At 44.6% G+C, this 143,825-nt stretch overlaps 5 protein-coding genes and 3 pseudogenes across 8 annotated transcripts in view; 3 read left to right on the top strand and 5 right to left on the bottom strand.

The window, feature by feature from the left end:
* Nucleotides 1-15,359: 15,359 nt before the first annotated feature.
* On the bottom strand, nt 15,360-16,299 carry LOC114706331 (annotated as a pseudogene).
* A 9,743-nt stretch (nt 16,300-26,042) lies between these two features.
* On the bottom strand, nt 26,043-41,890 carry Spata22 (spermatogenesis associated 22). Of its 3 annotated transcripts, none has more exons than XM_037201204.1 (9): nt 41,729-41,890; nt 39,989-40,096; nt 37,997-38,125; nt 34,537-34,597; nt 34,318-34,413; nt 30,087-30,429; nt 27,902-28,025; nt 26,912-27,009; nt 26,043-26,367 (listed from the first exon to the last, which is right to left on the bottom strand). In XM_037201204.1, the coding sequence occupies exons 2-9, from the start codon at nt 40,029-40,031 to the stop codon at nt 26,176-26,178; spliced, it is 1,086 nt and encodes a 361-aa protein (XP_037057099.1). In that variant the 5' UTR covers nt 40,032-40,096; nt 41,729-41,890; the 3' UTR covers nt 26,043-26,175. The 3 variants fall into 3 exon arrangements, with proteins under 3 accessions (XP_037057099.1, XP_037057101.1, XP_037057100.1); XM_037201206.1 differs by having other exon boundaries at nt 38,045-38,125; XM_037201205.1 differs by having other exon boundaries at nt 41,821-41,882.
* A 4,702-nt stretch (nt 41,891-46,592) lies between these two features.
* On the top strand, nt 46,593-64,745 carry Aspa (aspartoacylase). Of its 2 annotated transcripts, none has more exons than XM_028888701.2 (6): nt 46,593-46,985; nt 51,097-51,292; nt 53,488-53,581; nt 56,470-56,577; nt 59,383-59,492; nt 62,556-62,753. In XM_028888701.2, the coding sequence occupies exons 1-6, from the start codon at nt 46,753-46,755 to the stop codon at nt 62,652-62,654; spliced, it is 840 nt and encodes a 279-aa protein (XP_028744534.1). In that variant the 5' UTR covers nt 46,593-46,752; the 3' UTR covers nt 62,655-62,753. The 2 variants fall into 2 exon arrangements, with proteins under 2 accessions (XP_028744534.1, XP_028744532.1); XM_028888699.2 differs by having other exon boundaries at nt 46,594-46,985; nt 62,549-64,745.
* Nucleotides 51,654-52,808, top strand: LOC114706325 (annotated as a pseudogene).
* Nucleotides 64,746-69,819: 5,074 nt separating the features above from the next.
* Nucleotides 69,820-104,022, bottom strand: Trpv3 (transient receptor potential cation channel subfamily V member 3). Its single transcript, XM_037200919.1, has 19 exons — nt 103,436-104,022; nt 103,036-103,166; nt 100,858-100,978; nt 92,967-93,071; nt 92,779-92,864; nt 91,919-92,089; nt 91,002-91,178; nt 90,214-90,354; nt 87,767-88,047; nt 85,253-85,429; nt 84,176-84,334; nt 83,432-83,533; nt 82,167-82,240; nt 78,695-78,860; nt 76,224-76,290; nt 74,656-74,930; nt 73,429-73,541; nt 73,162-73,241; nt 69,820-72,854 (listed from the first exon to the last, which is right to left on the bottom strand). Exons 3-19 carry the CDS (start codon nt 100,974-100,976, stop codon nt 72,757-72,759), a joined length of 2,391 nt encoding a protein of 796 aa, XP_037056814.1. The 5' UTR covers nt 100,977-100,978; nt 103,036-103,166; nt 103,436-104,022; the 3' UTR covers nt 69,820-72,756.
* A 2,529-nt stretch (nt 104,023-106,551) lies between these two features.
* On the top strand, nt 106,552-108,514 carry LOC114706364 (annotated as a pseudogene).
* Nucleotides 108,515-110,909: 2,395 nt separating this feature from the next.
* On the bottom strand, nt 110,910-130,594 carry Trpv1 (transient receptor potential cation channel subfamily V member 1). Its single transcript, XM_028888738.2, has 15 exons — nt 130,188-130,594; nt 129,358-129,524; nt 129,125-129,277; nt 128,562-128,702; nt 128,158-128,456; nt 127,029-127,208; nt 125,140-125,298; nt 123,564-123,659; nt 121,712-121,782; nt 119,259-119,424; nt 118,780-118,846; nt 116,842-117,164; nt 116,252-116,379; nt 115,683-115,798; nt 110,910-111,659 (listed from the first exon to the last, which is right to left on the bottom strand). The coding sequence occupies exons 1-15, from the start codon at nt 130,559-130,561 to the stop codon at nt 111,487-111,489; spliced, it is 2,613 nt and encodes an 870-aa protein (XP_028744571.2). The 5' UTR covers nt 130,562-130,594; the 3' UTR covers nt 110,910-111,486.
* A 12,022-nt stretch (nt 130,595-142,616) lies between these two features.
* The window catches only part of Shpk (sedoheptulokinase), a 34,344-nt gene continuing 33,135 nt past the window's right edge, over nt 142,617-143,825 (bottom strand). Inside the window, 1 exon segment of the mRNA XM_028888714.2 lies at nt 142,617-143,825. This exon segment is cut by the window's right edge and continues 418 nt beyond it. The gene's annotated coding sequence lies outside the window, so the exon portion shown is untranslated.

Genomic DNA, 143,825 nt, shown 5'->3' with positions numbered 1-143,825 from the left:
ATTGGAGGGAGAGATGGGTAGATGGTGGTGCAAGAATACATTCAACAACATAAAGAGCAATATGGCACCACTAGAACCTTGTGGTTCTACATCAGCAAGACCTGAACATTCCAACATAGAAAAAACAGAAGTAAACAACCTTAAAAATGACTTCCTGCCTGGACTGAATCTACCAAGTTGAACTCAATCCCCAGGGGAGTCTTTGCCTTGGAGGAGATGGGAATGTGGGGTGGCTGGGGGGAAGGCAGAGGGGGAGGGAGGGGGGAGAACAAGGGAATCCATGACTGATATGTAAAATTAAATTAAATTATAAAATTAAAATAAAGAAAAAAATTTTAAAAAAGAAGATGATAGAGGCTTTTACAGAGAAAATGAAAATTTCCCTTAAAGAAATCAAGGGAAAGACAAACAAAAAATTGGAAGAAATCAATAAATCCCTTAAAGAGAGCCAAGAAAACCAAGAAAAAGCAATCAAATAAGTGAAGGAAACAGTTCAAGACTTGAAAACTGAGGGAATGCTGGAAATGGAAAATCTAAGTAAATGAACAGGAACTACAGATGCAAGCATAACCAACAGAATACAAGAGATAGAAGAGAGAATCTCTGGCATTGAGGATACGATGCAGGAAATAGATTCATCAGTCAAAGAAAACAGTAAAGCCAACAAAGTCATAACACAAAACATCCAGGAAATCTGGGACACCATGAAAAGATGAAATCTAAGATAATGGGGATAGAAGAAGGAGAAGAATATCAGCTCAAAGGCACAGAGAATATCTTCAACAAAATCACAGAAAAAAAATTTCCCAACCTAAAGAAGGAAATGCCTATAAAAAAATACAAGAAGCTTACAGAACACCAAATAGACTGAACCCAAAAAGTCCCCTAAACACATAATAATAAAGCCACTAAACATACATAATAAAGAAAAATATTAAGAGCTGCAAAGAAAAGGCCAAGTAAAGGCAGATATAAGGGCAGACCCATAAGAATAACATTTGACTTCTCAATGGAGACTCTGAAAGCCAGAAAGTCCTGAACAGACATTATGCAAACACTAAGACCATGGATGTCAGCCCAGACAATTATATCCAGCAAAACTCTCAATCACCATAGACAGAGTAAACAAGATATTCCATGATAAAATCAGATTTAAACATACCTATCTACAAATCCAGCCCTATAGAAAGCACTAGAAGGAAAAATCGAACCTAAGGAAGGTAGATGCACCCATGAAAACACAGGCAATAGATAATCCCACACCAACAAACCCCAAAGAAGGGAAGCATACAATACTGCCACCAAAAAAATAACAGGAATTAACAATCACTGGTTGTTAATATCCTTTAATATCAATGGACTCAATTCACCTATAAAAAGACACAAGCTAACATAATGAATATGAAAACAAAATCCATCCTTCTGCTACATACAAGAAACACACCTCAACCTCAAAGACAGACACTACCTCAGAGTAAGGGCTGGGAAAAATCTTCCCAGTCAAATGGACTTAAGAAGCAAGCTGGTATAGTTATCCTAATGTCTAACAAAATAGACTTCAAACTAAAATTAATCAAAAGAGATCGAGAAGGACATTACATATCCATCACAAGAAAAGTCCATCAAGATGAAGTCTCAATTCTGAACATTTATGCCCCAAATACAAGGGCACCCACATAGGTAAAAGAAACATTACTGAAGCTTAAATAGCAAATGAAACTCCACATATTAATAGTGGGAGGCTTCAACACCCCACTCTCACCAATGGACAGGTCTGCCAGATAGAAACTTAACAGAGAAATAAGAGAACTAACAGATGTTATAACTCAAATGGACTTAATAGACATCTATGGCACATTCCACTCAAACACAAAAGAATACACCTTCTTCTCAGCACCCCATGGAACCTTCTCTAAAACTGACCACATACTTGGTCACAAGGCAAATCTCAACAGATACAAAATAAGTTGGAATAAACCTCTTGTATATTATCAGACTACCATGGCTGAAAGTTAGAATTCAACAACACAAATAACACAAAGCCTACAAACTCATGGAAACTGAATAATGCTCAATTGAATCACCAATGGGTCAAGGAAAAAATAAAAAAAAAAAGAAATTAAAGACTTCCTAGAATTCAATGAAATGAATGTACAACATACCCAAACTTACGGGACACTATGAAAGCAGTACTAAGAGGAGAGTTCATAGCTCTAAATGCCTACACAAAGAAGTTGGAGAAGTTTCACACTAGCAACTTAACAGCATACCTGAAAACTCACCCAGGAGGAGTAGATGCCAGGAAATAATGAAATTGAGGACTGAAATCAATAAAATAGAAACAAAGAGAACAGTACAAAGAATCAACAAAGCAAAGAGTTGGTTCTTTGAGAAAATCAACAAGATAGAAAAAACCTTATTCAAACTAATCAAAAGGCAGTGAGAGAATATCCAAATTAACAAAATCAGAAATGAAAAGGGAGACATAACAGCTGACAACAAGGAAATCCAGGGAATCATCAGGTCATACTCAAAAAGCCATACTCCACAAAATTGGAAAATCTAAAAGAAATGGACAATTTTCTGGATAGGTACCACATACCCAAATTAAATCAAGACCAGATAAACAATTTAAATAAATCTATAACTCCTATGGAAATAGAAGCAGTCATTAAAAGTCTCCCATCCAGTGCCTGTGGTGTGACACCATGTGCAGTCTTGGTGGAGTGGGAAGGAGCTTGGACCTGCCTAGGCTCAGTGTGCCGGGCTCTGCTGACTCTCCTTGATTTGGGGGATGTGGAGGTGTGGGGTGGCTTGGGAGAGAGGGATGGGGAGTGGGAGGAGGAAGGAAGTGGGATCTGTGGGTGGTATGAAGAGTGAGTAGAAAATTTCTTAATAAAAAAAAATGTCTCCCAACCAAAAAAAAGCCCAGGGTTAGATGGTTTCAGTGCAGAATTCTACCAGAATTTCAAAGAAGAGCTAATACCAATACTCCTCAAACTGTTCCACACAATAGAAACAGAGGGAACACTGCCAAACTCTTTCTATGAATCTACAGTTACCCTGATATCCAAACTACACAAAGATGCAACAATGAAAGAGAATACATACAGACCAATCTCCCTCATAAATCTCCCTTTGATGCAAAAATACACAATAAAATACTGGCAAACCGAATCCAAGAACACGTCAAAAAAATCATCCATCATGATCAAATAGGCTTCATCTCAGAGATTCAGGGATGGTTCAACATATGAAAATCTATCAATGTAATTCATCATATAAACAAACTAGAAGAAAAAAAACGCATGATCATCTCATTAGATGCTAAAAAAAAAAAAGCCTTTGACAGAATCCAAAATCCCTTTATAATAAAGGTCTTGGAGAGATCAGGAATACAAGGAACATACCTAAACATAATAAAGGCAATACACAGCAAGCCAATAGCCAACATAAAACTAAATGGTGAGAAACAAAGTGATTCCACTAAAATCAGGAACAAGACAAGACTGTCCACTCTCCCCATACTTATTCAATATAGTACTCAAAGTTCTGGCTAGAGTAATAAGACAATAAAAGGAGATCAGCAGAATACAAACTGGAAAGGAAGAAAGCAAACTTTCACTATTTGCAGACAATATGATAGTCTATGCAAGCAACCAAAAAAATCTATCAGGGAACTCCTACAACTGATAAACACCTTCAATAATGTAGCAGGTTACAAGATAAACTCAAAAAAATCAGTTGCCCTCCTATACACAAATGATAAACATGCCAAGAACGAAATCAGAGAAACATCACCCTTTACAATAGCCACAAATGATATAAAGTACCTTGGGGTAATTCTAACCAAACAAATGAAAGACCTGTATGACAAGAACTTTAAGTCCTTGAAGAAATTGAAGAAGATATCAGAAAATGGAAAGATCTCCCATGCTCATGGATAGGTAGAACCAACATAATAAAAATGGCAGTCTTACCAAAAGCAATCTACAGATTCAATGCAATCCCCATCAAAATCCCAACACAATTCTTCACAGACCTGGAAAGAAAAATACTCAACTTTGTATGGAAAAACAGAAAACCTAAGATATCTAAAATAATCTTTTACAATAAAACAATTTCTAGAGGCATCAACATTCCTGACTTCAAGCTCTACAATAGAGCTATAATAATAAAAATACCTTGGTATTGACATGAAAAACGACATGTGGACCAATGGAATCAAATTGAAGATCCTGACATTAATCCACGCACCTATGAATACATAATTTTTTACAAAGAAGCCAAAACTGTACAATGGAAAAAAGAAAGCATCTTCAACAAATGGTCCTGGCATAACTGGATGTCAACATGTAGAGACTGCAAATAGATCTATATCTATTGCCATACACAAAACTCAAATCCAAGTGGATCAAAGACTTCAATATAAATCCAGAGGAGGAAGTAGAAAGTAGTCTTGAAAGCATTGGCACAGGAGACCACTTCCTAAATATAACACCAGTAGCACAGACACTGAGAGCAACAATTAATAAAAGGGACCTCCTGAAACTGAGAAGCTTCTGTAAGGCAAAGGACACGGTAAATAAAACAAAAATGATAGCTTACTGAATGGGAAAAGATCTTCACCAACCCCATATCTGACAGAGAGCTGATCTCCAAAATATATAAAGAACTCAAGAAACTATACATCAAAATACCGAACAATCCAATTTAAAAAAAAAAAAAAATGGGCTACAGATCTAAATAGAGAATTCTCAACAGAAGAATCCCAAATGGCCAAAAGACATTTAAGGAATTGCTCAACATCCTTAGTTATCAGGAAAATGCAAATCAAAACAACTCTGAGATATATCTTATACCTGTCAGAATGGCTAAGATCAATAACACTTATGTTGTTGGAGAGGATATGGAACAGGGAAACACTCCTCCACTGTTGGTGGGAATGCAAACTTGTACAACCACTCTGGAAATCAGTATGACAACTCAGAAAATTAGGAATCATTCTACCTCAAGATCCAGTGAATACCACTCTTGGGTATATACCCAAGGGATGCTCAATCATACCACAAGGATACATTCTCAACTATGTTCACAGCACCATTATTCATAATAGCCAGAACCTGGAAGCAACTTAGATGCCCCTCAACCAAAGAATGGATAAAGAAAATGTGTTACATATACATAATGGAGTATTATTCAGCTGTAGAAAACAATGATATCATGAAATTTGCAGTCAAATGAGTGGAACTAGAAAATATCATCCTGAGTGAGTAACCCAGAGTCAGAAGACTAACATGGTATGTACTCACTCATAATTGGATACTAGATTTAAAGCAAAGGATAAGCAGACTACAACCCACAGCTCCAGAGAAGCTAGGAAACAAGGACACTAAGAGTGATGTAAGGATCACCTTGGGAAGGGGAAACAGAGGAGATCTCTATGAGTAAACTGGGGGTTGGGGGGAATAAAGGGGAGGGCATGGGGAATGATAACATAAGGGAATTGAATGGTAAAGCTGGGGGAGAGATGGAGTAGGAGAGCAATGAAAGAGACATCTTGATAGAGGGAGACATTATGGGTTAAGGGAGAAAACTGGTGCTAGGAAAATTCCAGGAACCTACAAGGAGGATCCCAGCTTAGACTACTAGCAATAGTGGAGAGGGTGCCTCAACTGGCCTACCCTGGCAATAAGATTGGTGAACACCCTAACTGTCATTATAGAGCCTTCATCTAATAGCTGATAGAAGCAGGTAAGAAGATTCACAACCAAGCACCAGGCTGAGGTCCAAGAGTCCAGTAAAAGAGAGAGAAGAAAGATTATATGAGCAAGGGGGTCAAGATTATGATGGGGAAATCTATAGAGACAACTGAACCAAGCTCATAGGAACACATGAATGTTAGATCAACAGCTGTAGAACCTGCATAGGATCAGACTAGACCCTCTGCATATGGGAGACAGTTGTGTAGCTGGGTCTGTTTGAGGGGGGCTCCTGGCAGTGTGATCAAGATCTATCCTTGGTACATGAGCTGGTTTTCTGGATCCCATTACCTATGTTCAGACACCTTGCTCACACTTGAGGCAGGGGGAGGGGCTTGATCCTGCCTCAACTGAATGTATCATGCATGCTTTGCTTCCCCCCCCATGGGAGAACTTACCCTTTTGGAGAAGGTAGTGGGTTGGGGGAGGGCTAGGCAAGGGAGGAAGTGGGAAGAGGGATGAGAGGGGGATCTATGGTTGGTATGTAAAATGAATAAAACCATTTTTTTAAATAAAAAAGTATTAGAGGATGTGGATGACTCCAAGGACACAGCATCTTCCTGTAGCTGAAGGTTTTTCTGTGACCCACCTGGTCCCACAGCTGCTCGGACCCAAGTAAACAAACAGCAGCTTATATTAATTACCAACTGTATGTCCTATTGGCTCAGACTTCTCACTACCTAGAACTTACACCTTAAATTAACCCATGTTTATAAATCTATACTTTGCCACGTGTTCCAGGGCTTTACCTGTGTACTGTTACATGCTGCTCCCTGGACAGCAGGCTGGTGTCTCCTGACTCAGCCTTCCACTTCCCAGAATTCTCCTTTCTGCTTATTTCACCCTATACTTCCTGCCTGGCTATTGGCCAATCAGCGTTTTAATTATCAACCGAATCAGAGCAACATGCATTCACAGCATACAGAATGACATCCCCATCATTTCCCCTTTCTTTCTATTTAAAAGGAAGATTTTAACTTCAACATAGTAAAATTATATATAACAAAACAGTTATCAAGAAAGAATTACAGTTATAAAATCTAGTCTATTTGTATTTGGCAAAATTAAAGAAAATATTCTAGCTATCCTATATTCGTGAGTCTAAAGTTTTATGTCTAATTTATTTTTTATCATAACCATGGAAAATTATATCTAGTCTTCAACTACATCAAAGACCTCAGAAGGATATACTATTACCTAAGTAAATAGGAAGTACATTGTAAGCAACTTCCAAAAATCTAGAATGACACAGACAGCTGGCTACCTAGACAGTTACCCAAAATTCTTCTGCAATGTTGGGGCATCCATCTTCAGCCCATAGGCCTAGTCTCTCCATCACTTCTCTCTGTAACCTATAGGATGTCTGGCAGTTTCTTCTCTGAAACAGGAACCTGAAGGACCATTTCATCTTGCAAAGTTCAGTGGTCACCTTCCTATGGTCCTGTATGCCCATTTTATATAGCGTTTAGAACTTACATCTTAAATTAACCCATGTTTATAAATCTATACTTTGCCACGTGTTCCAGGGCTTTACCTGTGTACTGTTACATGCTGCTCCCTGGATGGCAGGCTGGCGTCTCCTGACTCAGCCTTCCACTTCCCAGAATTCTCCTTTCTGCTTATCCCACCTATACTTCCTGCCTGGCTACTTGCCAATAAGCATTTTATTTATCAACCAAATCAGAGCAACACACATTCATAGTGTACAGAATGACATTCCCATCATCTTCCAGACAAAACAGGACTGATACACACATGAACTCACAGAGACTGTGACAGCATGCACAATACTAGCACAAGTTCAAACCACACAAATTTCCAGTACTGAGAAGGGGCAGTGCACAATCATGTGTAACTACAGTTTCAGGGGATCAGATGCCCTCTTCTGTCCTCCACTGGGACTGTATGCACAGTGCACAGACAAAACATCCATATACACAAAATAATAGTAAAGGTTAAAAAAAATAAGAATGAATAAAAGGCAAGATTTGTTCAGAAACAGCACATAGAAGACATTAGGAGATAGAACTAAAGAGTTCTCAGGCTCTATAACAGTGATCAGGTAGATGTTTGACTCTAGAGGCTAATAATCACTCAACAGTCACAAGCTCAGAGCTCTCGCACACAAGGTTTATTCTCAGGTGCTGAGATCTGCTCCCACCACAGAAAGTAGGGCCGTTTTTCCTGTGTGCACTTGCCTGCCTGAGCTTAGCCCATACACTTGATCCCTTCAGCCTGCCCATTTCTGGCTCTCTGGCTCTCCGTGATTGACTTACTGGCCGTCTTCTCATCCTAGAGCCACAGAAGGTGAACGAGATCCCCTAACCTGTGGTTATTACCTGATCCCAAGCCCTGGAAGACCCCAAATTCTTTTAAAAACAACAGACTCTCAATATAGTGTCCAATCACATGTCTCTGCGTCTACAAGGGGAATAACTGTCTCCTCACAGCACACAGTTGTGTTTGAGACTTGAGAGGACTGTGGACTTGTCCTAAGGGCAGATCTTCCAGCGTCTCTCCTGGCTTACTATTGGGCTCCATTTCTGATTTGCCTGACTCCTCTATCAGGGGGCTATATGGCTGAAGATGTATTTGGCCAACTTCTCTGCGTTATCCATCTCTTTCTCTGTACTTTTCAGGCATCTTTTCACTTTTGTGGGTTTCCAAACCTTTTCACTCTCTTTCTCTTTGGAATAGGGTTTGTTTACTTTCCTATTCTGCAGCATTTAGCCCACCATCTGATACTCTTAATGAGTTCTTGAATTGGTTTGCATGGGTTATATTAAGATTTTGGAAGGATTCTCTATGCCTCCCACCTCTTGTTCCCTCTCCTCACTGCTGACTCCTGCCATGAATTCCAAGTGTTTGTAGTTCCCAGGAGGGATTTCCTTGCAGCTCTCCAATCATAAACCACATGTCAAAACTTTCATTTCCTCTTCCCTTTTACCTAAAAGCCCTGCTGGCTCAGGAGGCTAACAAAGAAGACACTACTTGGAGCATTGGCTGGCTTAAGGGCAAGTGAACTCACAGAAGAAGTTGCCCTCAGCATCCATCCTAAAATGGCATTTTATAGATGCCTCGGTTTATGAAATGTCCAGCAGAGGGCAGAAGCAAACAAAACCTAGAGAGAAACCACATGCTGGGGTCCACTCTCTTGTTCTCATCAGAAATTGTGGTGGTCTAAGGAAACAGCCAGGCTGTGGGAAGGGTGGTCTGGCACAGAGCCCCAGGGCAATGATCAACTAAGAGGTAACTGAAGAGTGGCGTTTATCTTATTAGAAGGCAGGGACCATTCTCCTGCCTGGCTATTTCACATTCAGACCACCACAGTCTCTTCATTTGAGATTTTATTTCCTTGCTTATTTCTCTTCCTTCCATCAGCCTACCTGACAGACTGTTGATTTTGGTTTTCCAAAACCAATCACTTAGTTGTCAGTTTCACTGATATTTCCCACTTTTTCTAGTCTCTCACTAATTTTAATCTCATCTGTATTGTTCTTTCCTTCTGCTTACCATGGCCTGTTTGTTCTTTTTCTATTTCCTTGCTGATCTTACTTCTTGGCTGAAGGTGTCTCTTGGTAGAAATTTTGCTATTAGAAGATGTAGTCTTACTAAGTCCCACTATTTTGGATGGTGTGCTTCTGTTTCTATTTGCTTTTAGATACATCACTGTTTCCCTTCTAATTTATTTGTCAATCCATTGGCTGTCCAGAAACATGCTTAATTCCACATATTTGGGGATTTTCTGAAGTTCCTTCTGTTACTGAGTCCTAGTTTTATGTCCTTGTGTTCAGAAAAGGTATTTGATATTATTTAAACCTTCTTAAAGGACTGGCCCAGCATATCACCCAAACCAGAGAATGTTTCATGTACACTTAAATACATACTCTGTTGCTGTTAGACACAGATTCCCCACATGTCTGTTAGCTCCTGATGTATTAAGTCCATTTTTCCTAATTTCTTTTCTGTCTAATAATCTGTCTGACATGGGAAGTGCTATGCTAAGGCATTTTACTCTCATCATCTCACAGTCCATTGCTTATTTTCAGGACCTTTACTATTTGCTTTAGATGATTAGATGCCCCACAATTAAAAAGAATTAGCCCTCTTCTTGTTATGTAATACTCTTGTCTTTTGTAGTTCTCATTTAATGTCTGCTGTGACAGATACATGCTGATACCACTCTCTTTTATTTTTTAGTTACCATTTATGTGAAAGATGTTTCCCATCACTTCACACTCAGTCTCTGTATGGGGGTTTGTTAGTCTGTGTTGTCCATTGGTTGGTTGTTTGCTCAGTCATCGAGTTTTTGTATGGAAATATTTTTTCATTTTTAAGATTACAATAAAATTATATCATTTCCCCCTTCCCTTCCCTCCCTCTCAACCCTTCCATATTTACCCCTCGTTGCTCTCTTGCAAAGTCATGGCCCCTTTTTTTCTTGTTATTACATGAATGTGTGTTCTAAAACGTATATGTACATTTGTGGTGGTATTGTGTTCCCCGAAACATCGTGCACCCTAGTAAACTTATCTGGGGTCAGAGAACAGAACAGCCACTAGACAGACATAGAGGCCAGAAATCCATGGCACTCACACCTTTAATCCTAGCATTCCAGAGGCAGAAATCCATCTGGATCTCTGTGAGTTCAAGGCCACACTGGAAACAGCCAGGCATAGTGACACATGCCTTTAATCCCAGGAAGTGATGGCAGAAGGCAGAAAGGCATATAAGGTGTGAAAACCAGGAACTAGCTGGTTAAACTTTTAGGCTTTGGAGCAGCACATTTCAGCTAAGAGGCATCTAGTCTGAGGAAACAGGATCGGCTGAGGAACTGTCAAGGTGAGGAAGCTGTGGCTTATTCTGCTTCTCTGATCTTCCAGCATTCACCCCAATACTTGGCTCCAGGTTTGATCTTATTAATAAGACTCTTTAAGATTCACGCTACATATATTTTGTATATACATCTCTATACACATGTATATTCCTAAATATAACCTACTCAGCCTATGTTATGTTACTATGTATATTTTCAGGGCTGACCATTTGGTATTGGTGTGCTCCTCCCTGGGGAAGACTCTTTCTCCCACTCATGATTCTTCAGTTAACAGTAGTTCTTTGCATACAATTAAGGCCTTGTGTGTTTTCTCCTGTCCACATGGCATGTTTATTGTTGCTGTCTTTCTTCAGCTCATGTTTAGGCAGTCATGTTGATTAGACTTGATGTAGCTTCTAATATTTGCTGGGAGACACAATCTCACAGCATTCTCCCTAGCTTCTAAGATTTGCTTGGAGACACAATCTCACAGCAATCTCCCTAATCCTCTGACTCTTGGAATACACACACACACACACACACACACACACACACACACACACACACAACAATGTTCCCTGAGCTTTAAGTGTGGAAATTGATTTGTAGATATATCCATTGGTACTAGGCTCCACAACTCTGTATTTTGATTGGTTGCAATAGTCTCTGTCTATTGCAAAGAGACATTTCCTTGATGAAGGGTGAAGACTGTGCTTATCTGCGGGTATAAGGACAAACATTTTGAGGGTAGTTGGGTTTTGTGCTAGTTTAGTAATGTAGTGGTTGTAGGTTGTTATATAACAATGGGGCCTACTCTCCCCAAGTGCTGGGATCACTGTTGTGCAACACCATGCTCAGCTTGAGGCTTAGGCTTGGTTTTTCTGCATTACTCACTCTATTAGTTTCTTTTCTATTGCTGTGATAAAACACCATGACTAGAAGCAATTTATAAAAGGAAGATTGCATTTGAGCTAACAGTTCCAAAGAACTAAGAGTCCATTCTGGCAGGAAGACAACAGTGTTGCTGGAGGGCTTCTCTCCAGGTTCCCCAACCCCCACAGTCCCACAATCCACGTATAAAATAATCACTCAGACGCTTATATTACTTATAAACTGTATGGCCATGGCAGGCTTCTTGCTAACTGTTCTTTTATCTTAAATTAACCCATTTCTATAAATCTATACCTTGCCACATGGCTGGTGGCTTACCGGCGTCTTTACATGCTGCTTGTCCTGGCGGTGGCTGCAGTGTCTCTCCCCTCAGACATGCCATTTACCTATGCTCTATACTTCTCTGGATTTTAGTATGTGCTTCTTGCTTGATATTGTTTGCATTGGTTGTAGTTACATCTTATCTAGGTCATTATCCCTCATTATTTCTGGACAATATTTGATAACCATTCCTTTGTATATAGTCTGTATTAGTTTAGAACTTTCTTATTTAGACAAAAAGAGGGAGATGTAGTGGGTAGCCATTCCAGCTTGGATCTGGAAGTTCCAACCCCCATTGAGACTCTGGCAACTGTCACGCCTATGAGGCAGGGCCAGGGGAGGCGCCTGGAGACCCGAGAGCTGGATGGGCCAGCGCTCGCTCTGTGCGCTCTCTGTGCCGGGACGGTGAAGGTGGACTGTGCAGAGCTCCGGAGAACACCGCTGGACTGTGATACACCTTCCCCAGACCCTGCAACCTACCTTTCACTTAATTTGTGAGTTACACCATTAAATAAATATCCTTTTAACTACGTGGAGTGGCCAAAATAATTTCTCCAATACAACAGGGGCAGGAAACTGAGAGCTCTTGTCTTCAAACACATGCAAGAGAGGTTAGATGGAAGTACTGTGTGGCTTTACATCACAAAGCTTATCTCTAGTGACATATTCCTCCAGCAAGGGCACACCAACCTCCCCAAACAGCATCACTAACTGGGGAACAAGTGGTTAAATATATAAGCCTATGAGGGATATTTTTTCATTCAAACTACCACATTCCACTCTCTGGCATCTGGAGGCTCATCGCCTTATGATAATGCAAACTTAATTTAATCCAATTTCAAAAGTCCCCATAGTCTTTCACAGTCTCAACATTATGTAAAAGTCTAAAGTCTCTATTGATAGTCAAGGTAATCTCTTAATTGTAACCCTCTGTAAAATCAAAATCAAAATCACATATTTCTAACATACAACAGAACAGATATATATATTATCATTCCAAACAGGGAAAAACTGGGCATAGTAGGAAAATATTGGACCAAAGCAAGACTGCAGCTCAGTGGGGCAAACTCCAAATCCTGTAACTCCATGTCTGGTGTCAAAAGCTTATATGGCACCATCCCTCCAACTTTGCTGCCTGATACATCTCAATCTCAATATCTATCTTTCCCTCTATCTCCCTCAATATCTGTCTCTCTCCTCTTCTCCCCCTCCCTTCTCTCTTTCCTCCTCCTCCCTCTCTTCTCTCTTTCCTGTCTTCCTCCCTCCCTCCCCTATCTCTCCCTCCTTCCCCACTCTCTTCATGACTGATTCTACTCCCAGTATGCCCCTCTCCTTCAAAGATGTCTCAGGGCTCTGACATCTCCAACTTCTTGTTGTATTCACTACAACCCACTTGTCATTTTCACAGCTTCATGCAATGGACTCTCACAGTCCTCACACAGAGACTCCTCTGCCACATGCTGCCTGGCCTCATCAACTCTGAAACTGTTACTGTCTAGTGGTCATGAATGGGTTTGTCTTCTCTGCCAACTGAAAACTAAAAGACGGGGGAGGGGAGGAAAACTTCAAGCTCTATGGGTAACAGCAGAGAACTCTCAAACCCCAGAGACACAGCAGACAGAATCAGCAGTTGAAGAAAGGCTTTTATTGGAGGTGAGGAAACATAAATATACAGCAGACACATAGAGAAAAAGACCCTCAACAAAGGAGAAGGGATACTCTGGAAGCCAAAATCCAGTCATTTCTCTAGGGCTGGGTATTTGTTTTTTGTTGTTGTTGTTGTTTTTTAAGTATCTGAAGGGTCTTCCTCCCCTAATTTGGGGTAGGTCAGTTTGAAGAAAGAAAGGATGGCTGATTGGCCCACCACTGTTATGTAAACATTCCCTGATTCTGCCTTAAACTTGTTAAGCCAATCCATCAGCAGGAGGTCTACTCACAAGAGAAATATACCACAAGGCCTTTGTTTTAAGTTGTCAGGATTTGTCCCAGGTCAGGAGAGTGAGGAAGAAGCCAGCAGTCTTGGAAGTTCACAATCTTTATTACCTAGGCATGACCCTTTCCTGTCTGCCTATCAGGGAACGTGTCTAATCTTATCCCTAGACCCTCATGGCCATCTGCATAATATAACATACACCAAAACATCACAGTGTAGTCTACAAATATGTAAAATTATTTGTTGGTAGAGGCCAGAGGGGGTAGGAGGAAGGAGAAATGGGGAAAAGTTGATTGATGACCTCTATATTGTAATTAAATGGATATAATGCCAGTTTGAAGTTACATCATCAGGTGCCCATACCAGAATGTATTATATATTTCTGTCTTAATTAGGGTTTCCATTTCTGTGAAGGTACACCATGACCACAGCAACTCTTATAAAGAAAACATTTCATTGGGGTGGCTTGCTTACACTTTCAGAGGTTCAGTCTATTATCATCATGGTGGGAAGCATGGCAGCGTGCAGGCAGACATGGTACTGGAGAGGTAACTGTGAGTCCTACATCTTGCAGGCAAGAGGAAGTCAACTGAGACACTGGGTGGTATCCTGAGCATGGGAAACCTCAAAGCCTGCTTCCACGGTGACTCATTTACTCCAACAAGGCCATTCTGAGATCTCACCCAACTTGTCAAACAGTTCTGAATAGGGGAGTGAGGATTGAGAAATAATAGATAGGAAAAATAGAGATGTAGATGTAAAAGAAAAAGACAGAGACACAGGATAGGTTTGGGAGGGCTCTGAGTCAGTACTGCAGTAACCTTGAGTTTATTTCTCACAGCCTTTTTATAACCAAAGCAAGGGAGGCAAAAGACTCCCCCCCTCTCAAGGACACCATGGTTCAAGGTACAAACAAGTGTAAACACCTCCTTAATTCTCAAGACATCTAGTGGTTGGGGATTTAGCTCAGTGGTAGAGTGCTTGCCTAGCAAGCACAAGGCCCTGGGTTCGGTCCTCAGCTCCAGAAAAAAAAAAAAAAAAAAAAAAAAAAGACATCTGGTAACTACGTCTTTGGTCAAACATCCTGTTATCCAGCGTAAGAGAGCAACGACAAGCTTGAACTCTCTGACCTTGAGTCAAGACGGAATCAAGGAACAAACTGGAGTCACTTTGGGCTCCCACAGGCCATACCTACTCCAACAAAGCCACACCTCCTGGTAGTGCCACTCCCTGTGAGATTATGGGGGCCAATTACATTCAACTACCACAAATTCCAAAAGCACATGGTTTTGAATGTTTCACCATAAAGAAATGATAAATGTAGAATTGGAAATATGGCTCAGTGGGTAGGAGTTTTTGGTGCATGAAAATTACACCTGAATTTAGATCCCCAACACTCAAATAAAAAAAGGCATGGTCATGTGCCTGTAACTCCAGCACCATGTGGAGTAGAAACAGAAGGATCACTTGTTTCCCTTCTTAACCAACTACACATTTCTACTTCCACTATTTTAATTACTGGGCAATTATATAATATTTCATTTTAACAAAAATTTCCCTAGTGAAAAAAGAGATCAATAATAATATTGATATTACCTACTACATAAATAATCTCAATCATTACCAACATGTACAATTATACCATCATTTTCCTCTTACAAAATACTCTGCCTAGAGCCCCCTTCATATCTCTGTTCCTCAGGCTATAGATGAAGGGATTCAGCATGGGAGTCACCACTGTGTACATCATAGCCATGACAGTATCCTTAACAGTAGAATTATTAGCTGATGGACATAAGTACAGACCAATGAGTGTCCCATAGAACAGTGATACCACAGAGAGGTGGGAACCACAGGTGGAGAATGCTTTTCGGATACCTCGAGCAGAAGGAACCTTGAGAATAGAGGAGACAATTCGTGCATAGGACACAATGATGAGCACAAATGGAATGACAAGAATGATGCCTCCAGTGATAAATATCACTAACTCATTAACATGGGTGTCAGAGCAGGACAGCTTCAGCAGAGCAGACATGTCACAGAAAAAGTGAGGAATCACATTGTCCTCACAGAATGACAATCTAGCCATGAGTAGGGTGTGCAGCATGGCATGGAATGTAGTCAGCACCCAGGACAGCAACACCAGACTCACACAGAGCTTAGGACTCATGATGCTGGTGTAATGAAGGGGGGAAGCAGATGGCCACATAGCGGTCATAGGCCATGGCCACAAGAAGGAAGCTCTCAAGGTCTCCAAAAAGCAAGAAAAAGTACATTTGTGTCAGACAACCTGCATAAGGGATGGATGGTACTTGGCTCTGCATGTTCTGCAGCAATTTGGGCATTGTGACAGAGGAGAAGCAGAGGTCAGAGAAGGACAAGTTGCTGAGTAAAGAATACATAGGTGTATGGAGATGGGAGTCCAGTTGAATGAGGATGATGATGAGGCAGTTCCCGAGGACAGTGGTGAGGTACATGGCCAGGAACAGGGCATAGCACAGGTACTGGTGCTCTGGGGGGATGGGCAGGCCCAGGAGGAGGAACTGGGAGGTGAAGGTTTGGTTCCCTTCTGTCATGCTGTGCCACCAGAATCTTTAAGAGAAAATTTACAAAGTCCCTTAAATCCAGATAAAACTGAATTCATTTCTATGATATGCAGTCTGCTAAGTGTTCTTCAATAACTGATTGCATCTTCATAAACTGAAAGAAAGTAAGTAAATTTCTTTTGTTTGTGTCTTCTTGACACACAGAGTCTCTACTTAGCCTTGGCTGACCTGGAACTCACTGTATAGACTAGGTGGGCCTGGAACTTGGAGATCTACCTACCTCTGATTCCTAAGTGCTGGAACTTCAGGCATGCACCACAACACCTGCATTAAATTTCTTAAACTTAGCCCTATGACTAAGTCTAAGCCATTTGTCAGATATTTTCACTGGTAATTAGATACAGTGAGATTGCCTGTTATTTCCTATCTAAAACACACTCACAGGTGAGCCTATCTCCTGCTAATCCAATGGCCATTGGTTCTCAGTATTTGGAGTTGGGTTTGTTTGTTTTTTCCTAACAGTAGCAACTGTTTCCTGAGACTCTACTAAAATATCCCCTCTTAGAATTCTATGGCTATATACCTACAAAAGCTTGCCTATTTCCACTGCATCATTTTATTTATTTTACATCCCAGCCAAAATTTCCCCTCCCTCCTCTCGTCCAAGTCCCTCCCTCTGACCCCACTCCTCTGTTCCTACCCCCCAATCCACTCCTCCTCTGTTCTGTTCAGGAAAGGGAAGGTTCTCCCATGGATATCAACAAAACATAGCATACCAAGTTGCCATAAGACTAAGCACCTCCCCATGTATTAAAGCTAGGCAAGGTGACCCAGTTTGAGGAGTAGGGTCCCAAAATCCAGTAAAAGTCAGAGACAGCCCCTGCTCCCACTGTTAGGAGTCCCACAAGAGGACCAAGTTCCACAACTATAAAATATATGCAGAGTGCCTATGTCAGTCTCATGCAGGCTTGCTGGTTGTGAGTTCAGGCTCTGTGAGCCCCTATGAGCCCAGGTTAGCTGATTCTGTGGTTTTCTTTGTTGTCCTTGACCCCGCTGACTCCTACAATCTTTTCTCCTACCCTTCTGCAGGATTCCCTGAGCTTTACCTAATGTTTGGCTGTGGGTCTACATCTGTTTCCAACAATTGTTGGATGAAGCCTCTCTGATGACAATTGGGCTAGGCACCAATCTGGTCACATGAGATGGCCAGTTAAGACTATGTATCTGCTATTGCTAGGAGTCTTAGCTGGAGTCATCCTTATAGATGACTAGGAGACTCCCTTCCATCAGGTTTTAGCTGACACTGAAATGCCCCTCTTTCCAGTAGTTTCTTTCAGTACTCTTTCCCTCAGGACCCCCCAGCTTGATCTCTCATGTTCCCATACACACTTTGAAGTCCACTCACAAAATTTCTATTTCCCCTTCCCAGGGAGATACCGGCAACCCTATTGAACACTCTTTGCTACCTAGTCTCTCTGGGTCTGTGTTTTGTAGTATAGTTACCCTTTACTTCACAGTGAAAATCCACTAACAAGTGAGTACATACCGGGTTTGTCTTTCTGGGTCTGGGTTACCTCACTCAGAATGATTTTTTTTTTTCTACTTCCATCCATTTGCTATAACATCAATTATCACCTAAAATTCTTAGCTAGACCACTGTTACCTTTAGTACTCCACGACCAACTGCTTATTGATTCTCTCCCTAGAAGTATAACAGGACCATCTTCAGGACAATAGAGTTCAAATGCCATGTACAACTCACCATGCGCTTTCCCAGGCTTCTCATTCAGTTTCTCATATCTCAAGGGAAGAAATCTTGTGTCACATAGAGATGTAAGAGTTTTCATTCATCCACTCATTCCCATCATCATCAAAACCTAATCCAGCAAATCCCAGAGTCTGTCATTTCATTTCTTTCTAAGCCATCCATGCTCATTTCAATTGCCACACTGAAGCTGCCATTGTATCTCATCTAGATGGTTTGACTGCCCTGTTAGACTATTTCATCTCTTTTCTTCCATACTCTTTCAATCTTCTCACATTATAGCTCTCTGAAATGAAAGTGAGCATCATTCTACTAAAAGTTTTTTTTGGTTTCTCCTCCTTCTCAATGTAAAGACAAAAATCCTTCTAAAGACAGTAAAGAAACCACTATCATCACAACTGATCCTTTCTTGTCCCCACAGTGTTGTCTGCTCCCATAGTAACTCTCATATTCCAGTGTTATCAACACTGGACTAGAAGGTCATAGTGACTTGACTCTGGCCTACCACAGTTGCTGTTCCTGCTGCCTAGTGTCCCCTCTGCTCCCATTTCACTGGGCTTACTCTTTAAGTACAGTATATGTGGCTTGATCCTCTAAATCTTTGGTTCCTTTTGAGGTAGACTAGATATCATGTTCCCACTGCACCCCCTTTCCATGACACAGCCAACAATACCCTGATCCAGTGACTTCTCACCATACTGTGTCCATGCAGGAAGGTTGTGTCTGCCTTCATCTTGCAGGAGGGCTATCTGGCATGGTGCCTGGATGCGAGCAGAGTTTCTTAATACTTGTTGTGTGTGCTTGGGGCTAAGGCATATGTGAAAGCCTGTACATCTTCTCAGACTCACTTGCTTGGAACCATGTAACTTTTGTCACTGTTACAGAATTCCCAGTGTAACTTCAGGCCCACAACAACATTAGCCTGCCCTATACACTATGATTTATTCTAAATAGACAACCAGACAAAATGTGTGGCTGCACTGGTGTTTTGTTCATTGGGTAATAATGTCCATATGATTCACTGATACTGAGATGAGAACTACTAATTTGTGACCACCTGTTTAGGTCAGGTGCCTCAGAGATAGAGAGACACTTAAGAAGGCTTTTAAGACACATGAGAAGTTCCTCCCTTGAAGAGACACAACTGAACCCAGTTGCTGCATTTTAACCTTATAAAGAGTATTTACTCTAGCCATAATAACAGTTTTTACATTTAGACTTCACCTTCCAGTGTTGAGGTTGGAAAAGCATCAGTGAAATTTTATATTATAACACCTATCTCAGAATGGAGTTTCCTGAGAAATGAACATGATACTCCTCTGATATCAAGGCAGTTAGGAAGAACCACAAAGCACAAGGACACTGCTTGCAGAAAGTTCCACTGATCAACACCTGAGTTCCAGGGGTTTAATAATGGTGTCTCGTTTTCCTCATATGGTACCTGTTCAGTCCTCAGTCTGAACTGCACATAAGAGTGACAAAAGGTTTAGAGTTAGTCATGGGACTAAATTTAATTTAGATGGGAAATACCTCTCTATCCTCATGAATTCTGATTCTGATCAATAAGTCTTGTGTGGGCTCAAAAGTCTACATTTAAACCTTCAAATTTTGCACTCAGTGGTGCTAATCCTGCTGGACTATAGACCACACTTTGATAGGTTAATCATACAGCTCACTTAAAAATACAAATTTTCACACTGTCCCCCAGTAATTGTAATTGTAACCTCTTTGAGGGGGTAATGTGAGCCTTTTTAAGTTCCTTGAATATCGCTGCTGTGAAAACAGCCTCCAGCAGCTCAGGGACTGAGGGGATCAAACAGAGTTGGTAGACTAATCACTCAACTGACTTTTCCATCTGAGGGAGTAAAACATAATTCTCTAGGGCCAGCAAGAAAGTGGTCTAAACTTAACTCTCTGGGGCTGGCAAAAACAGGAAACACACACACACACACACACACACACACACACACACACACACCTCCAACATGTCAGGATCTCACCAAGGGTGCTGATGAATGATAAGCCTTCAGCAGGTCAGAGAAACTGAAGAGAAGATGCAGAGCAGGTGAACTACTGGACAAACAGACACATGAGGACTTTTCTGAGGACCAAAGCTCAGTCCTTCATTTTATTATTCTTACTGTTACTTGTTCTACTCTGATTTTTTTCTGTTTCTCTGCCCTGATGTTTCCCTTCTGTGTCTCGTAATGTCTTCCTTCTAACTAACTTTATTTTTTCCCTTACAGTTTACATATCTCAGCAAAATCTTTCAAGCAGTATAAAAATTACAATGCAATTACAATCTATTTTTAAGAGAATGATTACAATGAATACAAATAAAACACAACATGTTTTCCATATCTCTTATATGATTAAACATTTTGTGTATTACATGTGAAAAACAAGATGTTTCAAAAACCCATACGTTTATATCGAAGCAATTTGTCATAGATTAACAGAGTATAAGCAAGCAAAGTATTTTTTCATGCCCAGTTCTTTTGCCAGCAAGCTGCATTTTGCCATTACAAAGAAAGGACCAATCATTTCATTATTTATCTCAAAATGTAACCTTATAAGAAATCTCAAAAGACACACAAACCCAAACTTTTATATATAAAAAGGAATCAGTCATCTCTACTAAGATTCTCAGGGTACATACCTATTACTCAACAGTTTTTTCCATCAGAAAGCTGGGGACAGAAATGGGCATAAGGAATTAATCTCACCCTTGATCACCAAGGCATCTTAGCAAGAAAGATACATCAGCAAGCAATAGCCAGGCTACCATTGTTCCTGCCTCTGACCTCAACAAGTCCCTCATTCAGCTATTAAAAGTATGCCCTTCTAAACTTTAAATTGTTTTCAAAGATTTTCTACTTCAAAGGCACTAGCAAAAACATCTTAACCAAACCTTAATTCATACTTAAAGCTTTGTTTTAGCTATGATGCACCAAAACCTGTGAACACATCTCTCAATATTAAAAGAACTTAAGCTAACCTAGCTTCTGGGACTCAATTGTTTTTCTGAATCATGACCCAAAACCACAGTCTACACAGCTCCTCCAGAGAAACTAGCTATGTGGCATCCTTGTTCTTATTCTCTATCCTCTACAGCCCCTACTCTATCAGGGGCGGGGGGGGGGGAACACCATGCCTTTACCTATACTAGTTCTTCCACTAAAGTAATCTCTATCATAATCCCTTACTATATTCATTAAAGAACCTCAATCATCAAAACCTTATTTAAATAACACTATTATTGTATAAAATCATTGCTTCAGTTAAACAGTACAGCTTAGGAGGAAATCATGTTCATAATAATCCACAGGTAAAAATGTCAAGTAGAATGGGATATTTCCAGGAGATAATCACACAACATTAAAAGCAATGGGGATCTCCCCACACCCATTCATACCGTGCCAGATACAAGGCACAAATGGCAGCAGCTAACATGCAAAGACACAGCAGTGGTAAGTGACATACTGGGGCCAAGGGTCTCTGAGCCTTGCCTATCTGAGATTCACCCATCAGTGCCTGGCATGCTGGTGGGCCGATCCCCTGAAGTCAATTGCAGCTCCTCTGACATAGTCACCAGCACTTGAATAATCCAACATATAACAAGAACATCTGTAAAAAATGCCGACCTCACAGAGATGTCACTATGTTAAAATGATATAATCTTGTGATAATATATTGCATGATACAGCTAACATGCAAAGACACAGCAGTGGTAAGTGATACTAATGAATACTATATGAATACTATACTAATACTAATGAATACTATACTAAAATATATGTTGCAACATCTAATCAGAACAATTCTACAATGTGGAAAATGCCTGGGAGGCACAGAGATGGAAAATATATCTGGAAAAAAAAAGTCTTGCAGAATATCACAAGACCTGGGAGATTAAGACCTTTCAGTTAGGGACATGACAGTCCCAGCTCATTCACCTTCCTGCCAACTTACCCAGAATGTCTCAGGGTGACTCCAGGGCTCTGGTCCAAGATCCTGTTCCCATTTATTCAGTATTGACAAAGGAAAAACAGCCTCAATGGTCATCACCTGTCTCTCTACCATCCCTGCTCACATTTCTCATTCTGCTCATCCCTGGGACTAAGGGGCTCTGCATCCCAGAGGAGTCTAGATCCTGGAGGAACTCATTAAATAAGACAAAATAATTATTCAAGACCTCTCTAGGACAAATTCTCTTGGAGTCCTGTAGCAGTGACTGATTAGTCACTGATCATGTGTTATTGTACTTTGGGGGCCATGGGGATAGTGAGCACCTCAGAGAGATGCTTACTCTTTGTCTGTCTAGGGAATCAGCAGTGGTCCTTTATGCTGGATCCTGTATTTGGGGAGAATAGTTTTAGAGACCTAAAAATAAACAAGGACATTGCTGTGAAGACTCTTAAATATCTTAGAAGCATTAAAGCTTAGGCTCTAGCCGGATGGTGGTGGTGGTGCACGCCTTTAATTCCAGCACTCGGGAGGCAGAGGCAGTCGGATCTCTGTGAGTTTGAGGCCAGCCTGGTCTCCAAAGCGAGTTCCAGGAAAGGCACAAAGCTACACAGAGAAACCCTGTCTTGAAAAAAAAAAGTTGAAAAAAAAAAAGCTTAGGCTCTATCATAAGAACAAAAATCTATCTATGGTCTTTGAATACCACTGTGAAAGAGACATATTTCAGAAATATTTCAAGGTAGCAGAATATTTCACTACAACCAAATTCCCCAAAAATATATTCCAGCTAAGAGAGAAACCTTCAACTACAAGGACCCAAGCATATGAAGACACACAAGAAGAACAGGAATAAGCGAAAAGAGAGACTCTACCACATCCTGTTCAATTCTTCCTCCAGCCAAAAGAGAAAGGAAAACGGATTTGTATCTTATTCAGTTACTTCTAGCTTCTAACTTCTCTAGGAATAATCTTAATAGTGCCCTCCACCATCATCCTAACCAGTCTTCTTAGATCTTAGATACCTTCCCAGTGTCCGCTTTTCCATTTGATCACTGTGATAGTTTGAATGTATTTGGCCCCATAAACTCAGGGAGTGGCACTATTGGGAGGTGTGCCCTTGTTGGAGAAAATGTGGTCTTGGCGGAGGAGGCTGGATGACATACCCCTTCAATCCAGACCTTGAGGATGGAGAGCACACCTTTAATCTGGGCCACACCTTCTGTTGGAAGTGTGTCACTGTGGGGTCAGGCTTTAAAGTCTTTTTCTCAAGCTTCACTCAGTGTAACAGTCAGTGGACTTCCTGTTGCCTCTGAGTCAAGATGTAAGACTCTCAGTTCCAGCACCACATCTGCCTGCATGCCACCATGCTCCCTGCCATGATGGACTGAACCTCTGAACTGTAAGCGAGCCCCCTCAATTAAATGTTTCCTTTATTAGAGCTGTCGTGGTCATGGTGCCTCTTCACAGCAATAAAAACCCAAACTAAGACAATCATAAGATTATAGTTGATACTTTTAATGTCCCATTCTATACTTATCCTGTGTTCTCTTTTCATCATTCTTCAGGAATATGAATCTTCAATAGTACTGCCTTCATTGAATTGCTAGAATAGCTGCCTTTGACTTGTTGACATAAAAAAGATCCTATGGTTTACTTTATTCTCTTAGTAATATACACTTACATTTCTGATTCTTTTAGTTGTGAATTGACATTTCACTGTCTGTAGTACCATAGTTTACCCATTAACCTGACAAAGAACGTCTTAGTTGCTCCCAGTTGGGGCAATTATGAATGAAGCTCATATAAATAAAATTCCTGGAAATTAGACATGATCTTTATCCTCATTGTATACAAGAAGTATTTTATTCCTTGTTAGCTATGATTAAATTACCTCAGGCAGTATAGCAATTCCTTCTTTACTTTTGGTTCAGAAACATAAAGAGCCCCCACTTGTTGACTAGCAGTCTCACTGTCTAATAGAATAGAGCTAGTGAGTAATATTTATACATGTTCTTTTTTTCAAATGTTATCAAATATATCTTATATAGTGTCAGATTCTCATCTGTCCTCTCTTAATCCAGACATAGCTATGGCAAGAAATTCTGCAGACTTCAACCTGCTCCACATAGAGCAGTGGTTCTCAACCTTCCTAAAGCTATGACCCTTTAATAGAGTTCCTCATGTTGTAGTGACCCCCCAACCATAAAATTATTTTCATTACTATTTCATAACTAATTTTGCTACTGCTTTGGATCATAATGTAAGTAGTTTTGGAAACAGAGGTTTGTCAAGAGGGTCACAACCCACAAGGTTGAGAACCACTGATGTAGAGTCTTGGCAGGGTTACCTCAGACCTGTTTTGCCTGTTTTTTTTGTACCCTAGCATTGGGTTCCTATGGTTTCATGAACTGACACTCACACATTCAGAACCTGAAACTGTAGGGGAATTAATGCCTATGGGTCTACCCTTAAATGTGGGTGCTAGATGCTAATGTCTAAGTAACTCTTAGTAGTGGCCAAATAAGCTACCCTATAATTTGGCCTCCCTTTTCCCTATTTAATGCATCCTATCTCTCACTTCTCCACACTGGATAAAGCTCTCAGATAATGCAACTGGAAATAAGACTTTTCTCAATATATGCTTTTAAGTTTCACAGACTAGACAGCATGAATCATTTCAGACTGAAAAATAACTCATGAGTTATTATGGCATTTGTGGAGAAAAAAAAAAAGCTGCTTAGAGTTTGGACATTTTTCCTGTTGTTAAAACATTTTAGGAGGCATCAAACCACATCACTTTGTCTAACTTCCATCCTGTAAATCAAGGAAAGAGATCAGCTGAAATATGACTAAGAGTCCACCCAAAAGCAAGGACAGCAAAGAAGAAAAATGGAGTGACATAACACACAGATGAGAAGGTAATGCAATGAATCAAAAGAGAGAAGCCCAGAGTGGTTTGAGGCATCATTGTTGAATGGTAATTATAACTTAAAGTTATATATAGGCAAACGGCTTTTAAATCCTAGTTAAAATTTTCCTGAATTTTAACAAAAAAAAAACAGAAAGAATACAGTAGGTTCAATTCTTTAAGTCAACCCATGATTACATGGACAACACAAATTGGAGTCCATGGGTTTTTAAAAGAGGACACCAAGTTGGGTGGATATGAAAGTGGGGAATCTCAGAGAAACTGGGGAAAGGAGTGAATTTGATCAAAATACAATGTATGAAATTCTCAACAAATCAAAATATTTTCTAAATAATTGAAGTAACTAAATGACCTGCATAAACTAACAGTTGCAAAATAACACTTAAAACAAAACTCATATCTCTCTTGTCACTGATAGTGAGATGCCTCCAGTAGTGTCCTTTGAAGTCTGATGGTTTGGGAGCTAACTCAAATATATTATCTAATGTGAAAGAATCACCTACACCTAAGATACAGTTTTCAGTCCTTTGGCTAAAATCAAATAGATAAAGTATCTATTTCTTTTTTTTAAGATATTGTTTTATTGTTCATTAGATTATTGGTCATTTTTACTCCTTAACTGTCAGTTCTTCCTAGAAAAAATACAACAAAAGAAAACATCTACAATCTCATCATTCCATGTATCATTCCAGTTTTACTTTTACTACTCTATTTGCCTTTCCTCTACAAAACTGTTACATTTTAGATATTTTGTAATCCAACTTTTTTTTTCTTTTATTTATTTACAATACTATTCAGTTCTACATAACAACCACAGATTCCCTTGTTCTCCCCCTTCCTGCCCGCCTCCCCTTCCCCCCAGCCCACCTCCCATTCCCACCACCTCCAGATCAAGGCCACCCCCGAGGACTGAGATCGAACCTGATAGACTCAGTCCAGGCAGGTCCAGTCCCCTCCTCCCAGATTGAGCCAAGCGTCCCTGTATAAGTCCCAGGTTTTTCTGTCTATTGCAGTGAGTATTTTTATTTGAAGTGGTTCTTCAAATTTAGCAAATGTAAAGCATAGCTCAATAAAACTTCAAAATTAGAAAAAAATCTAGCTGAGCTGTTTGGGTCAAATCTATAAGAAAAGTTTTATTTTTATAAAAAGATGTGAAATACAGAAAAACAAGAGTGATAAAGCCATGCAAGAGCTAAATTAATAAGAGCAAATACTTCAATCTATACTTATGACTCCCTTTGTCACTTTACATTTCATTCATTATTTTAGTATGATACTTCATCTCAGCATCAGCAATGGTAACAAATGCTTGGAAAGTCTTTTGTTCAGAAGCAGATGCTGGTCTAACAGACACACACTTGAAAATGTTCTTGTCTGGGTCATAGTGCCCAACACACCTGTGAACTCGGCCTCTGATCAGTCTTGGAAGTTCACGATCCTGTTGTTCAAAAGATAAAAATCAAAAATTATTACTTCATCTAAACTTCAATGTCTAATTTATAATGTGATCAATTAAATGTTAAACACCCCAATGACATGATTCTCTGTGTTACTTACAAGATAGCTAGGTATACACATATAACTTGTCACAGATGAATGGCCCTAACCAGGATAAGGCTTCTTATAAACTAGAAAGAAGTTGATTCCAGGAAACTTTAATAATCTCCCATAATGGCTCATGAATTATATAGTCCTTTTGCTAAAAGAATTTTGCCGGGCGGTGGTGGCGCACGTCTTTAATCCCAGCACTTGGGAGGCAGAAGCAGGAGGATCTCTGTGAGTTCGAGGCCAGCCTGGTCTACAAAGTGAGTTCCAGGAAAGGTGCAAAGCTACACAGAGAAACCCTGTCTCGGAAAAAAAAAAAAAAAAAAAAAAAGATTTTCAACTGCGATGAGACTGTGGCCTGTATTTTCATGTGGTCTTTTGGTGGTGGTGGTGGTAGTAGCCATAGACATTGAAAATGAACACTTTAAAATACTCACAATTTCATAAAATACACATGGAAGAGTATTTTTCCCATCTCTCATGAGAAAAGTCTTTGAATAATGTGGGCCAGGCGTGACAGCTGAATCTAGGACAGCTAAGCAACATTGAAGTGTGGAAATTAATACTGATAAATATAAATAAAATTTAACAAAGAAAATGTTATATTTAAGTATTATACCATAACAGCCTCCCCCAGTTCTACTTATATACAGTGGTATTTTACAGAGGAATTGGATCCTTTTGGTGTGTTCTGTAGGCTAGCTGAATTCCAGAGCTCTCATAACAATAAAATGCACTATAACAACAAATAAGCCTTATAGTCTAATGAAAACAACATTGAATCAGAATTCTAGTGTCAGGTCTTCAGCTTCATACTATGTTGTGACATTGTTCAATTTGATTTATTTCATTTTCTAAAATGTAATATATTCATGTAAGATGTACATGTACGAGAACAGAGAAAAAAGAACAAATAGATCACAAATGTTTTCATTACTTCTGGCAATCAAGCTGACATGTCTATCCCCTTCCACAGTTACATTTTGGGGTACGGTAAAAGCATGTAAGATATGCCTTTGAGATAATTTTTAATACATATTTACTATAGTTTTATGAAACACACTAGCTCTCTAGGCTGATTCATCCTACATAATTGCAAGTTTATATTTTTTAATCTACATCTTCTTATCTCCTTCTCCTTGATAAAATTGTTCATGTCTCAAAGCTGTTTCTTCATCAATAAATAGAAGTCTTAATTCACGTTTAGCACCAGAAATTTTTATCAAAGGATGTTATTCAATCACTTAATAAAAATTTCCTGAGTACTGGTAGTAGACACCTGTTATTTTGAAGCCAGCCTACATTTCCCGAATAAACATAATCTCCTTATCCAATTTGTGTTATTCTTAATGATACCCTAGGTATTCCTAATTGCATTAAAAACATCCAAATACATTACTGAAGTATTCTTGAAATATTATACCTACCCAATATTTCAAAAAGAAGTACAGTTTTCTGCACTTGTGCACGCCAATACCTCATGCTTTCAATGACTGCAGAAATAATTCTTAAAGAATTATCCTTTTCCTTTAACTGACGCAAGGGAGCTTCCTTTGGGGGAAAAAAGCATTGCATTATAAAAGTGTTTCATTTTATTCACTATATTTTTTGAAATATGTAGAGTCTAGGTCCTTATAATAAATAAATGTGTATAATGTGTAAAAAGAACTATTAAAACTTTCAATGCAATTAAATTCCCAAATTAAAGCCATCATTACATTGCATTGTGTTATAGTGTGAAAACCAGAATGTACTTAAAATAAGAAGAGAACTATTTGGCAAGAGAGATGGCCCACTGGGTGAAGCACTTGCCATGTAAGCCTGATGACCTGAGTTTGATCCCCAGAACATATGAAAACATGAAAAGAGAAAAACAGCCGGCGTGGTGCCACGCTTTAATCCAGCACTTGACAGAGCAGCGATCTCTGTGAGTCGAGCCAGCTGGCTACAAGTGAGCTCCAGGAAAGGCGCAAAGCTACACAGAGAAACCCTGTCTTGAAAAACCAAAAAAAAAAAAAAAAAGAGAGAAAAACAATTCTACAAAGTTGTCCTCTGACCTCCACACAAATGCCCTCTGACCTTCTGACCTCCACACAAATGCCCTCTGACCTCCACATGTTTTGCTTATGTGTACATATGGGTATTCCTGGTACCCACAGAAGTCAGAAAACAGAGTCAGATCCCCCAGAACTGGAGTTTCAGAAGGTTGTGAGCCATCATACGGGTGCTGGGAACAGAACCCACATCCTTCAGAAGTGTGGCCAGTGCTCTTATGTGCTCTGGTGTGTGTGTGTGTGTGTGTGTGTGTGTGTGTGTGTGTGTGTGTTTGAAGATCTGAAAATACAGATTTTAATCCGAGTACTTAGGAGGCAGAGACAGGAGCAGCTCTGTGAGTTTTAGGCCAGCTTAATGTACATAGTGAGTTCAGGGTAACATAGTGAGACTCTGTCTTAAAACAAAGAAATAACAAGCAAAAAAGATGCTAACTTTCAAGGGTAGGGGCACAATTTCCTTTCTGGGGGTGAGGGTTGTAAAGAACACTATTGAAACTTTTTTCAAAGTGTCCCAATCTTCACCATCCTAAACAGGATTTAAATATGCCTCCTTCAAGTTGACTGCCACAGTGAGCAACTATTACTAGGGTGACAATGACATATCATCCTGTGTACAAGGTAGCATTAACACTGAGAGTCACTAAAAAACATGCTATCTTCGTCATATTTCCAGAAAATAAAGGAAAACAGAATTGACCCTAATTGCTTGCTAAACACCAAGATGTTCAGATTATGATCAAAACAAATATAGAGCACTTAAGCATCCAAACACTAACAACAGTAAAATGTTGAAAAGGCAAAGGGAGAAAAATAAAATGACCAAGACCATGAAAACTAGACTCATGGAGGGACACAGACATTGCTAGTGATAAAGATATTGTAGTAAGGAGAAAACAAAACCTCCACCTCTCCCCCATCCTCCCAGTAACCACCCATTGACTGATCTCTAGTTGAAGCCAGCAAAGAAAGGATCCCAGGGTGAGGCACCAGGTAGGGAAATGCAGCCCTCCAGAACACCAAGATGCACATGGGAACAATCTATTGGGCCACGGGAAAAGGAGTGAGAGAGAAGATAACCTACACATAAAAAGAAAACATTTTAAAGATCAATTAGAAGTGCAGCTGAGGAAAAGGTACATGTTCTCTAGAACACAATTCAAAGCTGAGAGGTATCATAGTATACACCATATTTATTCTAGTGTGAAGAGTTCAGGATGAACAGCACTTTATAATATGGTGCAGAAGGCAGGAAAGGCAGAACAGGCCCAGATTGTAAAGCAGAAGTCAGTGAACTATGGCCTACACTCCAAATCTAACCCACTGTTTTTGTCAACTTTTATTGGACCACAGCCATGCTCATTCATTAATGAAGTCTGTGGCTGCTTCCAAGTTATAATGGCAGAGTTCAGTCACGAAGTAAAATAACTACAACAAAGACAGTAAGGTTCATAAAGTCAAAAACTGGCTATTTATGTGAATCTGCATACACCATGTATGTATACTTACTACACATGTTTAAACATGTAAATAAGCCATTCATTAATATTTAACGGTTTACCTTCAGAGTGTTTTCTCCTGGAGTGTCACCCAACACTGTTTTTTTAAACTGGTTTTGTTGAAAACAGGGCTTAAATGCCTGCAATGCACTGGCTCTGTCCGGGCCTTTCAGTGTAGAGCCAGGCACTTTGGAGAAACATGTTTGTCTGAGTACTTCAGTTTCCCTGTTTCCATGAAAATCAGGAAATTCAGGTGTTCCTGACTGTTTCTGTCGTTGAGCTCCCAGATTCACTGCATAAGAACTGAATTCACTATTTGCTGCTGGGCTTGCTGTTTTACACTGAGGTCGGAAATCATTTTTATCCCAAGTTCTCAAGCTGGTATTTCTGTTGTCACCTCTGTAGCTGTAAAAGTAAATATACTTCTCTGTCTTTTTATTTAGGAACAACTGATGATTTTTTTTTTCATTTTTAAGACAATTAGTGGTTTACAACTACTAAGTAGTGAGAAATTTCAAACACATCATTCATTACACAATGGTACAATATATTAGTACTTCTCTTTCCAGATGAAGAGACACCCTTAGGGAAGAAGTGACTCATACAATGTTATACAGCAGCAGGTCACTGCTAAGTTCAGAACTCAGAGAACTCCAGTCTCCCAACTCAGAGTACAGTGCTACAACCATGTGTTTACAATAGCCAAACCTTCATATAACAATAGTTTCTAAGTGGAAATATTGAGAGGAATTTTGCTTAATTCTTTATACTATTTTGAAATTTTCTACAAAGTAAAAAAAAAAAAAAAAGGTACAGCTTGCCTGTAAGGTTATTTAATACTTTGTGCTTTGAAAAGCCCTACTAACCAACCTATTTTAGCATTTATTTACCACATTAATCTAAATGACTTATAAAAGCTGGTCAGTGTAGGATGTTAATAAGACCCATACAAAATTATTTCCTAAGCAGGCCAGTTAAGAGTTCTAGGGAAAGGAGAAACTAGTCCAATTCACAAGTTCTTAATTATGAATACTGCAAGCATTGCAAGATAATCAGTATAACCCATCCTCTGTTTTAAAGAGGACTGAGGAAAATCTAGTGATCAGCAAAAAGCCTAGGTTTATGGGGCATAAGGCTTGAACAGTTTGAGAAACACTTAATAAATTAAGTATAAATTTAAGAATAAATAGGATGAAAAGAGAAATCACAATTATGAATCTTTAGGTTATAAACAATATATACATCATTAGTATACAGAAAAATACTAGAATTACTGCTATTCATTCAGGGTTTGATACACTCTGTTGTGCAACTATTTTCTCTGAATTGAAACATTCCTTCCTAGATGGGAGAGGAGGCTCAAAAGATTTAGGCAGCTAATGAAATTCACAAGACTCAGAAAATCACAAGATTCAGGCACTTCCCACAGTTACATAAGCAGCAAAAAACTGTTGCAGAGCTTTGACACTCTTTGGCTAAGATACCCACTAATGTGCAGGGAACTCCAGAGATGAGCCTCTGTGAGTCATCAGCTATGCTGAGTAAGCTTTTCCATGATGCAGCTGCCCCTGACCCCTCCACGCTCCTATATGTAACTTTGCACACATGCTCTTTATATTATAAAAACAAATCACTGAGAATCACTATAAAACATGCTATCTTAGTCATATTTCCAGAAAACAAAAACAAAATTTATCCTGGTTCTTAAAATCAATGATTTTAAGATTTTTAGATTTCTGAGTAAAACAAACACAGAACACTTAAGCGCCCAATTAAAGAATTAGCAAATTAAAAAAAAAAAGCTATATTAATTCAGCTACTCAAACAAGCACATGCCTAGACCCAAAGTCCATACATCTCAGTGAACCTCTATATAATTAGAAGAGTTATTCTGAAGGCATGGAGCTTTGCTTGGGATTGGTATACTTTCACTATTAGACTTTCATGCACTATCCACCACAAAAAAAAAAAAAAAAAAAAAAAAAAAAAAAAAACCCACAGGTCCTTATCTCTTACCCTGACCAAAAAAAAAAAAAAAAGAAAGAAAGAAAAGAAACAAAAAAAATAAATAAATAAATAAAACCTCCAAATGGATTAAAAATCTCAAAATAAAACCTGAATGTACTAGAGGGAAAAGTAAGGAAAACTCTACAAGATAAAGGCACAGTTAAGGACTTTCTAAATAAATGTAGTTGCACAGGCCATAAGGCTAACAATTAACAAATGAGACCGCATGAAATTAAAAAACTTCTGTACAGCAAAGGGCATGATGGTCAGTCAAGTGAAGAGGCAGTCTTCATTATGGCAGAAAATCTCTGCCAGATATATTTCTGTCAGGGAATTAATGTCTAGAATATACAAAGAACTCAAAAACCTAAACACCAAGAAAACAACCAACCTAATCAAAAGAAAGTGGGTTGTAAATTTAAACAGAGAGCTCTCAAAAAAAAAAAATACAAATAGTTAATGAACATTTTTTAAAGTGTTCATTAGCCACCAGGGAAATGCAAATAAAACTACTTTGAGATTCATCTCATCATAGTCAGAAGAGTTACTATGAAGAAATAAAATGATAATAAATACTGATGAGGATGTAGGAAAGAGGAACTCTAATTTACTGTTGGTAAGGGTGCAATCTGGTACAACCACTACGGAAATTAAGTGTGGAAGGTCTCAAAAACACTAGAAATATAAGAACCTGGGAAGGTAGATAGGGTTGCTATGAAATGTTGTCTTCTGGACATGATATGGCAATTGTGCTCATGAACTCACAGGAGCTGGGGTTACCTGCACAAAATCTGCACAAGATCAAGCCAGTCGAACTTCCAGCATAGAGGCAATAGATAATCTCTAGCCTCACCCCCTACAAGAAATACTGGCAGCTGATAGTTGATGGAGAAGAATTATTGTTTTTTGATGATGTGCCACCGACAAGATTCCCATGCTTCAGTGGTAGCCTCACACCCATGCACATATGGACAACACTAATTGAATTTAGTGGATTATTTAAGGGAGGGTGGCACACATCTTTAATCCCAGCACTCAGAAGGTAGAGGCAAGGGGAATCCTGTGTGTTCAAGGCCATCCTGGTGTATATAGTGAGCTCCAGGATAGGCAGGACTACATAAAGATATCCTGTATCAAAAAACAAAACAAGGCCGGGCGGTGGTGGCACACGCCTTTAATCCCAGCACTCGGGAGGCAGAGGAAGGCGGATCTCTGTGAGTTCGAGCCAGCCTGGGCTACAGAGTGAGTTCCAGGACAGGCTCCAAAGCTACACAGAGAAACCCTGTCTCGAAAAACCAAAAAAAAAAAAAAGACATGAAGTTGAAAAGGGGACATGTTGAAATACATGGAAGAGTTGGAGTAGGAAATAAGTGTTATATATAGTCATATTTCATTGTATATGTGTATGAAATTCTTGAATCTAGTAACAGAACTACTATATGACCAAGTTATATACCCAAAGGACTTTATATCCTACTACAGAGATACTTCTTTATCCACATTCATTGCAGGTCTAATTACAATAGCAAAGAAAGGTAATTAGCCTAGATGTCCATTAGCAATGAAGAGATAATAAAAATATGATTCATATATACAGTAGAATCTTATTCTGTTGTAAAGAAAACTTGTGAAATTTTCCAATAAATTGATGAAACTAGAAAATATTATACTAAGTGAGGAAACACAGGCTCATATCAACAAAGGCCATGTTCTCATATGTGACTTCTGGCTTCAATTTTTTTAGATGCCTATGTTTAACTTAGAGTACCTATAGAGGCCAAGAAGCTAGAAAGGGGACACTGAGGAAGTACCTTAAGGGAAGCATAACAGAATATAGGCGATATGAAAGTAGAAATAGGTAATACTGGGGGTGTGAGAGTTTGTGTAGGAATGAGGATAGGCATACAGGGAAGATCAGGGACATAAAACAAAAAGTATATGAAAAAAGCTGTATGAAAACCTACTATTTTTAAGTCAGTTTAAGACTTCCATATATATCCACAAGTTTTACTTCCACAGATCAAAGTAAACCACAGATAAAAAATATTTGGAAAAAAATTACAGCTATAACCAACATATACTTGGTCATTATTACTTATGTACACCATGACAACTACATAATATTTACAATGTATTACACTGTGTAATTTAAAGTACACATGAATGTGGACATAGATTATATTCAACTATCAGTTATTTATTAATGTAGAAACTGCCTAAATGTATTTCTAAGAAAGAAAAAGGTTTTTATAAGGAAAGAAGAGGAGAAAGCATAGGCAGACTTACCCCCAACCACTTTGGCTTCCTTCAGCATTTGACTGAATAGATTTAGACACAGAATCTTGACTTTTCAGGGGATAAGACGCAGATGCTGGTATTTGCCTTTCAAGGAAATATCTTGTTAAGTACAGTTTGTTTTCAAATTGAGAAATGTAAAATGTGTCCAGAAAAGTAACATCAGTCAGTAACAGACACACATTTATTGGTTCTTATTTTTATACAGACCTTGTATTCATTGTTTTCTTTAGAGGAGTCACCTCTGGATTCACAGCTTCCCATGCCCAATCTCAAAAGTATAAGAACAGATTAAAAATAAGATAATTTTTTTCAAAATAATTCCTTAAATTTAATTAATTTGGGAGCTCTAACAAGTGAAAGATATAGACACAGTCTTCAGCAGCAATTGGTTGTGGGATTTGTCATAGCCTGCCTAATTTTATAGATGTCTTTCTTCCCCATTGTAAAGATAGTAGTTTAATCTGTCTTTTTCACAATCAATCCTAATATAATGCCTTGTAATTGGCAACATAAATTTAGTCGAATCCAATGTTTCTTAAACTTTATTCTACCCAACATCAAGAAATGCATCATAACAGGTAACTAAATAGCTAGTATATGAGACTAACAGAGACACAGAATCAGAGGGTAAGAACAAAAATTTAACATCAAATCTAATCTCTAATATGCATGATATACACTGACATTTTCTACTCTGTTCTAGTTACTCTCTTATGTTTTAAAGATTTCTATTTTGTGTTTTAATTATGGGGCACAGTGTACATGAGTACAGGTACTCATGGAGGCCAGAGGATCCCCTGGAGCTGGAGTTATAAGGAAGTTGGAAGATACCTGACATGGGTGCTAGGAACCAAACTCAAATCCCCTGAAAAACCAATAATCCCTCTTAACCACTCAACCATCTCTCTATTCTCTTACTCTCTTCTTTTTTTATTATTACTAATAAATTTTTTATTCTATATGTTTTTCACATCATGTATCTTGATACCATTCATTCCTCATCCTTCTGCCCCTGCCCCTCCCCTCAAATAAAACAAAATTCAAGAGAAAAAAATGAAGAAAATAAAATGAGGAAAAAATTTTAAAGGGAAGGAATTAAAAAATCTCATCATGGAAGCTGCAGTGTGACCCAACAAATCATGCCGTATACCCCTTTGTCCATACATCTCTACTTGCAAGTGTTCATTGCAAAGAGTCATTGGTCTGGTTCGAGGCCCCTGGTCTCCACTACCTGTTCGATGCTGGGCCCCTACTACCACTAGGACTCTTCCTGGACATCCCACTGCCGCCCTGTGTTGTGGAGATCCTGCAGCTTTGGGTCTGCATGTCAGGTTCCTTCACATGCTCCAGCAAATCATAGATGGGGTGGATGTTAGAGCAGGCCAAGTCATACCCTGGGTCTGGGCCTGAGCAGCTATACAGTTGGTCCACCAGATGGGAAATGGGAACAGCTGTCTCATGTTCACGATTTCAGGGGTGGCTCACCCACACTTCTGCTAACAGGGTTGGATCTGTTGTGCTGCCCTGACGGGGTGCAGGGCCTATTCTCCTGAGTGTTGCAGCTGGTGGGGGTCAAGAACAGCTCTTCCACTCTTATGACCACAGGGCCAGCTCTCCCACCTGCCCCAGGCATTGACTGGGGGGACATCTTTGCCCTGCCCATTATGCCACAAGACAGATGTTATTCTCTTCTTTTAAAAGTTGACTGTACCCCAAACTAATAGGTCAAGATAAAAATTCATATTTCCTCATGGAATAGTTCACACTTGTAATTTCTCAAAATCAGTATGCACACTACTTACTAAACATTTTAAATGGTGAGGAAGATTTTAAGTGGTAAAGAATGATAAGATAAATGCTGACTTATGCATGTCCATTTTCTACTTTTTATCCATAAAAAAGAAATGAGGGCCAAAGATAGCTCTCTGTGTGGGTAAAGGTATGTGCCATGCAAGTCTCATATTCTGAGTTTGATACCAGAATCCACAGTGAAATGGGAGAACTGACTCCCAAAAGTTGTCCTCTGACCTACATACACATACCATCATGATATGCATACAAGTGCACTCATTCACACATACTAATAATAAAATTCAAATTTTGAAAATGGGAATGTTATATGTTAACTTTATACTTTTAAATTCCTAGTAAAACAATTTAATGACTAAATCAAAGTATATGGAAGTACACTAAATGAAATTTAAAATGAGTATTGTTATACATTAAAAAATCTTAGGCTGGGCGTGGTGGTGCACGCCTTTAATCCCAGCACTCGGGAGGCAGAGCCAGGCAGATCTCTGTGAGTTCGAGGCCAGCCTGGGCTACCAAGTGAGTTCCAGGAAAGGTGCAAAGCTACACAGAGAAAGTCTGTCTCGAAAAACCAAAAAAAAAAAATCTTAATATTTTATTCACATATGATTCCATTAATAATTTTAAAGTTTGTCCACAAAATTTAAATACATATGTAACATAATGTACCAAATACATTTCAGAATGTCTGCCTATCAGTGCAGAGGTAGGTAAAAAGTCAGTGAACACTGAGCCAATGAACAAGATGGCTTAGTGGGAAGGCTTGCCATCAAGCATGGTGACCTGCGTCTCATCTCTGGAACATACATGCACACACATACGCAAATAAATAAAGTGAAAAATGAAGTCGACAAACATTTAAGATCTCCCAACACTCACCACTATAGCTTACTGGTTCACAGGGTGACAAGCTTTCAGTGGTCTCACTTAAAAGGTGACACATATTGGAAGCTTCCTGACTCCAAAACTTAATCAAGAGTTACCGAAGGCTGTCAATCTCTAAGAAGTAAAGCTAGAATATGTAAACTCCCAGCAACGGCAACTTATATAATGTGCTAGTTGAAGCTTTATAAGGGTACACTAGATGAGTGTATCTTAGAACAAAATATCTTAAATTGGGTAATTTACACGTAGGAACTTTCGACAGTGCTGGAGACTACAACATCTTAGATTGAGGTGACAACAAACCAGGTTTGGTGAAAGCATGCTCTCTGCTTCAGAGAGCTCATCTTAGTGTATCCTCACATGACAAAAGCAGCAAACATACTTCTCCTTCATCCTTCTCTTATATGGTCACTAATCCTGTACATAGTGGTAGAGTCCTCACAACTATTAGCACCTCCTAAAGGCCCGTCTCCTACTCAGTAGTTAAGTTTCAACTTAAGAATTTTCAGACAAAGAAAGACAGGCAAAAATGCCCCTAGAAAGCAATGACTAGAACCAAGCTCCAGAAATTCCTGGGCTTATGCCTTTTCTACAGTCTATTTTTTCCCTTTTTTCTCATACTCTATATACACTTTTCCCTGTTTTTGATGTAATTCAAATCCTTTCATTCTTTCCTACCAAGTACATAAGTCACAGTAATCTATGTTTTGAGAAATAAAAATAATCTTTTCAATGTAGGTTTATACTTTATTAGAACAAAGGCTCCAGACATAAAGCTACTCTATTTAAATGCTAAGCCACCCTCGTAGACAAGGCAACTCAAACTCCCATGCTGGAATGCTCAGAAGGAGCCAAGTCTTCTCTATATCTGGGCAGTGAAAAGCATCAGGGACTAGCTGCAATGAGAGACCCAGTAACTTTCTGCAATCTCAATTCATACCTCTTGAAATTTTCACCTTATTCATTTTCTTACCTGTGGGTAGAGGAGGGGAACCGTAACTGTCAGAAACAGTACTGATACCTGGATCATTCTGAAGTGGATTAGAAGTTAATGGCTGTCTGTTCCTCTTTTTCTGATTGAACAATGGCACAGGCAAACAGCCTACATTGAATGTACCAATAAATTAGTATAAAACAAGTAAATAAGTATATCTACTTCTAGACTAATTACCATTAATAATATGTAATGATGCATAGTTTGTCTACTTCTATTTGCTAATATACCAGATATATTTATATGCCCTTGAAATGATTTTTATAATCTTTTAGAAGTCCTAAATAGCTCACCGGCATCTCTAAAGTCCTTTCTTCTTCTATCTTACCATTTTAATTCTTACTTGTAAGCAATCCCTGTCTCTGTTTTTCCCCCCAAAACACTTCCCAAATCTACTTCTTTTCCTTATTTCCCTCTTCTGCTTGTCTTTTCCTTATCAGCTGCAGAGTACCTATAGAATATATCCAAGCTAAGAAAGATCAATCATGCTTGCCAAAAATCTAACCATGCTTTAGTGTGTGACAGACAGCCTCTAGGGCCAAAGTTATCAAATTTCAGTTTGACTAAGATTTATCCTGGAATTCTGATTAACATGTGGGTTCCAAGGTCACAATCTCCAATGTTGAAATTTTTAATTTCAATATATTTAGTCTGGAACCCAAAATTATAATTTTAACAAATGTCCTAGCTATCTATAATGATATTTTTCTATGGATCATTTTGAGAATGTCTTAAAACAATGATTCTCAACTTTCCTAATGCTATGACCCTTTAATACAGCATGTTGTGGTGACCCAAACCATAAAATTATTTCCTTGCTACATCATAACTGTAGTTTTGCTACTGTTATAAATTGTAATGTAAATATCTGATATGCAGGATATCTGATATGCAAACCCCCTACAGGTTAAGAACCACTGTCTTAAAGGAATGACAATACCCAATCCAAGTGAAAATAAATACTATCACCACTTCCTCCAGATTGAAGAAACAGGATCTCCAGTCAAATAAATAAATAAATAAATAAATTTTAAAAGCTACAAAGGAACTCAGGGTCAAAAGAAGTCTTCAAAGAAAGAACTAGGAAAACCTAAATAGGACCCAAATTCCTAAATCTCAGTTCAGAAACTTTTGACACATTACCATTGTCTCACTGACCCATTCTCACGGTACTGCAGAATACTAACTCTGGACACTTTCTAATGAAAAACTAGATCTTGTAGGCCCTTGAGTTTTAACTGTGCCTTCAAAGTGAATCTGAAATACAACTTCAAAGTTAAATGTGTGCAGTTTCCTTAAACTCTTTGTGCCCATGATACATACAGAGAAGTGTAACATAATTATTAAGAGTATGGACTCTAAAATCAGAAATTTCTAGGTTCCAGTCCTGTTTCTACCACTCAGTAATTATTTAAGGTCTTTGTGCCTTGGTTTCTTATCCAGAAAACAGAAGTGATGATAAGGATTAAATAATACCTCAAATTAAATGTCTAGAATATGGTGTGCCCACCATAAATTATTATGATGTTCTTCCCTGTACATTATAATTATTTCCCTGGCTCTCATCATTCTTGACTGCTATCCTTACATTACCTAATAATTGAGAAAATATAAACACAAAATATTAGAAAACAGAAATGTGTCTGAAAGCATTTTGAACAAGTCAATCACAAAAACACAAAAATGTATTTCTTTGTTTCTGGCTTACAAGCATAAGTAAATCAATCAGTCAAGTTTTGTAGAAAAAAAGCATGAGAGTAAATCTCAGTAAGTTTAACTTTACTCTCATCTCTCTAGTACTAAATAATTCGCCTTGACAAACTTACTTTACCTCTTTTGGATATAAAAAAGAAAAGAGGCTAGACTAAATGTTTAATCTCTTTAAAAAGTTCCTTCTAAATGTTCCTAGAAACTATACATGGTTTATGTGGTATCTGAAAAATACCTAAAAATTTAAAAGTTGTTCAATACCTGCTGTACTTCGAGTTGAACTTTCATTTAGGTTTCTCTTCATTTTCTTCAGTATCAAAGCTTTTTTTTACTTAGCACTTGACATTTACAAAATGAAGCTGACTAAACCTTCAAAGGAAAAAACTTGTAACTCATATTTATCAACAAGATCAACTTTTCAGCCTACTAAATATGAACATTATGGTTTAAAACTTTCAAATGTGATCACTTCAGGAATTGCTTTATGACTAAGAATTTGAAACCTAGCCCATTTTTCCAGCTATGTTCAAATAAGTTATGATGGGGTGGGTGTAATCTTGTTTTCTAAATATATACAGATTTTCACACAGTCAAAGTAAGGGAAAGGGACTAAAGGCACTGGCAGACTTAAGAGAAACAAGTAAAACATTATTTTCATTGTATTTTGTCTGCTTTTAGCTTCATAATATCTCTAAAATCAGAAATTTCTAGGTTCCAGTCCTGTTTCTACCACTCAGTAATTATTTAAGGTCTTTGTGCCTTGGTTTCTTATCCAGAAAACAGAAGTGATGATAAGGATTAAATAATACCTCAAATTAAATGTCTAGAATATGGTGTGCCCACCATAAATTATTATGATGTTCTTCCCTGTACATTATAATTATTTCCCTGGCTCTTAATTTAATTTGTATCTTAATTTAATTTGTTTAACAAATACTTGCCCATGAAAAGGCCAGACACAAACCCAAATAATTTCTGCTGCAAATTCACTGCCCAATGAAACAGACTGATGTGAACACAACTAAAATGAAAATCAAATAGGTCAACATTAATATCCAAATATCATTTGAAAAGGTAAAACTCAAAAACAAGAGGCCTAAGACTGCCTCTTTGTGTGTCTTGAAATTGAAAGCAGAATACAGGAAACTTAGATATTTTTGTGCCACTCTAGGAATCACAACAAGAGATGGGGCCACTTTTTTTTTTTCTCAACACAGAAACATCAACTCATCCTAAGCCTATGAGGGCTTATAAGGGCTATTATAATTCTGAATACCTTAAATATCCTAAAACTATGGCATGTAAGACTGGGTCTCATACAGCCCAGACTTGCCTCAAACTACTGGTCTCGGGGGCTGGAGAGATGACTCAGAGGTTAAGAACACTGGCTGTTCTTCCAGAGGTCCTGAGTTCAATTCCCAGCACCCATATGGTGGCTTACAGCCATCTGTAATGAGATCTGGTGCCCTCTTCTGGCCTGCAAGGACACATGCAGGCAGAACACTGTATAAATAAATAAATGTTTAAAAAAAAAAAAAAAAAAAAAAAAAAAAAAACTACTGGTCTCTGAGTCTCTATCATCCAAGTGCAGGGTCTACAGGTGTAGACCAGTATGCCAGGCTCAAATAAATACATGGAAGAAGTGCACATTATCCTCGGGGACTACCAAGCGAACCTGCTTCAACTGGTCTGTGTGTGTGTGTGTGTGTGTGTGTGTGTGTGTGTGTGTGTGTGTGTGTAAGGGGAAGGTCTACCCAACTCATGGACACACCCTCCCTAAGACCTTGTGAACCTGCTTCGACTGGTGTGTGTGTGTGTGTGTGTGTGTGTGTGTGTGTGTGTGTCAGGGGGTTCTACCCAACACAGACGCACCCTCCCTAAGATCTTGGCCTCAAGAGGCGGCCCGACAGGGCCTGTTTGGGGCCCTCCTTGAAGGATGAGGGACATTTTCCAGTCAGAATTCACGTTCTCTTCCAGCTCCCCGCCCCCGGCCTAACACACCCAGTCCCGGGGCCATTTTGGGTCAACAAACGGGATTTCCCTTTCTGGAACCCTCTGCCAACACCATGTACAAACGGAGCCCTCGAGTTAACCTCGCCTCCCTCCGCGGCCGCGTGGAGAGGAAACAGGAAACACGCAGGACACGGCACTGCCGTCGGCGGTTTTGGGAGCCAGTGCGCAGGCGTGACAATCCACGCAGGCGCGCTCCGAAGCACCCGTGCTGCTGACTGCGCAAGCGCAGAGGGCAGCCCGTGCTTGAAGGCCTCGCGAGAGTTTACAGGGCAGCTGGCGTTTCTCTGCCGGGAAAGTCAAAAGCGCAGCCCTTGTCGTTCTCGCTCGTGAGGTACGCAGCCGGGACAGGCATGGCTCTGCCTCTTTGGCTGTTCTGTCCACAGAGAGAAACATGTTCTGGTTGTGGATGAGGCAGAGGGAGAGCCCCCGCACAGCCATGCTCTGCCCCAGCAGTCAGATAATCATGGCCTCTCTTACGCCTTGCCCGTTTCCCAGATGCTAGACATTTTCTAAGCTGCTGCTGGCATCCTGGACCGTGCCTAGAAGAGAATGACTCTCAAGGCGTCAAAACAAGGTGTGTCTTGCCTCATCTGATGCCATGGATCAGGCAAGGAATTTAGCCTCCAGGAGGCCGGTGGGAAGCTGAGACCGGATTTGAACTGAGCCCCTCCAAAGCAAAGAACAGTAAGGCAGAACCAGTGCTGCAGTTTGAGGAGAGCAAAAGAGCACGTGGACCACAGAGGGACTCTCCAAAGGAAGCCAGTGGTATGACAACCTGAGCTCCGAGCTCCAAGCTCCGAGCTCCGAGCCTCCTGCCTGGAAAAACTGGGAGTTCTTGGCTGTGACTTTGGCAAACTTAACCTTTCTATGTCTACATTGCCTTCCTCAATAAAATAGCAATAACAATATTTACTTAGTTGCCTTAAAATATTAAAAGATATTAATCTGTCCTGGGACATAGTAAGTGCTCAATAAAGGTTAAGTTTTGTTTCAAACAGTAGCTGCCATTTTTTGGGTACTTATCGTAATATAGCTCAGGAATTTAGCATAGATGTCTGAGCTCAAAGACCATGTCCTCTTACTGCCCTGTCTTCTGGCCTTGAAACAGGTGAAGGAAAGAAGTGGGAAGGGCACCTATGGAGGGATGGTTATTAGTAAAGGTCTACAACTACAAGATAATAAAAACATATTTGAAAGTCAGTAAATAAGAATGGTAGTAGATAGGAGATTGCTGAATTATAGCAGACCTTGGATGGCAGGGTAAGGAATAAACTTTGAGCATTTTTAATTTGGGAAAAGATTTCAATAAAATGTCTGGAAAAGTCCAGTGGTGCTGGCATAGGCCTTTAATCCCAGCACTTGGAAGGCAGAGACAGGCAGATCTTTGTGAGTTTGAGGCCAGTCTGGTCTATATAGTGAATTCCAGGACAGCCAGGGATACACAGAGAAACCCTGCCTCAAAAAGAAAAAAGAAAAGTATCCATCGTGATTCCAGATAAAAGACTTAAAAACTTGAGTATCATAAGCTTCAAGGAAATGGATTTTGACTTGATATATGCATACATAAACACAAGTACAATACGTATTCAAAATAATAGATTTCTCATTCTTAAAGGGACAAGAGATCAGGTATGGCTCAGTGGTAGAGTGGTTGCCTAGAATGTATGAAACCCTGGATTGGATCCTCAGCACCGGAAAAAAAAAATCACAACTTTAACTCTAGTGAGAGCTAAATCATCTAAGGGAGTCTCATTTGGGGGATTGCTCAGATCAGTTTGGCCTGTGTCTATGTCTTCAAAAGGTGACATTGATTGATACTTGATGTGGGAGGTCCCACCCACTGTGAGTGGTACCAGCTCTTGGTACCAGTGATTGGATCTGGGTGACATAAGAAAGCTAGTTGAAGCCAGGAGGTGGTAAGGCAGAGGCAGGCAGATCTCTTGAGTTCGAGGCCAGCCTGCTCTACACAGTGAGTTCCAGGACATCGAGGACTGTTACATAGAGAAACTCTGTCTTGGGGCAGGGGGGAGAGAGAGAGAAAGAAAAAGAAAGCTGAGCAGAGGCAGAGAGTGAGTCAGCACGCCTTCTTCCAGGGGTTCTGCTTCAAGTTCCTGCTTAAGTTCCTGTCCTGACTTCCCAAAAGGATAGATTGTGACCCGGAAGTCACTTTCTTCCCCTAATTTTGGCCAGAGTGAGTATTCCATCACAGCAACAGAAAGCAAGCCAGAGCATCTTCTGACACGGTTTCAGAGCAGTCTCAGCTAAAATTTCCTTCCTACGAAATTTCTGGCATTACTCTAATTGGCTAGCCATGCTATGAATTCAAACTTTGTTGTCCCTTTGACTTATTTAAACTACATAATTTCATTAAGAAATTAGTAATCTTGCCAGGTGGCACTGGTGCCTTTAATCCCAGCACTCGGGAGGCAGAGCCAGGTGGATCTCTGTGAGTTCAAGGCCAACCTGGTCTACAGAGTGAGATCCAGAACAGGCACCAAAACTACACAGAGAAACCCTGTCTCCAAAAACCAAAACAAGAAAAAGAAATTAATAATCTCATCATCCAGGAGGCTGAGGCTGGAGACTCACAAATTCAAGGCCAGTGTGAGCTACACGAGGAGTTTGAAGCCAGGCTAGACTATGTGGCAAAACTTGTCCAAAAAATAAAAAATCATAGTGCTGCAAGTAACATTTTTTTAATCAATAGATGATGACAACTAGTAATGATTTCACTCAATATACTATCAGTTCTCTGAGCTCTCAAAAAATAACTAATAAAAAGAGTAAGTTTTTTGCCAGGTGCTGTGGGAAGCAGAGTTAGTGCTTTGGGAAACCGGGAGTTAAAACCCTCTTGGAAGTTAACTTGGTGTAAGAGAGTGGAAGCCTGGGTTGCTCCAGTTCTAAGCAAATGCTTTCGTTTTCTAATAAGGCTTTCTGCAGGAGACAAACGGTACTCAATAAACAAGGTAAGTATAAGAATTGCTGCCGTTCATTAATTGCCCAGGAAGTTACTCGTTTGGACACAACAGAAACTTTAGGAATGTGAAAGTACTCCAAAACGCTGACCTGTTAAAATGCCATAAAACAAGCCTCAAAGTTCGAGTCACTGGTGCCTGCCATGAGTAAGCTACTGAAGCGGCATTTCCAGAGAGACTAGGGCAAAGGGCAGAACAAACCACGGGTCAGCAGGAAAGAAACAGCCCTGCAGAGTGGGACCGATTCCCCGAAGTTCATAAAAGCCACAGGGGCAAGAGAATGTCCTCTCTTTACACTGGCCAGTTTTCATCATCAAGTGTTTAGTGTATGCTGAGGCAGAGAGAAAACCAGTGGCTACAGGGGCTTTGCCTTAGATTACAGCAGTCGTTTTGATGTGTAAGCAGATTGACTTGGCTTTATAACAGCATTATCATCTCTTAAAAGAACTGAGGCATTGGCTTATTAAATACTTTGGAGTATTTTGTATTTCCATCGTGTGTTTTGTTTGTGGGTTTTGAGATTCTACACTGTGTTGACTGTCTATGTGAACTCTGAAAGAGCAAAATTAGAAGTTCAGAGGAGTCCACAAATAACAGAGGCACCCTGTTGTCTGTGGCAAACACTGACTGGCCTTAATGAGAAACATGGCTCCCCAGGCCTGGCTTTCTTTTATGGAAGTGTGGAAACTTAATCGAGTGCTTAGTGTTTTTTTCCTTATCCTTGCAATGAGGATGTCAGCCCAACCCGTTACATTTTATAAAGTGGATTTCTGAATAGTTTAAGCAAATGTCTGTGGGGAAACATTATAGATTAACATATCTACCCTGTGTGGTGATGATTACTTTATTGTGTCCAAACAACCTAGTGTTGCTAATATATAATATTTCCTGTACTTTATTTAACATTCTTGGCTTTCTGAGTAATTGAGCACTCAGAGTCATTTCTCCAAAGCTATATAATCATCTTATAATCATCTGGATAAGTTCCCCTAATAAGACCTCCTATAGAACAATGCATTCTAGAAGAGTCTTTGATGCTAGTAAATGATCTGCATCTGTATAACTCAAATGATGTAGATAAAATATATGTGTGATATATGCATATATGTTGTTTTTGTATATATTATGTTGCAAGTTATTTTCAGGCATTAAAAGGACTTGAGAATTACAGTTGCTTTTTGTTTGGTATTTAGACAAAATTAAAAAAAAACAGAATTAGCAAAAAGCTCTTGAGAAAGAAGTTAAAGATGTTTCAAAATCACTTTTCAAAAATAATTTTTATTTTATTCATTATTTGTGTGTGTATGACAGAGAGAGAGAAGGGAGACACACAAGTGTGGTCAGAGGACAGCTCTTAGGAGCTAGTTCCCTTCCTAAGACAGAACTCCTCGAGGTTTCGCCTGCTCCACTCTTCTGCCCAGTGTGCTGTGTCACCAACCCTATCACTAACTGGATTTTTGTGTCTCTGATTGCAGAAAGGCATGCTGGGAGAAAGCATGCTGTTCGAGAGGCGGTCTGAGCACCTGTCCTTGACTGTTGATAAAGAGAGACTCAAGTGTTTTCAGATCAGGAAAAGTTCCTTACTCACTCCAGAAATTTTTTTAAATGTCAGTGGAAACACAAACGCTGAATAAGCTACATTATCATGTTTGGGAGGATTGGGATTTATGTGGTATTATTATTATTATTATAAATAATCATCCTGAACAGAAAACAAAATTTTTGTAGCAGGAGATGCTAAACAGTTGTGCTTAGATCTGCTGACCATCTGAGGGAGTTGGAAGTTAACAGCTGCATCTCTAGTTGATCTTTGCATATTTTAATCCAAACATGGTAAAGGGAGGGGCTACAGAAGGGAGTGTCCATAGAATAAACAGACTCAGAAGTTGTCACAGAAACAATTGTTAAATACTCGAGAGAACTCTGTACTTTGCACCTCTCACTTAGATCTACACTTGGAAACTTTTCTGAGGAGTTAAGCGTCCTTTGACCTCCTCTCTTGTGAATTGCAGAAATCAGACCAGACTACTTGGTAAAATGACCTCTTGTGTTGCTGAAGAACCTATTAAAAAGATTGCTATCTTTGGAGGGACTCACGGAAATGAGCTGACAGGAGTGTTTCTAGTTACTCACTGGCTAAAGAATGGTGCTGAAATTCAGAGAGAAGGGCTGGAAGTGAAACCATTCATTACCAACCCAAGAGCAGTGGAGAAGTGCACCAGATACATTGACTGTGACCTGAATCGGGTTTTTAACCTTGAAAACCTTAGGTAAGACTGTGTTCTGTACTCTGTGAGAGCATGTATGTGTGAAAAGCGGTGGTTACTGGGAGAGAGAACATGTGAATACTTCTAGTCAGTGGTCAGATCCATACGTAGAGTGTCCTTACCGGGTGAGATCACTTTCACTTTTCATCATGCTGCATTGTGAATTATGCAACTGCCCAAACTGGGCATTCATGTGCTCTGCTGTAAACTTTTTACAGCTCCAGGCTTAGCTGATTATTCTTTTATTTGCTGTACGTCATACAGTATATAACAAGTAGGGAAGATCTTTGTATTTGAAAGACACAAATATAATAACCCTCTGCATTAAATATGTATTTGGGTAAGCTTGGATAATGTGTGAAAATAAAAATAAATATCTAAATTATTCTCAAAAAAATAAAAATAAATTAATGCTTGGTCATTATACTTGCAATGTATACTGTTTTGTGGGAAATTCACCACTGTGCTTTCTTGTAGGATGTGTTTATGATAAAGTTCTAGCTGAGAAAATTATGACATTTTGATTGATGTTTGTTGAGTGAAAGAGTGAGTAAGTAACCACTGCCTGAGAGCATCGGGGCAGTCTGTGGCCCGAGGGACAGATGTGTGCCTCTCTAGTGGTGGGTTATCATCCTTGAGGTAAATGAGGGCTGAATCACTTCCTTCGACCTATCTGAATTTGGGTTTCAGCTGATTTAGATAGCTCCATGTAGTGTGTGTGGTCACCATACTCAAGGTTGGCAATTACCAGTTGTTTTTGCCCTTGTCATATCATAATGTTTGTGATTGTATATGCCTCTACGTGTTTTTCTTAGCATCATTTTTTTAATTTAACCTAAAAATATTGTTAAGCATCTGCCAGGTGTTGTGGATGTACAAAGCTGTGTATACAATGGTTTTTGCCTTCAGGTGGTTGGTAGACTGTTCGCTAAGGTGTAAGGCACCCAGAGGAGCACCTAACAGATGTATGTGCTTGCTCTCTTGTTTTAATGTGCTTGGTTATATGAGGCTATGTTCATGCAAGTATCTGAACTTTTATTTTTTTATTTTGAGAAAGGGTCTTACTAAACAAACCAGGTTGGCCCTGAGCTTACTCCGTAGCCTAGGCAGGCCTGAACTTTTGATCCTCCTTCCTCACACTGCCAAGTAGTTGGGATTACAGGCCTGTACCAGCAGGACTGGCCATGTACTTGTTTGCTGATAAATGCTAGGTTGAATTCCTGGGTCCAGTCTTACCATAAAACAGAAGAAATGTAAATAAAACAAAATTTGCCTTTACAAAATATTTGTTTTCCAAGGAAATTACATAGCAGTAATACTTTGTGCGTCAAGTAATTTTATTAGCATACTTTAAATTTCAGAAACACTTTTATATTCACAATTGAGGTATATCAGGACAATTAGTGTTTATTCACCTAAAATAGCTATTAACTATCTCATATATTATAAGTAAGATTTGTTAAAGAATGAATCTTTTAATCTGTGTATTAACTTTCCAGGTAGCTCTGAAGTGAACTGGGGCAAGTTTTCTTACTAGGAATAGCCAATATTAACCTCTCAGTGACTATGGCACTTTAAATTGGGTGCACATTCTGTTTCTTATTCTTAACAGTCTTCAGAGGCTAGACAGCTCTAGGGTTATGAAAATCATGAGATAAATGAACCAATGAACCTCTCCTATGTGCTGTCTTCTAAGTTGCTGTCTTTTCCACATTCCTCATTTCAATGATGGCACCATTACCCACACGTCCCTTCCAGAGGCAACATTAAAGCCATCTCTGCTCTCCAGCCCCCTTGTCTGGTGTGGTAAGTCCACCCACATACTCTTTACAAGAACTTCACAGAGCAGCCAGGCCTTGCATTCACAGGTCTGTAATCTCTGCTACCAGGGGAAGCCTGGACACTAACTTATCAAGATCCTGCCTTAAAATAGATTATTCAAAAAGTGGACTGAGGTTGCATCTCAGATGGGAGAATACTTGCCTAGCTTGGATAAGGCCCTGGGTTCTCCCTAATGCTGTAAAAATAAAAAATATAAAGACACTCCACAAAGCCAGCCTTCCTCTGTGGACAGATAGTATAGCCTCTCACAGGATCTGCATGCATCCAGATTAACCTAGGCTTGTTCCCATGCGTTCGCCATGTGAGGTCCGCAAGCCTGGCCCTAGTGTAGAAATCTTCTGCCTTTCTCCTGCTGGAAGTTCTCTTTAAATCTCCTGTCTAGAATAGATCTAAGCAACCTGCTATGATAACACAGTCATTATACCAGTGTGGCTGCTAGTGCCACCCAAGGCCTGCCCCTGTCTATTGTTGCAGACTGGTCCCATGGGACTCTTCTAATGGTAACTGAACTCCAGGCATGAGAATTCAGAGTGTCCACTGTCTTTCAAAACTTAAAGCCTTGACTCTGAGCATCGGAGTGGGTAATGGTGCCATTTACACAAATGGAAATAAATAGGTTCTAGAATGACCTTCTGAGAGAATATGAATTAATCACAAGTTAACTTTGTAAATGCCTGTGGGATGTGCACGTGCGTGCGTGCGTGTGTGATATCACATTACGGACTGTATTTGATTGCAAATAGAAACTCAAGAATAGTAATCTAAACTTAAGAGTTTCTTGTTCATAAACATTATGTCCAAATGTGGGTGGCCCAGGTGCAGCAGCTCCCTAATGTCAAATGCCTTTGGCTTGTCTATCTTCCCGCTGTACTGTTCCTCACATGCACTTTTTTCTTCCTTATGGTTTTTGCTCCATCATCACAAAAGAGCTGATATACCTTCCTAGTTGCAGATGTGATTTCCAAGCAGGAAAGACTCTGATACAAATTATTTAAAAATAGCCAGGTCGGGCGGTGGTGGCACACGCCTTTAATCCCAGCACTCGGGAGGCAGAGCCAGGTGGATCTCTGTGAGTTCAAGGCCAGCCTGAGCTACCAAGTGAGTTCTAGGAAAGGCGCAAAGCTACACAAGAAACCCTGTCTCAAAAAAAAAAAAAAAGTTAAAAATAGCCAGGTAATATAAATATATGGAATTATGTAAGGAATATATGCTTGAGAAGCTTCATAGAGAAGTAAAAGTTTAACCCATTATCACGTATAGAACACCCTCCATGGCCAAACTGAGAGACTGGATGAAGTACACCGACACAGGCTGGAGAGGAGGAGAAGAAACAAGTTAAATAAAAAAAGCAATAAATTAAGTAATAAAAACCTTTGTGAATTCTTGCATCTATAAAATTGTAAATTTTGTTCAGACAGCTGCAGGCCTGTAATTCTAGCTACTTGGGAGGCTGAGGCAGGAGGCAACCCCCAGCCTTGGCTACAGAATAAATTCAAAGCTAGCCTGAGAAAATGAGCAAGACTGTCTCAAAATTAAAAAGAACAAGGAGGGGGTTCTGGAGCTGGAGTTCAGTGACAGAGCTCTTGCCTAGCTAGATGAGGTCTAAAATTCAATCTTCAGCACTGTAAAAAAAAAAAAAAAAAAAAAGGTGTGACAATTGCAAGTGGTAAGGAGAGGGTGGAGAGAGACCCATCTGAGAATAGAGTGATCGCATATCCACTTTTGTTCCAGAAAAATACATGTAAGTATGTCTGTGTAAGTTTTGTACTTTGAGAGGGTTTGTGGATTGTCGTCTGTAAACCGTGCCCCTGAATCATTCCCAGTCTTCAATTTAAAATACCCAATAAAGACATAAGCACCTGAGTTCCACTACTTCTTTGCACTAGAACCACAGTGGTGGGCGTAATGGTCTTGCCCTGTAATAAATAAGCAGTGCACTTTAACTCCAAGGAAGTGCTTATCAAATTAAATGATATATTTTTTCAAGGTTGAAGTCACATGGTAAATTCTATTTGCGAAGCCCTACCTAAGACCAGCCACAGAAGGAAACCTAACATTTTTATAAGCACACCAACGCAGCACTGGATATGTGGGATCAGCTGGGGGAAAGGAGCACTTTTTCATTTGCAGAGGTTTCAGATATGCTTTCATGTCCTGCGTGGATTTTTAATATGTAAGGTTTACAGCTGGTTCTTTGTGTGCTGTTCCTGTTGTATATTTATGTTATTGTATCGTAGTGATGACATTAATCTTTTTCTTTCTGCTAAAACAGCAAGGAGACGTCTGAGGATTTGCCATATGAAGTGAGAAGGGCTCAAGAAATATATCACCTATTTGGTCCAAAAAATAGTGACAATTCCTATGATGTTGTTTTTGACCTTCACAACACCACTTCTAACATGGGTTGTACTCTTATTCTTGAAGATTCCAGGAGTGACTTTTTAATCCAGATGTTTCACTATATTAAGGTAATCTCGGTGTTATTAATGGGCATTAGCTTGGGATTCTTTCTTTTGAAGTTCCTGAGAGATGTCAGGAAGCCGGGGCAAAGAGACATGGATTGTATTCCACAGTCAAACAGAAGGCTTGGTGAAGTGCTGTACAAAGGTACAGGGGCAGTGGTGACAGAGAAGAGAAAGTGAAGTAAAACAATAAACACAATGAGCAAAATAAAACATCTGTGAATACTTAAAATTTACAGTTATCAATTTTATCCAGATGGCCACCAAACGTCATATTTGGTAAAACCAAATAAAATTAGCACCAAAATTTTAAACAGTGTAGTTTAATGAAGTTTAAATGAAGCATCTCAATTACACAGCTTTAGGAAACTCAAGAAATCAATGTTGACTGAAGTCTAAGGATAAAGAGACTTGGGTTCCTAGCATCTTGCCCTTGGCCCTATCTGGTATCTATGCACTGAAACACTTCTGCTCTTCAGGGTGTGTTTCATGAGTCCATCAAGACTTCAACCCAGGCAGCTGGTGCAGCCTTGCACTCACTGGAGATGCAGATGAATGCTGAGCGTAATGACTTATACTCAGCTACGAAATGAGGCTCAGAAATCTGCAGAATGAAAAAATCCCACCATCCAATGTCTACAACCAGAGAAAAATTTGCTAGAATAACAGCAATATCACAAATAATGAATTCTGTGTTTATTTCTATGTAATAAATATTCTTTCTTCCTGAGAGCTGAGGTGACTTAATAGACTTTGACATGGGTATCCAGGAGAACCTGAGTTCAAATCCTGACTTTCTTATTCATTAACCTTGGATAAGACCCTCATCTCCCAAAACCTTGCTTCCCTTATTTTCTAAAATGAGCATAGTAACACTTAACCCCATGTAAATGCTAAAAGTCTTCAATGAGATAGAATAGTTAAAGCACTTAGCTTAAGATGTAGCTTATAGCCCCTTCCCATGGCTGGCAGCATGGGGGCCACAACATGACTGGAGTTACTGTAAAAGGTAATAACCACAGGAATTCGTCAGAGCTCTGGCAGCCTTCCTCAAGAAGTCTGGGAAGCTGAGAGTCCCTAGAAGGAGGAACACAGTCAAACTTGCCAAAAAGAAAACATTTGCCCCCTGTGAGGAGAACTGGTTCTACACATGAGCTGCTTCCACAGCATGGCACCTGTACCTCCACAGTGGGATGGGGTTGGCTCCATGGCCAAGATCTATGAAGGACAGCAGAGAAATGGTGTCAGGCCCAGACAATTCAGCAGAGGCTCCAAAAGTGTGGCCCAAACACTAAAGGGGTCGGAAATGGCGGAAAGGGACCAAGATGGGGGCCCAGATCTCAGGGACATGGAGATCTGGAGAGGATCGCTGGACAGGTGACAGCTGCCAGCAAGAAGCATTAGAAGAAAGAATTCTGGGTTAATAAACTGCCTCATTCATTTTATACCCTACAGTCAAGGTTAGCTATTTCTTTCTTTTCTCTTCGGTTTTAACAGTATCTACCTAGTGCTTCTGGGTCAGGATGGGGGTGGGGTGAGAGAGACCATAATGTAGCCATCTTTTTTGCTCATTAAAGAGAAAGTTAATGCTTTAGTTACCATATGTGGAACCAGATGGCTTATAATTAGGTATGAAAACCTAGAGGCTAGTCCAGGTGTGGTGGCACAAACTTTTAATCCCAGAATTCAAGAGGCAGAGGCAGGAGAATCTCTGTGCGTATGAGATAAGCTCAGTCCACATAGTAAGTTCCTTACATAGGGAAACTCTGTCTCAAATTGAGATCTGGCTCAAATTCTCATCAAAATAAGCAGAAGTTGTGGGGGCAGTCACCCAATATCTGTAGAGATCTGGACCATAGGAAGTTATGCAATTTAAGGTCAATAGTCTGCTAAACAGTAAGTGTAAACAAAACTATAAGCAAAATGTGTTCAGAAGGAATATTTATTACCTATTTTTGGTTTGCATCCTGGAGTATTGCTTTATGTACATTTTGTCCAGAAAGCTAATATAGTTTGATTTTATGTGTAATTCATTTGTATGTTTTCAAAGCTAAAACATTGGGTTTTAAAGAATGTTTCATAAGGCTGCCTGGCTAATTTTAATTATTATGTAAGGCATATTGAAGGGACTATTGACTGTAACAGTCAAGAGAACCAAAGATCCTTTGCGTACTAAGACAGATGTTTTCAATTCTGCTCAGACTTCCTTGGCTCCAGTACCCTGCTATGTTTATCTTATTGAGCATCCTTCCCTCAAATATGCAACCACTCGGTCCATTGCCAAGTACCCTGTTGGTAAGTCAGACTTCCTACTGGCACAGGTAAAGAAAATATGGCCAACTGAAACATAAAGAACATAATCCTCACATATCACTAATCTTATAATGATCAGGTGAGCTGATTAACTATAGGTGACATCATACCTAATTTCCTGAGTTTCTCAGAGCATATCTCTGGATTTATTCATATTATTTTATTTGCTGTAACATTCAACCTTTCAAATTGGTCTGACATTCTCCACATTCCCAAAACTCAAGTGGAATAGAACCTTCTCTGGCTCCACCAAATTGTATTGCAAGAATGTGTATATTCCATAGGTATTTGTGTGTCTTTTGGAGATCAGTACTGTGCTAGGTCCTGAGGATGCAGCAGTAAACAAGACACAGTCTTACCTCAAGGAGCTCAGGTCTAATGAGAAGATGGGACCATAATCAGATAATTACTCCATAGTAGTAAACTGCTGGGGTAGGGGTAACTCCATTCTGTTTCCTGGGAAACCTGTTAGTATAATTAATTATCTACAAACTACACTGTAGATAAAACTATTACTACAACTTAAATCTATTTTGTTAGATCTCAGATGTTTTAAACAAGAGTAATTTGAGAGAGACTTGACAAATTATAGAAGCAAATAATTTTTTAAAAAATAGCTCTGATTATTCAAATAGTTGGGGGGTGTTGCATGGTTAAAGTAATTTATTATCATTATTATTATTATTATATTATAGAACTGTATTCATATATATATATGAACATAATATAGGCTAAATATCCAATATCATTACACAGTTGAAATAAACCAAAGCTTTGGCCAGAGGTTATAGCTCAGTGATAAAGTCCTTGACTAGTATTCTAATACTTCAAAATAGAGTGACAGACAGACAGGCAGAAAGACCAAAAATAAAAGCAAATCAGAGCCTAAATGATACAGGATAAGGCTTGAGTGTAGCTAGTAGAAAAGTGCGTGTATAGCATGCATGAGGGCTTTCTTCAACCTCCAGCCCTCAATAATAATAATAATAATAATAATAATAATAATAATAATAACACAGGATTGATAGCATGGTTCTATCTGACACTGAATGAAAGGATGAGACTTCTGCAGGCTGACAGATCAGTCTTGGTCTGTGGTATTTATGGTTGGTACTTTTTTCCTAATTAGAACAAATGTCTACTGATATGTTGGTCCCTTGCAAATAGAGCTAAATTTTAAAACATTTTAACCTGAGGAAATATAAGTACATTATAAATTATAAATGCTAGTGTGTTCTCTTTCTGATTTTGAAACTTTCTGTGGAGTTTATTTATTAAATAATGAATAAGAACACTGAAGATCAAGAGGGAAAACCCTTTTGGTTCAACATTTTATAGTCACAGAGGCTGTCCATGCAAACTTACTTTAGTTGCCACTAACAGGACCATTCCAGGGCCAAGGTACCTCAAGCCTAAAAGGATTTCATTCCAGGAAAACTGAATCCCAAAAGGTGGGTTGTAGTTTGCTACAGCCAGCCTCATGATCAAACCCAAGCTTGCATTCACACTCCTCACCCTCAACATGGGTGAGTAACTAGACATAATCTTCTTAGATCCTAGGCATAATCTCATTTCAAACTCAGCACTCTTTATGACCATCGTTTCTTCCTTTCCATCCCCATGTGTCATGGTCATATCCTATGGATTTGACTATTCTGCACTGATAGGAGATCTTGTGTCAAAGTTAATTTTTGGTTTGAAAAATATTCTCAACTTGGGAAAACAAACTGAAAAAGAAAAAAATTGATTCTTCTGCATGGTGTCCACCCCTACCACTCTATAGCCCTCGCTGTCCACGTAGATCTACTATGCCACATCTTCTGTCTCCCTGACAACATCATGAGGGACCACAATCTTGAATGTGTCTTTATTATAGTCACAAGATATCCACTGTAGTTCTAAATATCATACAACAACAGTTCACTAAATAAAGAGGCTCTCAGGTATCCCCTACACATCCTTTACTTTGGGCCTTCAGTCACTAGAGTTTGGGACTGCTATAAGTGACTTAAGTTACTCAACACTTACTCTTGAGCTGAAAACAAAGTACTTTTACCTTGAACTATGGATTCTCAACCAAAATTCTGATTCTGCTAGAATGAAGAAAGATAACTTTGAGGAGGACAAATAGCCTCTCCTACAATACACAGACATATCCAGAAGCATATTTTTGCAGAGTTGTATAAATTATTTATGCATAGACAAATACCTTACCAAGACCTATGATACATCACATGTAAAGAAAGGTCTATTTGTACATATAAGAAAATTAAACACAATGAAAATTATAAAATATGGTAAGTTTTAATAGACTAGGAAATAGTACAAATGGGTGAAAATAAGATGAGATGGGCACAGTTTTAATGGGATAGAAGAAATGAATATAATTTTATAGAAAATTAAAAAATCACACCGTCTAATCAGTATGATACAGTTAGATGTTGTTATAATAAAGGCAAGAATGTTTCTCCAAAACCACATGAACTGAACCCAAAGCTTAGTTAGATAGATTTCTGACTACACAGATGTATTTCTTCCTGCTAAGGTGACTATGAAGTCTATGACAGTTTCTCTTTGTGGTCACCTATTACTTGTCAGCCTCACTTGGTCTACATCTTTGACTGAGTAGTAAGTTTTTAATGTTTTGGCAGTACTGAAGGACACATAAAAGAAAAAGTAACCCTGAGTTCCTACTTCAGCCCAGCTCTGTGGGTTTCCATGTTCTATATTTACTCTGGCTTTATCTCTAGTATTTTCCATGATATTAAACAGTCATAACACTGGGATTCTAGATCTTTTTTTTAAATGTTTGATCTTTCAGTGTATTCTACTACTGACGTAAAAGTGATTGTGTCTCCATCTGTACGTAGGTATAGAAGTTGGTCCTCAGCCTCAAGGTGTTCTGAGAGCTGATATTTTGGACCAAATGAGAAGAATGGTTAAACATGCTCTTGATTTTATACACCATTTCAATAAAGGTGAGTGGTGGGTGGTAGCTATTTCCTTATGTTTATGTATATGGCTTAACCTTGAGGGGGTGTCTCTGTGTAAAACTTAACCACTAAACAGTGAAATGTGAAGAGAATCTAGGTCATATTTGTCACATTTATAATCTTAGCTCTCTCACTCTCTCATGTGTGTCTGTCTGTCTATCTCTGTCTCTGTCTCTGTGTGTATTTTGCCTCCCCCCACCCAATGTCTCACTATATAAACTGGCCTTGAACTCTCAGTCTTCCAAGGGTTGACATTACAGATGTGTGCCGTAGTCAGTTCCTAGATGATTTGTGAAGACTGTCTTTTCAATTTAACAATTCCTCAGGGGATGACCAATAGAAACACTCAAGAAAAGCAGCTGTCAAAATAAAGCTCCCAAATCAAGTCATTTTCCTTTTCACATCAATTTCCATTTTAAACAGCAAAGACAGATGAGGCCCACCCTACTGCGAGGATCTAGAAGACTAATGGATACCGGGGAGGGAGAGACGTTTTCTTCAGTGGGGTAGCCACTAGTAAATTATCCCTCACCATGCTCCTGTAAGCAACCCTAAGGAAACTCACTGGGTTAGAAGAAAGACACAAAAGTAAAAAGGACTGGTTAAGGGCTCAGGGGTAAGAGAGAGTAACGGAGGGTCAATACAATCAAAATATATCACATACACATTTGAAAATAAAATCAATCATTGTGTATGGCTAAGAACATAGAAAAGACTAGAAAGTTCACAAGTCCAGTAAACATAAGATGTTCAGGATCATGAGTAATCAAAGAAGTACAAGTTCAAGTGACAAAATGTTTTTACTCCTTAGATTAAGAATATATTCAAATCTGATGATATTTCTGTTATTAAGTTTTGGCAAGGCATAGGAAAAGAAAATATTCTCATTACTTTCTGGTGAATATGTAAATTGGTAAAGAGACTTTAGGGTATAATTTTATACTATTTGCTTCTTTTTTAATTTTACTTATCTATTGTTTGCATGGGAAAGAGAGTGTGGCCTATGTATATGGTATATGAGCACATGTGTGTGAGTGTGTGTGCTAGGCCATGTGAGGACTTTGAGTGTCCTGTTCTACTCTTTGCCTCACTCTCTAGGACAGGATATCTCCCTGACCCTGAAGCTAGACTGGCATTCACAAACTGGGCAATCTTTCTGATTCCTTCCTTTCAGTGTTTTGGGTTACAGGCACACATGGTCACACCTGGCTTTTTACCTGGGTGCTAGTGTCCACGCTCAGGTCCTCATGCTTGCCCAGCAAGCATCTTACTGAGCCATCTCTGCATCCTCAGTAGATCCTTCTTAAAATGCACAAACCACATGACCCAGCAACTCTGTGTCTCAAAGAGCACAACTGCATGCACATCCAGTGTGTTACACAAGGGTTGGCTACCGAAGCTTTGTCTCCAACAAAAAATAATTGGAAATGACCCAAATGTTCAATGTCTGTGAAATTTTTTAAAAAAACAAGATAGCTCAGTGAGTTCCATCACTTGATCTGCAAGCAGAGCACCTGAGCTTGAATATTTAACACCCACATAAAAAGCCAGATGCAGCTGACCATTCCTGTAACCCCAGCACTGTGGGGCAAAGACCAGTGAATCCTGAATTCTCATTGACCAGCCAGCCTAGCCCAGATACCAAGCTCCAGTTCTGTGAGAAAACCTGTCTCAAAGTCAAAGCAATAAGGTGGAACATGACAAAGGACAGCACTCAACACCCTGCTATGACTTACACATGCATGCACATGGGTGCACACAACCACACACTCACATGCAACACACACACACACACACACACACACACACACACACACACACACTGCAAACCAAAGCATACAATAAACAAATTGACTTTGAGATAATAATAGTAAGCTAAGTGTGATGGTGCGTGTCTGTAATCTAAGTTCTGGGGAGGCTGAAGTAGGAGATAAATGAGTCTAAGGTTCAAGACCAGCCTAGGCTACACAATGAAACCCTGTCTTTACAATAATTAATTTATTATCACTTGCCAGAGAGGGGTGTGTGTGTGCGCGTGCGTGTGTGTGTGTGTGTGTGTGTGTGTGTGTGTGTGTGTGTGTGTGTGATTACATAGGAAAACTTCTAGAAAAAGACATACTAAGCTGTAACAGTGACTACTGAGAAGAGGGCTAAGCAAGGCTAACATTTAGTTATAGTCAGCAAGAATGATGTGTTTATGTATTATGTCTATAATTAACAACTGGATGGTGAATGGTAGAAAGGTGAGTGAGCAGATCTTCTATACATCTGCTCACTTATTCAATAAATCTAAAAATATTCTAAGAAGTACAACTATATGACAGTTTACTTTAAAATTTAAGAAAATTTTAAAAGTACCAGAGACATCCTATGTAAATAATAATTCCACTAGGCTGCATGGAGGAATTTGTAGTTCTGGTGATGTAACTAATGTGCAGCCCAGGGCCTGTGGTAGATATTGTCCCTTAGCCTCAGAGGAGCATCTCCTTCTGTACTTGGGAGTCCTTTGATCTCCAGAAGGTCATAGGACTGAAAATCAGTTCTTACCACCCTTGTCCGAGGACAGGTCTACCTCTTCCTACCTCTGTCTCACGCATTTGTGGGGAGTGTACTGACATGAATAACTCCAGAACGTGTTTGGCTTCTTGGCATCTACGAGCCTCCATAAAGGTTCGCCTGGCAGCACTCTTGACTTCCTGTTGCTCTTCTTCCTTCTCTAAAGTGTCAGCTTCCCTTTTTCTAGGACATTGCTTTCTGGCTGTGATTAACACACCCCATTTCTTACCATAGGAAAAGAATTTCCTCCCTGTGCTATTGAAGTCTATAAAATAATGGAGAAAGTTGATTACCCAAGGAATGACAGCGGGGAAGTGGCCGCCGTCATCCATCCCAATCTGCAGGTGACATTTCTTTCTTGGAAATACTGAAAATTATAGTGTTCTATTTTGGGATGTAATTTTACCATTCATACAGCATTTTGTGCACATTAGCTAATTTATTAGTATTTAAAGTATTGCTTCAGTCGGTTTTCCATCATTATAATGAAATAACTCACACACACACACACACACACACACACAGTGTTATTCTGCTCACCATTCTGGAGGCTCCAGAGTGGCTGCAGTACACTGGGGCTACGACAGGAGCACATGGCAAAGCAAACTGGGCAGGCAGGGATGTGAAGTGTTTGCAGGACAGGACCACAGCCCCCTCCAGAATCCTCAGTGACCTAAGGGCTTCTCTCAAGGAACCGCTTCCTAAAGATCCACATCTCTTCCTGGTAGGACTACTCTAGGGACCAAGCCTTTAATGGCTGGACCACTGGGAGACGCTACCCATCCCAAACTATAGCAGGGAGGGACCCAGACCTTCTCTGGGTATTTGCCATGTATGTGTGCTGGCTCTAGGGGTACATCCGCGAGTGTGGCCTATAGTCACATGTGATTGATAGTCTGGAAACACTAGAAATGATGACAACCAGATACTATAACCTCATACTAAGGAGGGAGAGGTATGCAAACAAGACTTCTAGAATAGAAAATGTCTATCCATGTGAAAATGGGGAGGAAAATTATATACATTTTATTTAGGTTTTAATTTTGTGTTGTTTTGGGGGGTTGTTTTTTGTTTGCTTGTTTTTTTGGTTTTGGTTTTGGTTTTTCAAGACAGGGTTTCAAGGTTCCTACCTCGAAACAGAGGTAGGAACAGCTTTGGAGCCTGTCCTGGAACTCACTCTGTAGCCCAGGCTGGGCTCGAACTCACAGAGATCCGCCTGCCTCTGCCTCCTAAGTGCTGGGATTAAAGGCGTGTGCCACCACCGCCCTGCTTGTTTTGTTATTTTTTGAGACAAAGTTTCCCATTGTTGCCCAGGCTGGCTCAAAGTTGTGATTCTATCTCGGCCTCCCAAAGTTTAGATTATAATAGTGTGCCACCACACCTCAATCTAGCTTTTAATTTCTGAGCCCTTATATTCTTACATTAGAATAGACATTGAGCATGGCATTGTGGTACATGCTGATAATTCCAATGCTTCCAACACTTGGGAAGCCGAGGCAGCAAGATTACAGCTTTAAGGCCACCCTGGCTACAGTGGGAAACCTTGTCTCCAAAAGAGAGGAGATGGGAGGGTAGGGTGAAGGGGTGCCATAAAAGGAAAGGAAACATCAGAACTGTCCTGTGGAGACACAGCTAGGAGTGACAGATCTCCAGCCAGTGTTCTCTGTAGCTGGCCACACAGTTGACACCTCCCTGAACTCGTTCTTTCTGGGGACATTCCTGACATGGTCCCATAACACTCCTCAGAATCCCGGTATCACACCTTGCCTGGTTTAATCAATAATGACAGAGTGAAGGAGCTCCCAGGGCGGTTAGGATGCTGAAGTCTGGAGAGGCCAAAGGAAAAGGAAAGATCCCAAACAGCTACAAAACCCACTCGGGGAAGACCTCAGAGCCCAGAGGTGAAAGAGACCAGGAAGGCTTTTCAACCATGAAGACACATTACCTAAATAGCTCTCTCTTTTTTTAAATAAAAAAAGATTCTTTTATCATATAATACATCCCGACCACAATTTCCCCTCTGTTCATTTCTCCCAAAACCACCACCATCACCCCTCTCCCCCAGAAGTTTCCCTTCAGAAAAGAGAGCTTTCTAAAAACTAACAGTGCCAAGAATCTCAGCTAATCTGACATTATTGGCTTGAGTATCTGTGGTTGAAAACCACTGATCCAATTCAGATCCCTACTTAATGATTCTAATAGCCATCAGGCAACCTCATAAAGCATCCTGCCCACAAATCCAGACCAGTAGAGCACATCCTGCCTGTAGTTTTGAGGAAGCTGAGTGGAAACCAGAAGGAGCCATGAGCAATGGTTTTAAAAGACCGTGTGTGCGTGTGGTAGAGAGGGAGAAAACAAGCTCAGGAAAGATGGCTGACAGTGCCTCAGCGGCCTCTAACACAGGCCTGTTCAAGTGTGTTCTCCTCAGTGACGTCCTTCAAAGATACAGAAGCCGTCCTGGGGAGGCCGAGAAGGCAGGATGAGGACAGTAACCAATGGGATTAGTGCTGGGTCCCAAAATGGAAATGCTAGACCACAAAGAATGGCTGTAGCAGCACAAGCCTGTAATCCCAGCCACTTGGGGAGGCTAAGGCAAGAGGAGGACAAGTTAAAGGCCTTCCTTGGCCACAGAGTGAGTTCAAGGCCAGCCTGAGCAAACTAAGGAGACCCTGTCTCAAAATAAAAGATAGAAAGGCTTGGAGTATAGCCCAGTGGTAGAGCTAGCATGCGAGGTACTCTTAAGTCAGTTCTCAATCCTACACACACACACACACACACACACACACACACACACACACACACACACACACACACGCTCAGTTTTCTATAAGAGAGATTGGTAGGTTGTTATCTCAGTAAATACATTTGAATGTCTACTAATCCTCTTCTCCCTGAGATGGGAGATTCTAGTTTTGTGTTTCTGAGATGAGGCCAGCTCCTCTCACTGGTCCAAGAGTATGTTAGCCTCTCAAGTGATTCTGAAGTGCAACTAGAGCTGAGAAAACGTACTGTGGGCAGCTCTTCCCAATTTCAGTCAATTTACTCACATGAAGATTGTTATTCAGTGTGTCTCAGCGCGGGGGGGGGGGGGGATTCTACTTTTCTAACAGTCTCCCAGATGCCGATGATGCTAGGAAAGGTTAAGAATGCAGAGACCCAGGCCCTGCCCTGGCCTAGGGAATCAGCCACCCCTCCAGGCGCTTGGCAAGCACAGCAAAGCCGGAGATGTCCTAGGGCTCCTGTGGTCTGAAGCATTAGTGTTAGAAGGCTCACTTACGTCTCAGGGCATCCCTCTTGTATCTCTTTTTAGTAGAGTGTCTTTTTTAATAGACAGTGTTAGTCTATTAAAAACAGGAGAAAAAGCTAAATGTAACTTATGTATTTTGATGTCTCCTGAGAGGATCAAGACTGGAAACCGTTACACCCTGGAGATCCCGTGTTTGTGTCTCTTGATGGCAAGATTATTACGCTGGGTGGCGACTGTACCGTGTACCCGGTGTTTGTGAATGAAGCTGCGTATTATGAAAAAAAAGAAGCATTCGCAAAGACAACTAAACTAACACTCAGCGCAAAAAGCATCCGCTCCACTTTGCACTAAGTCACCGCAAGCTAACAGTTCTAGGGAGTCTTGCAAACCTCGAGGACTCTGTGAGCGCTCCAAGAGCAGGGCTGTGCCTTATTCTCATTCTTTTCCTCAGCACTTGGCCCCTATGCCTCACGCAGTAAGCATCCAGGCCAGTTTCTGAAAGGAAAGAATAAATTAATAAAGGCCTTTCAAATATATTTTGAATGAGTTACTTATAGCTCATTCTGGCAAGTGTGTTTCTGTGTTAGTAACAACATAGTTAACAACCTTTACATTCAAAACATAACATTGAAATCAGTGCTACATGCAACTTAGCATGTAGCAAGACAGTAAGATAGACTGAATGTATGCTTTTAAGTAATGCATAAGCACTACTAAAAACTAATAGTACAAACTTGGTATTTTTAAGTTTTGACATCTGAATTAATGACAGTGTATTAAATGTCCATTCTGTAAACTCTAGCAATAACTGATGTCTGTAGGCAACTTCACATCTTTCTTCAGATGAGATGTGAAAGGAAGTGAAAGCTGGATGTAAAGGTGATGCGTGAATGCATCCAGAAGCACTCCCCTCAAGGACCTAATCCTTGTCTTCGATGTGAAAAGTTTGAAAAAGATACATGTTTGCAGCTGTCATTCTGAAAGAACACAGTCACCCAGATTCACAATCAGCAAGGTATACATGTCTGGTCTTTGGTCTCCAGAAGCCACCACCAGAGATGGTGAAGATGGGTGACAGAAGGCAGTGGGCACTCATGGAAATGTGGCCCAATCTTGTGACTCTGCATCACCAATACATGTTTTCAAGAAGTTCCTCCATGTCTCAAGTGACAAAAATCCCTTCCCTCTCATGAGCCTCTTTATCTTTTTTTCCGGAGCTAAGGACCAAACCCAGGGCCTTGTGCTAACTAGGCAAGCACTCTACCACTGAGCTAAATCCCCAACCCCAAGCCTCTTTAAAAGATCCCTGCTGAGCTGCCTTCCTCCTGTTGCTCCCTACATGACCCTCACCTCCCTTCATTCCTCTCTGGAGCCAAAGCAATCATGTAAGAAGCATATTTATCCCATGATTTGGAACCCACATTTATGGATGCAATATACTTATCAACAATACTAACACTGATGCTGGAGAGATGGCTTGGTTGGTAAAGTGCTCAGCATGCAAGTATGAGGACCTGAGTTCAATTCCTAGCACCCAGATAAGCCTGATACAGTGCAGTGCAGCTGAAATCCCAGTTCAGGGGGAGGTGAAGACAAGAAGGTCCCTGGGGCTGGACAGCCAGCCAGTCTAGTCAAATCAATGAGCTCAAAAGTCTCAAAAAATAAAGTGGGGAGTAACTGGGGAAGGTACTTAACATGGACCTCTGGCCTCCACAAATGTACACACACAAATGAATGAATACACACATACACACAAAATAATACATTATCTGGAATAGATACATAGATAATAGATACAACTATAGATTGATATACCAGCCACTGTCAATAATTCAATGAGTGTCCAGTATACACACACACACACACACACACACACACACACACACACACTTCGTCCAGAGAAAGTCCCAGTAAGCCAATTTCACCCCATATTCAATTTATGCAACATCTCTTTTGTACCTTGCTAAAATTAGTCCTTGAAATCTATTCTTCCTGCTGAATGTCATAGTTAAAATATAACATGTCAATCAGCTTCTACATGCAAGTGTTGCCAAGCTCCTTGTCTCACTGATCTATTTTTTTTATTTTCCACTTTCTCTGAGCCAGTTTTTTTTACAGCTGTAAGCTACAGCAAGCAGACTATATTCTTCCACCATAATTTAATTACAAAAGTTAAAATGCACAGTTTAGAGTGCCATGGGTTCAGTTTCCAGATTGGCTGTTTCTATCAAGTCTGTTTTTTCTTGACTCAATTTTTATAGTCTTCAGAATTTCTAATTATATGTGATTATGTCTATGCACATGATATCCTGAATGGGTGCTATCTAATTAAATGTGATTTTTTATTTTACATGTATGCATTTATTTAGTGTGTGTGTGTGTTCATGTACATGCAAGCTACAAAATACATGTGAAGGTCAGAGAACAATGGTCAGAAGTGGATTCTCTCCTTCCACTATGTGGATCCCAGGAATCAAACTCAGGTTGTCAGTCATGGCTATAAGCACCTTTACCTTCATAAAGGTCTGTACATTTTTTGTGTGTATGGGTGTTTTGCCTGAATGTATGCCTGTGCACCACACTGTGTTTCTGATGCCCTCTGAGGCAAGAAGAGCCCTCACCCAAGCTAGTTCTTCCTCTAGAATTTTCTCACCTTCCAGCACTTCCCCCCTCCCCTAGCCTTGCCCTAGCCTATGGTTCAGAACACAACTCAGCTCTCATTGTGTGTGCAGAACCTTCTGAAACTCCCTTTATCTCACTCAGTTACACGTCTGCCCTCCCCCGCTTTCATCCCACGTTGACGACATCAACACTGTCTTCATCAGTATCGAAAACCCAGAATGTGCCAAGAAAGGCTGGTAGAATAAATGTGTGCGTCAAACACATGTTTCTCTACCCAGACACATTTGCATGTTCTTTCCCAGTCACTTCTTATGCTACGTCCATTACTCCCAGGTGAAGCTCATTCTCTTCCGCACTTCAGGCTCACTAAGGATGGCAGGAAGGTGGAAAAGCCCCTTCCTTCTAAGAATGCTGCCCCAGAAAAATTCACACTCAATAATTCCCCTATATAACCTCGCCATGGCTTTTCCTTAGCCTGAGTGCAAAACCTCAAAGCCTCATGGTAGCCGGACCAGTCCTGCATGCTCTGGCTTCTGCCACCCTTCCAGCTCTGTGTCACTTGGCCCCTTGCTCCAAGCATTGGGGCCCAGGTTGGGTTCTTCGGTTCTCAGATACAAGGTTCCTGCTGCCCTGGGCTTTCCCATGTTGTTCCTCCCTTTAGAAGCCCATCCCCCTATCTGAGGTAGGTTTTCTGTTACTGTGGTAGAACACTATGTCTAAAGCAACTTGAGGAAAAAATAGTTTATTTCACCTTATAGTTCCATATTACAGTCCATCATCAAAGAACGTCAGGGCAGAAACTGAAGGCAGGAACTGAAACAACTGCCAACGAGAAACCCTGCTTACTGGCTTGCTCGTGGCTTGCTCAGCTGCTTTCTAACATCATCCAAGACACATGGCACTGCCCACAGTGAACTGGGACTCCAACACCAATCATGAATCAAAAAACTCTCCCTCAGGTTTGCCTAGCGGCCAATATTATGCAGGCATTTTCTCGATCGAGGTTCTCTCTACCCGATGACTCTAGCCTGTGTCAAGTTGACATTAAAAACTAGCCAGCATACATGTCAACTCTTCCTGGATCTGGTGATGCTTGTTCTTAATGTGACTTGGTTTAGGTAAGACCACTGTGTCTAAGTCATTATTACCAGCCTATCAGTTCACAAAACTCCAGAACAATAGTTAATAAAATTAAGCAGGAGACAGTGTCTCTGCCTTTGATTAAACTGGAGCATGGAGAGCTGGGATAGCTCATCTTGTTCCTTGCAGTATCCATAGCACCTAACAGAGAGCAGGAGCCTGGTTTCGTCAGACAAGTGAGAACTAATCCTGCAAGTGTGATACCATCTGGAAGGCCTTCTCTGGAAGATATGGGTTGTTGAGTCTCCTGGGTGATGCTGAGACCACAGGGGACCACTGGGACAGGAATAGGGAGTCATGGGGAGCCGCAGATAGTCACCAAGTCAGGAGGAGGAGCCAATGAGCAGAGGCAGTGAGAGGAACTCTAGAAACTGCTGTGATCAAAGCCTTGGTGCTGGGAGGTGCAAGTCAGAAACATACCAGGACCACTGGACCAAAGCATGTCTGAAAGCCTTGTGCACATCCCCCACAAGAAGCCTGAAGGAGAATGGCTTCTTAGGGGACTCCCAAAGCTTTTTGGTATCTACATTCCCTCCTACACTGTCTTCAGGAGGCTTGTTACTTAACCTGCAGAGATAGATGCCTCTAATACCTTCCACCCCAACACAACTGCATGAAGCTGGTAGAGTTTTTGGCAGGTGGTGGTTCCTCAGCAGGTATCCAGTCCGTGATAAGTGAACTCCTGTCCAGGATGGCCCAGGATGCTCAGCACTCCCCCCTTGTGGTTTCACAGTTCTCAGCACTCCTGTGAGGGATTTTACAGTGCTCGGCACTAAAAGGAACACCTGTAGAAGATTTCAACCATGGCTGCCACGCAAGCTTACTGGGTTTCACAGTTATGCACACGCTCCATTCAGATATTCACAAAGTAAAGGGCACTGACCAAAATGTTACATCTTATCAAGCCAGAAAAAGAAGATTGACATTTCCTGAATTTGTGCCCTCCCCTGCAAAAAAACTAGAGTTTGATTCAAAAACCAAGTCAATCAAAACCTGGAGTCTAGCCGGGCAGTGGTGGCACACACCTTTAATCCCAGCACTCGGAAGGCAGAGGCAGGCAGATCTCTGTGAGTTCGAGGCCAGCCTGGACTACGGAGTGAGTCCCAGGAAAGGCGCAAAGCTACACAGAGAAACCCTGATTCGAAAAACCAAAAAAAAAAAAAAAACAAAAAAACAAAAAAACAAACTGGAGTCTATAGGAGGTTGTTATATTACAAATTGGGGAGGGGGGTTACTAGAACCATGGTAACTATTGATAGGCTAATTTAGTTCAATGCAAGTATCCTATTTTAGTAATAAATCTATCAAGTGGAAAAATTAACTTTTGCCACATGAAATGACCTAAGAACTCACCAGAAAGTGGTGCTGCTTAGATGTGGATACAAGTGAGATCATAGGTTTGATGGTCAAAAGCTGAAGGTGTCCCCATCCGACGGTCTCCATTTCCACTGCCAGCTAGGAGACTAAACCAACTACAGGCATGGAAAGGGAAGTGACAGAGTCAGTGACAGTTTTGAGGTAGCTACTAGAAAACAGAACCAGACAACTGATGGAGGAAATGGAGAAGCCACCGGGAGTGTGGCAAAGGTTACTGAAGACAAGGGATGCAAAAATGTATGGCACGTGATATATAATAAATACTCATTCTCCCCCTTTTCTAGCACCTTCTGATTATTCACACTTGTATTCTCTGTTAATGCACATCATGAGTGTCCAATTTTAGTAGAGTTGGGACCAAGTCCGCACACTCAGTAGGTGAGGCACATGTCTAGAGAACTGGCTGGATCCCTTCCTTTCTGCAGAACTTTGCGATCCTGGTTGGAGAGGTGATGAAGGCAGCATCTCTTGATACTGGTCTGACTAAACTTCAGAGAACCTGCATCTTTGGGCCAGAAAAAAAGCATTACAACTTTTCCACACTGTTCCACCTGCCTCCAGTTCTTGATTTCCCCACCCACTAAACTGTGACCTATATCCAGCAACTCAGAAAACTACGTTGTTAAGGTAATCAACCTTATTAAGTGCTTTGGAATGTAGCTGACCAAAAAGACAGTGATCCTTTAAGCAGGTAATTTTTCACAGTATCGGCAACCATAAAAATGGTCATGCCTAATGACCTAGGCATTCCAGTCACAGAAGTATGTAGTAGGTAGCTATTCCAGCTTTGACCTGGAAGTACTACCCCCATTGAGGCTTTGGTAACTGTCATGGCTACAAGGCAGGGCCGAGAGAGGGGCCTTAAGACCCGAGATCCAGACATGACGGCTCTCTTGGTTCCTAGATCCTGAATGCTGGAGGTAGATTGAGCAGTTTTCCAGAGAACACTGCTGGACTGCACTATACCTTTTCCAGACCCTGTAACCTATCCCTTTACTTGTAAGTTACCCCACAAAATAAACCTCCTTTTAACTACGTGGAGTGGCCTTAATACTACAACCCATAGAAGTATGTCCTACAACAGGTATTTCACCCTTTTTCTATCAGCCCACCCAGAATATCATCATTCACAGATCATTCCTAGATTATGGACAAAATCTGTTTAACCTGGGATATGACTGTGTGCAATTCCCACTTCTTTGCCTTTCAACCAGAGATAGAAGGAAAGAAATTATTCTGAATTAAGTTATTCAGTAAAGTAAGTAAATAAATCATCAAAGGTAGTATTCCACCTGATAATAAATCAGTTGCAATTTCTGTAATCCATTACCACAAAAGCGATGTTTTGGGATTCAAATCAGAAATTCCCATCCTATGAGGTAACCCAAAAGAATGGGAAATGCCCAAATGTAAGAGTTAGTCTGATGGCAACTCTCATTGCCTCATCGTGGAAATCCTGGATGTGAGAGAGCAGGGGGTAATGCCTTCTTGTCTCCAGGAGAAGCCACCGGTTTACATGCATGCAAGACAGGTGGAGAACCAGCAAAACATGGATAGAGTTGGGGAGTCGGAAGGCCTGAACTGCTAACACCATCTGGCTGTGGTTTCCTATAACTTCAAAATTTACTGAATCAGGCTGGAGAGTTGACTTGGTAAAGGAACATGCTGATCTTGCAGATAACCAGAAATGGATTCCCAACACAGCTCACAACCACCTGTAACTCCAGCTCCAGAACTGGTGCCCTCTTCTGGCCTCCATGAGCACATGCATATGCATGTGTATACACAGACACACACAGACACATAAATTAAGATAAATCTTTTTTTAATTTTTAATGATTTATTTTGTTGTTTTATGTGCATTGGTGTTTTGTCTGCCTGTATGGCTGTGTGATGGTGTCAGATCCCTTGCAATTGGAATTGCAGACAGTTGTGAGCTGCCATGTGGGTGCTGGGAATTGAACTTGGGTCCTCTGGAAAAGCAGACAGTGCTCTTAACCACTGAGCCATCTCTCCAGCCCCAAGGTAAATCTTCTTTAAAATTAAAATAAAGTTGACAAATACCTCAAATAGGATGCCAGTTGTGTGTGCACTTTGAGATGTAGACACTGCACGAAGGTGACATGTAACACAGCATGCTGGCTCTGCTGCTGAATGGGATCCAGCAGCAATGCTTTAGATCCAAACACCAATCTTACTTTTACCCATTCCTGTTAAGAAACACTCTAGGATTTCTAGCTGGTCTTCATATTTACACATACAAGGCAAAGACAAAATCATGGCCATGGCATGACAAAATAAATATTTATTAGAAATCAAAACTATTTCCTCAATGAGACCAAAGCAGTCTTCCTTTTTATGATTTCTTGAACATGTAGTTTCACACACACAACCCTAAGAACAGTCTATAAATTAATTTTTACAAGAATCAGGCACATCCAGTGAGAACAAGATGATAATTCTGTATCTGGAACTAAGGTCACAGTAACTATAAAATAAGATTAAAAACATCTAAGTCAATGCAGAAGTCAAGTATGGCTTACAGACTCTGGTGAGGGCCTGTCTCCCTGAGCCTCACCCAGAGCCAAAGGAGACAGTCACCAGGCCCTGGGAAAGGAAAGGAACCTCAATAATACTGTACTCTCTTGGGCAGGTGCCTAAGAGCTCAATGACTTCACAGTACAACTTATTATTCCTTCCCCCGACACCGGGAAGGAAGGTAAGCACCTGCGTTATTCCAGACACACGACCTAATGTCTAGAATACAGATCTCTTCCTGGGGAAATGTTCAGCCAAAACAGGGTTTGCCACTACTGTCTGAGTATGCTCGATCCTATCACTGGAAAACCTCTTCCCCCTACATTACTGAAATGTAAATCATGGAGTTTTAAGATGTCCTGATAGGCCCATTGAGTCAGTGGTGTGTATTGTTTTGTTGTTATTATGTTGTTATTGTGTGACTTTAGGCACATTTGACGTGTAGACTTGTCATTGGGGTTGTAAGGACAATGCTAACTTCCAAGTAATGTGAGGGGAAAAAAAACTAGCCCCTGAATGTGCCAACTACAAAAAGACCCAATGATAAAAGCTGTGCAGAAGGATACCTGTGGCCCAGATATGAGGACATCCTAGCCTCACCTGCTCTGACATGACTTTGAACAAGTCTATGTTCATTCCAGAGCCTGAGTGTCCAGGCATATGGTGAGGAATTTGGTCCTTTTGAGCAAGACAGTTTTTGTCAAGCTTCCCTTCCTTGGTTTGATGAACCCTCTTTGCTTGACCCTCCGGGCTGAAAGCCTTTGGGGAATCTCACATTTAGATGAATCTCCAGTTCAGAAATGGTTTTGTCAACAAATTCCATCTGGATCCACAGAAAGCAGATCTCTACAACACATAAGAAGACGAAGGTCCAGCTCGTTGTTTCTATCTTCCCAATTTCCCCACCTTCCATCCCAGTGGGAAATGCAAAGCTAAGTGGTTTTATCTACCAACTTCAAGTCAAAGCAAAGCTAGAGTCCTAGCTCCCTAGAGCCAATGGTTACACTTCAAACAAGGACATCTGTTCAAGATAACTCAGAGGGACTCCAGTTGTATAATACTGGTTTGTAGAATGTCTAGGAACCTTAAATTCACCTGATTGCTTTCGTCAACATCTTCCCCCATAAGTGCTCATTTCTTAAACACCTCCAAAAGCTGAGGCAGCTGTTTCCTGAATGGAACCACAATCTTAATCTATTTCTGTCCCCATTTCTGCCCGTTGGGAGCATATCTGGGCAGTCTGGGCAGTCTCCAGTGTTCCACCTGGCCTTGCAGGACGGAATGGCCAACTTTTCACCTGCCCAGTTAAGCTGGCACACAGAACATTGCAGAATGGAGAAGAATGCCAGAATGGACTGCATTACCTGGTCTCCAGTCAGATTAGCTCACCAAATGCCAAGTTTTCTAAAGACCCAACTTATTTCTGATCCATTTAACATTTTTTAAAAAAAAAATTGTAAACATCTATAATTTCATCTCACACCTTTCCATGTGAATCCTTTTAGTAAATAACAGAAGAGTAGGGAGGGACATTATTGCATTTCTAGTCACTGGAAAAATTCTTCTATCCCCAAACTGACTCTGAAATTTCAAGGAGAAGAAAAATCTGAGGCTGAGGATATGAAAATAAGCCCCAAGTCTGGCAGACCTTCTTTCTTCAGAAGGCTTCTGATACAGATTCAAAATTCACAGTTAACAAAAATGTATGCTAGCAGTGCGTTTCAGGTATCCTGCTGAATTCCCCCAATGTGAAACAGTTTGTGTGGTCGTCACCTCCGAGTTTTAAGACCCTGTGAACAGATCACTGTCTCAGACAAAGTGAGGCCAGCACTGGGTGAGACTGGAAGAGGACAGGCCCCAAACCCTTCCCCCAGATCACAGCCTGTCTCCCTCAGGCTTCGTGTATGTGAAGAAAAGCTTATTGTCCTGACTCTGGCTACCCTGAGACCTAGTATATAATACTTACATCTAGTCCAAAAGCCTAAAATCTAGTTCTCAGCTTTTAAAGTTGCTTACTTCATCTGAAGTAATTTTCATTCAAAACTGAAATGGCTTTTCTGAACTAAAAATAAAAACCTTGTGCCAATTCACTATTAAAAACGTCTCTCGGTTGGAGACAGTTTTAGCCTTGGATTTCATCCCAAGGATGGAGTCCAGTTTCCTGTTTGCTGGAGGCTCTGGAAGGGCATTTCCATAGCTCACTCCCCTCCTTCCCCAGAAGATCTGGCTTATCTCAGGCCCTCTGCACATTCTGGGACAGGATCAAAAGTCTCCCACAAATTCAGGAGATGTAGTCATAGCTGGGGAGGTAGAGGAGGAACCTGTGAGCTGCAGCTGGCCCCAACAATAGGGCCAGAGCAGGAGGGAAGACTGCTCCCCACTCCTCAGACCCCATCTCCTTCCTTCCTTCCTTCCCCAGCACATGTGTCTTGGAGCAGAGCCAAACTGCAGGTGCCTCCTCACCCTGGACTTCAGGAGGCTTCCAGACTCAGGGCCGCTGGTCACAAGGTTGTACTCACCTCCCTCAAGTCACAAAACCCAAGGTGCTTTCCTTTCAGATCCTGACAGCTGCCCCTCAGCAGCCACCAATCTGGTGTGTGAGGAGCATTTTGCTTCTAATTCAGCACTCTGCACAGTACCTCAGCATCAGACCATGGTGTTCATACCAGCTCTAAGCCAGGCTTCTACACCGATGTTTCTGGAAATTCATCTAGTTCATCAAATGCATAGAGGGTGGTTTTACTATTGCACCTGGAAGAATCTTGAATTTTGTTCAAATCTGCTGTGGGAAAGGGGCAGAGAGAGAGACAGAGACAGAGGACAGTTAGAAGTACATCACTCTGCCCTGTTCCTATGTGTTAGTACAGTCCTTTTTCCTGGTGGTGCTGAGGATTGACCCCAAGGCCTGAGCTACACCCCAGCCCCCAACCACTCAATTTTCAAAAGCTGTTCTGAATAGTGCTACAGAGAGTCAGAGCTGAGGAGGACCTCCAGCTTCACAGGTAGGAAAACCAGGGCTCTTGGTCTTGATTCACATAAAGTCACATGGTCTACATAGAGGATCTCACACCACCTCCCAGCAATAGTACCTGTCCGTCTTATGGGCCCTGGGTCTTCATTAAGGAAGGATACGTGTGTTTTCCATTCCGTCCACTTCACCTCGTTGATCCTGCATGTGTGGCCATGGTAATCACTACTTCACGATCGCATCTCAGTAAACAAGCACATTTGGGGTGTCCCAGTTTCTACATAGCTCCTCTTCTGACTGTCACAGATATGCGGATGCTCCAACCTCTCATTTGCTGACCCTACCTACCTCAAAGACTACTGCCCCACAGCCCTTCCCTCGTGGTTACCTCAGACACAGCCGGAAGTCCTCATCTGCTACTTTGCACAGCTCTCCCATGCGGAATCTGCTTCTCAGCCATTCTGGTAACATTTTCTCAAACTCCAAGATGGTCCTGGCTCTCTGGGGAGATAAAGAAACCTAAACTGGTTTCTCCAAGCCTGCTCCAAGAGCCCTGCTCCAGAGGAGGGTATGCCCACAGGTACCCCATCTAACAGCTCACTCCAGCCTCTCTGGTGCTTAATGCATAGGTCTTGATGGTTGAGGTAGTCTACAGAATTCAAACATGAGAAAGGAGAAACTTAGGGACAGATGGCTAAATTGCTTTAAGCTTGACACAAAGAGTATATCTAGACATCAGGAGCCTCCTAACTGAAATGTTGAGGTCCTGGAACTGCAAGTGTTCAGAAGTCAAACATTCCCACACTCTCCCCCAGGCTTGGGCTCCATGGAAGTTTTCCCGTTTATGTGTCCAGTCTCCCACAGTTTTAACAATCCAGTTAAAAAGGTTCTGGTAACTGGAACCCTCTGTGCTAAACAGAAGCTTCTCTCCCTGTGTGCCCCTCCCTTACAGGCAGCTCTGCAGGTATCTGAAGGGATGCTCCCCTCCTACACACCTACTTCCAACAACCACTTCCTAAGCAGAATCATTTCTAGTCAGCTCACAAATCTGGTCATCACCACAGGACCCACACTGTGAGCTGTTCTCAGGAATGAGAAATGAGAAGTCCAGGATAGAACAGAGCAGAAATGTCACTTTCATGTTCCAGACTCTTACTTCCCCTACTTCAACCTGAGGTCACCTTTCTTTTTTTACTATTATTAATTTAATTAACTCATTTATTTTACAATCCGACTGCAGTCTCCCCTCCCTACTCTCCTGTTCCCTCCCACCACCTCTCCTCTCCCTCCCCATCCACTCCTCCTCTATTTCTGTTCAGAAAGGGGCAGGCCTCCCATAGGTGTCAACAAAGCATGGCACATCAAGTTGAGGTCGGACTAAGCTCTGAGGCCACCTTTCAATGTCCACCTGTCACGGGTAACAGTGAATAAAGCATCCCCAAAGTCTGCATTTCCCTGTGTGTGCTGTTGTTCAAAACCTTGTTCTCGAAGAACCTACAGTAAGGCTTAAGAAGATTCTCAGGATGCACCCCAGATCCACTGGTGCTGATGGCCGTGCAAGACCTCAAGATGAAGTGCTGAGCCAAGTCCCTATAGAGGCCTCTGCTCAGCTCACCTGCAAGCGCCAGATCCGCTCACTCTCTTTGGAGACGTTCTCCACCGTCTCCCCCATCAGGGCGATGAGCATGTTGAGGAGGAGGACGAAGGTGAGGATGACGTAGGTGATGAGTAGGAAGAGGAAGAGGATGGGGTAGGTGGAGTTCTGCTGGATGTTCAGGTCGCCCAGGCCTATTGTGAGCTTGAAGAGCTCCAGCACGGCGTCGCTGAAGCTGCCATAAGAGCTGCAGTCCTTTTTGTCTTTGGCGCACTTCTCAATCAGCGAGGCCAGCGCTGGGGGCACAAAACAGGTGGTCTTGGGCTCTCTGTTGGCTGGCTACTCAGAGAGCTCTTGTGTTCACATGTGTGCACTGCTGCCTCCTCCTTCTGACCTCTCAACACCCTTCTCTCCTCCTCGCCATCCCATCTCAGGTTTCCCAGAAGCCTGATGAGGCTGGTTTTCCCACCTAGCCTGCAGAAAGCCCTTCCTGTCCACGAAAGCCCACCCTCTTCTCCCCTCCTGTACCCCCAGCTTGGCCCTCACTCATCCACAGTCTATCAGGGTTACCACTTACCCTGTGTGTGACCCTGGCTCCCTATAGACAAAGGTTCTGGCTGTATGTAGCCTGAGCGGTCTCTCCCAAGACCTGCACCCCCTCTTAATGCTGTATTGTGAGTTCCCTGTGAACAAGATCTGGGCTTGCTTTTCTCTTCTCTCCAACACGCCACAGCAGTTTTTTGTTGCTGGGTGAGTGAATGGGTGGACTCAGATATGAGTGCATGGGTGGGCTTATGTGTGAATGAATGGGTGGGCTTATGTGTGAGTGAATGGGCGGCCTCATGTGTGTGTGTGTGTGTGTGTGTGTGTGTGTGTGTGTGTGTGTGTGTAAATGTATGGAGGGAAAAGCAAACAGGTGAAGGGTCAAATAAGCAACATCTGTCCCAGAAAAGGCATCAGACAGATGAGAGCAGCTGCCTAATTTGAGTCAACAGTCACTGAATGAAGAAAAAAAAAACTCACAAAATTGATATAGAGAAAAACATGCCATCTGTCTGTGCAGCGGTTAGAAATAAAATTGGGTTATGCTGCTCCCACTGGATTTTTAAAAAGCGCCTCCATATCTCTGATCCCTCACAAACTGTAAGCTCTCACAGAGATATATCTGAAGCAAACTGTGAGAGTCACAAGCTGTGGAGGCCCAGAGGAAGCTACCGCAGTGCACTAGGTTGCTCCTAGATGTTGAGGACGAGCCATCAAGTTTCTGTGAGCTCTCGTTTCCCCATCTGTAGAATGGGTGGGAACATCTACTGAGCCTGTTTCAAACGGTGTCAGATGTGAAAGTCTGGGGAAACCACAGGCTGGATGGGTAAGAGTGACAGCCATGAATTAATCCAGGGAGTCAAGGGTGATGACACTAACTTGGTCAAATTGCTGAGAGAAGGGGGAGAAAAGATTCTGCTTGGCAAACACCAATGTGGCAAGTACAGTAATGGCCGCTGCTGAGGCTGCTGTGTGTTCTGTCATTCTGCCCTCCTGGTGAAGTGCTGTACGAGCACGGGAGTGACTGTTGGATGTGAAGCAATTACCTACTCCAAATCCAAGTAAGAACAGGATGTAAACAAACAAGAACTTCAGAACATCGTGCAAAATGACCTGCAAAGAAACGGACATGATTCCAATGTGAGCACACAGTCTCTGTGCACCAGCTCCCTGCCACCCGCTCTAACCTGCCTTCACTCTGGCCCTCCTCCATCCCCTCCTCATCCCTTGAGGCTCCCAGGCTCCGCTGAGGCCCCACCTCTACCAGGAAGCCCTCTTTCCTGTTTTGTTCCCAAGGCCTCTCTTTGCTCAACCTCACCTCCCAGGACAGGGTCTGAGTCACCCTGTGCCTTTCTCTAGGGAGTCTCACATCTGGGCCTCCCCAGGGGCAGTGGCATGTCAGAGCCATCCCATACCAACTTCTAAAAGCTGATGGTTGATTTGCACGAGTGTTGTGACCACGGCCATTAGGACAAAGTGAACCAAACATTCAGTTGTAAGATAAATAAGTTCTGGGACTGTCATAAAAAATACCAGATTGTGTGGTTGAATTTGCCCAAAGCAGAGATCTACAATATTCTAACACATATAAATGGTAGCTATGGGACCTGATGGCTGTGTTAACTAAGTTGAAATTGATTATCATTTCACAGTATATAGCTATACCTAGTTCTACACTTTAAGTGAACACACATTTTCAATTGCAGCTCAATAAAAAATAAGAAAAATGTATTGCAAAAATATTCGATCATGTAAATCCAACATAATGGACATGCCTACAACCCAAGCATGCTAAAGGTTGAAGCATGAAGCCCATGAACGTCTAACCAACCTGAGTGCTATATTAAGAACCTGTCTCAAAGTAAAATTTTAGTCACATAAATTTATAATTAAGCTACATTATAAGATCATAAATATTCAAATTGAGAATTATCTGGTTATTTTGCTACACTATGCAATTATCTATGGTCTGGAGGATTATTTATAGCTATTGTAACCAGATAGCGGAAATACTATGTAATAATGTGCAACTGCGCATCTCTTCCCAACTGTGTTAACTGACATCATGTCAGCAACTGCAAGTCCGCCACGGTAGGACTATTTATGCCATGAAAACTGGCAGTGCTACAAATATTTAAATCCTACCAACAAAATGTTCTTTGTTTTCTGGATGTCTACATCTAGATTCAAGACAGTAACCCAGAAAATGTCAAGGCAGATTAAACTTTAAAACGTGGGCTGTCGGAAACTCACAACTGGACAAAGTGCAGGGAATGAGTATCTGTGGAAGCTCAGCCACAAGTGGGACATCTATATCATATCCCTCCCCTCAAGACTCAGGGACCACTGTGGGATAACGGGCAAAAAGACTGTAAGAGCAAAGGTCAGGGAAGAGCAGATGGAAACAGTGTCTTCTGGACATGCCAGGACCACTGTGCCAATGAACTGCGACTGTTGCCTGTAGAACAAAAGCCAATCAACATTCCAGCATGGAGTGGGGTGGGGCTCACCAGCCCCCACCCCAGTTGAGGAGCTATGGACAGTTGATGGCTTCTGGGAGAGAAAGGGTCAGTTTTTCTTTAAGAGTGGGGCCTTGTTAAGTTGACCACATTGCAGTGGATGACTCCACACCCAAGAGTATATGCGCAGCACAAATTGGAATCATTAGGGGTGTGTGTGTGTGTGTGTGTGTGTGTGTGTGTGTGTGTGTGTGTGTGGTTTTATATATATATCATATATATTATATATTATATACATATGTGGATATATATATAGTGGGTTTTTTAAAGAAAAGAGAACTTGAAGTTAAGAGGGGTGGGTGAGGGAAGGAGAAGTTAGGCAGAGGAGTCAGGTAAATATGATCAAAATACATTGTATGCATATATGAAATTTTCAAAACATTAGTTAAAATAGGATACTTTTAAGAATAGGCTGTCTCTCGCTGTTGCATCATGACTAGCACAGGAATGTTATCAACCTTCCGGTGCCTGCTGACAGTTACCCAGTTCCACAAAGCAGTTGCTCTCAGCTTGACTAACAAGCTCGAGGCCAAGTCTCCAGTGCTTCATCTCACATCACTGCCTACAAAGTAAAACACCAACCAGCCTTCAGGTCAGACAGGAGCAGCGCTCACTTGTCAGCTGCAACCACAGGCTGGTGACATCCTTCAGAGAGTAAAAATGTATGACTATTGTATGTATGTACCTATGCAATGTATATACACTTGTCTATGTATTCATGTGGGCATACACATGCACATATATCGCAAAGGGCAATTGTTAGATATTTTCCCAGATGCTCTAGGGTCAGAACATTTCCTTCATAAAGTATGCTCCTATCCAATGCCCAACAAGCCCAGTTAAGGGCTGGACATTTAATATCTGACCAAAACCAAATGAAGATTGTAGCGTTTTGGAGAAAGTGCTGGATTACTGATTATCACTCCAGATCTTAGTTTCTGCATCTGAAAAGGGGATGCTCTGCTCTCAAAGGGCTCTCTGCACAGTTCCCAGCATACCTTCTGGATCATGACGCTGTACATGCCCATGGACTGGAAGCCTCTCGTGTAGTACAGCATGTTCGCCCAGCCCAGGGCCATGGCCAGCACAAGGCAGGCGAGGTATACTTTGTAGGCAAACAAGTACAAGAAGACAGACAGTATCACAAGCACAGCTTGGACAAAACTGTTCAGGAGACACAGGAGACAAGGGCCTTACTTCTCAGCAGCAGGCAGAAACATTCAACCCCCAAACCTTAACCTCTCAAGGGGGTCACCCTGGAGGTTGGTGCTGATGAGACAAATAAGGCTGCCTGACATCCATTCAGCTCGGTCTGAATGCAGTGTAAACCGCATCACTAGCTGCAAGGCAGGGCCAGTGTGGGCTGGTTGAACCTGACAGGGACTTAAAACAGATATATACAAACCCAGGATGCCAACAGACTCTGGCATACAGCCCACAGGCCGGATGGCTTGGAAATCACCTACATGGTTATGATTCCCACATAGATGTGAGAAACACTAGGGTAGAGTAATGATTTAGTAAAAAAAAAAAAGTGTATTTTTAATAAAAATTACAAATCTTCCAACATTCATACTCAGAAATTAGTTATAATTTTCAAGTCTCCCAAAGCCTACTACTCCTTTACCATGTTAAGGTATGATGTATGCTCAATGAAGCAACACAGTTATAAAATGACAGTTGCCATCTTTCTACTTATGTGAAAAGTACCCAGAGTGGTCAAAATCAGAGACCAAAAATAGAAGGGTGGTTGCCAGAGAGGAAGACGGATGGGGGTTGTGATTCACTTGGCACAGGGTTTCAGTTTTATAAGAAGAAAAGCAACCACAGCTTTGAGCTGTGCTTGAAAATGGTTAAGATGGAGGCTTCGGGGGTAGTGAGATGGCTGAAGCGGTAAAGATGTTTTCTGCCAAGCCTGATGACCTGAGTCTGATTCCTGGAACTCACAGAACAGAAGATGTCCTCTGGCTTCCATATATGGCATGACTTCAATGATGGCATGTGCCCTCCACCCTGCCTACACACACACACACACACACACACACACACACACGCATGCACGCACGCACGCACGCACGCACGCGTGCGTGCGTGTGCACACACATGTAATTAAATAAATATTTTTAAAGTATTTTAAAGATGTTAGTTTTATGTGATACATCATTGTGGAAGGAAGAGGTTGCGGAATGATTACAAGAGCCAGAGGTTGGGGAGGCCCCACTGCAAAGCAGTGTTTTCTGAGTATGACGGGGCTGGTATATATCAGAATCACAGCAGCTCTGGCAGCGTGTACAAGAGCTGCACAAGATCAAGCCAACCAAAATTCCCAGCATGAGTAGGGGAGGGGCCCACGAAGCCCCACCCACAGCTGAGGAGATACTGGCAGTTGATGGCTGCTGGGGGAGGGAGAGTATTTTCTTTGGTGGTTTACCAACCCCCTGGGGGGGGGGTGCCAGCTTTGTCTATATAGTGAGTTCTGAGCCAACTACATAGGAGCACATGGAATCGGGAGGGAGAAGTGGTAGAGGAATATGAGAGGTGGTGGAGGGGTGAGGGTAAAAGTTGGATTTGGTGAAAATGTATTATATATGAGACTTTTCCAAACAATAAATAGAGCATACAACAAACATACATGATGGAAACATCCTCCTAAATACTGCCCACCCTTGCAGTTTTGCAGACACCTAGTTGAAAATACTCTTGTGCTTCTAGTGTTTGCACAGTTACAAAGTATCTAACCAAGTTTGGGCGGCAGCAAGCTTGCTTTTCCCGCAAGTGAGGCACAAAGGCCTGATGAACCGCACTAAGGACTGCGGTGAGGAAGGCTGGCCCTACCTTCCTCCACCATAAGGAAACAAAGGAGAAGTAGAAGAGCAGGACGTAATGCGCTAGGACCTGAGGCTGTGTAAACATGTCTTCTCTGGAGCTATCAAACTTTCTCAACAGTGGCAGGCACACGTGTGCCCTGCATCCTGGGGTAGTGTCTATCTGGCCTGTGCACTTACTGAACCTGTCCTTGGTGGATGAAGAACTCAGTTCATACCTCTAGATCAGTGGTTCTCAACCTCCCTAATATTGCAGCCCTTAATACAATTCCTCATCTTGTGGTGACCCCAACCACAAAATTATTTTCACTGTTATTTCATAACTGTAATTTTGCTACTGTAATGAATTGTAATGTAAATATCTGATATTCAGGATGGTCTTAGGTAAACCCTGTGAAAGGGTCGTTTGACTCCCCAAAGGGGTCGTGACTCTCAGGTTGAGAACCACTGCTCTAGAGCCAGTACGCACTTCATAAAACTCCTAGGTGGGTGCTGGAGATGGCTTGGCTGGCATAAACCTTCCTGCATGAGAATGAGGACCTGAGTTCAGATCCCCAGCACCCATGTGAAAAAGCCAGGTGTGGCAGTGAGTGCTCACCATCCCAGCCCAGGGGGAGGCAGAAATAGGAGGCTCGGATCCCTGGGGCTTGTTGACTAGCCAGTCTAGACAATCAGGGAACTTCCAGATTCAGTGAAAGACCATGTCTCAAAAAGTAAAGGGTCTTAAAAAACAAGGCAGAGAATGAGGAAGATACCTAACATCAAACTCTGACCTACATACAAACACATGCACTCCTGTACACGTGCGGGGACGGACATACACACACACACACACACACACACACACACGCACACGCACACGCACACGCACACGCACGCACGCACGCACGCACGCACACAATTAGAAACATCCACCTCCTTCATATTCAAAAGAGAAACATCAATAGTGTGTCACGGCTGTAGAACCAGCATTCTCCATCCTCAGCTGTGGCCTCCATGACATTCCACAGAGCCAGGCTGGGGCTGCCTGTGCTCATTAAGGGTGGCGGCGGTGGGGCGGGCGGGGTGGGGGTGGGGTGTCAGAGGATTCTTTAGTGTCAGCTGCATATGACTTCATGCAGAGAGGCTGCTAAGCTGGGCTTTCTCGCTGGGGCCCAGGGCCATCAACACAGCAACAGCTGGGGTTCTCACACTGCTGGGGCACTGCATCATGGTGTGTGAATTACTACCCTGCTCCAAGAACTCCAGGGGTGGTTCTAGATGAGCCTGATTTCTCAGGAGCCTTCTAGGACCAACCTCGGTCTCAGGTGGCAACTTTGAGGTGTCATTGAGGCTGGAAGGGATCGCCCTGACACACTGCTGTGTGCGAACACCAATAGGACGGCCCAAGCTTCTACTTCTCTGGGGTGCTGCCATTTGGGACTCTGAGAGATGGAGTTAGCCTTCCCCCACCATTAGAACAGGCTCTGTCCTAAGGGTTCCTGATCCTCTTCACAGGCATCTCCATGCATCTCTATCTAGAAGAGGCAGAGAGGGTCTCTGGACTATAATGATAGCAGGATGCTTAGACATGGTGGCACAGCTGGAGGCCTATTCCAGAGTCTTCAGCCCTTCCTATGAGTTGTGACCAAAGGGACCTACTTACAAGACAAAATGAAACCAGGCATCTGACAGGATAGACTGCAGATCGGAGGGTCTCAGCAGGAAAATGGCAATGCCCTGGAGTCAACAGAAAAGACAAGCTTAACCCCTTCCTGCCCTCACTCTGGCTCTAGGAAGTACTGCCCCAGTGGGGATTCTGGGAGGACTCTGTATCTGACAACTCAGCCAGAGTTCAGGGGTGGGATATGGAAGCTGGCCTGTGCCTGGAGGACATCACTGACCCCTCCATGAGGGTGACCCCTCCCACAGGCTTCTCACTCTTATCCTATCCTCAGCCCACAAACCACAAAGCCACACAGTTACTATCTATAGCTACCCACCAAATGTGGCCTAATTTTCCAGCCTCTGAGCCTTTGTGCCTGCTGCTTCTCCTGGCCTCCCTGCCCTGTCCTACTGTACTGACAAAGGTTCCATCCCTGCTCCCACTCCCAGACAAGTCGTCTCCCTCCTTCTAAACACTGTTCTGAGCCACCTTACAGTCTAAATGCTTGTGCCCATTAGCGAGCTGAGCTAAAGAAAGGCCAACTCCCTCCATCCTGTCACACACACTTTCCAGGACCCCAGGTACAAAGTGCTCAAAGTCTACAGGTTGATTCATCAGCTGGTTGAAAGGGTAATCAGGAAGGTACACGAGTGAGCAAGTGGGATGGATGGATGGACCAACAGATGTGAAAATGATTGGCTAAAGACCAGAAGTATGATGCTGGGGTTGTGTCTGATTTGGAATGGATGAATGGGTGACTGGGTAGATGATAAAAGGCAGGTGACAAGATGGTAGAATCAAGAAGGAAGAATGAGAGCTGGGTGGTGGTGGCACACCCTTTAATCCCAGCACTCGGAGGCAGAGCCAGGTGGCTCTCTGTGAGTTCGAGGCCAGCCTGGCCTATAGAGTGAGATCCAGGACAGGCACCAAAACTGCACAGAGAAATCCTGTCTCGAAAAATTTAAAAAAAAAAAAAAGAAGAAGAAGAAGAAGAAAAAGGAAGAATGATAGACACAGAGTGGCATGAAGGATATATACATGGTGAACAACTCCACAGATGAACGGAGGAGGGGATGGAGCAGATAGAATAAGCCTGTTTTATTCATTATTCTCTGTACTATAACCTAGGAATCTAAGGCCTAGAAAGGAAATACCTTCCTGAAACCCCTACAGTAGTAGCAATACAGGCTGCAGCAGAAGCCAGCCCTGCTCCCACCCTACTGGCGTCAAGGACAGTCTAGAAGGGTATATAGAAATGCACTCACCTCTTTCACGGAGATGCACGTGGCCCAGATAAGAACAAACATCCTCCCTAGCAGTTGCAGCCAACTCATCTTGTGTGCCAGGGCCAAGGGGTGTGGGAGGTCCTGGGGAAGAAAGGAAGAGAATGGTAAAGATGAGGAATGGGAAGGGAAGGGCAATGCCAGCTCTGGAGGAACCAGGCTGTATATGCATGCTGGGCCTTCAAGATGGACCAGAGGCCCCTCTCCTGGCCCCACCCTCAGTGAGAACCCAGAACTTGCAGTGAGAGGGACAATGCTCTATTTGCTAACAACCCAGTGCATGGTTCTTTCTAACCATATCCACTACCAGACACTCAATGTGACCTCCTTCCACAGTTCAGTGAAGCTGAGACTCTGCACTCCACTAACAGATGGGAAACCGAGGCCCAGAGTTGCAGGGAAGTTTGGCAAAGTAACTTCTCCTCCACCCACTTCCTGTGGGCCTCATGGCAGATACAGTGTATTCTAGACCCACACAGAAAGCCTGAAAGGGCCTGGAGCTCCTTATTCCCCATACTGTCTCCCAGTATGCATCACCCTAGATCTGTTCACCTGCAGCTTGGCTAACTGTTCTGTTCACTGAGAACTTTGGAGAATAATTGAACGACCCCATGAAAATCCCTTAGCCTCTCTGGGCCTCAGTTTCTCCATCCCCACATGAGACAGTTCCAAGATCCTCCACCTCAGACCTTTCCACCCACCACCCCATCCCTAGGACTCCCGTACCTCATCATCCCGGGGACGGTAGTAAGAGACGAGGGTCAAGGTGATGTTGTAGAAGCAATAGAAGCAGAAGGACAAGAAGAACATGTACTTGGCAAATTTCTTCCACTTCATATGCAGCAGCGTGTGCAGGGGCTCCAGGGTCAGCATCTCATGCCGGTTCTGGGGATAGAACACCCCGTGGAGATGAGGCAGGCAGAGAAGGACCATTTTCAAAGGGCCCATCAGGAGCCCAGAGTCAGCAGGGCCAGTGGCAGAATGCTCCGGTCATCGGGAGCAATGGACTGACTTGATGGAAATGTTGGAAAGGTAACTTCCAGCTCCCATGGCTCTTTTTGGGGCAGTCAATGCTCAGGGGCGGGGGAGGGGGGCACTGAGGCTTCTGGCAGGAAGAGCTGCTGCACACTGGACTGAAGACTAGAAAGGGTTCCAGTATCCATCCCTGTGACCTTAGGACGTCTCCTGAGCCTTTCTAGGCTTCACCTCTTCATGTCTTCATCTATACCATAACCCTTACCCACCCTGCCAAACGGGCTGCTGTGAAGGTCCAGGGAGCGTCTGGGGAGTAGGGTTGTTGATAAAAATACAAAGGATGGAGCCTGGTCCGCTGCCTCACTCACCCCAAGGACTGAAAACTGTCTGAGCTGATCCTCTGTCTTCGGCTCCAGCTTCACTTAGCCTTTCCTCTCCCACCTCCTCCTCAAAGGGTCCAGATTGCTCCAGCTAGTGAGCACTCTCTGGCTTCATGTGTATTCAAGTTTAGAGGAATAAAGAATTCTAAGCCAGACCATATAGATGAGTTAGGGTGTACAAGATCAATACTACACACCTCTTCATTGCCTCCAAACTGCCCAGGATTCTGAAGCCAGCCCCTCACCCTTGGCTCTATTATTCATTGTGGGCCAGAAACAAAAGAGCTAGCTTCTGCTTGGACCATGCCCTCAATGCCAGACTCCACCAAGACAAATCACCAATATGGGGCTTAGGGGACCCTGGCACAACTCCTCCCAGGGTCCCTAAGCCCTGACCTGGGGTCCACCCCTCACTCCTTATCCCTGCCAATCTGCTTGGGAGACCCACGTCAATGTTGGTGTTGTAGACAATGATCTCCAGCACCGAGTTATCTGTCGTGGTGTCTACGTTGGTGAGGTCATAGAGCGAGGATGACACAGGTCCATATGCCCAGTCCGTGAACTTCCTGGACAGGCTCCGGAGAGGCTTCTCCTTGATCTCACGACTGAGGATGTACTTCAGGATCTGGAATGGAAAGAAGGACAATGGGGCTTGGGACAACAGGGCTGGACCAGCCAGAGGCAGGTCAACCCCGAAAATGTTCCTACCATAAATAGTATGAGTGCCACCTCTGCCTGGAGCCATGGCTCTGGGTTCCAGCTGTGTCTGCGACATGGGAGTGAAGTTCACAGTTCTTGCCTTCTCATGGGGAACCAGAGTACGAGAGCCCTTTGCACACTGCAGAGAGCCAAACCATCGGCTAATAGGTCCCCAAACCAGCCGGGCTCCAGTTCAGGAAATAATCCAAGAACTGACCATTTTTAGAAGTAATCTCCTGAACTTGAAGCTCTCGGTTTCTCTGCTCTCCAGTCCACCCTCAGTCTAGACTCTACAGCCAGGCTCACCACTCTGGCTGAACAAGCTATGACATCAGGCACCAGCCTTCACAGAGAGGCCCATGGAACCCACTCTGTAGGTCAGTGGTCCTCAAACTCGACTGTATGTTAGGGTCTCAGGGGAGTTTTTAAAACACAAAGCCAATTGTTAACACTCCGGATGCAGGAAGAAACCTGGAGACCATTTTGTGAAGCTCTCTGGGTAGGTCCCCTGTGCAGGAGGGCCACTGCTCTCCATGGTACCACTTTCTGAAAGCTAAGCCATTGATCACCCTAAATTGGGGATAAAGCACCAAAGGGGTATGAACCCACAGCCCAACAAGAGGGACCTGTTAGGAGGACAGCATCAGTGTGTGAATCTCACTCGGCTCCGCACATTCCCACTGCATCTCCCGTCACAGCCAGGCAGACAGCTCCTAGACCCCATGGGTAAAAGCCCCAAGGGCAGTTCTGTGGCTTCAGCATTGCTGTGTCCTCTACTCCCAGTCTGGCAGCCACCTTGGGTGACATCCAGGAAAGTTTTCCACAAGCACTGAATAAAGGAGAGGACTCAGGAACCTCCCTGGTGGGTACCTCCCTGAGACTGGCCTGGATGAGAGCACGATCCCCTAGAGCAGCAGTTCTCAACCTGTGGGTCAAGGCCCCTTTGGAGTTGCATATCAGATAGATACCTTGCGATTCATAACAGTAGCAAAATTACAGTTATGAAATAGCAACGAAATAATTTTATGATTGAGGGTCATCAAAACATGAGGAACTATATTAAAAGGCTGCAGCATTAGGAAGGTTGAGAACCACAGCCTTAGAGCATCTCTCTCTTCAAGATGTATCTTCCCACCCAGGTAGTGATGGCACAAACCTTTAATCCCAGCCCTTGAGAGGCAGAGCCGTGCAGATCTCTGTGAGTTTGAGGCCAGCCTGGTCTACAGAGCAAGATCCAGGACAGGCACCAGAACTAAGGCAGAGAAGCCCTGTCTTGAAAAACAAAACAAAAAAACAAAAACAAAAGATGTCTCTTCCCTGGGCTGGGTAGCAGGGAGCACAAATGAGACAGTGGCGTGCAAGGAAAAGCTCATGGAAGAAACTAGACTACACAAATACCCTCTGGCTCTCCTTAGAGCCCCTACAAGCTATGACCCTGGGTAGCAGGACAGGGGCGTCAGACATACAATTCTCCCTTTGTTAAAGCAGTTTCCATCTCCTCCCCCACAAGCAAATAAAAAGGTCCCTTGTGAGCTCCAGCCCTGGCCTGACCTCAGGGCAGCTGACTAGGAGAGGTAGAGGGTACACAGCTGGAATTGTTCAATAAGTGCCAACCATCCAGTGTCCTCCCACAGCCTCCCAGGAACCACAGTCCCCTCCCAAGATCCGTCCCCTCAGAAGAAACTTGATCTCAGCCAAGCCACAGCTCCAGCCACAGATAAACAAAACGTATCAGCCTGGCCCAGCCTAGGTCTTCCCAAGATGCACAGATGAGCCTAGAGTTCTTTGACCACATCACACAGGCAAAGGGCTCTACTGGAGAAGAGGCCTGACCAACAGACTAAGGTCCTTCTGTTGTCAGGGAGCAGAAACCCCTTGGCTGTGGACCCAGAGCAGTCATTTTGGAACCACAGAAGAGGCAAGCCTGAAGGTCAGACACACAGCCTGTGGTTGAGCATCACCACTCAGGAATGCTCAACCACAAAGCACCTGAGATATTGCATCACCTCGGCCTTAGGGATTCCCCCATCTGGCCCCACCGAGGAAGTCCCAGGAAGAGAGACTGAGCTGCTCCAGAGTACAGGACTGATGTCCTAAGCATGGAGCACATGCTGGATTTCCCTGAGCCATCACTGAATTTCCAGACCAAAGCTGGAGCCTTTCCGGGCTTGAAGCTGGAACCTGTGGGATCCTCAGACGGGCCCCAGGCTGACAGAGTGGCAGCTGTGCCTCCCCAGTCCCCACCCCTGCTGCAGGGCCCCACCTCGGCCTTGCCCATCTTGGCAGCCAGCTGCAGTGGCGTGAGTCCGTCATTGTTGCGCATGGTCTCCAGCTCCCAATTGCCGCTCCTCAGCAGGATCATATCATACATGCGCTTAACAAAGTCATTCTGGGTCTTGAAGTCCTCAGCCACTGTCACCAGCGCGTGCAGGATGTTGTTTCCCCGAGAGTCCTGGGAGGTGATGTCCGTCTGCTCATTCTCCATCAGCAGCTGCACAATCTCGGGCTGGTTGGTACACGCTGCCAAGGCCAGGGGTGTCTCACCTGGGGAAAGGAGGCTCAGAGTTCAGTCCTTTCACAGGCCCAAAGCAATACCCTCCAGGCCCCAGGCCCAGAGTCCCGGATGCTGACCTTCACAGCAGCACTGATCCCCAAGGTTCCCTGACCACCTCCCACCTCCCTTTGCTCGGTAAAGACTGAAGCAAGATCACACCGGTAGCCACGTGCTCTCCCGGCTCCCCACTAACTTTCCAACACTCTGCTCAGCGGAGGAGCAGAACAATCCAGTTAGGTCCCCGCTTACCCAGGATGAAGACGCTAATTCAGGTACAACCTGGAAAGCCTTACATGTTTGTGTCCTCTCATCCTCTCAGCCACACCCACACTTCTCCAGGCACAACAGCCTCCTTTCTTCCAACATGGGGCATTCTCTAACCTCAGGGCCTTTGCATAAGCTGTTCTTGCGTCCTGTGGATACTCTGCATGGCTTATCCCACCTTTGTTCAGATCCCACCTTTTCACTGACTCACTTTAACCACCCCGTTTACAATTTAGAAACACACACCCCCTCCCCCCCCCACCCACCGAGACAAAACTCCTGCTTCCTCTTCCTCTGCCTTACTCCCGCCTCTGCCCTCTCTTATTCCACCCAACAAATGTTTCTCAACCCTGGCTGTAATTAGGTCCTGTGCTGGGCAATGAGGACACAAGAATGACTGAGTAAGAAGTTGACCTCAAAGATGCCCAGGCTCATCTAGTCCTGCTGATCTGCTGATTAAAAAGCCGGGGGGGGGGGATGTTGAGGAGATAGCCCAGTGGATAAGAGTGTTTGCTGTATAAGCATGAAGAACTCAGTTCAAATCCTCAACACACACAGAAAGCTGGGCATGGTTGCTAGGAGGGCAGAGACCAGCAGTTTGCAGGGGCTCACTGGCCACCAGCCTAGCTGGTGTCTCAAGGGGAAAAGATGAAAAGTAATACAGGAGGATACCAGATGGCCTCTGACCTCTGCACACACATGCACTTACACCACACGCATACACCTGGCATGTAAACCACACATACACACTCCAAAAAAAAAGAGAGGGAAAAAAGAAAGGCAGGCAGTAGTGACACACGCCTTTAATCCCAGCACAGGGGAGGCAGAGGCAGGAGGATCTCTGTGAGTTCAAGGCCAGTCTGGTCTACAAAGTGAGTTAAAAAACAAACCAGAGCAGAGACAGTCAGGCCCAGCGGAGCTCCCTATTGCCTCTCCTTACTGTGATGGTGGTAATAAATATGTTTATAAAAATAACAGAATTGTACACTAAAATGGGTGGGTTCCACTATACCTAAGTTACGTGTCTCTTTTTTTCTAAAGCCAGAGAATCTGTAAAGGCAATGCGAACATTGTCAGAAGAGGGGGGAATTTGTGTCTTTCCTCCCACTAACACCAGCACACACATGCACACACACACACACAGACACACACATGCACACACACCATACATACACACACATGCACAGTCTCACACACAGAGAGGCATACACATACAAACACACACACAAACACCAAGAAAAACAAAACACTAAATTAAGCCAGGAGGTTGTGAAGGAAGGACATTATAGGCATTACAGCCGAGAGTATCTACCAGAAAGTTCCAGAACCTCAAGTTTGCAGAGGTCACAACCTCACCCAAGTGGCACCTCTCTAAGGACATCTCTCGGGCACACACAACACAACTGCAACTGCTTTGGGGTTTCTGACGGGTCAGGGGTTCTCCCCACTCACGCTGCCAGTCTGGACAGATGTCACCCATCTCTTCCTTTCTGCTCTAGGGCAGGTCACTTTACTCCTCAGCCCAATGTCCTCACCTGTATAACGACTATGTCCTTCACACCCTTTTACACACACACACACACACACACACACACACACACACACACACCAAGTATTTGTTCCCTGCAGATGTGACCCCTTCCGCTACAGGATCTCACTGTCAAGCAGGCTCTTCCACCCTAGTGGGCCTCTCTGGAGGTGTCACCGGTGATCCCTCTGGGATGGGTCAACACCAGTCCGGTCTCTGATCCGCAGAAGAGGACTCCATCTTTCAATGCCCACCTCCACCACCACCACCCACCCCGCCCGTCTTTCAGTGCAGGGCCGGTTGCAGCGGAGCTCAGGAGAGGAAGCCCCTTCTCCTCTCTCCCAACCCTGGCGGTGTCACCTACCGAAATAGAAGCCTTCGTGCTGGTATTTGGGGTTGAAGAAGACACCCTTGGCATGCGCGTTGACGTCAGCACCCGCTGCTATGAGCACCGCTGTGATGTCTCCTTGGCGCCGCTCGATGGCGATGTTCAGCGCCGTCTGCCCTGAGAACAGAAAGGGCACGTGCACTCAAAGGCCTGGAGCAACCTAAGCTGATCCTGGAGCCCCTCTCCCCAGGTAGCAGTAGCTGACTGAAAACACTAAGGGTGCAGATACTGTGTGGGGGACACCATGTTGGTAGCCAGTTGGGGTCTGGGAGAGCAAGGACGAGCGGCACCCCACCGTGGAGAAAACCAGGAGGTGGGAGAAAACCAGGGAGGGCAAAGATGCCCACGACCTCCTGCAAGTCTAACAGCAAGGGGTTGGCGGAGAAATCAAAAGACTAGGAGAGGCTGAGAAGGAAGAGGATTTGTGGCCAAATCAGTCAAACCCAAGCCCATCTTGGGGCTCTTCCTCTGAGCTTGCTCTGGATTCTTCCCATCAGGTAGACTCTGGGTCAAAACACAATTGCTCACCTTAGTCACTCCCTGTTGCCATTATTCCCATTCCTAGTAGAGTCTGTCTAAAGTTTCCTTTTTAGAGTATTGCCGTTTCCTGACTTGTCCACCCCTGCTCAGCATTATTCTGCCTATCTGGCTTCATGGCCAAAGTGCCTCGGTGTAGCAAGACTGGCATGGCTCTGTAGCCACACTCACCTCGGGAAATCCCAACCTCTGTCTCTTGCCCTTAGTTTGCCTCTGCCTACAGGTACCTTCATAGGCCTCTTCCGTGTACTCGGCGTTGATGAACCTGTCCAGGATGCCGTTCTCCTCAGCGAAGGCAAGCAGGATCCGCACGATCTCTTTGGTGTTGGGGTTGATGTTGAGCAAAGCTTTCATCAGGCAGGTCTTCCCGGTGTCTGAGGCTGTCAGCTTGTGCATGAGGAAGTCTGCAGACGGAGTCAAGGATAAAGGCAGGAGCAGGAAGGACTGGCTGCCCTGGGCCTCCCAGACAGAACAAGGTGTGAGAGCTGCAACCTCACACCTCGAAAGCATGCCCTCTACCCTGCACTGGGGAGCCCCTGGACTACCTGGCACTCTCCTTCCTCTCCCCAGCCCCTCCTCCAGCTCCCTTCCGGGTTAGTTGTTCACAGCTCTCTACCACCTATGAAAGCCTCATCCAGCACCCGCTGCGCTTTGACCTTTCCACCTTCTCTCTGGAGGGGAGACAATGTCACCTGCTGCCTGACTTCCCACAGCCCATGTTTGTGCTGAAATCTCCATCCTACCCCTCCTCATAGCCTAAAAGTTATCTCATCACCTCCCCATCAACCTGCTCCTCACCTTGATCCCCACACAGCTATGAACCTCCTCCAAATCCTTCAATTCCTGCCAATGCCTGAGGAACTCTCCAGAACTCTTCCCCCCTCTCCCAGGCCTGCTTCAGGGTCCTGACAATGTTTGAATAGCAACTCTCTGCAGATTTACTCCACCCTACAACCAGACCATGCCCTCTGCCTGCCTAAACCCATCCATACTCCCCACGGCTCTCTCAGTCAAGCTCAAGGCTGCTATGCCAATATCCAAGATGCCTCACCCTCCAGCCCCACAAGAGATGGAGCAGGGGCCAAGCCAAACCAACCAGGGTGCCCGGGACCTGCACCACCCTGTACCGGGGCTGGGCACTGACCAGACACGTCCAGGCCGCGGCGCCGCTTGCAGAGCTCTTGCAGCTCCTGCAGCAGTCCGCACAGCTCCTCCACGCAGCCCTCAGACACGGCCGCGAAGATGCGCTTCTTCAGCCGCTTCTTCTTCTGCCTCTGTTCTTCTTTGGCCAGGTTTGCGCTAAGACCAGAAGGCACTGGTGAATTCACCCCACATGAGATAACTTTGACTCCTACCCTCTTCTCCTCCACCACCAGAGCTGCTGGCCTCCGGGCCACCGCTCCAACTCCTGTGCCTTTCGCGTCTTGGGGGATGCCCATGTTTGTGCTCCGCGTCGCCTGATCAGGTTCCCATTCCAATCTCTATGCAATCACATTGATCAAAATACGCCTGCATGCGCACGGGGATGATCAAGAAGGACGTATGCCTATCGGAGCCATTACTTTGGAATACGAAACTAAGGGAAGGGAATACTCCGGTTCATCTCCCTATCTGAACATTTCCGTCTATCCCTCTCTGCCTCCACAGTCCGTTGGCATAGACCATCGCTGGAATGTAGATGTACTTCCTTCAGTTTGTATGTGTCCTTGCAAAAATGCATTCTGTGTGAATGGATTCTAAGTTTATATAATTGTAAAACTTGTGCTAAAGCCCTTATTCTCCTGTGCATTGTTTGGATGTTTATGATGAACAAATAGCATTTTATATTTACTGATATTTCACCCTTCTCCACAGAATGTCACATGCTGCAACCACGGTCCAGACTTCCAGCTGTTTGTCCCAACTCCCCAGGGATGATGGTTTCTGTCTCTTTCCTGTGCAGCCCCTCCCTGTGACACCTCCCCTTGCTGAGAACAGGGAGATAAGGGGGAGGGCCACACAGACCTTGGGCTGTTGGATTGGATGGGGTCTCTGTCACATCATCCTGAGGAGACTGAGGGGAGTCCATGTCATCACAATTGCCTGAGTGGCTGGAGAGGGAGGGAGGAGAGCAGGACAAATTTAGAAATGTGCAATGCTACCATGCCATAGCCAGGCCCAGCCACGTGTCCAGGCCAGCAGCCAGTACTCACCACTGCCGGATGTTGGAGTCCATTGGCTTGGAGAAGATGGGAGGAGAGGTCTTGGTGACTGTGGGGTTGGGGTCAAACCCTTCTATCTCCAGGAAGAAGTGTGCACTGAGGGGACATCCAGTCAAGACCATTAGAGCTAGGGCAGGGCCTATGTGTCCTGCAGCCTTGCCACAGATGACCCACCCATACTAAGGCCTCAGCCTGTGTGCTGTGTGTTCTAGCCTAGCCCTCAGGGATGGAGTAGACTCTGGGTTCTAAGCTGAGTCTGAACAACTCTTGTCTCTAGAAGTACCATATGGATGAACCCAAGAGGCTCACTGAGGATGGCACAGCACCTGAGGATCTGCAGCTGTACCCAGGTATAAGGTCTTTCAAATATGGGAACATGGCAGGAGCTGGGTTTCCCATTGCCATCCAGTTTCTCCTAAAACCTAGGCCCGAAGGCAAAGCCTTTTAGAAGGGGTCCTAGACTCAAATCCAGGCAGACCTTGCAGCAACTTAAGGGGGAGGGCCAGAGTCACCCTGGCTGCTCTCGTTACCCATTAGTCCCTTTGCCAGAACAGAAAATGGGCTGAGAAAGCCAGTCTAGGGCAGGGAGAACTCAAGGGGCCGGCAGCCTAGGTATCCCCCACCAAGAAGAAAACCCCAGACCGGACAAGGTCATATATGCCCTTAATCTCATCACTCAGGATGCTGAGTCAAGAAGATCATAGGTTCAAGGCTAGCCTGTGCTACATAGCAGGACTATCTCTAAATAAAATAAAATATATCATGTGAGAATGGCTATCATCAAGATGGCAGGCAACACCAAAGGGTGGCAGGAATGGGGGTGGGTGAGAAAAGAGCCCTTCCACGCTGCTGTAAGGAATGTAAAATAGTGAAGCCACTCTGAGAATCAGTATGGCGACACCTCAAAAACAGAACTTCATGTGACCCAGCTATACGATCTATATAGGCCTACAGCAAAAAGAACCCTACAAGGACACCTGCATGTTCCTGTTTAAGGCATCACTATTCACAACAGTCAAGTCACAGCATCAGCCAAGCTGCCCACCCACAGATGAACAAATGAACTATGGTATTTTATAAGATGGTATTCTATTCAGCCACGAAGAATGAGATTCTGTACCATTTTCAGGAAAATGTATGGAACTGGAGGTCAGCCTGCTAAGTGAAATAAGCCAGACTTAGGAACACAAAATACCATCTTTTCTTTCCTAGGTGGAAGATAGAAAGGGACCCAAAACTACAGGTGAAAACGCTGGGGCCGAGAAGGATAATGATAAAAGGAGAAGGATAAGAAAGAATAAGAAGGGTGGCTCAGTGGTTAAGAGCACCGGCTGCTCTTCCAGAAGGCCCAGGTTCAATTCCCAGCATGCACACGGCAGCTCACAACCATCTGTAACTCCAGGCCTATGAGATCTCGTACCTTCCTTCTTCTGGCTTCTGTGGGCATTTCACACACATAGCGTACAGACATACATGTAGGCAAAACACCCATACACATAATAATATATATTCACATACAAATAAATGGATGCTCAAAACTATTTTTTAGAAAAAGAAAAGGTAACAAGAGAGGAGAATATGGTCAAAGCACATTGTGTGCATTGAATGAATGTAGTAGAGTTTTTGCTTGCCACAGTCAGGACAATCTTTGTCACCGCCAGTCCCACAGCGCTCAGACAAAGTAACACAGAGACTTATATGCTTACAACTGTATGCGTGCAGCTTTTGCTAATTTCTTATAGCTTAATTAATCATTTCATAATCTATACCTGCACGTGCTGTGCTTACCATGTCTTCACATGCTGCTGTCATGCGTGCTGCAGTGTCTCTCCCTCAGCCTTCCACTTCCCAGAATTCTCCTCTCTCCTTGTCCACCTACTTCCTGCCTGGCACTGGCCAATCAGTGTTTATTATTGACATCAGAGCAATTTGACATACAGACCATCCCACAGCAAATGAATGTCATAATGAAGCCCTAACTTTGTGCAATTGATATATACTAGCAAAAAAAAAGTGAATTTTAAAAAGGAAAAAGAAAGGAGGGGAAGCCCAGAAAACACTACCAGGCAGTAAAGGAGAAAGACGAAGTCACGGCCAGCTTTCTCCTCAGGCTTCAAGGGAATGGAAGACACACATTACCAGACACTCTACCCAAGACACACCAGCACAGTCAGCCACACCCACAAATGCAGATACACGTGACCTTGGACACCACAGTCACACACTGGGAGATGAGTCTTCTGGTAACATTAAGGTGAGGATCAGCTGAGGGTGAGCTCAGTTGCAGTACATCCAACCCTGCAGCTGCTGCAGCACAGGCCATCCAGAACGACCCTCCTGACAGCAGGCACACAGCATTCCTAAACACCTTTGCTGTCTGAGTCTTTCCAAGGCCCAGAATGGAGGATGTTCCAAAGTGCACTTCCTCCCATCTCAAGTTTAGAAGGAAGAGTGGCAGGGTGTGATCAGAGAGAGCTCTAGTCTACAGGCAAGGCGTCTAAGGCTAAGGATGAGTAAGCACCTCCCCCCAGGGTAGACTCGAGTTGGCCATAGGACCTGCTTCCTGCAGTCCAAGCTAATGACTGACACAGTAATAATGCTCATTGCTCTGCTCTCAGCTCGGTCTTCCCAGCCTGCTTCCAGCTGAATCCACTGCAAGGGGGTTACCTAAAAGGGGGCTACCCAATCAGGGCAGGCAGGAGAATCCTGACTGACCTGGGAAGTACCCCTCCTCACTTTAGACACAGACAAGCCTAAAGCTCATAATAAATCCATAAAAGCGGCAGAGGACACATTGGCCTTCCCCCTCCTGACTTCTGACCATCAAAGAGGAGCCTTCTGCCAGGCATGGTGGCTCACACTATGGAGCACTCAGGAGGCTGAGGCAGAAAGATTGTTCAAGGTCAGTCTGGGATACAGGGGATACCTGTTAAGAGGAACAGGGGAGAGAGAGAAAAAGGAAAAGGAAGGGAGGCTAGCCTTATCTAAAAGCAAATGCTTCTAACAACAACCAAAAAAAAAAAAATATCGAAAGAGAGAAGGCAAAGGGGAGAGAAAACCTTTGACTGGGACCCAAAGCTTGGGTTCTGGTCAAGCTCAGCATCTGCCTCCAGGTGGGTACTTTCCATCTTTGGACCAGGAATCCTCAGCTGATGGGATACTGGGTGAGATAATTCCCAGACAAGGCAACCCTAAGACCATCCATTTGTGGACTGTCCAGCTGAAGTAGACCTTAGAGGTTAGCCAGTTAGGTTACCATACCCTGAACCATCACTCCAAAGCTGCCCCCACTCCACGATGGCAGCCTGACTCAGAAGTTCCAAGTACATCTACTGGAGGTTCGGCCTCAAGACATCCTGGTTGAGAATTGCCAGATTTTCTCCATACAGAGCCCCAAACCCACACATGTGGATTTTCTCCAAGAAAGTTTGGTCTGGTCCTCCATTGAGCCTACCCTGCCCCTGAGGCTGCTTCAACAAATACATATCAAGTTCCTACAATGTGCCAGGCATTGGTCCTGTGGCTATGATGCAGGGAGAATCCCTTCTTTTCCAGATCTGCAACTCCAATGGGTTGATCAAAATTGGCTCCAAGGTAAGACCGATGCACAGCACAGATGGGTCATTTGGTCCTTTGCTCTGGACAATATGATCATTCAGCTGTAAGTTTCCCAACAGCAAGGACTATAATGACATTTTTGATTTTCCAGAATCAACTTTGATTTCCTAACAGAGGTCCTGGTACTCAGAAGGCCCCACTGAATAGATGTATGAAAGGATAGGTGAGGAGTGAGATATATTCAAGTGGAAGGAAAAATGGCTGGTCAGACAAAGAACAGATGAGTTAATAGGTGAATAGTGGGTAGACAACAGAATAATGGAAGAATGGGTGGATGGATGGATGAATGGATGGATAATAAGTAATCAAATAGGTAGATAAGGTGGAGAGGTATGTGGATATGATCAATGCTCAGACATTCAACATAATCTTAAACTGTCAATGGTGGAGGCTAAATCCTTCCTGGCTGTGCTCCCAGTTGCTGAGAGCTCTCACCCTTTCTTGCCCCTCCTCAGTCTCATACACAAAGCTGAAGTGGGGTCTTTTGTCACTCCTCCACAGAGTCCCCTCTTCTCAAAGGTTCCTCAAGATCAAGAATGACACAGAAAGCCATATCATGTTAAGTGTTCAGCACCCAAGCCTAAAGCTGAGGGCCACACAGAAGAGGGAAAGCATCATCTCACCGATGCAATGATGTCACTGGTGCTGAGCCTCTGGACAGCTTCCTCATTGGCTCACACATTCTCTTCATTGTCTTCCTGATCCTTCGTCTCCTCCACTTACTCGAGACTAATCAGTTGTCTAGTGTATGGAACTGAGGGGATAGGACAGGGATAATGGCCCCTTCCAGAGATCCCATCCTCAGAAATGTCAACCAGGGCTAACACATGTGTCCCAGTGACCACAACAGTCTCTCCAGGGGTTATAAAGAGCACGAGAACAATGAAGGCCCTTATAATCGAGGACAGGAATTAGAAGCTCTGTGCTGTGCTAACTGGAGTACAGTTGGATATTGAAATATGCCTCTGGTTCTAGAAAAGCCTTGAAGCAGAGAGAAGAATGAGAAATACCTCCTGGGCTGGAAAGGAAGTCTGTCTTGGAAAAGGAAAGCTTTGGAGCCCAGAGAACAAGATGTGGAGAGAGGAGTGATGACAGCTAGGCTGGGGAAGACCAGGCCATTAGGCAAGAGCCTAACTCACGAGGCAGGGCCTGACCTATCCCTGCCCTACTTGACACTACACAACCTCGTCCCACCCACTATCATAAGCACATGGTAAGGTCTAGACCACGTGACATCCTGGCTCCTGCCTGCTGCAGATGCTCTTGTTTATTCCTTTGGTCCAGGCCAAAGGGTGCAACCTAGGTGTGGTTGACACAGGTGCACAGGCAGCTGTACATCATTTCTCCACCATTTCTGTCACTTTTGAGAGACAACTCCAAGACCAGGAAGCAACCTAGGGCTAGAGAGGAGCTTGCCTACCCATTGACTTTGCCCAAGAAATGTCCAAGCGTCTAAACTCCCCAAGGCCAACTCACTGACCCTGTATGTCCCCTTGCCTAGGACCCAATAAGGAGGCCAATGTGGCAACTATTCAAGGAATGGCATGGTGGCTCAGGAAAGCTCTCTCCCCTCTGTAGACCTGTAGACCTTCTACCTTGAATTCTCCCATTAGTTCATAGCCTAATAGTTCGTAATGACTGGCATTGTACTCTGTCTTCACATATAATTTATTCTCTTTCTTTTTTCTCTTTAGGCCCAGTCTTATACTCATTTCTGAGGGAAAGCTCAAACCTTCACATGAGAATCCTCAGAGAGTCTGTGGGACCACCACTTCAAGAGACAAAAATCATACCTCATACCCTTGACTGGGCCAGGCAGTCTTTGGCCACTAACTCTGAGCCTGTAACTAATTTCATGAACAGACATGGGCTTCAAAAAGAGCAGTTCAGCTGGGCCTGATGTGGAAGAACCCGGGGTTTTCTTGAGAGCCTGTCCACAACCCTATTCCTATTCCCAAACCTCCCCTGGGAGTAAGAAGGAAGGGAACCAGAAAGATGGGTCATATTGGCTTAGGTCAGTTGTGTTTCTGTTACTTCCTGGATTGGTCCATAAAGATCAGGCTGCCCCCATTCACATGCCACCTGCCTCACCCCTACTTCCTCGTAGCTTTCTCTCTTGGACTCCAGGGTAGAAGCTCTGCCTAGTCCTCTAGGCACCTCTTACTTGGTACTTCGCACATGACCTTGGCTACCACTCCTGCCCTTGCTCCTTTGGTGGGCTCTTGATCAAGGTAACCCGCCATCCTTCTGACTTACCCCAGAGGAAGGATCTGTCTTACGGCTCTTCCTTCTCCCTTCCTGCCCCTGGAAGATCCCATGACTAACTCCACTCTCATCCATCTCTTCCTCCATCCCTGACTCCCAGGCTCAGACCTTACCACCTATCACCTGCTTCCTGACAGCTTCCTCAAGGTCTCTTTGTCCCCAGTCTCCCTTCTTCCACATTGTCCACATGGGTCATCCAAAGCCACATTTCCAAACTTCCTATCTCCCTATACCTCCTTCAGGAAATCACCCTGAGACTCCCCCACTCCTCCCAAGATCATCTGTATACTTTAACAGATCCTCCAACACCTGGCCCTAATAGGATTTGTTTCTCTATGGCTCTTCCACCCTCATAGCACTTCAGCTACTAAAACTCCTCCGACCCTGCTCTCAGCCTTCACTCTCCTGTCCTACTACCCAGCATACCCTTCCTGTCAACTCCACCTACCAAAGCCCACTCTTATATCACCTCCCCTATGAAGTGCTCCAGACTGTCCACAGGCTCAGAATGACCTGTCCCTCCTCAGTCCACCTCTGTCGTGACTTATTTTACTTACTTCACACACTTCTCACATTCTCCTTTGTGCCCCCCACTCCAGGCTATGAGCAAGAGGGGGTGTTCTTTATCTCAGTGTTAAGTTGTCTGTCTCCTGGTAGACAGGGAACCTCAATGACTCTGACTTTAACCAACAGACCAGCAGAAGAAAACACGTTCTCCAGTGGCCCAAGAGGAAGGCTGGAGTTGGGGCAGAGGAGGCAGGGCAAATGAGCCATCCTAGACTGTGGACCACCCTGGGTCCAGGCAAAGCATAGCTGAACTATGTGTAGTTTGCCCAACTGAGAAGTATCCAATCAACCGAAAAGATCAGCCATGGAGATCTAGACTTCTGTTCTCTGTCCCAGCATCCTCAACTTAGAAGTGAGACAGAACCACTCCAGCCTGCCCAGCTCCCAGGAGCCCCATACTATCATCAAAGTCAACACACACTGTGCACTGATCCCCCTGACTGTGCTAACCACTTTATCAACATAATGGCAATTAACTGTGTCTTATAAGTTGGTGTCCTTAGTAGTGTCTTCATATAGAGATCCAGCTTGACACAACTCTAGCCATCTCGACCACAATCTCCATTTTTCCCACCAGATGACCATGCCATGCATTGGAAGCCCTATGAGAAACATCATCATTACAATAACCGAAGCTGAATGTGGGGCTACACATCTGTAACCCCAGCACTCCGAAGGCAGGGGATCCTAAGTTCAAGACTCTCCTTAGCTATGTATCAAGTACCAGACAAGCCTGAGAAACATAGCAAGATCCTCTCTCAAGTGAAAATAGTCAGCCAAGGGTATTATGTGCTCAGCTTATTAACTGAGAATGGCCATGAGAAAAGCTGGGTATACTCTGGTTAGCTACAGCCACCTTTCTCCAGCTTAGCTCGAAACATCTACCTCCTTCCTTGCATGCCACAAGTCACCTGTTTTGCTGTCCCCCAAAGTACATTTTTTTCTGTGAGTTCCCAGTAATTTTACTTTGCACAATACTGAATCCATCTCATAGCACCTTCTTCCTCCCCAGGTTTTCCCAATACAATCCATTATACAGGCTTGATTTCACAGTAGATTGAAAGCTACTTGTATAGGTGAGAAAAACATGCCCAGCTGAGGATCCAGACTACCTAGAATGCCACCCACCTTTTACTCCTGTTCCCAAGAACTGCTTGGGCAACCCTTACCCCCCTCCCAAGAACCTTCCTGAATGTTCTTACTTCAGTTCCTCCATCCCCTCCAAGGAGACGCCATCCCTGTGCCAGTCATGAAGACCTCAGCAAAGGCACCTGAATATGCAATGTTGCCCCACCCCCAAGTTATACCCAATCTGTCATCAGGCCACCCCAGATGACAGAGTCTTGAGTCTATGGGAAACAAGGGATCGCTGGAGTGGGTACCTCCAGTGCCCCACACCGTACAAAGCTCAGGCCTAAGCCTTCAGTCTTACTTCTTCTTGGTGGGGGTGAGATCTGCCGGCCTCTTCTCAGTCAGCACAACGGAGTTCCCACTGGGCGCGGTGGTTCTTCTGCCCATGAGGGGCACCATCTCCTTGGAGTGGGCATTCATTGCTGTAGCACAAGACACACGCTGAGGTTGAGGAGGCAGGAGGTAACTTCTGGGGGCTTCAGACTCCCATGGGGTACCATCTACCTCCTGCCCATACCTCTCCAACAAGAAACTCATTCCCTACCTTTCCAAACCGTCAGCCTTTCTTGGTCACAGGCAAACTGTTCCTGTAGTTTCCATACACCCCTGCTTCCGAAGCCCGAGGAGAGCCCAGCATAGCACCCAGGGAGGAAGCACCCAGCCTCCGGCCTCCCATCACCGTCTCTAGCCCTATCACTCTCTGATAGACCTCTGAGACTTAACTTGCCTTCTCAATGCCTCCCCTCAAGACTTTGTATCCAGATATCTGTGTCAAGGTCACACTTCTTTGACCTTGACAGAACACCAATGTCACCTCCTTTTCTCCAGCCACTGCTCTAAATAACGCAGCTGGCGGAGTTCGGATTTCTCGGCACCGGCAGGTAATCTCTGCAGCAGCTCACCCACTGCTACATCTCTTGCCCATCCCCACAAGCTAAGCACAGCCAGACCATGACTGGCACCCTGTCAGACTCCCTCTTGCTTAGAAGAAGCAGAGTCCCTTACCCTGGGATACAGGAGGTCAACCCTTCAGTCCTCAAACATGCTTTACTAATGGTCAGTGTGGGCTGAGTTAGAACAAGGTGCTGCTCAGACCCTCCAAGGAGACTGGGGAATGTATCTCAGAGGGAGTTTACAGACTGGGATTTGCACTAATGCCATCTGGGCTGGGGGCACAGCCTGAACAATCACCAGGGCTCAAGACAGCTCAGTGAGAGGCAAGGAGCCGGTGGAGCTGGAGACCCTGGATGAGTTCATGGGGATCGCCGGCAGGGAAGGGCTTGGCAACAAGTTGAGCCACATTGTGAAGCCCTCAGACAACTTGAAAGCAGAGACTGATGTCAGGGAAGCAGGGAGCTAGGGAAGACTCCAGGTTACGTAGACAACATAGCCTGAAGGAGAACAGGCCATGGATGTGGGAAAGACCAGTGTCCTGGGACCAGGAAGAAGTTGTCATGGAGATCATGAGGAGGGGGAAGAGGCTGCTAGCCATGCAGAATAGGATAGATATGGAAAGGTAGTGTGGACAAGAGGTAACTCGGCAGTCAGGGGACCAACTGCAATTGAAGTCACTTTAGATAACTTACTTAGATACAGAAGTAACCCCCAGCCCCTGCCTACATCCATCACAGCCAGAACCAGATGGGTGCCCTATAAGTGTGTCTCTACCCAAAGCAATCAGTGGACATATGGGGCTGGAAAGGCTTTGCTGGGCCAAGAGCAAAAGTGGACAGAGGTGTGTCTCACCCTCCCTCATCCCCTGGTTTCCCTCCCGAGAAATAGCTGAATGGTCCCCAATAAGCCTGTGCCCCTGACACCAATTGCTCCATTCTTCTTGTGCTAGTCCCATGAGCGTGGGCTATTCTGAACAGCTGGGGCAAGTGGGGGTCAGGACAATCTGGACTCGGGATCCAGCAACTATAATTAGCTCCTGAGTCATCCTGTATGCCTTGTATCCTCACCTGCTGGACTCTCTCCCTGCCCTGGGATCCAGATCCCTCACCCGGGAAGTATCATGTCACACCTGCCAAGGCCTTGACACTGATTGAAACGGCCTGTCCTAGAAACAGAGACCAGGCAGAGGCCACAGGGAGACCTCCATAGCTGCTACGTCAATGCCTGTGAGTGCCTGGGCCCTGTCCCTCTTCAGTGCTGAGATAGCTCATCCCATCTTGAACGCCCATCACATTCCTGCTATGGAGATTCGCGACCCTAAGCTAGCTGAGGGAGACAAGCTCTAGAGTTTCTCTTTCCTTGGGATTCCCTAACATCAGGGGGAAATTCCTGAGCCTCTCAGAGCCTACATTCTCTCCCCTGCCTGTTGTCAAAAGCTGGCGTGGCTTTTTACCTCTGCTAGAACCCAGCTCTCCCGCCCATCTTCCTGAGGCCCATGGGCCAAGGGCAGACAGCCCAGAGGATCCTATGCCAATGCTCTAGTCTTTCTGGGGAATACTAGCTTCCCTAGATGACAAGGACTTACTTGGAAGGTTCCAGGTGGTGGTGGCAGCCCTTGCTTTGAGATCACCGCATGTCTGGGGCCAAAAACCCACCGTCAGGAAGGTGGCTGAGGAGGTGAGAGGCTCTCATCATAGGCGCAGAGATAGCTGACAGCTGGAATGAAGCATCAGAGGCAGAACTGGCTGGGCCACCTGCCCTCGGCGCCAGGCAGGCCACACCCACCACCCACGTGCCCTACCTGAGTCACCCCCACACCCACAAAGCAGCCTCACCCCACAGGAGAAAAGGCAGGAAGGCACTTGCTAGGGCACAAAGCTGAAGGTCTGGTCCCAACCCTCCCCTCTCTTACGTTTGATGCTCATCAGGCACCAATAGCCTCTGTTTCCCCACTTGGGAAATGGGACCCATTGCAGAGAACTTACAGGTCAAGGATGTCATGCACAGGCAAAGATGACGGAGGGAAAGAAGTTTCATAGGTGCTCTGCTTTGATCCCTGGGAAGGAAGGTTGCAATCAAAGGCTATCCTGGGGTACCCAGACCAGCTGTAAGACTCGATATCCATCTTTCAAAAATAGTTCCTGGGATCAAGTCCCTCAGAGACAGAGGAAGTCCAATGTTTCCCAATAGCTGCATATTATGCATCATGGACCTTCATGTGTGACAACCTCACCACGTCCTGCCTCTGTGATCTTGGGCGAGTCATTTCTCCCAAGCCTGGGTTTCCTTGCCTGTCAAACATACATAACCCAGCTTGGAAGGTAAAGAATAAACGAGGGAGCAAATGGAAAGGACTAGAAGAAGGACCTAGAGTGCAGACGGAAGGCATGACCTGTGACAACTGGGAGTGCTGTTGTCACACCGATCTGTTCTCCCAGCAACTGTCCGTGTCACTGCTCTCCAGGGCCAGGGCGCTACAGGAAGACTCTGTGCCCTCCCTGCTCATCCAGATGGCTTGCTTCTGGGGAAGGGGTGGAGCAGAGCCTGACTCAGGAGCCGCACACATGTCCTTCCGTCCTTCCGCAGGGAAGATGGTTAGGCAAGGCATGACAGCGTTAGATGGAAGTCCCTCCTCTGCGACAGTGCTATTGGCTGACGCAGCAGGGACTTTCCCGATTGTTCCCAAGAGCGAGATCCTGGATCTCTGATAACTAGAACTCCCCTGTCTTGCCTGGGGAGGTGGAATGAGGCAGGGTCACCTCCGAGGCCCTGAGAGAGAAAGACCTGTGGCCAGAACAGGGCAGAGTGGGCTTCAGGTGTGGCTTCCATAGGGCGCTGCTCCTGCAGCTTAATCCATGGAAACCTACAGTTAGTACTCATGATTTCTCACCACTGTACCAGAAACGCCACCATCAAAGCCCTACCTTCGATGAAATGCAGGCTCTTTCGTCCTCACTTGCCCAGGCCTGACTCAGCCTTGGCTTGTCTTTGCTTCTGATGTCTCAGGATCCTGGGCATGAGGCCATTCCGGGCTCTGTGTTGAAACCTCCCTTGATTTCACACTTTCCTCCAGCAACCAGCTGGAGACTAGCTTAAAAAGTCCTTTATCGCTCACCCTAAGGCATGCTCTGTAGCAACAGTGATTAGGGGAAGCCCCCTCTGCTGTAAGAATATGACCTCACAGAAACTCCAAGGGCTGGTCCACATTCAGTGTCATTGAATCCGGCCATCGTAAGGCCCCTTACGTAGGAGGCCCCAGCAAGATACCAGTGAAGGATTCAGAACCTGAGAGTGTTATCCCTACCCTCAAGAAAATTATGGACCACACAGAAGACCAGCTCCAACTGGGATAATTCCACCACAGATGACAAGGACCAACTAAGGTGGGAGGAAATCATCTAATGGGGAAATGGGATGGGCTCAAATCAGAGGGAGCATTTCGGCTGGAAATGGAAGAAAAGAAGCTTCATCAGCAGAGCATCAGATTCCTGAGACTATGACCTGTTTCAAGGGGTGGTGACATGCCTATGGCAATGTGTGGACTCAGCAAAGTGATCAGACATGGGGCTGAGATGCACTGAGTGACCCCAGGCTTCTAGGTCAATCCTGACCCCTTAGTCACCCAGAGCTAGGTTGGCCCCTGGCCAATCATGGACACTGTCACCGCTGTAATCTAACAGGGGACTGACCCAGGAGGACTGAACCAGAAGCACATGCTAAAGGCAATTGCTTCTGCTTACATTAACATGGCATCAAGTTTACCTTTGTGAGGTTTCTACCTTCGCTCTGGGGTCCACACAGCACAATCGCAGATCTGTGGGGCAGCTGGAAGCCCCACCTCTTTCTATATTCTTCTCCAACCCTTGCAAACCCAGCATTGCTTGCCTGGTCCTGTCTGCCATGTGGATGACCTGTAGGGCTCATTCACAAAGTCCCAGCTCTTAGCAACTGTCCTCCACTACCAGGTTCCCAGTTCCCACAACAGCCATGAGCTACACCATGCTCACTTTTCTTTTTTATCTTTAATTTTTTCTTTTTTTAATTTTATAATTTAATTTAATTTACATATCAGCCACGGATTCCCCTGTCCTCCTTCCTCCCACCCCCACCCCTGCCCTCCCCCCAATCCACCCCCCATTCCCATCTCCTCCAGGACAAGGACTCCCCTGGGGATTCAGCTCAGCCTGGTAGATTCAGTTGAGGCACGTCATGCTCACTTCTCTTCAGCAATTTGAACTCTCCTTCCATGGTGGAAAGAACATACAGTAATCCCAGAAAAAGGCCTTTCAGTTTGGGTATGTATGTGCAGAGGAGGAGACAGGGCCAGAGCCTGGGGTAGGATGTAGATAGGGAGAAAGAAAAGGAAGATTCTGGTTATCCCTGCCCCAGCCTGCCTTCCAGAAGCCTGAACTTCAGGCAATCTCTAGATCTCTGCCCCAAGATACACATGCATACCCAAGATGTATCCAACCTCCACATACCTGCCAAGATACCCAAGATACCTCATCCTGCTAGCTGAGGTCAGAGCAGAAGCCCTAGTCAGAAGTCTGTCTGCAAAAGCCATCCTCTGCCTGATGGCCTACACCCACAGAGGGCTCACAGGAGGCTCTCAGCAAACCCACCCTGCTCTGTGCTCCTTCTAAGACCCACAGAGGCCAGATAACCAATCCACAGATTCCAGCTCTCCAGGGAGGCTGAGCAGGAGTCTCTGTGGGGTGGGGGCCAGTGAAGAGGAGCAGATTCCTTCACATGTTCCAGAAAATGCCCTATTTAGTGTGGTGAGCAGAGCTCTGTCTCCCACTTCAGGCCTAAACAGAAGTCAGGCTAGGTTACATTTATAGCCATTTCAGGACTAAGAGCTGAGAGGCTGCCTCAGCAGGGATGCTGGGTGTGCTGGCATGGGGTGTCAGTGGCAGGGGAGGCTGTTGAGGGAGGGGTTAGAGAATTCAATTCATGGGAAGTCTACATGGGAAAAAATTCTGTTCAGTTTTGCTGTGAACTTAAAACTGCTCCAAGAGTAGTTTATTAATTTAGGCCTGGGCTATATAGCTCAATGGTAGAGTACTTGACTTGACTGTATGTGGCCCTAAGTTCAGTCCTCATGACCAGCAAGGTGGGGGTGGGGGGAGGGAAGAAGGGTGGAAGAAGGGAGGGATGAGGAGAAGGAAGAAAGAGAAAACTGGAAAAAATGAAGTTGCATTAACAAACAGTATTTTAATTTGAAGAGAGAAGGAAGAGTCAGACACGACCTTTAAAAACAAAAAAGGTTCACACGAGAGTTTTGTTTTTACTTTCAAATTTTCATTTATTTCAAAATCTTATCACAGCCAAAACAGTGGAACTCACCGCATATAATGAACTATATACACACATCCACATGTTAAGTTATGGGGAATAAAGTTTATTTTGGTAGGTAGTATTAATGAAAATTAAAATTGCATACATTATAACAAAACTCAACGTCCTTAATTTAGTACAAGTCTGACACATTTTCTTGCTTTCTTGGGTTCTGCCAAATTGCCTCACCTAAACTGTTTTTAAATACTTATTTAATTTTACTGTCTTTGCCTATGCTCTGATTCCAAGCAAAATTTTGCATAAGCTTCTCTAATATCTGGTCTATTTCATTATCAATGTCATCCAAATATGTATGACCAGCCCCTGATAAATCTGATCCATTTTCTTCATAATCTGAAAATAGATAGGTGATAATTGGTGATGATGATGAAGAAGATAGATAGATAGATAGATAGATAGATAGATAAAAGCCTTCTCTTTCAATTAACTCTTCATATATATCTTGGTGATCTGCAGCCACTGTTCCAGCCCCAGACTATCCCATTTCTAAGGGCCCAGAGCTAGACTCCTCTGACTCCAGGGCAAGTGGGATCCACTCCTAGAACAAACAAAGCCCCAAAGAGTTCCACCTAGTTCTCAGGATAAAAATCCCACAGCAGAACTCAGAGCCAGCATTGGCTAAGCCTCAAATGACTGTGGCTCCTGTGCCTAATGTCTAAGCTGTCTACAGACGGCTCTGAACTTTATCCATTAAGTCCCTCTTCTGAATAAACAGAATCCCATGGGGATGGTTGTGAGTCGTATCTCACATACCAGAACATGTTCAGGATTTTCTGAATTGTCTCATAGAGCAGCCTGGGAGATTTGAGGTAGAGTCTGAACAGCTTGCAGAAACCCTGACTGTATAGGTTACAACAGGAGATGCTTGGCAAGAACTGTACAACTCAGCCGGGCGGTGGTGGCGCACGCCTTTAATCCCAGCACTCGGGAGTCAGAGCCAGGTGGATCTCTGTGAGTTCCAGGCCAGCCTGGTCTACAGAGCGAGATCCAAGACAGGCACCAAAACTACACGGAAAAACCCTGTCTTGAAAACAAAAGAAAGAACTGCACGACTCCTCCACCAACAGGCCGAGTTTATCCCTGTTCTCTCTCCTATGGGAGCCTGTCTGTGTATCAGACTGGCCACTTCCTTCCACTAAGTGCTGCCTCAAAGACGTGGAGATGAATATGAACTTAAGGCTCAAGCTGCAAAGGAGATGGATCAGGCTGATCCCGCGCATCTGTGCTGTTTCTGGGAGAACATCATCTTAACCTCCATATCAAAGGAACCAGCAGACAGATACTTGTTCCTCAGGTGGGTCTGTAGGAATTGCTGAGTACTCTCTTCTCTGTCCCTATGAAGGTCCACTTAATTCGTGGTAAAATTGCTAAAGTTGGCGAGCTCAGTTTTAGAAAGCACTAAAGGAAGGAAAAGGGAAATTCTAATGCTGAAGAAATGATTCGGAAAATTGAAAATGTCCGAGATGCAAATCGTAGCTGAGATGAAAAACAGAAGTTCTTGAAGCTTATAGAACTGATCAAGCAGTTAGGGTAGCAACCACACAGCATCATCATACAGAGGAGGCGCACCTGAAAACGACCCTAACTGCGTCAAGGATGAACCAAAAGTTTATACATCTGATCCTGTCCCTTTAATAATTTGCAAAGGAACACCCACCAAATCTACCCCAGCTCTGACTAAATCCAAAAGCTGGTCCAATTTATAAAAATCTGAGGGCTGGGGATTTAGCTCAGTGGTAGAGCGCTTGCCTAGCAAGCGCATAGGCCCTAGGTTTGGTCCTCAGCTCTGAAAATAAATAAATAAATAAATAAATAAATAAATAAATAAATAAATAAATAAATAATAAATGGGTGGGTGGGTGGATGGATGGATGGATGGATGGATAGATGGATGGATAAATATAAATAAAAATGAAAATGAAAATCTGAGGCTGGGGAGATGACTGAGAAGTTAAAACACTTGCCACACAGGTGTGAGGACCCGAGTTCGGATCCTCAGAACCCATGGAAATACGGAGCTTCTGTGGCAGCTCACCTGTAATCCCAGTGCTCAGACGGCAAAGACACAGCATCCCCTGAGCAAGTCGGCAACATGACAAACTGTATTGGCTAGTTCTAGGTTCTATTCTGAGGCCTTGCCTCAATGAATAAGGTAGAGAGCAATCGAGGAAGATGACCAGTATCAACCTCAGATCTACACAGAGAGAGAGAGAGACAGACAGACACGCACGCACACACGCCAGAATACATACATGCACACAACACATGTAAACAAACGAAAACAAAATCTATAGCTATCAAACAATCAATGTTTTCTGAGACTACAAGAAAAACAAGAAGCCCAGGACCCACAGTTGGTAGTACCAAGCCCGCCCAGCTCCCTTTGAACAGGAACGGCCTGCATGCCCTAGGCCTGACTCAGCAGTAAAGATGGGTTTGAAGTCAGGCTGCCTGGGGTCAAACCCAGGTCATACACTTTGCTGGCTGTGTAACTTACTGATGGAGCCTTGATTTTCTCATTTATAAAGTAGAGCTAATAACAGCTTCCTCGTGAGCTGTTAGGAAGCTTAAAGGCTAATGCACATCAAGCCCTTTCATAAACACTCCAACCATCCTGGCGGTCTGTATTCTTCCTCCTCACTCACCTGCCCTGTGGGCTGTGCACACCTCACTTTACCCATGAGCACCTCAGGGACCAGCCCTGAGCTCCCCCATCTTACATGTGAGATGGGCATAAGCCAAAGAACATAGAAAGGGGTCATGTTACTCTGTCCGGTTTGGAGGCTTGCATATTTAAACGCTTGGTCCCCATCTAGTGGCGTTGTGTTAGGAGGTTGAAGGTCCCTCTGGACGTGGATCCCAGCTTATGGAGGCAGACACTCCCACACTTTAACTATCAGACACTGCCTGCTTGGAGCCTGGCCCTAGCAAGTCCTCGTGCCTTACACAAACATTGAGAACCTGACTCCTGGTGCGGCATGAGCCCTTACACTACACCAGTGGTCCTCAACCTTCCTGATGCTGCGACCCTTTAATGCAGTTCCTCCCCAGCCATAAGAGTATTTTATTGCTACTTCCTAACTGTGACTTTGCCACTGTTGTGAATCATAATGTAAATATCTGTGTATTCCGATGGTCTTAGGTGACCCCTGTGAAAGGGTCATTTGACCCCCAAAGGGGTCACCACCCACAGGTTAAGTGACTGAACAGTCTCAAGAAAGACCACTGAGCCTTCAAGATGGCTCACCAGGTAAAGTCTCTTGCCTCCAAGCCTGAAGACCTGAGTTCGATCCCCAGGACCCACAAAGTAGGAAGGAAAGAACTGACTCCCACAAGTTGTCCTCTGACCTCCATACATATGCTGTGGCAAATAAATAATTTAGAATAGAAAAGAAAGAAAGAAAGAGAGACATCTAATGCTATAAAACTTACTATTTAACAAGATAATGAGAAGCCTACTTAACCTTTCCCGATATGGGCCTTACACAAACAACACACAAGATAAGACCGTGTAGTTTCCTTCTAACTGGAAAAAAGAAAGAAGAAAAACTCCCATTTTCTGCCTGTCTCTTTCCCTCTCCTCACACTGTACTGTCTTTAGTACACCTTTGTGTCTGCTCTGGTCTGATAAATACTTTTACTCCTTCCCACCTGACTTGTCACTGCTGTTCCCTACACCACTCAGCAGCGTTCCTCTGGGGTTTCTGCTGCAAGCTCTCTGGCTTGGCTTCTCTTGATGATGGGCTGTAACCTGCAAGATTAAATAAACCCTCTCCTCCCCAAGTGGCTTTTGATCAGAGTGTTTTCTCACACACACACACAGAGAGAGAGACAGACAGACAGACAGACAGACAGACAGAGACAGAGAGAAGCACAGACTAAACAGAAAACCACCTAGCAATGCCAACCCAATTATTATCACCAAATTCATACTTATTAAAAAGCAAGCATATTTGCAGCCATACATAGTTTATTTTATGAATTACAAGACACACAGTGGTAGGCACACTGAGCACTGCAGGAAGAGAGGCAGGATTGTGATTACAACAAATGAGAGATCATTGAAAACTCCCTGCTGTGTCCTTTGGATATGGTTCTGTATTTTTTTTTTTTTTTTTTTAACAGCAATGAAGCTAGTATTTTGTGAAGACTGACATTTTACATCAAAGGGGAAACAATCACTTTGGAGTAACTTGGTTCTGCTGGAATTGGGAATGAGACTGGCATCCCCCACCTTCTCTGGGTTTGTCAAATGACAGACTCCTCCAAAACCTCTCAGGGTAGGTAAGATGTTAACACAGTATAGAGAAGAAAGGTTTCAGCATTTTATATCAAAGCAAGTATTTAAAGGTTGTTTCCCTGGACTCCATTTGCTCATAGTCCCAGCAATCCAAAAATCAGGGCCTAACATGTGTCCAAGTAGAGATTTGTCATCCACTCTGTTTAACAAGGTCTGTAAAGAGCTGAAAGCCAAGTGTTTGAAGATTGGCCTGAAGACAGTGACGTCTGGATGCAGATCTCTTCCCACACACCCTCCGACTTTCCCACAGCATGCCCAGTGAAGTCCTGGGAACGTGCCTAGGCAGCAGCACAGAATGGACCCAGGCAACGACAGGGCTTTGCAGTTCCCTGAGAACTGCCATCCAAAGACCCAGCATTGACCCCTACATAATGTCCTTCACTTCTCCACTGGGCCCATGGAATCCTTGAAGACCTCAGCATCCTCTGGCTTAAGGGATCCTGCAAAATGCTTCAGATGAACTTCCTCAGGCTGGGCAGTATGCCTATCTCGAGTGCTTGCATCCCTCAGAAGAGGAACCAGGGCAAAGTTCTTCCAATTTCTCCCTGAAACTGAAAGGCAACACATCATTACCACGTTGGATACAAGAAAAGAAACAGGAGTTTACTGGTAGGCCTCACATCTCAAGATGAAAGGAGACCTGGGTACCCCTCAGTCAAAGAAGCTTCTCTTTACAGCAGAGACCATGACAGACAACCACAACTGGACAGACGCAGAGATCAGTGGGTTGTGGGGAACCCAGCCCCAGTGGATACATCATCAATGCAACTCCTACACCTAAAGCTCAGGGAACATTTTGGAAGAGGGGACAAAGACTGTAAGAGCTGGAGGACCGGGACGTCTGCTGTGAGACTGTCTCCTAGAAATGGCTGTCTAAATAAGACCTAAACAATGACAGTATCAATAAACATGCAAAAGGAGGAACTCTCACAGAGTCCCACCCCTAGACAAAGAACTACAGACAACTAATGGCTGCTGAGAGAGGGAGAATTAGCCTCTCCAGGGACAAGCTCCCTAACTGGTTATCCAATACAAAGTGGTTAGCCTTGAAATCATATACACACAAACAAAAAACAGACTCAGCAAGTTATATTTATATATTTGTGTATATATGTATATAATATGTATGTATGTGTATATATACTATATATATATATATATGTGATATTTATAAAATAACAAAAGAAAAAGAGGTAATGGGAGGACCTGAGAGGGGATGGAAGGAGGAAAATAATGTTATTATATTTTAATTTCAAAATATATTTTTTAAAAAAAATTTAGCCAGGCATTGTGGCACACACCTTTAATTCCAACACTCAGGAGACCAAGACAGGTGGATCTCTGTGTGTTCAAGGCCAGCCTGGTCTACAGAGTGAGTTCCAAGACAGCCAGGGCTACATAGTAAGACTCTCTGGGAGAAAAAAAAAAAAAAGTATCTTCAAGCTCTTGGATCCATGAAGTTTCCTCTTCCCTCATCCACCCAGGTAACATCTTAAAGTGCTCTTCCTCCAGGCCCTGGCAAACCTGTGACCTCAAGAGTCTATCACACACCTGCTTCCGGCTCCACTGCCTCACTGCCCAAATGGAAGGGTAAAGAGGTTTCTGCAATACAACTCCACAGTGGGCAGCTCTAAAGTGCTGCCAGGGCATAGGTGCTGAGTCAAGGTCCCGCCAGGGCATAGGTGCTGAGTCAAGATCCCGCCCAGGAGACTTGGCAACACTGGGCTTCAAGAACCATGGCATGATCGAAAGCCCCGAGGAGTCTTAAGGAATCATTGTCATTGAGATACCGACTACTAACTGGCTGGGAAGAGGAAACACCCAGCTTGGGAGCTGTTGATCTCGCCAGTCCCAGGGTCTCCAGAGGCATCTACATACAGTTCCCAGTACCATTCATCATGTTCTAAGACCAAGACTCTCCCACGGCCTCCTCAGTTCCTCCACTTAGCACCTTCCTTCCCTCTCCGGCTTTCTCCCACCTCTTCTTACCACATGCAGCTTGGTGGAGAGAGATCCTTGTTATCCAAATGACCTGACTAGGACCACTGGAGTGTGTACTGTCACAAAAGTGAGAAAGCAAACTCCTAAAGGAATGTTCCCTAAGAAATAAGCATAAAGTGTAAAATCTAATATTAAACTCCACAGCTTCTGTTCCAAATCACTGGTCTAACTGGATAAAGGGTCACTGAGATGTATAGTGTAGAGGGCATGAGGTCCTGTGCTCAGAGATAAGCACCAGGGAAACCAGGAATGTTAAACACTCAGGGTTGTCTCCTCAGCAGAGGAGATATACACCTGTTTTATATCTCCTGGGAGTGGATGTAGTTAATAGCCTGGTGATCTGTGCTGTCTGTAGAGCTGGGCCTTGCCTGAATCCCCCAGATTATCACGTTTATCCCAGACTCTTCCTCCCTAGACCTTTATCTTGAGCATTCTTTCTCAGTCAATAGAACCCATTCTTAGGGGAGATGTCACATGTACTTTGTAGCTTGGTGACCTCTACAACGACCTAGATCCTCCTCTAAGCCCTTAAGTTATAGAATCCATTCTTATAGAAGTCACATGTACTTTGCAAAAGAGTTCCAACCTAGTCATGCCTTAAGCTTTATTGTGATAATTGTCACCAGGAAACTTTTTCCCAACATAGTACCATACTTAAATGTATCTAAAATAAACTGCCCAGTGTCAGACTCTAGAAGTTTGAACCAGCCCTGGCAGCTAACTAAGTCAGTGGGAGGGTCATGGCAAGCACTCAGATCATACACAGCCATCTTTGAGTAGCTCTCTGACAATGCTGGCCTGTCTAACAAATGAAAGAACAGGTAATGAGCAAAGGTGACAATGTGGAGTCTTCCCAATTACATTCCCAGGGAAATCACAGAACTGCTGGGGACCTGTGTGAACATAATGAAGCCTCAGAGCAGGGAACTGCTTTCCAAAAATGGGCCTCTTCTTTCTGGACTAGAGATGGAATCCAGGGTGCCTCACGTGCTAGCCAAGTGCTCGACCACTGAGCTATATCACCAGGGCCTCAGTGAGCCTTTGAGGAAGTAGATCTCCATATCCAACTGTAATGGAGGATCTTGTATGGGACTGTTCTGCTCATGACGACTATAAGCTGAGAGACATGCCGTTCAGCAGATGTGCTTAGACTTGAGGTGACAGATGTGAGATACTACAAACCCTAAGAGAAGTGACATTCACAAAGGGGGTCCCATCAACACCCTGGCTCTCTGCTTAGGAACAATTTTACCAGCTACAGTGCAGTGAACAGCCATCCTAGCAGAGCTAAGGAGGAAGCAGGTCACGGGGCAGCTAGAATCAGTAAAACAGAGCATTGGAGAACAGATACTGTGATGTTGGAGGTCTGGTCGGATTTGGGCAGGGTGGTTACCCACAAGTCCTTGGCTGAGAACTAGACCCTGCTTGCCTGCTTGATGATGGTAAGATTTCAAGATGCTTGACAGAGAATGGTTACCATGGGGTTGGAAGCGGGGCAGACACACTTTAACTTGAATGTAAGGAAGGAACCTAGCCTATGTGTGGAAACATCCTTACACTCACTTACACCTGCTCAAGGTGATTCCTGAACAACTGAAGTGCCATCCACTACATAAGGTAATTATAAATAAAATAATCAAAAGTCAATGTTTTTAGGGGGAAGGTAATTGAATCCAGGCTTTCCACAGTATCTTGTCTACAATATCTACAATGTCCAGCACACAATCTGAAAATACTAGACCTAAAAGGGAAACCAAGGAAATGTGATCCTCTGTCACAAAAAGAAAGAAAGGAAGAAAGAAAAAAATAGCAGTTAAGAGAAATGGGTGCCATGATGGCCCAGATGTTGGATTTAGCTAGGGACCACTGAACCCAGGGTCTTGTGCTTGGTAGGCCCACTACCTCTGAGCCAGTCCATCCCTTAGCAGATATAAAGTGTAAAGTAACTCATTAATATGTTCAAAGAAGCAGAGGAAAATGTGCTCCTAATGAAGGAATGGCTAGAAGACCTCAACAAAGAAATAGAAACTTCAACACAGAAAAAACAGAAACTCTAAAACCAAAAGGCTTAAAATTTGAAGTAAGAAATTTTCCATATGGAATTAAGAACCATTTGGAACTGGCTTAAAAAAGGGGGAGCCAATGAATATGAAGGCAGATGGAAAAACATCGAATTTGACAGAAAGAAAAAATAATAAGGACAAAATAAACAGAGCCCTGCGAGACTTCTGCAACAGTACTGTGTGGTCAACACCCAGCTTCTCAAACCTGGGCTATGACTCCATATGGGGTCACATAACTGAACATGGGGGTCACGAAAATGTTGGTTACATCAAAAGTTTTCTGAACACGCAATGACCAAAAGTTAATTTGAAATCAGTGCATCCAAGAAGCTTCCGGCAGTGCTGCACAGGTGTGTCTGAGGACGCGTAGCAGTCACCAGCATGTGGATGGCTGGCATCTGCTGCTGCTGCACAGCCCAGGTCTTACGTGAGGAAAGACAACACGGAGTAGGGAACCCACCTTCCCAGTGTCAGGCCCCTCCCTGCCTGGCACCACCCATCCCATCTCACCTCGGCCTGACCTCAGGGAGAAGCTCAGGGTGCGCTTGACGCCTTCACAGTTGCCCGGGTCCTCGTTAATGATGCCCACATTGGTGTTCCAGGTAGTCCAGTTCACCTCGTCCACCCTGTGGAGGAGGGGACAGGGTCTGGGAGGCCAGCTGTCTAAGGTTGAGCAGCCTTCATATCAGGATGAAGACACGGCAGGCAGACAGACAGCCAGGGCTTGTTTCATGGATACCCGATCCTTCCCAACCACTCCACAAGGTCCAAGAATTTTAAACACTGGATTCCTGGGCTTGGCTCTGCTCACCGGGCAGTCATTTTTGGACACCTCAAGTTATTCAGTGCCTAGTGTTGGAAGTCCTCCCTCCTGAGATCTGAGGTGGGTGTCCTGTGCCCACAGCTGTGTCCTATGGTGGCCCTTGTACCTGCTGCTAGTCTTGAGAGTCCCCTATTCCTGTGATTAGTCCCAGGGAGTCCTGAGCCCGGTATCTAGACCCTCATCTGCTCCAGATGGGTCCCCCATGCCCTGGACTGAGAGCAGAAGTTCTCAGCTTCAACTCCTGCTTTGGCCTTACCTGAAACACCATCGGTAGTCATCCTTGCCATCAGGCGTGAACCCCACCTGCAGCAGCTTGCCAGAGCGGAAGGCTTTCCTCATGCACTTCAGGAAACTCTTCTCTGTGTCCAGGATGGTGATGGCTCTCTGAAGGGAAAGGGAACTAGGCCACCAGTCTGGATTACCCTCTCCAGAATCTCTCTCAGTCCCAGGAGCCTCAAGCTGGCCCTGCAGTACCTCCTCTAACAGGCCTGTTTCCAAAGCCTGGCAGGCACATGCTCTGTGAAGAAGACCAACCAAGCCTGTCTATGCCTAGCTACAGCCTGCTGGGTCCAGGAAGGCAACCCTACGAATTGATAGAGCTCACAAAGGGACCACTTGGGGAGCTGGGTGAGATCAGAGTCCCAAAAGTGGGACTGACCAGTCTAACCCCTCGCTCTGCTACCTGCCAGCTGTGTGGCTTGAAACGCGGATAGATGGCATCTCTAGACCTCAGTGCTTCCTGCCCCCTACTCAATCCCACAGGGGCTCATGTACCCGACTATGTAACAGCACAGGGACCAGTCAGCACCTTCCAGGCCACACTCCCTGCCCCGGTCTGCTGCCCACCTGCAGCTTCCAGATGTTCTTGCTCTCTTGGGCGATCTTGTTGACCGTCTCACCCATGAGGGCAATGAGCATGTTGAGCAGGAGGATGTAGGTGAGAATCACGTAGGCCAGCAACAGGATGATGAAGACAGCCTTGAAGTCATAGTTCTCAGTGAACTCCAGGTCGCCCATGCCGATGGTGAACTTGAACAGCTCCAGGCAGGTGGAGTACAGGCTGTTGTAGGAGTTGTCCGGTGGCCTGCAGGAAGGCCCCCGCCACCTGTGTGCTGTGGACTCCACAGGCACGGAGTTATTCTTCCCATCCTCAATCAGTGTCACCACAGCTACAGGTCACAGGAAAAAGGGGTATGGGTGGATGGAAACCAAAACCCCAGACACCCTGATACATACCTCTCCTACCCCAGCACCCTGCAGCAGGAAGGCTGCTCGGTTATGTAGCACCTCCCCACTCCCAGACTATCAGAAAACTGTAATAATGCACTGCTTTTTTATAATAAGAGCTTTATCCTGATCTACTAGGAAAGGTGTTTGAAGAAATATGCAAAGCTATATGTACATATAAATATAGAGGCCTTTGTATAGCATACAACTTGTTCAACAAGACAGGCCTGGGTCCCTTTGCCAACCACACCATGTCTTTTAGAGGTCCACTCTGTAACCGTGGATGTCAAGCCACACCATGTCTTTTAGAGGTCCACTCTGTAACCGTGGATGTCAAGCCACACCATGTCTTTTAGGGGTCCACTCTGCAACCGTGGATGTCAAGCCACACCATGTCTTTTAGGGGTCCACTCTATAACCGTGGATGTCAAGTCACACCATGTCTTTTAGGAGTTCACTCTATAACCATGGATGTCAAGCAGCCCAGAGCAGAGTAGCCTCTGCTAACATTCTTCGGAAGTTTACTGAAGAGCCTGAGAGCTGCTAAGCAGCTGTGTGCCGTTCTTACCATGCACCAGTGCCCTGAGAACCCCCTAAACCCAATCCCTTCTTGTATTGATATGCAGAACTTCAGATCAGGTGCCGCAGCCCATACCTATCAGCATTCCTAGTCAACAACATTCAACCCTCCTAGACAGGGGTTCTAAAATAAACTGCAGAGTGGGAGCAGAGATGGGCATGCCTCCCTCAGAAACCATGCAACCACAGAAATCAGATGAGAACTGAGGCAGAGGCATGTGCTCACAACAGGATGTGGATCAGGTAGAAGGGTTGAGGATCTGACTTGAAGGAGCTCCCAAGGACCAGATCTCAGCTTCAAGATAACTGATGATAGCAAGGATTATGACTCTTGTGACAGTGGGAATCTACAAGGAGTAAAAAGAACCCCAGGGCCATACATCCTTGTGTTTAAAAAGAATTGAATTGAGGAGGGAGAGAAAAGCTCTTCCTTAAGATAAAATGCCAGGGACTAAAGGTGGGAGGAAAGGCGGGGTTGAGGAATCTGAAGGCTGCAGCTGTAGCTCAGTGGGAGCCAGCCTGGCATGTATTAGACCCTGGGTTCAATCTCCAGGAAAAAAGAATGGAAGGGATGAGAAAGGGAGGGGAGGAGTGGGGGAGGGAAGGACAAGAGAGACAGAGAGAAGGGAGAAAGCAACAAAAAGACAGATTTTTAGAGTGGTAAAATTGGGGAATCTGGGTAAGAAGAAGAAAGGAGTCATTTGTACAACTCTTGGAAGTTTCCTGTGGGCCTGAAATAGTGTTGAAATAATTGGATGTAGCTATATGGCAAGCAAGTAGCACAGTATCTCTAAAACAACTAAGAACACTTCATAAATCAGAGTTTCAAGTTCTCAGGCTCATGCCGATGTGTGTTCTGTCTGTCCCTCTGTCACCTCCAAGCATGCACCTGGCTCCTCCTCCCCCGGCCCTGCAGAGCCTGAAGAGGTCAGGTGAGCAACACACCTGCCTGCCACCAGCTTTGACTCAGCGAATTACCTGTGGAGAATCCAAACAAGAACACGAGGTAGACGAACATAAATCGACACAGGTCTCTGAGGATCATCTGCAGGAAAGAGCAGCCTGGTAAAAAGACAAGTCCAGCCATGGGAGGAACGCAGGAATGATCGGGGCTGCATCAGCCTGGAGTGACCAGAGAATGTGCGACAGGAACCCGCAGTGGGCCAGGTTCTATGGTTTTCAGCTCAGAGGTCGTGAGGAATTGATTCATACGTCTCCCATGGCTTTTGCTCCGGTTGGGAGATGGCAGTTTGAAACACAAAGGCAACAAGTTAGAAGAAAATGTCCATGCCAAGGTCAATGCCAGGTTGCTTGATTCTTGGGGAATAAATAGGCTAAGAGCTAAACAGACGGCTGGCTCCCTGGAGGATGCAGAAAGGCTGAACAGAATGCATAGGACAGTATCTCACATCCATGGAGCACACAGGGCTCTGTGGAAAGCACCCCTGGGGACCCACCTTCTCGATCATGACAGCATAGATGCCCATCTGCTGGAATCCTCGGGTATAGTAGAGCATGTTGGTCCAGCCCAGGGCCAGGGAGAACACCATGGAAGCCACGTACTCCTTGCGTTGGCTGAAGTACAGTACCACAGACACCAGCATGAACAGCGACTGCACAAAGCTGAGGGCAGAGGCAAAGTTGGTCAGCTTAGGGGATGCCAAGAACACAAGACCTGGGGTAGGGGGAGTGCAAGAATCGGAAGAGTGAGAACGTATCCACCCAGGGCTGGGGCTGTGCTGCCTTTCGCCCACACAGTCTCAGCAAGCACAAGGAGGGAAATGTATGGCAGGCTGTGAGGCAAAATTTTATTCTTAGAAGCACAAGGTACATATAGTATAGATGCTCCTTGATTCATGATAGTTATATCCTGCACAATCCATTGTAGGCTAAAAATGTAAGTGAGGAATGTATTGAATACTCCAACCTACTGATGATGAGCATGTATGCACTCGACAGGGTCCGCTGCTTCCCCTCGGGGCGACCCCACTGAAAACACGGAAGGGTGTGCAGGAAAACAAGAAAGGTCAGGAAAGAGGAAGAAGTGAGGAAGAGATAGATGGCAGCCATGAGAGTCCTAAGGCTAGCAGCAGAGAGAAGCACCAGGGTGAAAGGGTCGGGCTGGGAAACAACCCAGTCACAAAGAGTAAACAGGAAACAAGGTACGGTGGTACACATCTGTCACCCCAGCACTCCAGATGCAAAGGCAGGAGGGTTGCAGTGAGTTAGAAGAGAGGCCAGTTTGGGCTACATAGAGGACCCTGTCTCAAACAAAAGAAAGAAAAGAAAACTCTAGAAAGAAATCCCTCAAGAGGAAGAAAGGTGATCTGACCATGCGTTACAACTTATAAGTTTGACTCTGAGGAAAATTGCACCTTCTTTAGGGTATGTGGGAAGAATTAACATTGTGTACAAAGAAAACTAAACAAGTGACAATTAAGGGAACTATCAGCCAGAAGACACAAATAAAAAGAGTAATAGGAGTATTACAAAGCTGTGCAACGTTTAGGAATATTTACAAAAGTATAAGAATGCAAATGGTGATTATGACAAAGACAAAAACAGTATGTAATCACATTGGAATGACGAAAGAGGGGAAGCAGATGGGGGGAGGAGGCTAAATCCTTCTCTGCGGCATGAGCAGGTGTGAGAAGAAAGAGCCCAAGGAAAGAGGGTTTCAGAGAACGGTAAAAGTTGGGGGCAAGAAACCCTAGATTTGGGTATAAGCATTTTTGCACTCTTATGAGTTATATCAGTAAGTCTGAGTAGTTTTGATAACATAAAAGTACTATATGTTAATAAGTATAATTGCATGAATGTACGTTCGTGTGTGTGTGTGTGTGTGTGTGTGTGTGTGTGCGCGCGCGTGTGCGCGCATGTGTGTGTTTACCATAACTACCATGAGCCTGTAACTTCCAGGAATGGAATCTTGAGTCTACCATCACAATTCTGTGTCGGGGGACAATTCTTCTTTTTTAGACAAATCAATATTGTGTTAACCAGTTGCTATAGACCCTAAAATTTGAGCTTGCCCTTTGGGACTAAAATAAAGGTGTCTGAAGATTACAATGGGGACATGAGGTTTATGAATCCTAGGAACAAACTAGTCACAATAGCACCGGAAATCAACTCGTTAATCATACCAGAAATGAGAAGAGAACCCCAGGACTGAGGGAGACCTGGGCATCAGAAGAGAGTTTAAGTCAGGATCCTGGGAGACCCAGAGTTGAAAGCCCTCTGTGCAGGATGATGTTCACGGGTTCTAGTTTATGTTATGAACAGAGGCTCTGTAACACCTGTGCCTTCGCTTACCTGTCCCCTCGAAAAGCAATGGCTCTCAGCCAGGAGCACACACCACCCCCACACACCCACACCAGGGAAAGGACCTTTGGTGGCATCTATCTGCAGGTGTTTTTAATAGTCAAGCCTGGAAGATGGGGGAAAGTGACTGGAGAGAGGCCGGGGATGCTGCTCAACACTCGGTGCCCGGGACACTCCCTTTCCTGCCAACTGTGAATTATCCAATCCAAACGTCCTAGAAGCTGGAATGAAAATAAAACGACCCTTTCTTAAAGACTGGAGACTCTTGAAGGTGAGAACCGGGTATGCCCCACCTCCATCTCCCAGGGTCAGCCCAGTGGAGGGCAGAGGGAGGCACACACCGAACAAAGTGAGGAAAGGGACACCTGACGCCAGCCGTAAGTCACGTGGCCCTGTGACACAGCCCGTTGAGCCCAGCACCTGACATTTACCTGGCAGAGCAAACAGTTGTTATTCATTCATCTGGTGACTATTGCTTGAGTTCTCACTGAGGCCCTACTACGCGCCTGTTCAAGCACAGGTGAGACAGTGAGGGGGAACTAACTTCTGTCACCTCGGGAGGCTAGACGAAGCACGAAGCATCACTTACAAAAGTATCTCACTGTAGCTGTCCACAAACAAACTCTTGAGGGACGGCCGCCTCTGCAGGAAATACTGAATCTGCGGGTGAACAGACAGAATAAGTTTCTGGGAGGTGTTAGATGTGGATGAATGGCATGCTTTCCAAGTGTCACCATGTTGGAAACCCACCAGAGTGGGTTCCAGCAGAGAGTGTGAAGAACGGAGCAGCTAGTGAAGCCAACAGGGAGGGTGATGTTACCTGACTACAATTATAAGTGTATCTAGAAGGCAATTCGGGAAGGAAAAGATCACCAAAACGCTACAGCTGCTGCATCCCGTGGTAGGGCTGAGAAGCCTCTTCTAGTTTGTTCTTCCATGACCACCCTCCTTTTCTATAAATGAGCATAGCATAATAATAAATATATAATGTAATAAATAAAATAAAAATCCCTTTACGCAGCCACAACTGAACTAACTCACCAGATCAACCTTTGGTGGCTGGAAATCCTCTCCAAAATGCCTACACATGTCTGCCCCCAGTTTAACCCTTTGTCTGCTAAGAGGTGCCCACTTGCTGCTGGGGCTTTGTACACTCTTAGATAACATAAATTACCAGTGTGAAAAGACAATGTTTCCATGAAGACAAAGTCCAGTGACTGGCAAAGAGAGATTCCCTTAAAGTAAGTATGGTGGTTGAACGAGAATGGCCCCCATAGGCTAATATGTTTGAATACTTCATCCTCAGGCAGTGGACCTGTTTGGGAAGGACTAGCAGGTGTAGCCCTGTTAGAGGAGGTGTGTCGCTGGGGATGGGCTTTGAGGTTTCAAAAACTACTTCCATTATCCCCAGGATTATGTTCTCTCTCTCTCTCTCTCTCTCTCTCTCTCTCTTCTCTCTCTCTCTCTTCTATCTATCTATCTATCTCTATCTCTCTCTCGTTCTAGCTCTCTCTTGTTCTACTTCCTGTTTGCTGTTCAAACATGAGTTCTCAACTGCTGCTCCAGCCACCTGTCACCTGTCACCTCCATTCCTCCATCATGAATTCTCTCCCTCCGAAACCAGAAGGTCCGATAAACTTTCTCCTGTAAGTCACTTTGCTCATGGTGTCTCATCACAGCAATAGAAAAGTCACCAAGATAGTCAGTCACTGAAAAAAATACATGTGACCTGAACCAAGAAGTTTAGAGGTTAAAAATCACAATCCTCAAACACACACCTGATATCCCAACACTCAAAAAGTTAAGGCAAAACAATCAAGAATTCAAAGACAGAACAGACTACATAGAGAAACCTCAAGTATAATAATAATAATAATAATAATAATAATAATAATAATTTGCATTCTGATCTCTTTTCATGGACTTGAGTTCTCACCCCTCTTGAGTCTCACTCAAGGAAAATGAAACTAAAAAACATGAGTCGCATGTATTACCCTAAGCTCTAGTTTGTACAGAGCCCCCAAATTCAAAATTCTAAAAGGAGCCCCCCAAGTTCAAAGAAAAGACCCTGGGGCCTGAGGCGGTGCCTCAGGAAGGTGCCTGATGTGCGAGCCTGAGACCAGCACTCATGAAAAACAAAAGCCAGGTGCAGCAGCATTACACATCTGTGAGACTGGAGCTGAGTAGGGAGTGCGAGGCAGAAGGACACCCAGGGGCTTGCTGGCCAGGCAGTCAAAGGAAGACCCCTCCCACAAGACTCAGTGGTGGAGATCTGCCTGTGTTGCTTGGCTGCCATGGGCCCTTAGGGATGCACTGGATGGTCCCTGCAACCCAGTCTTGAACACCCGAAGGATTCTCAGCCTCCCTCACTCATCTCTCAGTGGTTCTCTTGACCTTTGTCAGTGACAATAGATGCCCACAATTGGTGAAGGAATGCTTACCCCTCGAAAGAAGAAGTAGACTCCTCCCAACACTGACAGGATCTCTCCAGTGACTCGGAAATAGTCTCCAATGGTGTTCCTCAGCTTATAGGGGGGCTGTGAGGCACAGAGAAGCTAGCAACTCTGTTCACTCACTCATTCATCCATTCATTCAGCAAACATTCACAAAAGCCTTACAGTTAAGACTTGGCCCCTGCTTGGGAGACAAGCTTCCATTAAAAGAGAGAAACAGAGGCCTGGCAAAATGATTCCATGCATGTTCCAGGCAAACCTGAGACTGATTTTGGTCCCTGAACCCATTATGGAAGGACAGAGCTGACTCCAAATAGTTGTTGTTTTTTTTTCCAATCCCAATCTCCACATGTTCACCATCACACAACAACAACAACAACAACAATAATTTTAAAGAAAGAAACACAAAGACAACGAGTTATTATTGGACATCTGCAAGAAGGTCCCTCTGTAAGACCTGCTTCTCTGAGTCTCTGGGTATCAGAGGATCCTTGCAGAGCTGTGCTGTCTCCCAAGCAATGTCCCTGCCCAGGTCTCTGAGGGGATGGAGCAGGTGACAGGGTAGGTGGAGGTGCTCTTACAGACCTGGTACATTGGGAATCCCATTCTTCCCACAGCCTGTGGTACCCAGCTGCTCTGCCAGGAGGTAAGGTCAAAGTTCCCCAGGATGAGTGGGAGAAGGACTGTCCTCGACACAGCCATGCATACGGCCCTCCTGTTTCAGCCATTTTCTGGAGAGGATCACCTTGGTGTTCTGCGAGCACTAGCTTGCTCACTCGTCTTACTTATTAGCATGTTTCTCCTCTCTCTAACAAAATGTGTGTATCCTTTCTTTTTGCTATCTTGTTATGATGCTGGGGTGCTGGGAATCAAACCCAAGGCCTTGCACATCCTAAGCAGGCATTATGCCACTGAGCTACGCCCATTATCGTTTTTCTTTTCTTTCCAAATGGAGTCACTAAATGCCTTTTTATATAGAGATAGAACTCCAGTTTTTTAACTAAATTTACGGTGAAATGTTCCAGAAATAGGGAGGAAAATTAGTGCTCTGGGTATTAAATGAGAAGGATCTAATTCAGAAATATAAGGGAGTCCATGGCTCAGAAGAGGGTAAAGAGTCTCGTCCTAAGCTGAACTGGGAGATGGAACACAGGCTAGCACGAAAGAAGTACTCAAGGGCATAATAGGTCTAAGGCGCAACTTTGTAACAAGCAGGTGAGCCAAACAGTGAAGGCTAGCCGGTGGCAATGGAATCCAGGCTTGCACCATCCTATAATCTCCAGATACCCAGCCCAGGGGGCAGCTGCCTCCCCAGTCCTCAGTCCTCATCCTCAGGAACTCAGTGCTCACATGCTCACCCTCCCAGAACCACAGACTTAAAAGACAAAGTCCAGGCACAGGACAGCCTGCAAGAGGGAAACTGAGGGCACGGAGCAAGGCTCTCCATGCCGTCTTTCTACCTCTGAGTGAGCTAGGAAAGGCAAGGACTGGGCCTGGAGCGGACAGCATCTCAGGGGAGTGCCCCACCCCAACCCCCAAGGAGGGCCCATGCTCCCATCCGCACCAAGCCTTCCACAGGCCGATAGTAGGCAGCCGTGGTGAAGACCATCATATACAAGCAGTAGACAAAGAAGTTGAAGTAGAAGATGCGCTTGACGAATCTGTCCCACTTGTCCTGCAGGAGTCTGTTCAAGGGTTCCACCAGAAGCATGTCGTGCCGGTTCTATGGGAGCAGAGGGAAGTGAGGCTCACTCTGGCACCAGCAACTCCCTGAATGGCTACACCAGCCCACAACACTCCTCACACCTATGTAGCCCACACAGTCAAGGAAGAACGTCCCCTCAGCCTGCCAAGCAACCAAGAGTCACCAGCGGTCTGAACCGTTGGACAGCCAGGGCCTTGGGCTGGTCCCAGCGCTGCTGTGGTTCCTTGAATGACCCACCCTCTTAGCTTCAGTGTCTCCATGAGTACCTTGACTGGGGAGAAACTGGACAAGCCCGAAGTCAGTGGTTCTCAACCCCGGGGCCAAACAACACTTTCACAGCGGTGGCCTAGGGCCATCAGAAATCACAGATATTTACATTACGATTCATAACAGTAGCAAAATTACAGTTACGAAGTAGCAATGGAAATAATTTTATGGTTGGGGGGTCACCACAACATGAGGAACTCTATTAAAGGGTCACAGCATTAAGGAGATTGAGAACCACTAATCTAAGTGCTCAGCTTAAGGACATCAGTATTTCCCAACATTGTATCTAATCCCATTATCTCTAACAATTGGCTCCCAAGTCTACTTCTGGAGGTTGGAGTATCACTTTAGGAAGAGAGGACAGATGAGGTGGTCTTTCATCCAATGAAAGTAGGATAAAGTATTCAGTAAGTCTCACTTGAAGCTTCACTTGAAGCCAAAAATATTAAATAAAATGCCATCCTCAGTACACAAAAGTAAATTCTAGATAAAGCACCCAAAATGAAACATCTACGAATGAGTGAAAAGGGAATGCAAAAGGGTTGCTGTGTAACTCTGTAAAGAACAGGCCTTCAGGGCACAGCACACAATCCAGAAGCCGAAAAAGAAAAAGACCAACCAGCTTGACCCTACCCAAATGAAACCCTTTTATACGTAAAGGGTTCTGTTTGTGAAATTAAAAGGCAAGAGACAGGCTGGGAAGGAAAACCCACTGCAGCATGAGCAATAGAGAAAAGATTGAGTCATTCAGAAGCAAGAGGTCTATACACCGGAGGCAGCCAGCCAACAGTCCTGTAAACCTTAGGAGACCCACCAAAGAAGTACAAAAGGCCAGTAAATGCTTGACAATGTTCCACCTCACAGCAGGATGTGGTGACCCAGGATTTACAATCCCAGCACTTTGGAGGGAGGAGGGTCAGGAGTGCAAGGCTGGCCTGGGCTGCATCGCAAGCCCCATCTCAAACAAGAAGAAACATGGTGGGCATACTTTTTGATTTGGAGATAGCAATTTCATGTATCTTTCACTGACAAATCCTCAGGCTTCTGTCAGTGGCCTGCAGCGTGGTGAGCAGCTGCAAATAGCTTGACTGTCCTGTGGGACGAATGCCGGGCAACAGCTTTTAAATGAGACAGACATCCGGGTGCTAAGGTAAAGCTAACTACCACACACGCCAATGAGTGAAAACAACTGCTTATCCTACAGTGTGTGTAGTATGATCCCATTTACACAAATAAAAAACTCCATGAAGCTTTTTACGTGGTATAAAAGAGAGCTGTCCTTATCTCTGTAAGTCTGAAATGTTCTCATTTTTATGAGCTAACGACTATCATTCATTTGCTAAGGAAAACATAATGGAAAGGAGGTGGAACAAGCCTGCAGGGCATGGGCTCTGGCAGCAGCTTTTCAGGTGAGACTAGATGGAGCTTGAGCCTGGGAAGGGTGGAGCGGGGTGCACCACCCACTAGTCTTGGCCACTCACAGGGGTCTCGCTGCTGCTGTAGGCGATCACCTCCAGAACCGAGTTCTTCTCACAGGTGTCGATGCAGGACAGGTCATAAAGTGAAGAGTGCACAGGCCCATAGGCCCATTCAGTGAACTTCCTGGACAGGTGCCGACACTCAGGTTCGTGGATCTCCCTCTGGAGAATGTAAGCCAGGACCTGTAGCAGGTAGGAGAGTCCTATCAGGCCAGCCCAGGCCAGGCCACAGGCTGCTTCCCCAAGCAGGCTCTGAGCTCTCCTGAAAAAAAGGCACTCAGCTTCCCACCTCCACCAGAGACCCAGCCCAAGCCCCAGCAACTAGCTAGATCCTCTAGCTTAGCTGCCTTTAACCTCAGCAGCAGCTGATCGGGTGCATTACACCAGGGCCCCAAGATTTACAGTCCTTCTGTGAAGGACACTGGTGGACCCCTTCTAGAAAACTTCAAGCCAGAAGGAAATAATTGAAGTCTAAGGAATAAGCCAGTCATGATGGTTCCTGGCTGTAATCCCAGCACTCAGAAGGCTGGGACAGGAGGATTGATGCAACTTTGAGACCAGTCTAGTTAATCACATACCTGCCTCGGCTACAGAGTGACATACACAGAGAGAGAGAGAGAGAGAGAGAGAGAGAGAGAGAGAGAGAGAGAGAGAGAGAGAGAGAGAGAGAGTAAAATCCAAGAAATACAATGAAAGCCATAGGGAGCTCTCACAGGGCTTAAATGGGCAAGGACAGCTTCCCAGTATCTCTATGATTGAGAAAGCCCTCCCCTCTAATTCGAGCAGCCTCAGACACATCATCAGCCTTACCTGACATCACGCATAGGACCCTGATTTGGCTGGGGCCTGGTCTACTCCAAACTTCCCTCTGAGGACCCTCCTTGTCACTCCAAAAATCTTGCTCACCCAAGTAAAACACCAACAACCTCTTTTTCTCTCAACCTAGACTAGACACACACACACACACACCCCTCAAGTCCCCTGTTGGACGGTTTCTGCTCACAGCTCCTCGGACTCACATCAACAGCCCCATTCGCTGGTGGAATTAGAGTCCCGTACACACAGTCCTCTCTGCAGCCAGCCCCCCTGCCTGCCTGGTAACAGCAGCTCCAGGCCAGAGCCCCCACCCTACCCCAATCTTCCCAGTGCTAGCAGCCAGAGCCAGCGGTGTGAGCCCCTTCTTGTTGGTGAGCTCTTCCAGCTTCAGCGTGGGGTGGAGTTTGGCGCCCAGAATCAGGATCTCATTGTACATGTTTGTCACGAACTTGGTGTTCTCGGCTGTGTTATCTGCCACCTCCACCAGGGCATGTAGCACCGTGTTGCCCACCGAATCCCGGGCACTGATGTCTGCTGGCTGCCAGGAGTTCTGCAGCAGGAACTTCACAATGGCCAGCTGGTTGGTACACGCAGCTAGGGACAGAGGCAACTCACCTGCAACCAACACAGGGTCCCCAGTGGGGCCCCAGGAATGAGACTGGCTAGTCCCTGAATGACTGGGCCTCCAGCTCCCTCACGTACCCCTCACGGCCTCCCTACCAAAGTAGAAGCCAGGCCGCCCTTTGGTTTTCTTGAAGAAGTCTCCATTGGCTGCAGCCTGGACGTCGGCTCCGTTCTCGACCAAGAGAGTCACCAGGGCCATGTTCCGCCTCTCAATGGCAATGTGCAGCGCTGTCTGGCCTACAGAGGGAAGCCCACTGTCAGCCTTGTGATGGCAGTCCCCTGGGGCCCAGGGAGACCAGGGAAGGCCCCTGGCAGGCAGCAACTGTGGAAGAAACTCACAGGAAAATGTCAGCACAACCCCTCCCGGTAGGAGGCCGGGATCCACAAAGGAGGCCAGGAAAGTCGGGAAGCAGGAACGAGAACAGAAAATACCAAAGCAGAGGAGGCAGAGGGAGACAGGAGGGAAGGAGGAGGAAAGAAGGCAGAGGTGAGCACAAGGGAGTCATCAGGAGAGCCGCAGAGATCCCAGGGAGGAGACTGCAGATGAGAGAAAGGGTAGGGAATCAGAACCAGAAAGCAGCACAGTGGCAGGGACTGGGGCAACCCCCTCAGGGGGTAGGTGTGCTGTAGCTGTACCAAGCCACCCCCTCCCACCTCACCCTTGTAGTAGCTGTCTGTGTAGCTGGCGTTGACAAACTGCTTCAGGCTGTCGGTCTGCCGCGCGATGTCCAGGAGCAGGGCGATGGTGTCGTTCTGCCCGTTGTGAAGGTTGAGCATCGCTTTCAGCAGACAGGTCTTTCCTGTCTCTGGGTCTGAAGGGCAGAGAGAGGGTCAAAACCAGGCCAGGACCAGAAAATGGCCCCTCCTGGGAAGCCAGCCCTCACAGGGCCACCTTTGAACTCGCTGTCCGTCAGGCGCTTCTTGCTCCTCTGCAGGAAGGGCAGCAGGCTCTCCAGCTCCTGGCAGTTACTCTGAGCCACGGCATCGAAGATGCTCCTGCGGTCATAGAGCCTGGGGGGCTTCTCAACACCAGTGGAGACAGAGTCCTGGGATGCCTGCCTGGAAAACAAGTCACACCCTCAACTCGGCCCTGCTGTCCCTTGAAGCCTTTGGGGCTTGTCAAGGAATGTGACTAAGCCCCAAGGCAAACCAGCCAATTTAGGAAACCGATGTAAAGGGGACCTTGGGGCACAGGTGTCCCATCCTGCCCCTGGCCTGTCTGTAGACAGCTTGGAGGAAGTCTTTGCTACTGCCAACTCATCTTCTACCTAGCCCACCTGCCTTCCTTCTGGGGCTCAGGAGACAGGAGCCTAGAGGGGCTAGGCAGGGTTGGCTTGGTCTCTGATGAGTAAAAAGACATCTTCACACTACCCAGAAGCCACCCTGAGTGACTCCCCACCCTGCCTCAGAGGAGGTAGGAAGACTGATAGGCTTTTGTCTTCCTAGTCCACAAGATCCTAACCTCGAATTTGAAGTCTGAGTATTTGGGGCTGGTGAGCATCCAGGGCCTGGATATCTAGCATATGCTGGCAGCTGGGAGCAGTGTACACACTCCAGCATCTGTGACTGTGTGCTAGTGAGGGGACCACCTCTGAAGGCTCTGCAGCTCCCCAGTTCTGTGACTTTTAACCCAGAAGCAAGATCACTTTGAGGTGCTACCCCATGGCTGGGACTGCCACTGATGGAAATGGGTCTTGGCGGGGAAGGACCCTCCAGATTTACCTGACACAGGCAGGTCCATCCCCAGGCCTCTGGATAGTGACAACAGAGCTGACCGTGATGAGAGGGCAGGAGACCAGCCCGCCTTCCTCATAAGGGCAATCCATAGGTGAGGCCTCCTCTGAGTCACCCTTCCCAAAAAGCCGGGTGCGACTCCTGGTAGTGAAGATGTGGGGCTTGGCTGGAGATGGCTTGGCATTGAGGTCTCTGTCTGGAGGGTCCAGGCAGGAGTTCTCTTGGGGTGGGCGCTCAGACTCCCCAGAGTCTAAGCTATTCCATTTCTTCATCTTTGCCAGATCCTCTGCGGCCCAGTGTGCAACCTGCAGGTAGCCACAAAGATGAGGTCTGTGCCCATCTTGAGGCCCACAGATTCCCATCTCCTCCCTGCTCTCCTTGTCAAGGCTCCTGGGAAAGCAGGATGCTGCAAAAGCCCCAATTCATACAGCCCCACAGCACTGAAGCTTTCGGGGCTGTGCCTCCCACTCCAGCAGCCCTGGGGAGACAGAACTGCAGTGTCCAGCGGGTCCCTGTGGCCACAGTGGTCAAGCTCCCCAATTTGGAGCCAGCAAGCTCTGGGGCTGAGGTCAGAAGCCGCCCACCCTTGAGAGTCTCTGGGCCTCAGCTGCCTGGTTTGTTCTTCCTACCTCCTCCTACCACAGTAGAGAAACGACATGATGGAGGCCAACGAGGTTGACCAAGCTCCCAAGAGCCAGGCAGTTCATGTTCATAGAAGATGATGATGTCCTCCATCTGTGCTGTATAAATTCCTGTGCCAGGTGCCATGAATGACACGTACCACCCACCTTTGTTTCCACACAGCTGCGGCAACCATGTCAGAACTGGTGTATATGCACACATGTGTGCAGCATGTATGCATGTCTTGGGTCATTTTTGTGAAACTGGTATATTTCAAGCATCTCAGCCTATACTTTGTGGCATCATTTGCTGTGGGACTGGCAGGTGTTCTGAACCTCTAGGGACAAGCTGGTTCCTCAGGTGTGTGCCCTGCACTTAAGCAGTGGCTGACACTCTTTCTTGCCTCATCTCCCATGTTCCCCCTACACCTGCTGGCCATCCTGCTCCCTGGTGCCCAGGTCTCTCCTGGATCAGGGACCTTTGCTCCCATGGTGCCTCCACCTGGAGTGTTTTTTCCTCCCCTCCCCTGGCCAAAACTTCCCACCCTTCAAATGCCTCCTCCCCTCAGAACCCAATGCCAGTATACCTATCTCCACAAAGGCCCCGCATCCCTGAACATCCAGAGTAGCCAGGCTCCTGCCTATCCATCCTGACAGCCCTTTCAGCACAGTCCACTTTGTGGTCCAACTGTCTCTGTCTACCTGCTGCTTCTTCTCGTGCCCTGTGACCTCTCCCCAGCAGAAACTTTGTCTGAAAAAGCCATGCTGTGTCCCTTCCCACCAAGGCTCAGGGACCATCATGGAAGAAGAGGCAGAAAGCTTGAAAGAGTCAAAGATCCCAGGAGGACACTATGAAACAATGCCTTCAGGACATGACAGGGCTGCTGCATTGGTGGACTCACAGCAGCTGTGGTTTTCTGTACAAAACCAATCCAGTCCACACTCAGGATGGGGAGGGCTCAGGAGGCCCCATCCCTCCCCATGAGTTATTGGTAGCTGGTGCCTGCTGAGGAGGGGAAAGTCAGGAGTGTGGCCCCTGGCAGGTTGCCTCTACTCCAGTGGGTGATCCCATACCCGTGCACATTAGGTCTACACCCGTGCACATTAGGTCTACACTCATTTCAGTTATTTAGAAGGAGGAGACATGAAGTTGGGCAGGTGACATGGGAGACAGCGAGGCTAAGAGGATGGATATGCTCAAAATACCTTGTATTTGTGCACGACGTTCTCAAAGAATAAATTTTAAAACGTATTTTTAGAACAGGAAAGGTTGTGCTGGACGCTGTGAGAGAAAGAAGAGTGAGCAGACACAGGCCGCCGTCCATCTCGGTTCGCAGCCGGTTAGGGAAATGAACATTCCAGCTGCGTCTACATTCTGGAAAGCAGCCACTGACAGGGGTTGAGGAGGTCCCTTGAGTCCTGAGTTTCCAAGGGGAAGTCCAGGCAGCACAAACCCCGAGCACATGGCCAGGCCAGGCCCATGAATCAGCTGTGGACTAATATTCACTGCCACAAAGAAACAAAATGAGGGCCCCTGACCAGCCCCAACCTGTGACTGGCAGAGCATAGCTACTTCTCCTGCTGGTCCGCTCTGGGGAGCACCTGAGGCTGTCCCACCTGTCTGAGCCACTTGGGCAGAGAGTGCTCCCCCCAGATGCAGAAATCCTCCTTCTGACCACTCCTCATCTGCTCAGCTCACCATCCAGCCCCATCTACACTGTGCATTCAGACAAAGGAACTATGGCGGAAGCTCAGTTGAGCAAGAAACAGAACGGGGGAGTGTGATTAGGCAGGCAGCAGGAAGCCAAGAGGAACTTTGGAGACATGGAGACTGGTGCTGGGGTAGGCTTTCAAAAGGCAGCTTCCTGTCAAGGACTGTTGTTCACAGTCTGGGGAGGCTGTAGTCATTTTAAAAGCTCAGCAGGGCTGAGGGTGTGACTCAGTGGTAGAACGTGCTCAGCATGCATGAATTAAATTAAATCAATTAAAAACAAATAAAAGAAAGGCACAGGGGGCGAATGAGAATAAGAATGGCCAGCATGCTTGAGCAAATCCTATGAACAACACCAACATCGCCTACATTCACTTAACGCCCGCATCTCTAAGAGGTGGAAACTGAAGCCCAGAGAGGTTACATTATTTCCCAGATGTCACACAGTGACCAGGAGGAAGCTGGGTTTGACTGAGAGCCTCTCTAGCACTCTGCCACCTCTCTGGAAGGCTCGGGGCTATTGATCACACGTTCAACACCATCCTAAGCTCCACATCAAGCAAGGCCTGAGGACTTGATCAGATCAGGCACTCCTCCTGCCAGACAGGAGGCCCAAACCGAAAGCCACCTCCTGATCAAGCAAGCATCCCAAGAGGCCCCAAACCCCAAAGTACAGGTAAGGTACACGGCCCATACCTCACTCTCTCCAGAACATCCACCTTGGATAATGCTGAATGCAAACCCAGGAATAAAGGAATCCTGAGAAGCCGAGCCACTTGACAAGAGAGAAGCTGCCAGCAGGACCCTCCATGAACTTTGCAGCAAGGTTCTCAGTTGGGTCTTTGCCTCTTCCTTGGACTGATCCCCAATCAAGCCAAACCAGGAACTGGGGATGCAGCCTACAAGTTACTGTGAATCCTCACTGCTCTTTCCACAGCCAGTTCCCCTTGGAAACTAAGCTTCTCCCAGTATAAGGGTAAGATGACTACTGGGGCCATGTGGGGCAGGGGGTGGGGGCATCTGCAATGGAAAGGAAGGGGATGGGGCAAGATAGTCTGTGATAGCCATGCCTGAAGTATGTCATGAACGTGAGCCCCATAGAGATGCCCCAGTCACAGAAGAAGTTGTCACAGTGATCCGGGAATTCCAGCCACGTTTTACTCAGACACCTGTTGGTTTTCTGACAAAGTGGGAGTTCTGATTTATGCCAGGGCCATGAACTCATGACGCACCCCAGGACTGTCTTGAAAACCCACCCACCAAGATGCACTTTAACTCGGAGTTGCCTTTCCTTGTCAATGGGTAGTATTCAATCTGGCTTTGCAGGGGGAGGGTATCCCCCTTTCTCTCCAGACCATGGGTACATTCTGGGGCAGGGGGTACTTCCCCCACTTGCCCCTGTGCCCCAAACCTCCCTCCCACTAAGACCTTGAGAGCATCTTCCTCTGCTGCCTGTGATTTTGAGAAGCGTGGCCAACCACATCACGCCCATATCTACCAGGCGCAAGCATCAACTCAGGGAAGACAAAGAACTAAGCTGGGCTTCCTATATGCCAGAAGTGAAGGAGAGGGGGGCTCTGCTAAGAAGAGAGAGGAACGAGGGCAAGAAGCCAGGCTGGCTTCCCCCACCCTGCCCTGCACCTCTCTGCACAGAGAGGCCAGCACACTGAACCCATGCAGCAATGCACAAACCTCTGGCTTTTACAGCAGCTGCAGCCTCCTCATTCCTGTTGCAGGAACCAATGTAAGGACGCTGATGCTCACAGCCACCTCTTTCAGGGACCCACTGCCTACAGTCAGCCAAATTAAGTGTGTGGCACTGTTGCTTCAGCCTCCCAGCAGTCCCTAAGGCAGCCACAGTACTACCCAGTTTTCAGATGGGGTAACTGAGGCCCTCAGAGCCCAGCAGAACCACACACAGCCGGACAGTGGCAGGCCACCAAATGGAGAAAGGGACTTACCAGCTAGGTGCCGGCACCCCTCCAATGGAGCAAGTGCCTTGGAGCTGTTCTTCGTGGAAGAGTCGGGCTGGTGTGTGGTTAGAGTGGCCCTCCTGCCTCTGCGAGGGTCCTCGCCCCTCCCCGGGCGCACAGCAGGGGTGGGCTCTGGGCATACTCTGGCACTCAAGGAAACATTTCCAGCAATGGCAGCAGCTGCTGCTGCCACGGCTCCGATTCCCAGAGGATCCCAAAGCTTTTCCCATCATTTTTGCCCTTTTTCAGAAACCACTTAGCCACCGCCCCGCCTCCACTCATGCCAGGGCTGAGGTGCACTTAGCCGCCTGCAGCCCAGTCCAGCCTGTACCAGGCCTTGGCTCTCAGGGCAGGAAGACTTGGCTTTCCAAACCATCTCTCCTGCATGCCATGGTCTGGGGAGCAGCTCCCCCCAGTGACTGTCACCGCCCGCCAGAGAGTCAAAGCCCGGTGGCATTAAAGCTGCCGTATTTTCAAAGTGAAAAGGAGTGGGACCTCTGTGTCACCTGTCTTGTCTGGAGGCCCTGCCTCCTGTGGGCCTCTGGGTTCCTGTGTATCGAGCCCAGGATATAGAGTATAGTTTTGGGAGTCTCTAGGTCTTCCAGGACCCAGCCTTGCTCGACTGGGGTTCCTCGGTGAACCACAGAACAAGGAAGTATGTGTGTCAATGTCTTGTGTCAACCTAATTGCCAGGAGGCAGGTTGATCCATCTCACACAGTGGGTGATTGGAACAAGTTCATTCCTTCCCAGATCCTGCCCAGGAAAATCGGCCAGCTTTTAGGGAGTACATGCAGGCTGCACCCACAAACACCCTGCAGAAGCCGGGCCGGGGGCTGTAACTAAGCTGTAGCTCAGACACAGCTACAGCAGCCCCACCTGGAGCAGTACAAAAGCTGTGATCAGAGTGGAGGCCGGCAGAGTACAGCGACTCCCAGCCACTCTACAGACTGCCACCCAAGGACTTCCCCACACCCACCTCCCGGGTCCTACAACAACCCCGGGCAGTGGGTGGGTAGACACTGTCATACTTCAGTTGCAGAAGAGAAACCTGTGGCACCAAGGTTAGTCCAGGCATGAGAGCCAGGCTTAGCAAACCATTCCACACCACACCCCTTCTCTATTGCACCTGCCATTTTAGCTTCCATTAACAGGACCCCAAGGGCTTGCTCTCACTTTTGAATGGTGGTAAGATAGAGAGAGAGCCTAAACTTCACTCTCCTAACCAGTGAAAGCACGTAGCCGGTGGCCTGCTGCCCATTCACACCATTGGCAACACCACCATCCCTCCAGAGCTTCCTCACCTCCCAAACTGAAACTCTATCTTCCATAGACAACCTCCCATCCCTCAGTCCCTCCAATCTGTGGTAGGCACCATTCTCCATTCTGTCTCTATAAGTCAGTGGTTCTCAGCCTTCCTAATGCTGTGACCCTTTAATACAGCTCCTCATGTTGTGGTGACCCCCCAACCATAAAATTATTTCATTGCTGCTTCACAACTGTAATTTTGCTACTATTGTGAATTGTAATCTAAATGTCTGATATGCATGTATCTGATATGTGACCCCCCAAAAGGGTCACAACCCACAGGTTGAGAACCACTGCTGTAAGTGCACTCAAGTGTGGCAGAGGACCACACCATATTTGTCTGTTTATAACTAGCTTCTTTCACCCACATGATGTCCTCAAGGTGTCTGGTTTCCTTCCCTTCAGAGACAGTAATATTCCACTATCTGCCTGTATGCCTGGACTTTGCTTGCCCATTCTTTGGTTGATGGACACCTAGGCTGCTTGACCCTGCCCTTTTTTTTCCTTTTTTTCCCCTCACAATTCAGTGGTTTGTATATAGCCATAGGTTCATATGACCATTACCAAAATTTAGAAATACTTTATTAGCTTAGAAAGAAACCTCCACTTGGTATAGTAACACACACACACACACACACACACACACACACACACACACACACGTAACACCAGGACTGGGGGTGGAGGCAAGAGAACCAAAAGTTCAAGGTCATCTTCCACCACATAGTGAGCCCAAGTCCAGCCTGAGATACAGAAGAGCCCCTCTCAAACAAACAAAAAAGGGGGAGGAAGAGGAGGAGGGAGAGGAGGGAGAGGAGGAGGGAGAGGCAAGAGGGAGAGGAGGAAGAGTTGGAGGAAGAAGAAGCCACCCCCACACCCTCCTTCTCAGCTACCCCGTCTGCCTCTGTGATCTATCAGTTTGGTTCTGTTCCTCTGGATCTCATTTTCTGGACTTTCCATGTGAATGGTCGAGAGTGCAGCATGGATATCCATTTCTCACTTCCTCCTAACTGTAAGGAGATGACTTCCAACACACTGGCTTCCTCCACTTAACAGCTTTTTATTTTCACTCCAAGTCCAATATTTTATTGCTAATTCTTAGGAAATTAGTATGGTTGAATGTATTAATATGTTGCATGCAGTGACTTTTGACAAGTCACACTTACACCCACTGAGTCAGTATTTATTCTTCATGATTTTAATTTTTCTCATTTTCCAAGAACAAAGTTAAATACAAATTGCTGTGCTTTTACAGTTCTTTTTGGTGAGAAAATAAGGGATTTCCTTATGATCGTTTCACATACCATTTGACTTTGCTCACATCTGCCCCCATCACCCACCTTGCCACCCTCTTCCAATACCTCCTGACCCCCTTCCTTCTGCTTCATGCTTCATTCCTACATATGTATACGCTGAAACCTTGTGAGAGCACATTTGTCTTTTTATCTTCATTATCCTCACTTGTTCCCCCTTATTTCTTCTTTTCCCACACTGTCCCTTCTCGGTTTTATATTAAACACATTGAATATATAAATACACACACACATACATATAGATAAACACACACACACACACACACACACATATATATATATATCAATTCTATATGTGACAGAAAACATGTGTTATTTGTGTAATGTGTCCCATACATTTTCTTGCAAGGATCTTGAGCTGGTAGCTGCCCCTGTGCGGCCACTTCTTCGTGCTGGGGACTAATGAGCTGGTGGTGAATGAGCTCCAGGAGCCAAGGCAGGCCAGAGGTATTAGTGTTCTCTGAACCACGGCTGCTGACTGCTGAGCTGCGTCCGGCCATTAGCCTGAGGTTGTGACTAATTGCTTTATAATGACAAAAAAAAAAAAAAAAAAAAGAAAAGATTTGTTTAATGTTTCATGAGTCAGCCAAGCAAGCATCTCTGTAATGAGAATGTCTTGCTGTCAAAGACTTGCCCTGATGCGTTTCTAGCCTTCTGATTTTTTTCTCAGGTTAGGATGGATTTTACATTCTAATGTATGCTTAATGTGCTAGGGATTATTTATTCTTAAAACATTTTTTATTAAGCCTCTTTCAAATGTTAGTATCTTAGACATTAAGAAGTATGGTGAGTTGAAATTGTTTTTTTTTAAAGACAGATATTTTATTAGTACATCTTCCTGAGTGAATAAGCAAAGAAGACCTCGTGTGTAATGACTGTAAGGATCTGACTGTATAAGAAAAGACACAACTAGACTCTGCTCTTTAGCACTAAAAAAATTAATTAATTTTTTTAAAAAAGACTTGTCCTGGCCAATTGCCCATGGCTGAGACAAAGGTCAAGTAGGACCCTTACCACATGCTTTGAAAATCTCACTGCAGTACAAGAGGGTGAATAAAAGGCCTCTGCCCACTGGGAACCCACAGTGGATATGAATCCTACACAGACTTACTCACATGGGACAAGGCCTATAGCAAGCCCTGACTGAGGGGCAGTATCCCTGCTACTGTGGAGAATCCCCTGGCAGAGGTAACACTGGGAAGACTCCATACGGCAGGCCCATGGCCTTTAGGTGGGGCCATAGACATGGGTAGGATTCTGCTTTACTAGATCATTCCAAATATGAGCAAAGGGCAAGTTAAGGTGAAAGAAGACAGAGCAGAGAGCACAGGGACCTGCCTTCGAGAGTGTCTACTTGGGAAAGAAAGAAAAACAGAAAACATGAAAGCCACATGATCGGTATGTAGCTACAGTAACAGGCGGAGTGGTGTGCCACAGGGAAAGGGTGGGCTGGCGTTCACACCTCTGTCTTGTGTGGGACCAAGCTGCCCATCTCTCTCCAGGCAATTTTCTAGCATCTCCTGGGCTGCTGCCTTCTGTAGAAGCCACCCTCCCATCCAGCGTCCACACCGCCCACACCATCAACCATACTTCTCCATCCCAGGAAGCCTCTGGCTTCTAAACCCCATAACTTCAGGAGAACACACACCTGTCACAGTTTGGCCACCATGTCCCACCACAACTGTCGACTTTTCAGCCGACCTGTGCAGATCTTGTCTGCTGGGTCTGGGATCTGAGGACCTCAAAGAATGGGGCAGACTAGAGTCTAATGCTGTAGACAGCCTTACTTCAGTTTCAGTGTATTCTTATACACAAATGGAACAAGGAGAGCGATGATTCTAAGAAAGTTGTTTGAGTTCAGAAAAACATGTAAATAAACACCAGTAAGCACATACTAAATAATGACATAGTAGCCCTTCCCCAGAACTTTCTCAGGACAGACCAATTTTAACACAGTTACCTGGCATGTACTGTAGATGGTATCTGGGAAAACATGAAAGCAGGGCAGAAGACCATATGCAGACTCAGGGGACGCTGGCCAGATTGGGTTCTATAGCTGTGTTCTGACAGCCAACAAGAATGAATATGTCTTGTAAGTTAAATGTGAATGTTTAACACAGGAGGCACAAAATCACATCCAAGAACAATCCAGGGAACAAATGCACCTGAGGTAAAAGGCCCTCAACCTTTTTCCTGGAGCCTCTCTCACGGTTCCCTAAGGCATTGTCCACCACATGTCATTCCTTGGACCATGTTTCGACACACAGCTCCTGTGGCATCTTCCCATTTGCCCTCTGACCAAATTACCCCAGCCCAAGTGTCACACTCTGGATTTGTCAACACTTTCTTGTGAACACATGCGCCTGCCATGACCCTTCTCCCTAGAGTTCCAAAGAGAGTGGGTTCTGTGCTCCCAGCCCACCTTCATCCCCTTGGGACTCAGCCTCTCTGGCGCAGACCCAGAGTCCCCTAAGTTCTCCCTTGCTGTCCCCCTTAGTCACTCTTCTGAGCCCACCTCCATTCCTGTATGACATCATCCCACCAGCCTGCAAAACCACTCTCTAGCAGGGACCTCACAGCCACTACACTCAGCTAGAACACATCACTCCGCCCTCATCACGGAAGCTGCTTCTTACAGTAGATGGGAATTAACACAGAGACCCACAACGGGACAACGGGCAGACAGTGAGAGACCTCGGAGCACTCAGCCCTAAATGGGATGTCTTCATTAAACCTCACCCCTCGAGGCTCGGGGATCTATGGGAAAGAGGAGGCAGAAAGACTGTAAGAACCAGGGGTGGTGGAGGACTCCAAGGAAATGGTGTATGGACTCACCAAGCCTGACAGCATGCACAAGACCTGAACAAATCCACGCCAGACAAAATCCTAGCCCAGAGAATGGGGAGTAGACACTAAGTCCCACCCCTAATCAAAAAGTTAATTGGTATCTGCTAAGAGAGGGGAACTCACTCTTCTCCAGGAGAGTGACACTGAGTCACTCCAATGGAGGCCTTGTGCACAGTAGTTGTTGACCAACACAAAACAGACTCTGTGGTTTGGGCATGTGTGTGCATTTTGTGGTGGTGTTGTTATGGTTTGGTTCTTTCGTCTTTGGGGGGTTTGTTTTGTTGATTTTTTTGTTTGTTTGTTTGTTTCTGTTTGGAGGGAAGAGAGAAAGAACATAAAAGGTTGGGTGGGGAGGTGGGGAAGATCTGGGAGGAGGTGGGGGAGGGGGAAGAATATGATGAAACAATATTGTATGAAACTTAAAAATAATAATAAATATAATAAAAATATGGTAAAAATGGATGAATAAATAAATGAAATAAAGAGTAGGTTCTGGGGGTTGGACTCATTGCTTTGTGCTTTCAGCTAAGTTACTTAGTGAGTCTGTTTCTCTATCTGTGGAATGGGGACAACAATACTCACCTCCTAGATTATAAAAATTAAATGAGTTGAAATAAACAGAACTTATTAGTTCTCACTGCACAGCAGGTATCAACAAATATTAAATGTTACTGAAACTCTTTAAGATTTGGCTGTCACTTGCATGGAGAATTAACGACTCCCCCTACTGGGCCTATAGATTATTGTCATGATGCTTATTCTATCTCCTAGTGATAAAAATTCATCAACGTGTCAACCTGACAGACAGGATTCCCAGCAACCCCTGTTGCTCTGGAAGTGAGACTAGTCTGGTCTGCATTAGGAACGATAGAAACTTCACAGATGTCATGGTTATTGTGGCTGCGTAGTCAGGATGAATGAAGGTCTGCTGTGGTAATAAAACATCCCCAAAGCTCCAAGACTCCAGACAGCAAAGGTTTCTTTCTCACTCACAGTTGTGTTCTTCACTGAATGGTAAAGATTCAGTGCCAGGTTGCCCTCAGGCAGGAACCCAGGAAGACAAAGTATGTGTCCCTGGAACACCACCAATCTCCTGGGCAAAGGGAAGAGAGTGTGGCAAAGATGGCTGCCTAAAACTGACACACGTCTATTATTTACATTTCTCCAGCCAAAGTGAATCAGATGGGAAAAACCATAAGTACCCCCCAAGACTAGAGCACTGGTATCCAGCCTGATGCTAGCAGCCACCTACTTCATCTGCGGAATAATCTGGCTTCCAACATGTTTTGGCACCTTGCTTGCGGCGATAAAGGTTGAAGCAATGAGTGGGTTGTAACTCCAGGCCAGAGAAAAGAGGCCCCGACACCTGCGCTTCAACCCCACCCCTACTGGAGATACAAGGGAAGCGGCAGCAGGGCATTTAGTCAGTAAGCTTGGGCTCCAAGGCTCAGCCCTCAAGGACAGAGCAGACATGTGGCCTGAAAAGGTCGTGGAGTTCTAGTGCCATGCTGGCCCCGTGGCTTAAAGGTTCCCCATCCAGATCTTCACCTTCTTTATTACACTAACTTATTTATTTGGGGCAGGACATGCATGTGCCACCGCACAGGTGCAGAGGTCAGAGGACAATGTGGATTGAGGGAGATGACTCAAGTCATTGGGCTGGGCAGCAAGTCTGTTTACCCACTGAGCCCTCTCACCAGCCCAAGGTCTTAGTCTTTATTCACACATTACCCACAGCTTTCTGAACATGCAAGGCCAGCTGCACCTTGAGGGGCTAAAGGGTCCGAGAACACTGCTTCTTCAATTGACAGGGTACCAAGGAGCCCTCTGCCTTTCCTCCTCTCTCCTAAGGCCTTCCTCAAGGGCTGCAACCTGACTGTCCCAACTCATCTGGCTAAGGGGCACCTGGTTGTCTGTCTAAGACATGCATCCTTGCCCTGGTGAACACTGAGCAAGGCTTTTGGTATTTGCTTGTTTGTTTGTTTGTTTGTTTGTTTGTTTGTTTTTGAGAAAGGGTCTCTCTGAGTAGCTCTGGCTGTCCTGGAGCTCACTGTGCAGACCTAGAACTCACAGGCAGTTGCTTGCTTCTGCTTCTTAAGTGCTGGAATTAAAAGCATGCACCACCACCACATCTACCTATGAGGGTCCCTGCAGCCATGTCAGCCCTGTCGGTTTACAGCTATGCAGCAATATATATAATATGCATGTAGTTGGAAGTTTGCTCAGGTCCCGCCCAGCCCCACAGTCTGTGCCTGGCCCCATGGTCCCTCAGCCACTTATAAAATAATCACTCAGAGGCTGAATATTAATTACCAGTTGCACGGCCTATGGCAGGCTTCTTACTAGCTAGCTCTTTGAACTTACCCCATTTCTATTAATCTCTAAGTTGCCACATGGCCCTGGCTTACCGGTGCTTTCACATGTTGCTTCTCCTGGTGGTGCTGGCGTCTCTCTAGACTCCGCCTTTCTCTCTCCTGTCTCTCTCCTTGGATTTTCCCACCTGCCTCTAAGCTGCCTTGCCATAGGCCAATGCAGCTTTATTTATTAACCAATGGGAACAACATATATTCACAGCCTACAGAAAGACATCCCCCGGCATATGATCTTCCCAAAACAGATGGGTGTGTATTTATCAAAGGGACAAGACTCTGAGAAAATGAATTTTATTCGGTTATCTAAACTGCAGCCAGCAGCGGGAGTCAAAATCATCAAATGGGTTCCCACAATCATATAGCTTGCAAAACAACTCATTCAAAGTGACAACATGACTGCTCCCCAAAGTTACAGGTGTCCCCGAGCCTTGGGTCCTTTAGGAGTCTAGGAATAGGCACAGTGATGGTGACTCTGGCCCTCTATGCATGCCCACTCCAACAGGGCATTTCTACTGAGCCAGAGCCAACAAAGGCCAGCAAGGCCCTCACCACAGAGAAAGGGGTGGGACCTGTGGGACAAGGGGTTCCCTCATGAAATTGGCCACCCCCTGTGGCAGGGGCTATGGGGACATGTGCACAATCATGGAAAAGGTTCAGTGCCTTGCTGTCATCTTTAAAACAGTCTATCAGAATGGTGTTCGCCACAACGCTCTAGTCCCTCTGGCTGTTCATGCCACCTGCCTTTCCTTCTCTGGAATGCGCCTTCAGGCCAGTTGTGTTAAGAAGACTCAGGGCAGCCCTGGTGAAGTGCTCTCCCAGAAACAAATATACATGGCAAGAAGCCCAAGACCCCAGCCTCCTCCAAGCCATCCTGCTTCAGTGTTCTTGGGTCTCTCTCTACCCGAAGAACATGCCATAGCTGAGGGACAACAAGACTGGAAAGGGGGCCTCCAGCCACCTCGTACAATCCTGCAGGAAGGAATTTTCCAATAATGCACTTGACTCAAAGCTGGACCACTTACAAAGACCAGTCCAAACGCTGGACATAAGGCAGGTCTTCTTTGCTTGGAGCCACGGCTCCTGTTCAGACTGTTCGCTCTGAAGTCATCTTTCTTTTCTTGCTGTCTACAAGTGAATCACAGATGAGCCTAGCAGCCAGGAAGCTGTCTGTGTTTTTCTCTTTCTTCTTCTCCCCCTCCCTCTTCCCATTTTCCTCCCTCCCTCCCATTCTCTCCACCTCTCACACTTGCGTTTGCAATCTGCTCTCAGAAGATCCTGTTCTTGGAAGGCACTAGTTTGGGATCCTGGCTGTATGACTATCATATGCCCTGAAGGTAAAATCTTGATCAATTTAGACAGTACCTCAGGATCAAGTATAATTTACAGTCTGCCCAAAGAACCGTCCAGGAAAAGGACAATTCAGAGATCATGTTGGCAATGTCAATTAGATAGAATTCCCAGCATTACTTTAACCAAAGAGCTTG

The sequence above is a fragment of the Peromyscus leucopus genome, chromosome 8b (assembly GCF_004664715.2).
Source record: "Peromyscus leucopus breed LL Stock chromosome 8b, UCI_PerLeu_2.1, whole genome shotgun sequence".
NCBI lineage: Eukaryota > Metazoa > Chordata > Mammalia > Rodentia > Cricetidae > Peromyscus > Peromyscus leucopus.
The sequence above is the reverse complement of the archived record's forward strand: the minus strand, read 5'-3'. Positions and strand labels throughout refer to the sequence as shown.

Coding starts and splice junctions, on each gene's coding strand:
- Spata22 (XM_037201204.1), bottom strand. CDS start 40,031: ATGAAGAGAAACCTAAATGAAAGTTCAACTCGAAGTACAGCAG. Junction 38,126..39,988: donor TTCAACTCGAAGTACAGCAG/GTATTGAACAAC, acceptor CATTCAATGTAG/GCTGTTTGCCTGTGCCATTG. Junction 27,010..27,901: donor ACTTCTTTTTGAAATATTGG/GTAGGTATAATA, acceptor AATGTTGCTTAG/CTGTCCTAGATTCAGCTGTC.
- Aspa (XM_028888699.2), top strand. CDS start 46,753: ATGACCTCTTGTGTTGCTGAAGAACCTATTAAAAAGATTGCTATCTTT. Junction 51,293..53,487: donor AGATGTTTCACTATATTAAG/GTAATCTCGGTG, acceptor AATTCTGCTCAG/ACTTCCTTGGCTCCAGTACC. Junction 53,582..56,469: donor CATTGCCAAGTACCCTGTTG/GTAAGTCAGACT, acceptor ATCTGTACGTAG/GTATAGAAGTTGGTCCTCAG.
- Trpv3 (XM_037200919.1), bottom strand. CDS start 100,976: ATGAATGCCCACTCCAAGGAGATGGTGCCCCTCATGGGCAGAAGAACC. Junction 84,335..85,252: donor TCTACAACACCAACATTGAC/GTGGGTCTCCCA, acceptor TTCTATCCCCAG/AACCGGCATGAGATGCTGAC. Junction 73,542..74,655: donor AGCGGATCTGGCGCTTGCAG/GTGAGCTGAGCA, acceptor TTATCTCCCCAG/AGAGCCAGGACCATCTTGGA.
- Trpv1 (XM_028888738.2), bottom strand. CDS start 130,561: ATGGGAATCTGTGGGCCTCAAGATGGGCACAGACCTCATCTTTGTGGC. Junction 129,525..130,187: donor GATGGACCTGCCTGTGTCAG/GTAAATCTGGAG, acceptor CTTGTTTTCCAG/GCAGGCATCCCAGGACTCTG. Junction 117,165..118,779: donor CTTGTTTGGATTCTCCACAG/GTAATTCGCTGA, acceptor TGTGACCTGTAG/CTGTGGTGACACTGATTGAG.